Source organism: Dromiciops gliroides, chromosome 2 (assembly GCF_019393635.1).
Source record: "Dromiciops gliroides isolate mDroGli1 chromosome 2, mDroGli1.pri, whole genome shotgun sequence".
NCBI lineage: Eukaryota > Metazoa > Chordata > Mammalia > Microbiotheria > Microbiotheriidae > Dromiciops > Dromiciops gliroides.
Genome location: NC_057862.1, coordinates 391,628,593 through 391,768,175, shown reverse-complemented (window position 1 = coordinate 391,768,175; position 139,583 = coordinate 391,628,593). Strand labels below are relative to the sequence as shown.

The 139,583-nt window shown below is 45.2% G+C and overlaps 7 protein-coding genes across 12 annotated transcripts; 4 read left to right on the top strand and 3 right to left on the bottom strand.

Annotated features, from left to right (window-relative positions):
• The first annotated feature begins 6,218 nt into the window (after positions 1-6,218).
• SET (SET nuclear proto-oncogene) lies at positions 6,219-14,165 on the top strand. Its single transcript, XM_043984249.1, has 8 exons — positions 6,219-6,717; positions 8,617-8,674; positions 9,764-9,906; positions 10,354-10,457; positions 10,585-10,698; positions 11,316-11,486; positions 11,574-11,720; positions 12,283-14,165. The coding sequence occupies exons 1-8, from the start codon at positions 6,645-6,647 to the stop codon at positions 12,304-12,306; spliced, it is 834 nt and encodes a 277-aa protein (XP_043840184.1). The 5' UTR covers positions 6,219-6,644; the 3' UTR covers positions 12,307-14,165.
• Positions 14,166-29,439: 15,274 nt separating this feature from the next.
• Positions 29,440-48,956, top strand: PKN3 (protein kinase N3). Of its 3 annotated transcripts, none has more exons than XM_043986853.1 (22): positions 29,440-29,740; positions 34,184-34,466; positions 35,534-35,670; positions 37,068-37,182; positions 37,326-37,465; positions 38,019-38,202; positions 42,262-42,405; positions 42,726-42,835; positions 43,066-43,209; positions 43,926-44,001; positions 44,080-44,245; positions 44,675-44,801; positions 44,984-45,051; positions 45,387-45,450; positions 45,679-45,770; positions 45,868-46,044; positions 46,784-46,846; positions 47,073-47,149; positions 47,623-47,765; positions 47,876-47,983; positions 48,124-48,204; positions 48,474-48,956. In XM_043986853.1, exons 1-22 carry the CDS (start codon positions 29,723-29,725, stop codon positions 48,684-48,686), a joined length of 2,730 nt encoding a protein of 909 aa, XP_043842788.1. In that variant the 5' UTR covers positions 29,440-29,722; the 3' UTR covers positions 48,687-48,956. The 3 variants fall into 3 exon arrangements, with proteins under 3 accessions (XP_043842788.1, XP_043842787.1, XP_043842789.1); XM_043986852.1 differs by lacking the exon at positions 29,440-29,740 and adding an exon at positions 31,429-31,512; XM_043986854.1 differs by lacking the exons at positions 29,440-29,740; positions 42,262-42,405 and adding an exon at positions 31,429-31,512.
• A 141-nt stretch (positions 48,957-49,097) lies between these two features.
• Positions 49,098-52,030, bottom strand: ZDHHC12 (zinc finger DHHC-type palmitoyltransferase 12). The gene is made up of 5 exons (XM_043986855.1): positions 51,895-52,030; positions 51,374-51,525; positions 51,019-51,099; positions 50,411-50,577; positions 49,098-50,147 (listed from the first exon to the last, which is right to left on the bottom strand). The coding sequence occupies exons 1-5, from the start codon at positions 51,992-51,994 to the stop codon at positions 49,835-49,837; spliced, it is 813 nt and encodes a 270-aa protein (XP_043842790.1). The 5' UTR covers positions 51,995-52,030; the 3' UTR covers positions 49,098-49,834.
• Positions 52,031-53,709: 1,679 nt separating this feature from the next.
• ZER1 (zyg-11 related cell cycle regulator) lies at positions 53,710-76,738 on the bottom strand. Its single transcript, XM_043986101.1, has 16 exons — positions 76,529-76,738; positions 68,846-69,108; positions 67,981-68,131; positions 66,624-67,060; positions 66,047-66,223; positions 65,280-65,394; positions 64,816-64,962; positions 63,951-64,124; positions 61,999-62,214; positions 61,529-61,570; positions 61,170-61,289; positions 59,660-59,775; positions 59,330-59,518; positions 58,520-58,617; positions 57,446-57,548; positions 53,710-55,787 (listed from the first exon to the last, which is right to left on the bottom strand). The coding sequence occupies exons 2-16, from the start codon at positions 69,001-69,003 to the stop codon at positions 55,730-55,732; spliced, it is 2,301 nt and encodes a 766-aa protein (XP_043842036.1). The 5' UTR covers positions 69,004-69,108; positions 76,529-76,738; the 3' UTR covers positions 53,710-55,729.
• A 582-nt stretch (positions 76,739-77,320) lies between these two features.
• On the top strand, positions 77,321-98,748 carry TBC1D13 (TBC1 domain family member 13). Of its 4 annotated transcripts, none has more exons than XM_043984624.1 (12): positions 77,321-78,224; positions 80,145-80,218; positions 82,605-82,645; positions 83,357-83,418; positions 83,671-83,770; positions 84,923-85,005; positions 85,353-85,512; positions 87,518-87,728; positions 88,913-89,076; positions 90,220-90,380; positions 90,734-90,791; positions 95,420-98,748. In XM_043984624.1, exons 1-12 carry the CDS (start codon positions 78,214-78,216, stop codon positions 95,483-95,485), a joined length of 1,191 nt encoding a protein of 396 aa, XP_043840559.1. In that variant the 5' UTR covers positions 77,321-78,213; the 3' UTR covers positions 95,486-98,748. The 4 variants fall into 4 exon arrangements, with proteins under 4 accessions (XP_043840559.1, XP_043840558.1, XP_043840560.1 ...); XM_043984623.1 differs by lacking the exon at positions 77,321-78,224 and adding an exon at positions 78,480-78,540; XM_043984625.1 differs by lacking the exons at positions 77,321-78,224; positions 82,605-82,645 and adding an exon at positions 78,526-78,540.
• Positions 98,749-100,211: 1,463 nt separating this feature from the next.
• Positions 100,212-123,434, top strand: ENDOG (endonuclease G). The gene is made up of 3 exons (XM_043983003.1): positions 100,212-101,052; positions 101,856-101,965; positions 121,577-123,434. Exons 1-3 carry the CDS (start codon positions 100,552-100,554, stop codon positions 121,857-121,859), a joined length of 894 nt encoding a protein of 297 aa, XP_043838938.1. The 5' UTR covers positions 100,212-100,551; the 3' UTR covers positions 121,860-123,434.
• A 4,791-nt stretch (positions 123,435-128,225) lies between these two features.
• On the bottom strand, positions 128,226-137,073 carry SPOUT1 (SPOUT domain containing methyltransferase 1). Its single transcript, XM_043983002.1, has 12 exons — positions 136,990-137,073; positions 136,607-136,649; positions 134,699-134,821; positions 133,851-134,010; positions 133,498-133,587; positions 133,208-133,257; positions 132,435-132,565; positions 132,211-132,283; positions 131,590-131,688; positions 130,327-130,429; positions 129,095-129,242; positions 128,226-128,519 (listed from the first exon to the last, which is right to left on the bottom strand). Exons 1-12 carry the CDS (start codon positions 137,023-137,025, stop codon positions 128,451-128,453), a joined length of 1,125 nt encoding a protein of 374 aa, XP_043838937.1. The 5' UTR covers positions 137,026-137,073; the 3' UTR covers positions 128,226-128,450.
• Positions 137,074-139,583: the final 2,510 nt, after the last annotated feature.

Genomic DNA, 139,583 nt, shown 5'->3' with positions numbered 1-139,583 from the left:
TGGAGGGGGGGTAAGAGAAGTTGGAACACAAAGTTTTTAAAAAATTGATGTTAAAATTTTGTTTTTACATATATTTTAGAAAACAAAATTCTATTCAAAAAAAATTTTTTTTAATTAGAAAAAAAAAGAGACTCTCACTTTTGTATTTGTATGCCCAGGGTCAACACACAATAGGTATTTAATAAATACTTACTGATTAATTGATTGAGTAAATAGCAATTGTTTCTGGTCAGAAACCCTGAGGGTCTTCCCCTCCCAGTTGTATTTATTTATTTATTTTTTAAGTAGGCAAACTAGGCCATGTTTTGCCTCATTTCTTACCTAGCCTTAAATCACTGTATGGGTGTTGCTTGCAACAAACTGAGACCTGGGAAATACCTTAGCTTAAAAAGGCCAAGGTGTCACACTGTATTTGGGGTCAGCTCCAGACATTCTGATCTATGTCTTTCCACTGGACCTAGATGGCTTCTGAGGAGAGTGTGAGGCTGCTGACTTTGCATAGCCCTGTCTCACTTAAATCCAACTCGAAAATCAAACATCACCCTCCTGACATCATTGGTCCTCTTCTAGAACAAAGGACAAACAAACAAACAAACAAAAATGATTGATTGATCTCCTGCCTCCATGCCTTTGCCTAGGATGTTACCATGCATTTCTTTCTTTACTCTGATTCTTAAAATGGCTAGCTTCCCTCAAGGCTTTGCTTTTTTTGCCACATTCTAGAGGAAGTCCTTCCTGATCCCCTTAGTTAGTACTCTTCCCCTTCTCATATTATCAGATATGTACTTATCTATGCTGCGAGGTGGTACAGTAGTGGATAGAGTGCTGGGCCTGGAGTCAGACCTAAGTTCAGATCTCACCTCAGATACCTACTGTGTGACCCTGGGCAAGTCCAGAAACCTCTGCCTGCCTTAGTTTTTCCAGCTGTAAAATAAAGATAAAAATAGCCCCTACTTCCCAGAGTTTTCCCAATGATCTAACAAGAAATTTTGTAAGGTGATTAGCATTTAGTAGATGTTTAATAAATGCCTGTTTCCTGCCTGCCTGCTTTGTCTTTCCCTATTCTAGTACATCTTCCACTCAGCTGTCAAATTCATCTTCCCAAAGTGAAAGTCTGATTGTATCACCCCCTTATTCAGTAAATTCATGTGATGCCCTAGTCCCTCCAGAATCAAATATATGATCCTTGGTTAAGTTTTTAAAGATCCTCAGGCCCCAGTAACTTCTTACCTTTCCAGTTTTCTTATACCTTACTCTCCTCCATATATTCTGCAATTCACTGATGCCAGCCTCCTTGTACCTTGCACAAGATACTCCATTTTCCAAATGCAAAGTCTTCCCTGGTTGTCCCCCTTCCCTAGAACTCTTTCTCTTCTTATCTCTGCCTCCCAGCTTCCCTGGCTTCCTTCAAGTCCCACCTTCCACAAGAAGCCTTTATTAATTGGAGGCAGCTAGGCGGCGCAGTGGATAAAGCACAGGCCCTGGATTCAGGAGGACCTGACTTCTAATTTGGCCTCAGACACTTGACACTTGCTAGCTGAGTGACCCTGGACAAGTCACTTAACCCTCATTGCCCTGCAAAAACAAACAAACAAAAAGGAAGCCTTTACTGATTCCTTAAATGCTCATGCTTTCCTTCTGTTCAGTATCTCCAATTTATCCAGTATATATATTTATACATAGTTATTTGCATGTGGTCTCTCCTATTAGACTCATCTAGAGCAGGAGGTATTTTTTGCCTTTACATTTGGCTCTCTATTGAAATATTTGTTTTCTTCAAGGTTCAATTCAAATGCCACATCTCTTCTATAAAGCCTTCCTATTATGCTTCTGCTGAAATTGTCATCTTCCTCCCCAGATTTCTTTTTTTGTCTGTTCTTTCTTCCCCATTGCAATTTACTTTGTATTATATCCACCTGTACACATCTTCCTTTCATTTCTACCCAACCTTCCCTAGTAGAAGGCAAACTCTTTGAGACAAATTCTGTGACTGTTTTTATCTTTGTATACCTAGCACTTAGTACATGGTAGGTACCTAATAAATGAACTGAATAAAACTATTGGTTGTCCCATAATAGTGTTTTCCCCTTCCTCTTTAAATCAGTCTAAATATCTACAATTTCATAGTATGAAACATGATTTTTTTTTCAAATTAATAGACAACTCTATCAGGAACACTCATCAATTAGATTTGTTCACTCAGTTTCACTGACGATGGAGGGAAGTTAGGCTATTACTATTTTTTAATGGGGCAACAAGGGTTCAAGTGACTTGCCTAGGGTCACACATCTAGTAAGTGTCAAGTATTTGAAGCTGGATTTGAACTCAGGTCCTCCTGAATCCAGGGCCAGTGCACAAGTGCTTTATCCACTGTACCACCCAGCTGCCCCCAGGTTATTACTTTTTACCAACACAGAGAAAGCTCCTGGTATTAGGATAGGGAAGAAAAAAATCTGTATTAGTCCTTTTGTACCACATTAGTAGAGTTTTTGTGGAAACTGCTAGAGAGTACAGATGCCCATCAGCAAATGGTTTATGCTTCTTCCTCCTGAAGACTGCTGGTTTTGCCAAATGTTTTCACCCCAGATGAATCATCACTGTCAGATGTGCTGGGTCCTAGTTCCTGACTGAAAGAACTGAAATAAAGAGAATGTCTGGGGCTCTCAGCTTTTTGTTTTTTGTAATACTCTGCATGTAATAGCACTATTTGGTATTTACACTATTACTGGCCTCCTTATAATAGCTAGCATTTAGATTTACAAAGCACTTTGCATTTATTATCTCATTTTATCCTCATAATAATCATGCAAGGCAGGCTATTTTTACCCCCATTTTATAGATAAGGAAACTGGGACTAAGAGAGAAGTTAAGTGACTTGTCCATGGTCACACAGCTAATAAGTAATGCAGGGTGAATTCGAACTCAAGTTTTTCTGGCCTTGTACATTTTTCACTACACCTTAACACTACTACTCATAACTTATCTATTAGAATCTCCTCAAATAGAGGATGACCTACAGGTGGCCCACTGTTTCTCAACTCACAGAAGAGAGCTGTTATCAAATCCCCATTCCAAATACCATTTCTGAAAGGTGCTAAACCCTGCCCCTAAGAGATCTATTCCCTCCCATGATGTTGGTACAAATATCTGTAGTTAATTTACATCAAGGAACTAGCCAGGCCCACTGAGGGAATTATGATCCATTCTTCATTTGCACCTCTTAGCTAGAATCCTAAATCTTGAGACAGTGGGTGATTGCTGGTTGCCTAACAGTTACAGAAAACAGAGCTGATTCTAGGATGGAGAAGGCAATATCAAGAAGCATCCAATGCAGAAACTGAATTAGGAAAGGGACAAACTTCTTATTCCTTGCATTAAGGCTCTCTACCACTTGGCTCCAACCTACCCTCCAGCCTTACTTATTTCATGTTATTTCCTTTTCATGTATTCTGTGACTATTTCCACCTTCATACAGGCTCTCCCTCTTGCCAGGAAAATGATCCCTAGCTTTGCTTGTCTTCCTTCAAGGCTCAGCTCAGATGTACTCTTTTCTGTGAAGCCTTCCTTTGACACTTCAGCTAAAATTGGCTTCTTCCAATAAAGGTCCTTTGGGGAAGGAATTTAGTATTGATAAAATTGGTTATGTTATTAATCAGGGGAGTGAAGAGAAAAGGACTGTTTTCAGTGTACTGGCAATGTATACAGATGGGCTAATACAGGCAAACAGGAACGAGGGATGATTGGAAGTATTAGTTAATAAGTATTTATTGAAACTTTTACTCTTAAGTCCCTTTCCAGGTCTAAATCTATGCTTCTGTGATCCTGGTTCTGTGAATGGTATCCAGAAGGAAATAATAGACTAGTAGGTTGTTAGGTCAAGAAGAGGTCTCAAATATCATTAGGCCAACCTGTCTATTTTCCCTGTGAGGGCACAGGTCCAGAGAGAGAAAAACGGCTTTGCCGAAGGCTTTATAACGATGAAATAGTGTCAAACATTATTAACTGTGAAGCAGAGTGGTATAATGGAAAAAATCCTGGATCTGGAGTTAGTAGAGAGCTGGGTTCAAATCCTACCTCTGACACCAAATGGACAAACCTGAATCTGTTTGCTCTTTTGTAAAATGGGAGTCCTTATAATCACCTCAAGGGATTGTCATGAGAATTAAATGAGATAATGTATATTAAGAGTGTTATAAACCTTTAAAGTCTTTTATGATTATTATTAAAGAGAATTACCTAGTATGATATAGCAAAACTAGCATTGTATTGATAGATAGGGGACCTGGGTGCTGACAAATCTTCCACTCCTCTTGTAACTTTGGACAATACACTTCCTCTCTCTCTGGGTCTTAGTTTCCTCTTTTGTAAAATAAGAAGATTAGGCTAGATTATTTCTAAGATTCCTTTCAGTGTGTGTGTGTGTGTGTGTGTGTGTGTGTGTGTGTGTGTGTGTGTGTGTGTGTGTGTGTGTGTGAGAGAGAGAGAGAGAGAGAGAGAGAGAGAGAGAGAGAGAGAGAGAGAGAGAGAGAGAGAGAGAGATGCAATTGGGGTTAAGTAACTTGCCCAGGGTCCCACAGCTAGTAAGTGTTAAGTGTCTGAGGCTGAATTTGAACTCAGGTCCTCCTGACTCCAGCTGTGGACAATGGCTGCCCTGATTCCTTTCACTTCTATGACATGGAGGGCTCTGGCCCTCTCATACACACATACATATACATATATACGTAATACATACATACAACTTAAACCCTCAAAACTTTGTTATGAATATACACAAAAACTATAAAACAGAGCAATTGAAGACAATTCTTTGAGAAGTTAACAAGGTTTCTCATAAGGACACAGTCACACCCAGGCTCCAAGGGCCAAAATTATCACCTAAAGAGAGGGTGTAGTACCCTGATATATACCCACACCCCAACTGAAATGGATGGTTTAACATCGCATGTTAGTTACAGGAACCTAGGCTCATTGTCTAATTATATTTTGGTCTTTTTTTCTCTGATGGGCAGTTCTGGTTCACAGGAAGAAAACATCAAATCAACTCAAACTCGAGGGATGGCTTATGGATCAGGGAAATTCTATCCACTCAACTCACCTATGGCTAAGGTGACCCTATTCTGAGGGTGTAGACCATAAAGTGAGAGGTTAATGCTGTTCTGGGAGGGCACAAATCCAGCCCTGCTATTGCATTCTTGCCCAGCTTTACTTGAATGTGACTTTAACATTTCTTCTCATTAGTTAGCATTATAGACGAATTGGATGGCAGAGCTGAAAGAAACCTAAGCCTAGGTCAGGAAGACACCATAGGCCAACCCCCCAACTCAGAGAGTAAACTAAGGTAGTTAAGAGGGAGAAGTGATTTTCCCAAAGTAAGCCATAACTTAGCCATCAGATATTGTACTAGATAACAACAGCTATCATTTCCAACGGTATTTTAAATTTTAGCCTTATTTTACTATTGAAGTGAGAAGGCCTGAGATTAAAGGAGTTGCCTTTTAACCTTCACTTAGCTAGAAAGTGTCGGATTTTGGATTTGGACCGTAGCTAGGCAACTCTGTCCTTCACTTGGCCCAATGCCTCACTGGGGAATAATGTCGGGGATCTACATGTGCAATTAATAACTCCCCCATCCTGGTCTTTCGAATCCGCAGGCTTATAGGGACTTAAGATAGGTCCTCGCACGGGCCCAAGGACTCCAGCTGAAGAGCGTCGCCCCTTCCGCGCCTCCAGTAATAATTGCGAGCCGCAGCAGTAAAAAACTAAGCACGCGGCCCCGAGTAGGGTTCCGCGCTGAGTAAAGAGGCCGATCAGCTGGCCACGTGACCGACACCCCCTCCCCACCCTGCCCCCTCCCGGAGCCAGCGCGCGAGCCGCTTCGCCGAAGCTCCGCCGCAGCGCGCGAGGTGGACACAGAAGCCACGCCCCCTCGCCGCTCCTTTCCTCCTCGGTCCCCTCCCTCCTTCCTCCTGTCTCCGCCGCCGCGCGCTACTAGCGCGCTGACGTCCAGGGTATGGTGAAGAAGGGAAAGGCAAGGGGAGGGGGGGAAAAGGGCTAATCTCGTACGCCGCGTTCTTTTCCCTCCCTTCTCCCGCCTCTTCCCGAGGTCTTGTGTCTCCACCGCGCAGGGCCCCGCCCCTCTTCTTGGGTGCCACAGCCAATGGGGCGGCGGCGCGAGCCACCCGGACTGGGGGCGGGGCCTGCGCGTGGGTCCTGGCGCGCCTGCGCCCTGTCGCCCGCCCCTCGCCGCCAGGAGGAGGAGGAGGTGGAGGAGGTAGTGGAGGTAGTGGTGGTGCTGGTAGTGGTGGTGGAGGAGGCGGCTCTGGGAAGAGAGGGAGAGAGCGTGAGTGAAGGAGCGGCGTCTACGCGTCTCTGAGAGCAGGAGCAGAAGCCTCAGACCGAGGAAGACACTGCCGCCGCCCCTCCCCTTCCCCGCCTCAGGTTCCCCCCCCTTCCCCTCCCCGTCAGGCCGCGCGGAGAGAGCGCCCGAAGCCCCAGGAGGAGGCGGCCGAGGCCCCCCGAGCTCCGAGCGCGCGGACCGAGCGAAGCCGCCCGCCCCGTGTGGTGTGTGAGGTGAAAGGCAGCCGCCCGCCCCCCCTCTCCCTTCTCTCCTCCCCGGAGCCGGTGAGCGCGGAGAGAGCACCACCATGTCGGCGCCGGCGGCCAAAGTCAGTAAAAAGGAGCTCAACTCCAACCACGACGGAGCCGATGAGACCTCAGGTGAGGGGAAGCGGGGGCCGCCGCCATTTTACCCCCCCCTCCCTCTCTCTCTCCTCCTTATTCCTCCTCTTCGGGGCGCGCGGGGGGCCTGTGGGGTGCGCGGCAGCGGGCGCTGGGCGCGCGGGGGGCGCTGGGCGGAGGGGGGGAGCGGGCGGGCGTAGGAGGGTGGCGCGCGGCGGAGGCCGGCGGCGCGAGGTAGCGCGCGCAGGGAACGGGAAGGGGGGGAGGCCAGGGCCGGCGCGCGGGCCGAAAGGCCCGTCCTCGCGGTGTTGGCGGAGGAGGGGAGGCCATGTTAGCGCCTTTTTCGTTTTATTATAACATCTTTATTTTTCGATGGTGTGCGTACATGCGTGGTGTGCCCCCGTGCATTGTGTTCCTAGGTGGCTCCACAGCCGCCGCGGACGGGGCTTGCAAAGACGGGGGCGCTGCGGCCTGCATCGCGCTGCTCTGGCGGCGGAGGGAGACCCCCCCTCCACCCCCACTCCTCCCCCTTTCCTCCTCCTCTTCCCTCCTCCTCTTTCCCCCCTCCCTCTTCACCCCCCCCTCCCCCTCCCCGAGAAGCGGCTCTTTATTGTGTTCCGCCATGATGCTTCTCTCTCCCATCAGCCGCCGCCGCCACATGGTGCGGCTGCCTCTGGACACGGCCCCAGGCCCAGGGCGGCTGGGCTGCTCCCTCCATGGGCTGCTGCACGAGCCGGGCGCTCTGTCCTCCCCCTTCTGCCTTCCCCTCCCCCACCGCCGCGTCCCCCGAGGGCGCTGGGCGGGGTGGGGTGTGGGAGAGGTTGGAGGGGAGTGGAAAGCACGCGGCCAGTTTAGGCAGTGGGCAAGGGCTATCTCATTGGGGTTCGGGCCTCGCCGGGGGATGCCCCGGCTAGCGCCACCCGTGGCTGCCGGGAAGAGCCCCCCACGTGGGATCTTCATTCCACAAGCAGCTTCCCTCAGACTTCCCCCGGGTTGAGGAGTTGATTTTTTTTTTAGCTTCTTTAAAAAGGCATTAGGAAAAAACAAAACCAAATCCTAGATTTAGGCGAGGTTTGGTGGGCTTCCTTCAGTTTGGCTTTCAAGGGGGGAGGGGGGTTGTCCCTGAGCCTCTGGATGGTTCCCGGAAACGCTTCTCTACCTTCTCCTCATGCCTGATTGTTAACTTGCCCGCCTTTCTTCTTATTAAGAACTTGTTAAAAAACGAAGGTTCCTATTGTCTCCCATTTCTGCCTTCCGTCACCCCTAAGAAAGTTTTCTAGCTTCACACGTGCTTCACATACTTGTGCCCCGAATTCATGCCGAAAGATTAGGACGAACAGCCCGCCAGAAATTTTGGTTGGGGGTGGGGTGGGGATAGAGCTTTAGAATCTGATCCAGCAAGAATTTGAATTTGACCATATAGGAAAGAGGTAAACTTGGAAAACGATTAGAATGATAGGTTGTATAAAATCGCTGCCTTTTATACTGTTTCTGGTGTCTTGGGTTCTTATGGGTTGCAAAATTTTCATACCCTTTGAGAAAACTCAAGCATTGGCACTGTGTTTTAATTGATTGTTTATTTGTTGGACACTGGAGTCTACTGGTTAGCAGCTGCTAGTCTATTTTGGAAGTTTGGGATATTTTAAAACATTATAAGGGAATAGTGTGGTGTCCATACATAGCTTTGTCTCAGGTTATTTCGTGAAAGAACTGTTTTATTGCTTGCTTTAGTAGGGCAAGTAGTTTTTTGCAGCAGTATGAGGTTTTAAAAAATTCAGTAGCTTGACTATTTTTCAAATGAGTTTTTGAGTAACAGTTACTCAAAAGAATAAGATTAATAGATTCTTGAGCTTGGAAATTAGAGTACTATGTCCCAAAAGAAACTAAACTTTTCTTTCCAAATATGTATATTATCTTGATTTCTTTTTTTTTTTGCAGAAAAAGAGCAACAGGAAGCAATTGAACATATTGATGAAGTACAGAATGAAATAGACAGGTAAACTGAAGTGGTGGGGTTTTTTTTTTTGGTGGGTTTTGTTTTAATCCTAAATTGCTATAGAGAAATCATCTGGTATATAGGTGCTTAGTAAATATTCATTAAAAAGTGACTTTGGAATAAGCTTGGTGATTAGTGAATTATTAGATAGCTACCTTATGATTGGAAACCTTAAGGTTCAGTGTTTTCCTCTCTAAAAACCTTGAGTAATCACCAAATATATTTGATAAAAGATTGACCTTGTAGGGTTTGGATTTGACTTTGAAGGAGACTAATTGTCTGACTTAGCTTGTGGACTTCTGATGAATTTGAATTATGGAATCTATGTCTGGCATGCCTTAACTTTGCAGCTAATTGATTTTGGCTTAAATTCCTATTAGTTTGAGGAAATCAGGATTGAAAGTTGGGGGGGGGGTCAGCGAGGTGGTACAGGGGATAAAGCACTGTCCCTGGATTCAGGAGGACCTGAGTTCAAATCCAGCTTCAGACACTTGACACTTACTAGCTATGTGACCCTGGGCAAATCACTTAACCCTCATTGCCCTGCAATAAAGATTAAGAAAGTTGTCCTGGTAATACAATGAGATATAATAAATAATCTATGTAACCAAACACTTGCTAATTTAGAAAGGTTTTTTTGTTTGTGGGGCAATGAGGGTTAAGTGACTTGCCCAAGGTCACAGCCAGTTAAGTGTCAGGTGTCTACGGTCAGGTTTGAACTCAGGTCCTCCTGAATCCAGGACCAGGTCTCTATCCACTGAGCCACCTAGCTGCCCCTAGAAAGGAATTCTTTATCAGTTTCAATTTATTTGTTCATTTACTAGATTTTCTTAATAAGTAATGAGACTTGGATTTTTTCCCCCTAATTTCATGTTGAAATTATTGGTTAGACTTTTGGTTTTATGGATTAGGTGATGATGGAAGGAAATTAACTTATCAATTTCCAGGCTAGTTTTGAATTTTTCCTTTAATGGACACTTTCTATGCCAGGTATGAATATTGAAACTCCAAAGCCCCAAGCTATAGCTTCATTTGTACTTGTCAGGCCCTAGCCTTAAAACTAGTTGACATGTCTTTCTTTTGCTTCAGACTGAATGAGCAAGCCAGTGAGGAAATTTTGAAAGTAGAACAGAAATATAACAAACTCCGCCAACCCTTCTTCCAGAAGAGGTCAGAATTGATCGCCAAAATACCAAACTTCTGGGTAACAACATTTGTTAACCACCCGCAAGGTATGTTGCCTGACTTTGAGACGGGCAAAATGGGGAGGGGCAAAAAACCATTTATCTTAAAGTGCCATTTTTGAAAGCAAGTACAATCATGTGAGAAATAAAACTGAGGCCTAGAGTTAAATTGACATGTGTGCTTATCACCTATAGTGGCAGAGGTCTTTTGGAAATAGAAATCAGTGGTACACTTATTTTGAGTAGGCTCCTAATTAGTAACAAATTCAGTACATATGTATAGTATTCCTTTGTTTATTGGTGTATATTGAATTTTTGTGAGTCCAAGAAGTATCTTTACTTGTACCAAACTACCTCCTCAGCCCATCTACTATCTTCTTAGAGAAGGGGTTCATAACCATTTTTTATGTAAAAGTTGTAGCATATTAACCTGTTTTTTAAGGAAAAAAACTCAGAAGGTTAATTGGCCTGTGGTACTTTTTTTTTCTGTTATAGTATCTGCACTGCTTGGGGAGGAGGATGAAGAGGCACTGCATTATTTGACCAGAGTTGAAGTGACAGAGTTTGAAGATATTAAATCAGGTTACAGAATAGATTTTGTAAGTAATCCTTTTTCAGAATATTTATTATGGGGATCCTTTACATGGGACTTTTTGTGGTAGTAGGTATGGGGTAGGTACATTTACAGCCATGTTCATTTAACAGTATTTTCATGTTTTAATACAGTATTTTGATGAAAACCCTTACTTCGAAAATAAAGTTCTCTCCAAAGAGTTTCATCTTAATGAGAGTGGAGATCCATCTTCAAAGTCAACTGAAATCAAATGGAAATCTGGGAAGGTATTTACAAGATTTTTTTGATTCAACAACTTAAACTTGAGAAAATGAATTATTTCTAAATGTTACATTATTTGTAGGAAGGAGTGGGACATAAGTCTTAACTACTGATTATCTTCTTGATAAGAGTATCTAGTCTGCATATAAGTTGGATTTTTTACTTTTAAGACAGTTTTTATCATTTTGTAGAAACACAAAACTTAATAAACTTGAGGACTGACCATTCTGATGCAGGTGCAGATGAATTAGGAGAGGTCATCAAAGATATTTGGCCAAATGCTTCCTAGGAATCTTAACTCATTGGCCATAAAAAGTATTTTTGTGTGTGGGGGTTTTTTGGTGAGGCAAATGGGGTTAAGTGACTTGCCCAGGGTCACACAGCTAGTAATTGTTAAGTGTCTGAGCCTGGATTTGAACTCAGGTCCTCCTGAATCCAGGGCCAGTGCTCTATCCACTGAGCCACCTAGCTGCCCATAAAAGTATTTTTAATAAGGTCTTAAAAGATCAGTTCTTTTTTTAATAGCAAAAAGAATTTTATTCAATGTTTAGGGCATATTACGAATAAGTTCCACAGTAATTTGCTTTTGTATCTGAATCTCTATAAACCTCCTATCTCTTAGGATTTGACGAAACGTTCAAGTCAGACACAGAATAAAGCCAGCCGGAAGAGGCAGCATGAAGAACCAGAAAGCTTTTTCACTTGGTTCACTGACCATTCTGATGCAGGTGCAGATGAATTAGGAGAGGTCATCAAAGATGATATCTGGCCAAATCCCTTACAATACTACTTGGTATGTTTTGGAGTTTGTATTTTCTTTCACTGTATACTAACATGTCTGATTATAGTGACTTCTTAACAAGGCACCTCTATTCTTAAGGTTCCTGATATGGATGATGAAGAAGGGGAAGGAGAAGAAGATGATGATGATGATGAAGAAGAAGAAGGCTTGGAGGATATTGATGAAGAAGGTGATGAAGGTGAAGAAGATGAAGATGAAGATGATGATGAGGGAGAAGAAGGAGAGGTAAGAACATATGCATAAGAAGATAATTGGCATTTCCAAAAAAAAAACAAATATGGCATGGTCAGTTAAATTGCAAGTGAATGCTTGAAAAAATAAGCATATGTCATTGACTTTATTTCTACTTTTTGTATAAACGGAATCTTAAGTTATTTTAGTCATCTCCTAATTAGAAGAACCATTCTACTGAGGGTAGAGCAGCCTTTCCTCTCAAAGCAAATCTCATCAGAATTGAAGGCTCAATAGAGCAAAATCCAGATATAGCCAAATAATTCTTGTTATATTGGGATATGTGTTGAATTTTGATCTATAATTGTTGGTTTCTAGTTTTCCTGTGGTATATATTGGCAATGAAATTTTAAATTTAATAATTATTTGGAATTATGATTCCATTAAAAGCCTGAGGAGATTAATGTGATCCTTAAGAGCAAGCTCAGTCATTTGTTAAAAGGCTGCTTGAGCATTTGTTTTATTCACTGCCATCTAAGACTCAACCTGGGATTGCCTAAAATGTAGTGACTTTTCAGCAGGAGTTAACAGACATCTTTTTTTTTCCCCCCAACAGGAGGATGAAGGAGAAGATGACTAATAGAACACTGATGGATTCCAAACCTTCTTTTACCTTTTTAATTTTCTTCAGTCCCTGGGAGCAAGTTGCAGCCTTTTTATTTTTATTTTTTTTCTCTTGTGCGCATTCGCCTTGTTCTCTTGAGGTCTCTTTCTCTCCTCTTTACACCATGGCTCACAACTTTTTGGGGTGGGGGAGGGGGGAAATACCTTGAGCAGAATACAGTGGGAAAAGAATCTCTACCATTTCTGTTCCAAGTTCATATTTTTATCCCTTCCTATCCCAAAACAAACTGTTTATGGAATCAACACACACTGTGTTCTGTGGGAAAAAAGAAACCTTCTGCTCCCTTCACACTGCTGGAAGCTGAAGGGTGCTAGGCCCCTGTGTAGTAGTGCATAGAATTCTAGCTTTTTTCCTTCTTTCTCTGTATATTGGGCTCAGAGATTACACTGTGTCTCTATGTGAATATGGACAGTTAGCATTTACCAACATGTATCTGTCTACTTTCTCTTGTTTAAAAAAACGAAAAAAAAAAAAAAACAAAAAAAAACCATGGGGTTATAGCAGGTCAGCAAGGGTGGGTTTGAGATGTTTGGGTGGGTTAAGTGGGCATTTTGACAACATGGCTTCTTCTCCTTTGGCATGTTTAATTGTGATGTTTAACAGACATCCTTGCAGTTTAAGATGACAGTTTTAAAATAAAATTCTCTCCTAATGATGACTTTGAGCCCTGCCACTCAATGGAGAATCAGCAGAACCTGTAGGATCTTATTTGGAATTGACATTCTCTATTGTAATTTTGTTCTTGTTTATTTTTAAATTTTCTTTTTTGTTTCACTGGAAAGGAAGATGCTCAGTTTTAAACGTTAAAATGTACAAGTTGCTTTGTTACAATAAAACTAAATGTGTACACAAAGGATTTGATGGTCTTCTCTCAGAATAGACTATATTTCAGACCTCCTCCCCTTCCAAGTCTGACGTAATTATTGTTGAACTTTCAGTGTCACCAAATCTGGCACATTTGTTTGATCACTATTATGATGTGCACTTTGCAAAATTACCTCAGGGCTGTATGGACTGATCTACTAGAATTGAGTCAGAGTCAGAGTGCCATTGTCCACAGCTGTAAAGTACCTTAATGTGATGTGGCTGGAATTCATCTGTGAATTATGCTATCAAGTATAGAGTAGGTCCAGCAATCAAAAAGCATTTATTAGTGTGTTGTGCACACTTGATTTTAAAAAAGAAAATCCAGCTGCTTCATAGATTGTGATAATCTAATACGTGGAGTTCACAAACAGCAAAAATAATGCTGTTAGTGCCTCCAGTCAGATGTAACTGGTGCTATAGTGTCAAAACTAGAACTGGTATTGATATATATTTGTTGGTTTTATAAAGTGTCTGAGGAGGAATAAACCATCAGATAAAAGTGGGTGCCTCCGGGGTAAGGAACTCAGGTTAGGAGTACTTAGTTGTGTTTCTTCTGAATACCACCTCTTAAGCAAAAGAACAAAAAACCCAAATGAAATTATTTGTCAACCTGGTGGGATACAGACTATGCTAAACGCCATGGTGCATATAAACATTTTGTGAAAGTTGCTACCTAATGTGTAGGCTTCTTATGCTGTAAAATTTAAGTAGCTAAAGTTTTCTGCCACATATATTTTTAAAGATGTGAGTTCAAGGCTGGCCTGTTAAAATGCAAAAGCTTTTTGATGTATGAAACAATATAGAGAACTATTCCATCAAGAGGCAACGTGTAACAAAAAACCTGTTTAGATGGATAGAATGTAATTTTTCTGCACAGGTCTTTGTGTTTAGTAATACATCACTGTATATGGTCAGGAATCTTGCTCCAATAAAGGAACATAAAGATTCTTTGGACTGGGGTCCTCGTTTTATAAGCAAGGAGTTTTGTCTGTAAACTTGAATGGCAATTAATGTCCTCTTTCTGGGTGGCTGCTATAATTTGTGGGTCTGGGGGACGGGGAAAATATTTTGTTAGAAGTTTGGTAAATGGGGAAAGTATAATGTCATTTGATTAGATGGTTTCTAAGGTCTTTCAGCCATTTGTTTCTGAGAAGAAATAAGATTTTTCTGCTGCTACCTACATTTGTAAAAAAATATGCTCCTGCAATTGCTAGGCAATAAATGTATTAAATAAAATTCATAAAGGCTGGTAGTGGGGAAGGGTTGAAATGCTCTATTGATGACCTTGGATGAGTTTTTTAAGTGGTTTTTGTACGTAATAATTTTAGAGTAATTTTATCATTAATAGGTTGCGTCAAGGTTTCTCAGAACTGCTTCGGAGATGTTGGGTCTAAATTTTGGTGTTGATTTAGCAAAATTTAGAAATGAATTTGGTTGATTAAAATTAAGGGATTGTGCTGTCCTTGTCTTGCAAGATAGTTAATTCCTTAAGTGTGGTTTTTCACAGGAATAGAATTATAAATAATCCACTTTAAAATCGTTCAATAGTGCCCTGACTTCTTGGGCTTATCCATATTAAGAGGGAACTCATTTCGGTGAAAATTTAATTTAGGTTGGTGAAAATTTATTAGTTCCTGAGTTTTTCAAGTTTTTTTAAAATTCTAGGGAAAGCAGCAACTTCTAAATCAGTAGTGGATATTCTTTTGGCAAATCAGTACACATTCAAGAGGGTTTACAATTCTATTAGGCTCTATATTGTAGAACTAGTTTCAATAAATGGAAGGGGCAAGGAAGCAGTTTTATACTTGAAGTAATTACCCACAAGCAAAATTGGCCTCTTGTTATAGGTGATCAGTGTTGCCTAAAGAGGTCTTCAGGATGAATGACCACTTATCTAATGTGTGAGGATTATTAGGGTGTGGGTTGAATTAGAACTTTGAGAGCAGCAATGCTCAAATTTTGTGTAGAAAAATTTGAGATTTTTTTTTTTTGCAAAGTTCCCTGTTACACTTAAAATTTCTTCAGGACCCTTCCCCCAAAGATTTTGTTTATGTGATATATGGTATTGTAAAAAATGTTTTGACCTTATGGGTCTCCTGAAAGTACCTGAGGAACTCCTAGGATTCCCCTGAACCACTTTGAGAAGCCTGATTTTAGAGAAAACTTGTTTAACTAAAAATATTTTGTGTATGATAACGGTATGCTATAATAGATGGATCAGTTTGTCAGCATTTATGTTTACTATGTAATGCTGCCCCCTATAAAATAGTATAGAATTGATTTTTCTAAGAATTGCTTATGTCAGGGAGATTGGGGACAGTGTCTAGTCCTCAATGCATTCTGATTTTTGTCATGTATGATGCAACTGTTGTGCATTTTATAATGTTCAGGGAAAAGCAAAACTGATGATTGAGATAAGCATTTTCAAAATGTCTGACTGGTCTGGAGACTTTATGGTTTGAGAGCAGCATGGTGCAGTGGCAGAAGCATAGGATTGCATATCAAAACTTAGTTGAGAGCTCACTTCTGTTTCTGCCTTCCCCATTTAACTTTAGGCATTAAGGGGGCTGAAGTAAATTATTCCCTCCAGCTCTAAAATCTAGTGTAGGGCTAACTGGAATGACCTCAGCTGTCAGAGAGGAAGAGAAAAAATTGTAAATGATCTAAAACAGAATACTTGTTCACTGGAGAAAAATAAGGAGAATAAATTACCATTAGATAAAAATTACCATTAGATAGTGGAGCTTTTCTGAGGATTTAGGAGAAGACAGGTAATCAGTTCTTTGGGAGCCCCCACAGATTGGTATCATTAGTTTGAGAGCCACTTAATAAACAGGTTTTATACAAATTGGGGGGATTGAAAAGGTTGTGAACTCAGGCATTTGGTCTGATTTAAGTGAATGTACCATCCCAGCCACAAAGGAGCATCAATTTTATTAATTCATAGAAAGCTTTTTTTTTTAACCCCCAAATGGTAAGTGTAGATTACTATCACCCACAAATAATAGTGTAGATTACCATCACCTTATTTGGGCAGCTGGGTGGCACAGTGGATAGTACTGGGCCTTGTCACATCCAGCCTCTGACATTATTTGTGTGATCCTGGGCAAATCATTTAACCCTGTTTGTCTCAGTTTCCTCATCTGTTAAAATGATCTGAAGAAGGAAATGGCGAATCACTCCATATCTGCCAAGAAAATCCTAAATGGGGTTGTGAAAAATTGGATGTGACTGAAAAACGACTAAACAAAACCATGTTTTTGTGCCTAAGTGCTATGAGGACTAAAGTGTATAAAGTCTACTGTGGTGATGGCTTTGAAGGAGCCAATGCTAATTTGGATGTAATAAGTTTGGGTTTGTTTAAAATGAAAAGTCACATCGTTGCAATTTCAACCTGCTTTTGAAATTTTTTTTTCCTATTCTTATATTAAGAACTACAAGTGTAGTTGTAGAAAGGTTAAAGGGAGAGGATTGTGGTTTTGTGGTTAAAACAGGAATTAGGGAAGGCTTTTGAGATATAGGGTATTTATACACCTAATAGAAGACATCTTATGTCCAGAATCCAAGTCTAGAGTTGAAGGAGTTGATTCTATAAAATGGTAAAGAAAGGATGTTAACCTTACGCAGGTTGCATTTTCTACAACTTTTTAAGACAGTTCAATCTATTTGGAATTGAAGGGGAATAGATTTTCCCCTTTATGGTGGTGATTAAAATATTAACAATGTGATCTGAGAGGTTTGTTTTTTTTTCCTAAGCAGATCAATTCTCACTTCCTAATGTTCAGCTATTTTGTCTTTTTTAAGTGACTTGCCCCAGGGTCACACAGTAAGTGTCAAGTGTCTGAGATGGATTTGAACTCAGGTTCTCCTGAATCTCAAGGCCAGTGCTTTATCCACTACACCACCTCACTGCCCCTAGCTAGTTTGTCTTAGGAGAAAGTTATCATAGAGATCCTTAATGACCTGGTCAGTCCTGGGATTCAACAGAGTCATGGCATTAGTGTTTCGGTAACTGCTCTTTAGCAGTTCCCGAGCAGGAAAGGGACAGAGCAGAGTTAGAGATGAAGCAGGGTTAGTTATCTCCCAGATCTCTTCCTAAAATGGGCTTGTACTGAAGTCCTGATAACATTGATGACAGTGCTGTTGGGAAATATTCTCCTTTACTCTTATCCTAAACATAATCCAGTCATGGCTGTACTGAGCAGATGATTACAGCATTAACTGCTCAGACACCCAGCAGTGGCTAAAATCCCCTAAGTCAATGTAACCCCATTTGGCTCCCCAAGAAAGTTAAGGCAATTAAGTATATATTTTTAAATGTCAGCAACAGGTGCTAGTTAACCAGTTCACTTAATCAATTACGACTTCAGAGAGGAATTGTCAGCATGACAATTTAATCTGCACGTTTGAATCAGCCATCATGGCTCAGTGTTTCCCTGAGTTTGGGATAAATCTGGAAAGAATTCAGGTGTAGAGGACTTAATGATTCTGCCCTCTTTTCCTTATGTTGATGTGGCCTTGCTAATTTCCTATGTGTATATATTATCTGGATCAGGAAATCCAGTATCTTATATTATCTATTTATAATTTTGCTTTTGCTTTCTATTCTTAGACAAAGTGATATAAAGTAAAACCCAATGTATTTTTGTGGAGAAAAGGCATTGGGAATCTTACCAAAAATTGCAAACATATGACTGCTGCCTAATTTTCATTCATCAAAAGATATCAGTTAAGTAGTTTATATGCTAGAGCTTTGTGCTATTCTCTGTACTAAGTAATTTATTATATGATATGCTCTTTTTTTTTTCGGAGCAATTAGGGTTAAATGACTTTCCCAGGGTCACACAGCTAGTAAGTGTCAAGTGTCTAAGGCTGGACTTGAACTCAGGTCCTCCTGAATCCAGGGCTGGTGCTTTATCCACTGTGCCACCTAGCTGCCCCTGTACTAAGTAATTTAGATAATGTCCTTACCTTCCTAATTATCTATAATTTGGGGGCAGTGAGGTGATGCAGTGGATAAAGCACACCAGCCCTGGATTCAGGAGGACCTGAGTTCAAGTCCAGCCTCAGACACTTGACACTTACTAGCTGTGTGACCCTGGGAAAGTCACTTAACCCCCATTGCCCCACAAAAAAACCGAAACTAAGTACCTATAATTTAATAGGCTAATGACATGGACAGAACATGAATTAGCCAAATGCAAAAATACTTACCTTAAAAAGGGCTGGTAGCTAGGCAAGTCAGAGTTGCATGGAAGGCAATGAAATAGTCATGGGGAAGATTGTAACCAATATAGCCCCTACAGAGATCCAGACAAGTGCTGTCTTATACCAGCTAATTATCCCAATTTCCCATTGCAATTTCCTTAAGATCTGAATTTTCTGACGTGTTGTGTGTTGCTTATGTCTGAAAGAAATGGTTTTGTAGAACAAAGGTTGGACACTGTCCCCTGTTGAATAGTTGTGTTTTTGTTTTTTTCCTGAATAGCTTAATTTCAATTCAAGCCAAGTGATGGGGATAATGGTAGTGACAGAATTGAGTAGCATCATTTACAGATAGCCAGGTCATGTCTTCACTGACTGGGGACATTTTAGTGGGGGTAATAAGGCTGTATAACACCGAAATAGTTCCTGGAAGGACATTAAAAGATAATTGGTCCTTGCCCTGAAGGAACTTAAAATTATCCTTTGTAGCACATAGCTTTATATCTGATTTCATTGATTCTTCACAAACTTCCCTAAAAGGTAGGTAAATAAGGACACTGGGTATTTATATTGTAATTGATGATTTATCTGCACTTAGGTCTAATCTCTCCGGTAATTTATAGACTTCTTGAGGCCTGGGACTGCATGTCTTTGTACTAACTCCAGCATCAAATATAGGACAGTGCATGTAGTCGATATTTAATAAATGCTTATTAGATGAATGAAGACAATGGAAGATGTTAGATTGAGAATGGCATTTTTTTGGAAGACCTAGAGCCTATCATTGATTCTGTTGTAAAAAACCAGGCTTCACTTTCCTTATCTGCAAAATGATGGAACTGACCTGAATTTCATTTAACAAATATTAAACACCAATAATTAAGCTTGACTCTAAAGAGATATAAGAATTCCACTTCCTTTGTATCTTTGCAGAAGTGGGGGACTATGAGTATGGAACATGCTGTGAGGCTGTTGTATTGGTTTGGACAAAGAGTTTCTCCATTTTTTCTGTTTGTAATAGGGGATGGTAGGGAAGGATATATTTGTAAATGAAGAGAATTTTTTTTAAAGGACATCAATAAGAATTTAAAGTAGATCAAAGCTAAAAATGTATCCACTATGGGTCCTAGATACAAGGATAGATACAAGGATCTTTCACCATAAGGATTAAATGTAGGGAAGTCCAGGAAAAGTTCTATAAGAAATTTGTTTAAAAGGAGGTAACACTTTCACTTGCAGGGAAGGGGATCAGGGAAAACTTTTTCTGGAGGAGATAACTAGATTGGGTTCACACCATGTATGAGGGGCTGTGAGGAAAGGCACAGGGATTTGAAAGGTCAGGTTAAAAATAGATTGAGAGGGGGCAGCTAGATGGCGAAGTGGATGGAGCACCGGCCCTGGAGTCAGGAGTACCTGAGTTCAAATCTGGCTTCAGACACTTAACACTTACTAGCTGTGTGACCCTGGGCAAGCCACTTAACCCCAATTGCCTCACTAATTAAAAAAAAAATAGATTGAGAGGGGGCAGCTAGGTGTCACAATGGATAGAGCACCAGCCCTGGATTCAGGAGGACCTGAGTTCAAATCCAGATTCAGACCCTTGACACTAGCTGTGTGACCCTGAGCAAGTCACTTAAGCCCAATTGCCTCACCAAACAAAAAACAAATAGATTGAGAATAGTCCAATTTGACTGGTAAATAGAATACATGAAGGGGAGTAGTATGATAATATAGAATATGGTTGAAAGATGTTACCCCAGAATATGTACTCAACTTGAAGTCAGAGGACCTGAATTAAAATCTCATCTCTACCATTTACTATCTGTGTGATCGGAGGAAGCCATTTTGTGTGTGTGTGTGTGTGTAGGTACACATCTTCCCCTTTAGAATGTAAGCTCCTTGGGGGCAGCTAGGTGGCGCAGTAGATATAACACTGGCTCTGGATTCAGGAGGACTTGAGTTCAAATCTGGCCTCAGACACCTGACACATACTAGCTGTGTGACCCTGGGCAAGTCACTTAACCCTCATTGCCCTGGGGGGGAAAAAGTAAGCTTCTTGATGGCAGGGACTGTTTTGTTTTTTCATCCCCAGTGCCTGGAACATAGAGGGCACTTAGTAAATGCCGATTGATTGATTTGACCTTGTTGGGCCTGTTTTGTTATCCTTTAAGTGAAGAGAATGGAGGGGACTGCCAGCTCCAGATCCGTGGTTTTATGCTCTTGAAGGCAAGGTGTATTGGAAGCAGATTGTGAAGGAGCCTCAGCTTCCATGTTTTATTTGGGCAGCATGGAGAACCACTCATTACCCATTCAATAAACAAATCCTGATGAGCAGACTACTATAGTAGGCACAGGGGTGGGGTGGGGGTGATACACAATTGATACACAATTTAGATGATAATGATGAAAACAATAGCAGACATATAGCATTTACTATGTGCCAGGTATTTGACCCTCACAAAAACCCTGGGAAGTAGGTTTAATTATCACCATTTTACAGAGAAGGACACTGAGTCAAACCATCTTTAAGTGACTTACCTAAGACCTATAGCTTCTCTACCCTTATGGGTCTTAGTCATATGGGGGGGATAAGATAAACAAAGTAATATATGATATTATATGAAATATACGAGGTACAACAAAGATTAATTAGAAGGGACACAAACTGGAGGCAAGATGGCAAATTTTCAAGGTTATTACAATCATCTTAAGTGAAAGGTAATTAAAAGTCAGGATGGTGCAGCTAAGTGGCACAGTGGATAGAGCAACAGCCCTGGATTCAGGAGTACCTGAGTTTAAATCTGGCCTCAGACACTTGACACCTACTAGCTGTGTGACCCTGGGCAAGTCACTTAACCCTCTTTTTGGCCCCCCCCCCCCAAAAAAAAAAAACCCAGGATGGTTGCAGTGGTAATGGACATGAGGGAGGATGGCCAGAAGAAAATTGGGGAATCTGTGGAATTCAACATTTGATTGGTTAAGGAAGTCAAAAGAAAGGAGAGGGTTGGTGGTGGGTTTTTTTTTAAACAGCTTTCAGGCTCTCCAGTTTTTAAAACAATGGTTGATGATGATGATCTGTAAGGTTTCTTTCAATCCTGTGAGAGAGAGGAAGTGACTTGCCCAAAGTGACACTCCATTCCTGAGTGATGACAACAGAAGTGAAACCTGGGTCTGCCAAACACAATCGAAGTCTTTCTTCTATCACCCTCTCTCCCATATGTCTTGTGTGAGCTGTGCTGGATCCTATGCTGATACAAAATCAACCGGGGAGTTCTTTGTAAATCTGTTTTTAAATTTTATGCATTTAAAAGCATTATTCTGAAAAGGAGTCCTTGACACACACACAAAGGTTAAGAACCTTGCTAAAGGCACTTATAGTCTAGTTAGAGAGACAAGATACACATGAAGTAATTAGAATGCAATAGAAGACCACAGTGCTCTAGGAAAATTGACCTCTTTGAGGTTATCTAGATTTAATTCCTACAGTCAGCCACTCAAAGCCACAAAGACTTGAGCTGGTGGTAGGACTAAAGTCTGAGAGTCTGTAAATGGTTTTGATCTACCTTTCTTGGGAGTGGAAAGAAGGGGAATGGCACAGCAACTGAAAGCCTCCCTCCTACTAATAATGCAGAGCAGATAGGTAATGCAGTGGATAGAGTGCCTGGGCTGAAGTGAGGAAGATGAGTTCAAATTCAGCCTCAGACATTTACTAGTTGTGTGACCCTGGGCAAGTCACTTAAGTGCTGTCTGGCTCAGTTTCCTCAACTGTAAAATGGAAATGATAATAATAGCACCTGCTTCCTAGGGCTGTTGTGAGGATCAAATGAGATTATAATTGCGAAACCCTTCATATAGGGCTGGGCTACAGTAAAGTACTTACTATGGCACATAATAAGTAGTATATAAATGTTAGCTGTTATTACTGTGAGCATCAAATGAGATAATTTGTAAAGTACTTAGCATAATCTCTGGCACACATTAGGCACATAATGAATGTTTTTTTCCTTCAGCCAGTAGGAATAAATGAATAGATGAGAAAACATTAAGTGTTGTTTACTATAAGCAAAGCATGGTTATAAATGCTGGGAATACAAGGGGGCAGCTAGGTGGCACAGTGGACAGAGCACCAGTCCCAGAGTCAGGAGTACCTGAGTTCAAATCTGGCCTCAACATACTAGCTGTGTGACCTTGGGCAAGTCACTTAACCCCATTTGACTCACAAAAAAAGAAAACATAAATAAATAAATGCTAGGAATATAAACCTAGGACAGTCACTGGTCTCAAGGAGTTCACATTCTAACAGGGAAAAACCACACATACCTGGTATTGTTGTTGTTTGTCCTTCTTTCTGGAAGAGGACCATGACATTGGGGTGATGTCATGACTTGTACTGAATTGGATTTAAGTGAGGGCTGTGCAAGGTCACTAACCTCACTTTCCTCCAGAGCCATCTGGATCCAGAAGCAAGATATACATGGGGGTTGGGGGGCAGCTAGGTGGTGCAGTGGATAAAGCACTGGCCTTGGATTCAGGAGTACCTGAGTTCAAATTCAGCCTCAGACACTTGACACTTAACTGGCTGTGTGACCCTGGGCAAGTCACTTAACCCTCATTGCCCTGCAAAAACAAAACAACCCCCCCCCCAAAAAAAAGATATACATCAGGACAACTGGAGATGGCCCTGGATGTTTAAGGCAATTGGGGTTAAGTGACTTGTCCAGGGTCATACAGATAGTAAGTGGCTGAGGTGAGATGTGAACTCAGGTCTTCCCAACTTCAGGGCCAGTTCTCTATCCATTGCGCCACCTAGCTATCCTATGAGGGATTGGCTGTAGCATCAGAAAAAAAGCTCAGTGGTCCTTAGGGTTATCAGCATGGCAGATGGTAAAGTATCTTCTGTAGTATCATTCCACTCACAAACATTATGGGTTTTTTCTGATGTTGAACCATTTGAGAGTGCCAAGAACTTTGGTGGTAACAATTTTCTTTTTCTTTTTTTTTTTTTTTTTTGTAAGAACTTTCTTATTTAAGTCTTCAGGTGGGGCAGGCAGTGGGATGGTGAGCCTTTGCTGGGCTGGACAATGGCTGTGGGGCCAGGTTGGAAGTAGGGTTAGTGTTCTGGGAGTGGTGCTAAATCTGTGGTTTCTGGGTTTAGGGTTCTTGGCTGCCTCTACATGGGTCTGGGAAGTGGAAGTGGTCATATTTCTGTAGTGCTTTATGGTTTCCAGTAAGAATGTAAGCTCTATCAGATGATTTCAGAAAAACCTGAAAAGACTTACATGAACTGATACAGAGTGAAGTGAACAGAACCAGGAGAACACTGGGCACAGTAACAACAACATTGTATGATGAACAAATGTGAATGACTTTATTCTCAGCAAGACAATGATCCAAGACAATCCCAAAGAACTCATGATAAGAAATGCTATTTGCCTCCAGAGAAAGAACTGATAGAGAATCTGAATATAGATGGAAGCATGCTATTTTTCATTTTCTTTCCTTTTTTTTTTTGGATTCATGTTTTCTTCCACAAAATGACTAATATGCATAACTGCACATGTATAACCTATATCAAATTGCTTACCATCTCAGGGAGGGGGGAAAGGAAGGAGGGGAGGATAGAATTTATAACTTAAAACTTAAAGAAAGAAAATTAATGTTTAAAAATTGTTTTTACATATAATTGGGGAAAATATTATTTAAAAATTTAAATAGCATAAGGAAGAGGAGGAGGCAGAGCAGGAGGGGGGAGGGGAAGGGGAGAAGGAGGAGAAAGAGGAGGAGGAAGAGAAGGAGGGGGGAGAGGAAGGGGAGAAGAGCAGCTCCTTGAGGTCAGGGACCATCTTTCTTACTCCTTATATTTGTATTCCCAGTGCTTAGCACATTGCCTGGTATATCATAAGCCCTTAATAAATCCTTCTTGACTCTTGTCTCTCAGAGTACATTAGTTCTTTAGCTAGGCTGAATTACCACCCCATCTGTTGCAGTTGGCCAGAGATCAGGATCAGTGGTGACAAAGATGATTGAATTCCTTCTTGAATTCCAGGGGTTGTTCCCCTAGAAGATGGCTTTGAGGGCCATTCTGGAAGCTAGGACCATGGTCTGGAGGATGGTGAGGGGGCTCCTGCCTGCCCTTTAGTGGTTGGTTAAAGATGAAGTAAACCATTCCCCTCCACACCTTCTGTTCTCTCTTGATTTCCCTTTCTGTTTGATCTCTCCTATGCTGGATTGTAATCTATCTCCTGCCCCATCCCTCAATCTTGATCTTGCCTGGAGTCTTTCTAAATTCCACATTGTAGTTCATTCACTCTCTCTCTCTCTTTTAAAATTTTTATTTTTGGTGAGGCAATTGGGGTTAAGTGACTTGCTCAGGGTCACACAGCTAGTAAGTGTCAAGTGTCTGAGGTCGGATTTGAATTCAGGTCCTCCTGAATCCAGGGCCAGTGCTTTATCCACTGTGCCACCTAGCTGCCCCTCACATTGTAGTTCTCAACTATTGCATAGCTGCCCGGAGAAATCTCTGCCCTGAGGCCCTCTTCTTGTTGGTGATTCCTTCCTTGGGACCACCATTTTAAAGACTGATAGCCAAGCTTTGTGTCACTCTCATCTCCTTCTCCTTGCTTGCTGAATTGCCTCAGCCCAGGGACCTTACTCCTCCATTCTCCCCATCTATGGAGTGTCTTCCCTCATTTGAATGTAAGCTTCTTGTGGGTAGGAACTAATATGTTTGCTTGTATCCCCAGCATCTAACACAATACCTGGGCACATAGTACATGCTTAATAAATCCTTTGTGTACCTTAACTGTAGGTGTCCCCCAAGACTCTGTTCTGAGCTTTCTTCTCTCTCAAGCCCCTGATCTCAAGAGTTCAATTATCTCTATGCAAATGACTCCCAAATCTGTACATCCAGCCCAAATATTTCCTGAACTCGGCCCATTTTACAAACTCACTTGCTGTCAGTCAATAAGCAGCTAGGTGGCGCAATTGATAGAACAGGAGACCTGGAGTTAAGAACAGGAGTTCAAATCCATCCTCTGACATTTACTAGCTGTGTAACCCTGGGCAATCTTAGCTTCCTTATCTGTAAAATGGGGATAATAATAGCACCTACTTCCCAGAGCTGTTGTGAGGATCAAATGAGATAATGATTGTAAAGCATTTGGCACAGTGCTTGGCACATAATAAGTGCTATATAAATGTTAGCTCTTATTAAGTGCTCACTCTATGCCAAGCACTGTGCTGAGTGCTGGAAGATACAAAAAACTGTATGTCTAGAAGGCATCTCATACTTAATTATGTTCAAAACAGAGCTCATCTTTCCCCAGAACCTTTCCTCTTTCTAAACTTCCTATTAGATGTCCAGGGCATCACCACCCTCCCATTCACTCAGGTTTGCTGTCTCTGCCATCCCTCCCTGCCTCACTCTTATTCCACATAATCCATCCTGTTACCCCATAATCTTGTGTTTTGACATTCACAACATCTCTCCTCTATGTCCCCTTCTCTCCACTCCTACAGCCTGTTTCAGGCCCTCATCACCTCTCATTTGGACTATTGGAATAGCTTCCTCCCTGATCTCCCTGCCTTCATTCCTTAATTCTCTCCCGTTTATGCCCCACTCAGCCACAGGGCTAAAGTCTGACTGTTCTCTTCCCCCCCCCCCCATGAGCTCCACTGGCTCTCTGGTACCACTAGATTCAAATATAAAAGTCCCTTGGCATTTAAAGCTCTCCCTACCTTGCCAGTCTTCTAATATCTTATTCCCCTCTACACAGTTGATGATCTAGCCATCCTGGCTGCCCTACAGCTTTTCAAACACAATGCTCCACCTCCCTACTCCTGCCTGAAATACTCTGACCCCTAACTTTTTTTTGTTCTCTGGTTTCTTTCAAGACTCAGATCAAGTCTTACCTTCTCCTGAAGGCTTTTCCTCATGTCTGCAACCCCCCCAGCCCCCGCCAGCTAAAACTTTCATTCCCTCAGATTATTTTTATCTACTCTTTATATATTTTGTTGAGGTGAGGTTCAGGGAGGACTAGCACCTCTGGTGTGAAGGCTGCTCAAGCACCTGTGGTGTCCACCTGGCCACTCCGCCCCCCTTACCTGTGCCTCCAAGAAGCTGTAGCACACACAGCAGTCACACCTTGGCAACCTTCTTGGCAGAGGGGTTGACCGGGTTGAGGGTAACTGACTGGCTTCAAACCTGTCAGTGACATAGTGGGGTGTCTATCCTGAGCATTTAAAGACTTCCCCTGGCAGAATGGGCAGATGAGAACATTTGTTCTAATGACCATGAAGGCAGCTGAAGCAGGTGCTGTGATATCCTCAGAGCTTGGTCAGTCATAGAAGATGCCAAGGCCATCCACTGCATCCCAAGCCATTGCCAGTCATCCTGACTTTTGTCTTGCCACTAGACTTGTTTGTTTGTTTGGGTTTTTTTGGTTGGGCAATGAGGGTTAAGTGACTTGCCCAAGGTCACACAGCTAGTAAGTGTCAAGTGTCTGAGGTCGAATTTGAACTCAGGTCCTCCTGACTCCAAGGCTGGTGCTCTATCCACTGTGCCACCTAGCTGCCCCTATTTTTTTTTGTTTGTTTGTTTTGGTTTTTTGGTTGGGCAATGAGGGCCACTAGACTTGGATGACTCTGGAAGAGGGAGTGAGACTGAAGATTTTTTTTCACTTAAATTCAAGTCAAGACATCACCTGTGATAACTGGTCATCTTTGAAATGAAGGAAGAACAACATATATTTTGTATTTGCCTAGTTTTTGACAGTCTCTTCCATTAAAATGTATATTCCTGGGCGCAGCTAGGTGGCGCAGTGGATAGAGCACCAGCCCTGGAGTCAGGAGTACCTGAGTTCAAATCTGACCTCAGACACTTGACACTTACTAGCTATATGACCCTGGGAAAGTCACTTAACCCTCATTGCCCTGCCCCCAAAAATGTATATTCCTTCTAGCTGTGTGACCCTGGGCAAGTCACTTAACCCCAATTGCCTCACCCCCCCCCACCACCAAAAAAGTATATTCCTTGAGGACAGAGGCTATGGGGGGAGGGGGGCTTTTCTTTGACTCCACATAGCTAAACACAGTGCCTGGCACATAATAAGTGCTTAATAAATGCTTATTGACAATTGACCGTGTATGGGGAGAGGAGACATATGAGAGTTGTTGTAAAGGTAGAGATAACAATATCTGGAAACAGATTGAATATAGAAGGTGATGGAGATCGACAAATTGACAATTGAGAATAATACTGAAGTTTACAGCCTGGGAGACTGAGAAGATAGTGTTGCCTTTGGGAGTAATACGGAAGTTCAAAAGAAGAGAGGGATTTTGGGGTGGGGTGGGGGAAGATACTTAGTCTTGTTTTGGACATGTTGAGTTTGAGATGCTTAGGGGTGTCTCCATCTGTATCTCCTATCAGCACCTCAAACCCAACAAGTCCAAAACAGAACTCAGTATCTTTCCCCCTAAACCTGGCCCTCCCTCAAATTTCCCTATTTTTATTGACGGCACCACCGTCCTCCTAGTCATTCAGTTCCCCAACCCAAGTTGTCCTTGACTTCCCATTCCCTCTCTCCTTCCCCACTGAAATCATCTGCTAAATCTTGTCTTTTCTGTCTCTACAACTTCTCTCCCAACTGTCCCCCTTTCCCCTCCCAAGGCTACCAGCCTACCTTGGGCTTTTAGCCCCTCTTGCCTGGATTATTGCCTCCCTGACTAAGGTCTCTCCCCTCTCCAGTTCATCCTCCACACAGGTCTGTGCAGTTTCCCTGCTTAAAGCCCTTCTGGGACTTTCTTGCCTCCCTGATAAGACAGAAATTGCTCAGTTTAGCATTTCAAGCACTTTTTTGGGGAGGGTGGGCAGAATGCGTCTGTGATTTCATGAGTGTAAGATGCTCTCAGAGAAATCCCTCAACAAAGTAGTTAGGCACATGCCCGAGTTGCCTGGGGCGCTGAGAGGGGTTAAACTCTTCCGGTCTCTGAGCTGAGGTCGGCGCTCTCCTTCCAGTACTTACTCTTCTAAGCGCTTTTCTAAAATCCCTAACTTCATTCAAGCGCTGTTCAGGTACTATCCATCTCCTATGGGAAGCTTTGTTGTTGGCGCTCTTTTCCTCCTCTGGTTACTACTATCTGTTCCTGTTTCCCATGTGGCCTCTCCGCAGAGTAAGCTCCTTGAGAGCAAGGTTTGTTTGAGTGTGGGGAGAGGGTTCTTTCTCCTGTCTACGGTACCTAGATCAATGACTGGCACAAAGTAGGCACCTAAATGTTAGCTGACTTGAATCTATGATATTATGGGTTTTTTTAGCGTGTCTCCCCCCACCCCCCGGCTCTGAATCCCTCAGTACGACAATCAATATACATTTATTAAGCGTCTAGTATATGCTAGGCATTGTACTAAGCGCTGATAAGTATGTGAAAATCCCCACTCCCACGCCTAATTTCTCTCTTTTAAGACCCCTTCCAGACCCTTGAAGGGGTCAGTCTCCGGCGTGGTCTGTTAAGAAATAGTGGGGCTCTAGGACCCTACATAGATGGGATTTAGAGCTGGAAGGAGCCTTAGAGACCCGTTAAATCTAACCCCTTAGTTTACAGCTGAAGAAAACGGAAGCACAGAGGCGGGAAATGACTAGCCCAAGGTTACACAAATGATTAGTAGCTGAGTTCGAACTCTCAGCCCCTGTCCGACTTCAGATTCTTCGCGTTACACGGCTCTGCCTCCAAGATATGGAACACCTGCCAAGGACAATGCCAAGGGCGCCACTCCTTCCCCAGCTGGCACCCCGGGACCTAAGGGTCCCCTTCCCCTTGGCCTCTCCTAGTCCCTCTCTAGCTGTTTGGTGGGCAGCACGGAGATAGCGCCCCCTTCCCGGGCGGGGCACTCAGGGCAAAGCTAGGTGAGGGGGCGGGAACGGCTTGGGACTGGGGTGGGGGAATCCCTCCAGATCCCCTCACAGACTGGACCTCAGGGTGGGGCTGGGCGCACTGCTGCGGCTCTGGGCTTCCTAACAACCGGGCAGGATTTGCAGTTCGGTCCGGGACTGGGCGCCGAATCCGCCGATCCTGGGGAAGGGCATACAGGATCCCTTGGATCCCAGGAGGGGCTTGGGGGCCCGAGCCGGGATTTCCCAAGATCCCGGGAGGGACTTGCAGGGTCTCCATCTTCGAGAGGGGGCGCTGGATCCCGCGTCTCGGGCGCTGCTTCCCCGGGAAGTTTCAAGTTTGAAAGGGCAGTTGGAGGGGCCGGGGCTTCCGGAGAAGCCGCAGCTGCGGGGCCCGAGCTGCTGCGGGCAACATGGGGGACTCGCGGCAGGTGAGCGCGGCTGGGGCGCTGCAAGGGAGGGGCGGGCACACCTGGGGGGAGGTACGGCGTTGGAGGGGGAAGCTGCAAGTGAGGGACGGGCACACGCTGGGGGGGGGGGGAGCTGCGGGTACGAGGGTGATGCGAGGGGAGGGGCGGGCATATTTGGGGGAGGGGGCGTCCAGACAGCTGCCAGGGAAGAAATAGACACACCTGGCGGGGAGAGACAGCGGAGGTACGGCGGGGGAGGGGGTGGACAGGCCGACTGGGAGGGCGACTGAGGCTCTGCAAAGGGGAGGAAGGAGGCGGGGGTACTGCAGGGCAGGGGGGCGACCAGGCAGACAAAGTGTGTGGGGGGTGCGCCTGGGCTGATTCAAGGGTGTGGGGGGGAAGCGGGGGGGGGGGGGGGCTGGTCAGGCCCCGCCCGCGGGTGGGACGAGGGTGAGGGTGGGTTCATTGGCCCCCACCTCCAGCTACTGCGCGCTTCCCCTACTCCCGCACCTCCTGGGCCTGGCCTCCCCGTCACACACTCCAACCTAACTCTCCAAACTCCCATCCCTTAACTCCGGAATCCTTAAGGGCGTCCGTGGACTTGGGTTCATGATAAAAAGTTTACAATCCTCTGCCTTAACTCCTCACATTCTCCCCAGGGAGGCAGCCAGGAGACAACCTGGCCCTGGAGTCTCTTCTGATTATGGAGGCTCAGGAGAGGCTGAGGGACCCCGTCTCCTTCCACCCCCTCAGGGCAGGGTGGCCTAAGATTCCTGCCCACTGGCCATCTACACCACTCACTTCCACTGCCCTCTTTAGGGCCAGCAGGATGTAATGGAAAGACTCCAGACCTGCAGCTCCTAGAATTAGAATTTAGAGCTGGAAGGGTCCTCGAATGTTCTTGGGTGATTGTTAGGTGGCACCTCAAAGGCCTAGTTCCCTTCCTTCATTTTATAGAGGAAGAACCTCAGCTTTGCCCACAAGTAAATCACATAGATAATGTTAACCAGAGGTCAGGACAATAAGGAGAAGGTCCTGTGATTTCTAGCTGAAGTTCTTTGACTTTAAATGCTGTTCTTTCTTCTCACCACATTGTACTACCTCACTACTGAACCACTCTGCCTGTCCCAGGACCAGCTCTGCCTCTAACTGGCTTTGTGACCTATTTACTTACCCTCTCTGGGCTTCAGTCTCCCCATTCTTAAAATAGTAGAATTTACTCCAGAATACTAATGGATTGATCTATAAGGTCTCTTTCAGGTCCAACAGACTATGAGATATGTTCAGGTTTAGGGAAACATATGGAATATTGTGGGAATGGAGTACATGAAAAGCCTTGGACTATATAAAAAAGTGTGCTGAGTTGAGGGGGGGGGCGGGATTCCTAGCCCCTGCTAATGTTGGGGATGAACTTGCCTAGGTTGTCCTTACTCTGGGCCCTGCCTCTTCATCTTCCTCCCCCCCCCCCCCCATTGAGTAGCTGGTTTGTTCCAAGGGTAGCTTGTACACATTTTCCGATTTCCTGGCTGGGAACCTCCCTACTAGAGAGAGTGACTCAGGACCCTAGTGGCCAGGCCCCCCTCTCCATGGGATCTTTGTTTGCTCAGGAGCTTGGCCTAGGGCCCGGAGCGGGTGGAGGGTGAAGGATTTCCTGAGCCGTTTGGGCCCCCACCCCTGTCTTGGGCCCTAGCCTGACAGGAAGGGGCAGACAAGAGGGCAGCTAGAGACCAGTTTGGGCTTCTCATCCCCCCCACCCCAAGACAAAGATAATGGAGACTGGTGTGACCCCCAAGGTAACACAGAAATTTGGAGGGGTCCCCTGGGTGGGGTTCCTCTGGGGTGGTGGTTGGACAGGGTGAGGTCAGTTTCTGCTACAGGAAAGTATTTTAGCTTTGAAATTTGGCAGCCCCTGAAGAGAGTCTTTCGTTTTTTCCTCTGAGCAAGTTAGTGAGACTAATCTCTTCCTCACCTCTAGGGAGGTGGAGATCTATCTAGTCCCTGGGTTCTTCAGCAGAGAATTTTGTTCTTCTCAGTATCTAAGCCCCATCTGAAGATATTCCTCCCTGGAAACGGTATCAGTTGCCATTGATAGGATAGTGGAAAGACTTCCTAGACTGGGAATCTGGACACCGAGGTTCTAGTCTTGCCTTTGTCATTAACTCAGTACATAACATTGGGCAAGGTACTTCATTGCTTAGGGTTTCTCTTTCAGCATATGAAAAATGAGAATAAGAATCTCCCTGCCCTACCTTCTTGGGTTTTTATGAGATATAACAAATGGGAAATTGCTTTAGAAAGTTTGAAAGCTTATACTTTGAGGCCAGGCAAGAAGGGGTTTGTACTGGAGTGTATGTGTGAGGGTTTGTTTTTGTTTTTGTTTGACAGGGCAATGAGGGTTAAGTGACTTGCCCAGGGTCACACAGTTAGTAAGTGTCAAGTGTCAGATTTAAACTCAGGTCCTCCTGAATCCAGGGCCGGTGCTTTATCTATTGCGCCACATAGGGGCAGCTAGATGGTGCAGTGGACAAAGCACAGGCCCTGGATTCAGGAGGACCTGAGTTCAAATCCAGCCTCAGACACTTGACACTTACTAGCTGTGTGACCCTGGGCAAGTCACTTAACCCTCATTGCCTCCCCCCCAAACCTACTTCTCTTCTCTACTGCACCACCTAGCTGCCCCCATGTGAGGGTTTTTAGCCAATATTTTGATTTCTTCGAAGAGAATAAGGAAAAAAATAGGTTGATTTAGTGGTAGTTATTAGTAAGGACTTAGTGGATAAATGATGGTGGAAATGCCTTCCTGGGGGATCTTGGGAATTGGGGATTCCCCATCAAAGTTCTTAAGTGACTTGGATAAAATCCATCTGGAATGGGGGGACTGGAGGAAGTAAGGGAAAACCAGCCTGGTGACATTTAAAGGAGATTATGATATTTAAAGGACAGAAATCCTGAAAGATGATGGTATTGGAATGTTATTCTAGTGGCTGTGAATTCCTGTTTGATGGTCCAAAGGCCTTGGCCCTATAAGTCCATATTTATTTCTGCTGCCACTTGAGTTGAAAAGGGTTTGTTGAGGAAGTAGGGGCTTCAGGTTTCTCTTCTTGCCCAGGAACTAATTTAGGAACAGAGAGCAGAAAGACAGACATTATCCTGTAAATACTATTGACTCTGGCTGATAACAACTCCAAGAGAGCTTTAAGATTTACAAAGCTCTTTTCTTACAACCACCATTTTACAGATGAGGACAGTGAGGCTGAGAAGTTAAGTGATTGCCCAGGGTGACACAGCTAATGAATGTCAAAGACAGGGCCGTCTTCTAACTATGAATTCACCTGCACATAGCTGACTTCAACTGGGCTGGTTATCCTTGGGGGTCAGTAGGTCAAACTTTAATTTGTGTGGATTTGCATAAAGAGACCAGGTTGACTGTCATGGGAAAGCAGAAGCCCAGAATGGGGAAGCTGAGGTTCACTTTAGTCATTGTTCAATTACTGTGTTCCTCTGTCAAAAGATAACTAGTGAATGAAGGGGGATGGATGAACTTACTTCTCCTAGACCAAGGCTTCTTCTTTTTTTTTTTTTTTTGGCAGGGCAATGGGGATTAAGTGACTTGCCCAGGGTCACACAGCTAGTAAGTGTCAAGTGTCTGAGGCCGGATTTGAACTCAGGTACTCCTGAATCCAGGGCCGGTGCTTATCCACTGCACCACCTAGCCGCCCCGAGACCAAGGCTTCTTAAACTGTTTCCATCCTTAATCCCTTTGTGCTGGAGAAACTGTTAAGGCTAAAATTCTAGCTAAACTATCTAAAATATCTAATGAGTGGTCGCCAATAAATTATAAGCTTTAGCAAGAGACTTTTAAGCATTTATTAAGGAGAATAAGAATTTGGTAAGGAGAGAGAGAAAGGCCTACATTCATCTATCTATTAAAGGGAGAGTGCATTTCTAGCTCCCTTCTCCACCAGCGTCTTCAGGAAAAGGGCGAGAGACAGAGTGCCAGGTTCCCCCTTCCTCCTCCCACCAGCAAACGTCACTTCCTGACGCCAAAGAAAAGACACATGGTCTTGCCCTCAAAGACCTTCCTTTCATGGTGGAGCTTTTCTACAGTAAGTCTCCAGCAGGTGGCGTCATTCCAATCATTACAAAACTTTTACTTGACTCCAGGTATATAGATATATAAAAATAGGTATCCAAAACCTTCTACTGCTGCCAGATTTTTCTTGACCACCACATTCAGTTACAGTTGAAGAAGCTTTGGTCCAGATGTTTTCCTGACTGGAGAAAGCTTGACATCAGCTCACCAAGGTCCTCCCAGGACCTCTTTGCCCCTGAGGAGCTCAGATTGCTGTGGCACAAGGGTTCTTCCCCTTTTTGGAGTCATGGACCCCTTGGGTAGTCTGGGGAAGCCTCTGCCCCTCCTCACATCTGACTGACTTGTGCCTTCTCCTTCTTTACCTCCGGCAGGGGAGTTCCTCGGTGAAGCTGGGGTCAGGGGAGGGCTTGCCGGACCCTAGTTCCCAGCATCGGCTGGAAGGTGAGAAGGAGGTGATTCGAAAGGCCATTCAAAAAGAGCTGAAGATCAAAGAAGGTGCTGAAAACCTACGCAGGGTCACCACTGCCCGGCGAAACCTGGGCCATGTGGACCAGCTGCTCCGCTCCTCCAACCGCAGACTGGAGCAGCTCCACTGGGACCTGCAAGAGCTCAATGCTCACATTTTGCTTCCTGATGAGGCCCAGAGCCCTGCTGGTGAGTCCTGACTGGGGTCAGGAGGACAGAGTCTCATGGACTGGCCATTGGGGAAATTGGGAATATGAGAAAAGAGTAAAGGTCCAGTCCCTCATCCCTTCAACCCTTGAGAGCTGGATCTGATAGAAACACTGGGAAACTATATGGAGAAGGTCCTGGGACATGGATGGTCTGGAAGCTTTGTTACATACTCTAAGCATTTTCCATTTCTTCTTAGTAACCTGTTATGGAAGGCAACTTAGCCTTAAGGAAAAAGCTTTGGATTTGGAGTCAGTCAGAGGATCTTGGTTCAGATTCTTGGTTTGCTAATTATTACTTTTGTGACCCTTGGTTGGACAAGTCACTTCCATTTTCTGTGACTCAGTTTCCCCCTCTGAAAAATGAAGAGATTGAAATAGATGCTTTCTACAGATGGTTCTTTCTAGCTCCAAATCTCTGATCCTACCATCCTTTTTTTTTTTTTTTTTTTTGCGAGGAAATGAGGGTTAAGTGACTTGCCCAGGGTCACACAGCTAGGAAGTGTCAAGTGTCTGAGGTCAGATTTGATCTCAGGTCTTCCTGAATCCAGGGCCAGTGCTCTATCCACTGTGCCACCTAACCGCCCCCAGAATAATGTTCTTAAATGCAAATAAAACAAAACAAAAACATAGGGTTACAAAGAAAACCAATTACATTGAAATATAATCAATCAAAATAGAAAACTACAAACAAGTTCAGGTCCCAGGTTAAGAAGTCCCCTGTTCTAGGGTGTCATCTGTTGGCTGGCTTTGAGCAGGCTGGAAGCACTGGAGTGTGTAGCCATGACCTGATTTCCTGGACGTGGCCATATTTATCCTCTGCTGCCACAGGCTGTTATCTTCTAGAATGTGTTAGAGAGGCTGGAGATGCCTCCTGAGGACTAGGGGGCTTCTGGGCTTGAGAAGAAGCTGAGCTTATGAGATCTGCTCCCCACTCTCCATCCCAATCCTTTCCTTCTGCTGTCTTCTCCCCATCCTGAGCTCCTGAACAGAGGTTCAAGGAAAGAAAGGAGAAGGCCTGGATTTTATTTCCTCCCATAAATTCCACAGCCTCTGAGCCTCACCCAAAGGAGGAAAAGCCGGTGACCAGACATCTGGAAGCCTTGAGGAAGCAGCTGCAGATAGAGCTGAAGGTGAAACAGGGAGCAGAGAACATGACGAACACCTATGCCAATGGCAGCCCAAAGGTGAGGCCCTCATGACCCATTTTATGTAGTCTTTTTTTTTTGGTGAGGCAATTGGAGTTAAGTGACTTGCCCAGGGTCACACAGCTAATAAGTGTTAAGTGCCTGAGGCCGGATTTGAACTCAGGTCCTCCTGACTCCAGGGCTGGTGCTCTATCCACTGTACCACCTAGCTTTCCCTCATGACCCATTTTAGAGCTGGGCACCAGGACACCTGGGGCCTGGGCCTGGGCCCTGGGCAGTTCTCTCCTGAGCAGAGGGGGGGAACAGGTTGGTAAGCGGAGAATTTAGTGTGGGAACAATTTCTGGTGTACCCATGCTAAATGCTAGGACACTCTGGGTAAGGACAACGGTAGTAAACATTTATTATGTGCAATGTATAGTGCTAGTCATTAGGGGAGGTGATCTTAAAATGGAGGGGAGTAACATGAGACAAAGCTGGAGAAGAAGGGAATCAAGAGATTGAATACTAAGGATGGGACCTACAGCTTGCCTGAGCTGGCAATGGGCAAAGACCGAACATTCTGGAGCAGAGGAACAGCAGGACCAAATCTGGAGATAAGACAAAGGAAATAGGAGACCCAGTGTCCCTGCCCTTGGGAGGACCTGGTTCGAGTGGGGACTATGGTTGGGGCAGGGGGGGGGGTTCAGGCCAATAAGGCAGATGTGGTCCTGGCCCTCAGGTAGAGGGGATACAGCCCCGTCCCTGGGCCACTCCTAGTCTGAGGAGAGACAGAAAACAAGGGAACAAGAGAACCCCCAGCTAAAATACCCCATCCTGTAGGGAGCCTTTCCCGGTATTCCTCAATTCTAGGGCGATGTTGATTATTTCCAGTTTATTCTCTACATAGTTTGATTGTACATAGTTTGCCTGTCATCTCTCCTGTTAGATTGTCAGCTCCCTGGGGGGCAGGGACTGTTTCAGGGCTTCTCCAGAGCTTAGCACAGTGCCTGGCACATCATAGGTCCTCAAATGTTTATTGACTGATGGAGGAGTTTAAGAGAGAATCACAGAAAGACGCCCTGCCCCCAAATTAGTCTCATAGGGTTCTCCCCCTGACATTACCTTTGCAGAAGCTTTCCTCCGTGCCTGGAATATCCTCCCTTTCCCTAATCCCCCCCTTTTAACCAACCCTTTAGAGACAAAATACAAATGCCACCTCCTCCATGAAGCCCTCCCTGATCCTCTTGGTAACACATTATCTAATGGGAGCTGAGAGCAAATACAAACGAGGTATCTGCATCTTCTCTTCTACAGGGGATTTTTGAGTAGAGTTGGAAGGAGGGACAGATTGGCATGATAGAGAAGGTTATATCTGAGGTCTCCTGTAGGTAGCATGGGTAGGTATTGGCTGGGACCTCTAATGGCCCAGTCCTCCCTGCTTCCCTTGACCCCTCAGGAGCGCAGGCTGCTGTCAGCTGCTCAGCAGATGCTTCGAGACAGCAAGGTGAAAATCGAGCTTCTCCGAATGCAGATTGGGAAGCTGGCAGCCTCTGGGGAGGCTCTGGCAACAGGTAAAGTACTGAGAGCCCCTGGATGGGCAGGGTCCTGAGGTCTGGAGTAGGGAGGGATAGCTTGGTCCTGACCTTTCTCCCGTGGCTCTCTTCTTCCCCCTCCCACAATATCTCCTTCTACTCCCATGCATATACTGTCCCAGGGCCAGAACAGCGCAGGGAGCTACGGGCTGGGGACCTTCGTCATCGGTTTCGGATTGAGACAGCTGTAGCAGAAGGTGCCAAGAATGTGGTGAAACTGCTGGGAGGCCGGAGGCTGCAGGACCGTAAGGCCCTGGCAGAGGTGAGACTGGAGACCCAAGGCTGAGGAGGGGGCAGGGGAGTCCCACTGACTGGGTCCCATTCACTGCTCTGAGAGGAAGGAGGATGGTAAGTAGAAAGAGTAGTTGGTTTAATGTCAGAGGACCTGGTTTCAAGTCCTGACTCAGCTACTTGCTACCTGGGTCACCTAGGGTAAGTTCCTTTGGCTCTTGGGGCCTGTTTCCTCATCTGTAAAATGAGGGGGGATGGGCATGAAAACTTCTGAGCCTTTTCCTTGATCTAAATCCTATGAGTTGACTCTGCAACCTTGGGTACTGACTCAACTGACAGAGAATGTCTTTTCTGCCCCTGTCTCCTTCACCCTTTCTCTTCTTCTACTTTTCTTTCCTTCCTCCCTCTTTTCCTTACCCCTCTAGGTCTTCCTGGTCTCTATTCTTCTTTTTCCAGTCCCTAAATGGATCAGTAAGGAAGGGTCCTCTGGATGGGCCACTCAGAAACCCTGGATAGTAGGGGGAGAGGATGGGGCAGGGCATTTAGGAGGACCCTACCCTTTACCCTGTTTCCATTCCCTGAAGGCCCAGACTCGACTTCGAGAGTCCTTGCAGAAACTGGACCTCTTACGTTTGGCTCTGGAACGGCTAATGACAGAACTTCCTCCAGCTCACCCCCTCCGAATCCTTGTGGCCCGAGAGTTACGGGAGGGCATGCCGGGGAGTCCCCAGCCTGCTGGGTCTCTCATCAAACCCATAGCCCTCACAGGTAAGGAACACAATCCCCTACCCTTTTCTGGGGACGGGGTAGGGCAATGGGGGTTAAGTGACTCGCCCAGGGGTCACACACACAGCTAGTAAGTGTCAAGTGTCTGAGGCCAGATTTGAACTCAGGTCCTCCTGACTCCAGGGCCAGTGCTTTATCTACTGCACCACCTAGCTGCACTCCCTACCCCTTTTAACCTTCACACAGGGTATAGAGGAGGGGCTAGAAGCAATGACCTTAGTGCCCACCCCAGGCTCAGCTGTTGCCTCCTTGTCCTTGGCCTGACCTTAATGACACAAGATTTAGGGCTGGGGAGGCTGAATATGGTGTTCCTGGTAGGTATTAGATTTACCCATGTTCTTTAGGTTTAACCTCTCCTTCCCTTCTTTTCCAAACTCTCAAACCCTACTTTTAAGTAGAAAGAGAGAGCCCTGTATTGAGAGTCAGGAAGATTGCCTCACTATTCCATTGTGGAGTGGAAGTGGGGGAGAGTTGGAGGGCAGGAGATGGCCTCTCTTTACTTGAATGTTACATGATATTAATGAAGGTGAAAAAAACATACTTGGTAAAGTTTAAATTGTTCTCCAAGTGCAAGGTAGCCTTATTTATTGTACCACTAACACTATCATCATGACAACAGCAATAACTCCCCCTTTGCTTCCTTGTCATTTGAGGTATCCTGGCAGAGGCCATTTAACCACATCCTATAGAGGGGAATCTTGCAATGACATTGAGTTGAACTGGATACTCTTCTAAGCTCCAATGTTCTATGATTCTAACATCCCTTCTTATAAGGTCCTTGCCAGTTCTTTTTTTTTTTTTTTTGGTGAGGCAATTGGAGTTAAGTGACTTGCCCAGGGTCACACAGCTAGTAAGTGTCAAGTGTCTGAGGCCAGATTTGAACTTAGGTCCTCCTGACTCCAGGGCCAGTGCTCTATCTACTGTGCCACCACCTAGCTGCTCCTTGCCAGTTCTAACATTCTCTGAGTCTGTATTTTTCAATCCCCTTCTTCTTGTCTTCCTTTGACTCTCCTCATGTCTGCCGCCTCTCTCCTTTTCCTTCTTTCAACTTCCTCCCCTTGTGTTTGAGTTGGAAGGTCCCTAGGAGGTCATATCTCAGGGTTTTCAGAGTCAAGGAAATTATAGAGGAAAGTCTGCTTTGAGAACCTCAGGGCATGGAAGGGCAATGGCTGAGTCCAACCTCAAGATCCCCTGAGGGAGAGGGCTGCAGTGCCTTTGGATTACATGAGAAGAGGGAGAGGGGGGCAGCTCTACATTCCCCAGGCATAGGGATACTTATGTGTTCCATGGGGTGACTGTTGGACTAAGTGAGTGTCTTCTCATCAAGGATTTGAGCCTCTTACTTGCCTATCTCCTAGAATTGGGAATTTCTGACCCTAGTTAATAAATCAGTCAGTTAGCATTTATTAGAGAGATAAAGCATTTATTAAGCACTTATTATGTGCCACAAAATGACTTAGTTTTAAAATAAAATTTTATTGATATCTTTCATTTTTACATCACTTAATATGTCCCAGTGTCCTTTACCCCATCCTTTCCAGAGAGCCATCCTTGTAATAAAGAAGAAAAATAGGGGGTAGCTAGGTGGCGCAGTGGATAGAGCACCAGCCCTGGAGTCAGGAGTACCTGAGTTCAAATCTGGCCTCAGACGCTTAACACTTACTAGCTGTGTGACCCTGGGCAAGTCACTTAACCCCAATTGCCTCACTAAAAAAATAATAATAAATAAATAAAGAAGAAAAATATTTCAACAAAATTAACCAAAAGATTGAAGAAGTATGACATACATATGGTGTTCAACACTAATGTTCTCAACCCCTCCCCTACAAAGAAGCAGGGGGTGCCATCTTCTCAGACCTCATCTTTGGGACAAACTTAGTCATTTTAATATCTTTTTTTTTTTTTGGTGAGGCAATGGGGGTTAAGTGACTTGCCCAGGGTCACACAACTCAAGGGTCTGAGGCAAGATTTGAACTCAGGTCCTCCTGACTCCAGGGCCAGTCCTCTATCCACTGCGCCATCTAGCTGCCCCATACTTGTTTTGTTTTTATTGTATTTTCCCTTTACATGGGTCATAGTCATTGTATGTATTGTTTAGCTGGTTCCACTTACTTCACTCTGCATAAGTTCATATTAACCTTCTGATGCTGCTCTGTATTCTTCACATTCATTATTTTTTGCAGCTCAGTAACATTCCATTGCATTTAGGTACGAAAAACTGGGTTAGTGATTCTCCAGATGTTGGGTGGCTACTTTCTTTCCAGTTCTTTGCTACCTCAAAAAAATACTACTATAGATAATTGGATGTCTGTGGGCCCTTTCTTTTAGTCAAATTAATCGGTATTTGCTGATGGCTCTCTGTGTAGTTTGAAGAAGACATGATCCCTGCCTTAGAAGGGCTGACACTCTGGTTGGAGAATGACACAACACATAAAAATATAATCTTCTTTCATAGTTTTCCAGAATGGAATACCCTTCTTTCTTTTCTTGGTATAGTGCCTAGAGTGGTAGATTTGGGTTGCACAGCTAATAAATAATCATTGGAGCTGAGATTCAAACCTAGGTCTTTCTTGATGCCACCCACACCTGACACCAACAGGTTCTCAGTTTCCTTGTCCCTAAAATGGGAATAATATTTATCCTTACATCACAGGGTCATTGATAAGAAAATGCTTTGTACACTTAGCATTATGTAAATGGGAGTTGGGGGTAGGGGAGGATTTATGTGACTTCTTCTCATCTTCCAAGTCCCATCTCAAGTGCCACCTCTTTCTTGAAGGTTAGAGGGTTAGAGTGGTCAGAGATATCTTTCCCTTCTGAATGTTCACAGCATTGACTATTTCTACCACTTGTTTGATACTTTGCATGGCAGTGTTATTCTTTTCTCTTTAACTGAGTGTCAGGTCCTGTGACCCTGAAAGGCTTGGAATCATGGCCAACAAGACTGGATGTATTATTAGAGAGTTCACTGCCTTTCCTCTGGATGTATTATTAGAACATAAGCTCCTTGAGGGAAGTCTTCAATTTTTAAAAATAAATTCCCAGCCCTTAGCACAGTGTTTGGCAATAGAGTTTAATAAATGCCTTTTCATTCATTTCTATGAATAACTTAATGATTTAATATAATATTAACATAATATTATCTTAATAACTTAACTCACATCTTGAATTTCCCAGGAGTGTCCCAATTTTAAGAAGAGAAGCACACTTTTGATCAGACTTAGCAAAAGAAATAGCTTTTACTGGATCATGTGTTTCAATTTTAGATTCAGAAGATAGTTTCCATGAAGGCGGCAGTGATCGCTCCTGATTGCTGCCTTCAAATATTTATGAAAGATGATTATATGGAAGAGAGGTTGGACTCTTTCTGTTGAGTCTTATAGGGCAAAACTAGAAACAATGAATAAAAGTTAAAGGCAGATTTTTGGCTTAACATAAAAAAATTTTTTTAAAGAAATAATCCGATCTGACAATACAGTGAGATTCTTTGGGAGATAGTGGGTCCTCCATTACTGGAGGTCTTCCCTTAGAGGTTGAATGATTACTTATCAAGGATGCCGCAGAAGGGGTTTCTACTTTGGGTAGGGGTTGGACTAGATGACCACTGCGGTTCTTTACATTTCTGAAATTTTCTGATGCTTTTAGATGGTTCCAGTCCTACGGGCAGTAGGAACTCAAGACAGAGTCCCTCCAGGGCCAAGCTTCCTTTCCTGATTCTAAGGATCTTGGCCCTGTCCCACCCTAGAAGGAGGGAGCAGGTGGTAGAACAGCTTAGGAATGGTTGGTCTCTGAGTGGTGGTTGGTTGTAACCTCCACAATTCCTCTGGTTCTCATGACTGCAGATGTGGCTCTCTGCTTTCTCTTTCCCTCCCTCCCTAATTAGAATTTCTGAAAGGTGAGAGGAAGCCAGGGGCCAAGAGGCCCTGACTGAAGAATATTCTTCATCTTTCAGCCAGTGTTTCCCTTCTCTGAGTCTTTTGAGCTCAAGGATGATGGGAAAGAAGATGGTCTGAACTTTCACTCTGGCACTGTACCCCACAGGGACCCTGGAGGTTCGGCTCACAGGATGCCAGGAGTTGTTAGAAGTGGTTCCTGGCCGATCTCGTGTGGCTGCATTGGTGGGTAGCCCAGGAGAAAGTCGGCCATGGGGCTGGGGCAAACAGCAGCGTGTTGAGGAACTGACCAGTGAGTTTGGGAAGGGACCAAGTGGGGACTCTGGGGTAGACAGCTCTTCTCTTTCTGACATTTCCTCCTTTGGAGCTTTGTACCCCTGCCCTCAACCTGGGACTTAATCTTGTCCATGGCCAGGGAGCTGCTACCTTCTCTGTGACATTCTTTTTCTCCTCTACCCCACTTAGCCTCCACCCATCTGTGCTCCCTGGTACTCTTCCCCACCTCATGGGCTATGTCTTTCACTGAGTCTCCCTGACCACTGAATCCCTGGCATGCTCGCCTCTACTTCGGGGCACCCCATCCCCTGTTCTCATTGGATCTGCTCCTTACAGAGGAGGTTCTGGCGGTACTGAAGGTGGATAATCGTGTTGTGGGCCAGACGGGCTGGGGGCCTGTGAGTGCTCAGGCCTGGGACCAGACTTTCCTGATCCCCCTAGAACGGGTAAGGCTAAGACACTAGCCCTGCTCATCACTCAATTGAGTGGAATGAACACTCTTCTGGGTCAAAATTCTGCCTCCTCACCCTTCCCCAGATTAGTGAGGTGTCTGGGCCCCCATACATACCCCTATTGCCCTGCAGTTTAGCTTGCCCCTCACACTGGCTGCACTGGGAGGGAGCTGGGTCCCCGGGGAGACAGAGAGCTGCCTCCCTAAAATCAACTCCCATTGTAGTCTCGTGAATTGGAGATTGGGGTACAGTGGAAGGACTGGCGGGAGCTGTGCGGTGTAGCCTTCTTGAGGCTGGAAGATTTCCTGGACAATGCCCGCCATACGCTAGCCTTGGCTTTGGAGCCTCAGGGCCAGCTTTTTGTGGAGGTAATACAATTCCCCCTTCTCTATGCCACTTCCTAACTCTATATATTCTTTCCTTATTGTCACCGTGGGCAAGGAATATTCTTGACAGTTATTCTAATAGAGGTTACAGGGCAGGAGGCTACCTTCAAACTCCTCCTCTGTGGAGGACTAACCCTAGGCCATCTTCATCTGGCCTTGCGTTAGAGCTGGGTTCTACTCTGAGCTTGGTGATGGTCAACCTGCTATGGGACTTGGGCTTTGTCATTTGGAAATGGAGATGTGTGGAGTGAAGAGAGCCTGGGACTCCTGGCAAAGTAGACAGATCACTACTTAAGAGTCAGACTTTAAGTTTGGTCACAATCCTGGCTGTTTTTTTTCGGGGCAATGCCCAGGGTCACACAGCTAGTAAGTGTCAAGTGTCTGAGGTCAGATTTGAACTCAGGTCCTCCTGAATCCAGGGCCAGTGCTCTATCCACTGCGCCACCTAGCTGCCCCACCCCCGGCCATTTTTTAATGCCCAGGGGACCTTAGGGGAGTCATTTCACTTTTCTAGGCCTCAGTTTCTGTCTGAAAAATAAGGATATTAGAATAGAGAAGTATTTTAAAACCCTCTGAGTATTAGGAAGATAAATCAAAAAAGAAAATGAAGAGCAAATAAGTAGATGGGAAAGGATGGGAAGACAGCCCTCGATTTTATGTGACCCCTATGGCCTTGCTTCCCTCCGTGCTTCCCTTAGGTGATGTTCTGTGACCCTGTTATCGAGAGGAGGCCTCGGCTTCAGAGACAGAAGTGCATCTTCTCCAAACACCGAGGTGAGGAGCCTAGTGGAGGTGGGAAGGAGTTGGCAGAATGTGTTCAGGCCTGAGCTGACCCAGCTATGTTTTTTCCAGGTCAGGATTTCCTCCGGGCCTCCCAGATGAATATCAGCATGGCTGCATGGGGTAGACTAGTCATGAGCCTGCTGCCTCCCTGCAGTTCCCTGAGTACCCTCAGCCCTCCTGGGGGGCGGCCTTCCCCAACCTCCCCGCATGACTCCCCAGGCTTCTCATCCCCCAGGTAAGGCTTCATGCAAGGCCAGGAATACGGATATAGGATTGGATGGGGGGACTTCGAGATCCTGCTAAGCCCCTTCAGCATATAGGTGAGGAAACTGAGGAGGCCCATGGTGGTTGTGAGCTGCCCAAAGTCACAAAGGTGGCAAGTGGCAGACGTCGGGCCTTTCTGTCCAATGGACTTTGCTACTTCACCAAGCTAGGGATGCATGGTGTGGAGGACAGAGGACTTGATTCGGAGTCAGAAGACTTGAATTTCAATCCTGTTTCTGCCACTTAGTTACTGCAAGGACTTGAGCATTTACTATCTCTGGCCTCAGTTTCCTTACCTGTACAAAAAGGTGGTTGGATGAGAGATGACCCTTCAAGTTCTAAAATGTCATGATTTCATGGAGGCCTTATTTCCTTGTCCCATCTTCCCCATTCCTCATAGTTCCTTCCCTCTGACAAAGCCTCGGGTTCAGGAGGTCCCACCACGGAAGGCCCCTGCAGGGGACCAGGTGCCACCAAAGCCCCCACGTCTCCACCTGCCCCTGGATTCAGCTTCTGTGGAGTCACCGGTGAGGGGATCACAGGGTGGAGGGTGAGGGACAAGGTGGGTGTGGTAATGGGGCAACTATTTTTCTCCCTTTTATTCTCTTCCTCCTCTTCGTCCTGAGGTGAATAGGGCCAGAAGGGTCTCTGGGAGGGGAGGCCAATGTTGTCTTGAGAGCACTCCCTTCCCAACCCCATTTCCTTGCAGTGTACCAAACGTCCCCATATGGAATACAGGAACAGTCTGAGACAGAGGCCATGTGCCACACCCACCAGGTAACCACCTTTACTTGGGATCAGAGGTCAAATCTCAGAATGGGCATACCTCAATGACCTAGGGAATCCCTGTGTGTGGTAGGGTTGTGTGGGGGTGAGAGGTGAGGTAGAAGGGCTAGAAGGCAAGTGACCTGAATGTGCCACCCCAGACTTAGCTGTTGCTTCATTGCTCTTGGCCAGGCCTTAATTGTTGGGAGTACAAGATTTAGAGGGTAAGAAAAGACATGGCCTTGGAGGCTGAATATGGTGTTCCCAGTGAGTATTATTAGGTTGTCCCTTATTCGGCAGGCTGCCCTTCCCCTTCCTCCAGCACTCACACTTCCTCCTTTTTGTAGGAAACCTCCCCAGTTCCAAGACTTCTGTTGTGTTGCTGTGCTGGGCCGTGGTCATTTTGGGAAGGTATTATAGGGCCTCAGCGAGAGAGTCCTGGGGTACTTCCAAGTTGGGTATGGGGAAGTGGGAGTGGCAGGTGGGGAGAGCCTAGGAAGTGGGAGATGGAAAAGGATCTTCTCTCTGAGGAGAGGATAGGGCTTGGCAAATGCAGGCACTCATTGGGATGCCACTCGATTATTCTCACTGGATGGCACAGGAGTGCCTTCTTAGTCCTAGCCTTCCTCTGGGTCCCAGGTCCTCCTTGCTCAGTATAAGAAGACTGGGACATTCTATGCAATCAAGGCACTGAAGAAGCAGGATGTCTTGAGTCGCGATGAGCTGGAGAGGTGAATGGATGGGAGCACCTGCTACCCTCAGGGGTGGTGAGCGGATGGGGAGAGGGGTGGCAGTGCTCTAATGCTCATCCTGTTTCCTTCTCTGCAGCTTGTACTGTGAGAAACGGATTCTGGAGATGGTGGGCCACTCTGGCCACCCCTTCCTGCTCTCCCTACTGGCCTGCTTCCAGACTCCCAGCCATTTTTGTTTCATGACCGAGTTTGTACCTGGAGGCGACCTGATGATGCGAATACACACTGATGTCTTTCCTGAGCCCCAAGCTCGGTGGGCATTCTCCCCCTTCCCTCCTCTTCTACTCCCACACCTCTTTCCCCTGCTCCCTAGCTTCCTTTTTGCTGCCTAATTTCCAGGCTGGCAGCATGCCCTTTTCTCTGGTCTCCTCCACCCCTGGCAGGCTTCATAAGGCCAGTTGTTGGTTCATAGATCTCTATTTTCCCTTTCAGTTCAACCAATATTTAAGTTCAAGGCATTGTGCTGGGTTTTGGGATTCAAAGATACAAAGTGTCCTATAGTTACTTTCCTTAAGGAATTTCATCTTTTACTAGACATAGGCACAGACAGCCGGGTGGTGTAGTAGAGTGCTGGGCCTGAGTTGGGAAGACCTGAATTCAAATCTGGCTTCAGACACTTAGTAGCTGTGTGACTCTGGGCAAGTCATATTACCTCAGTTTCAGTTTCCTCATCTGTAAAATATGATAATAGCACCTACCTCACAGGGTTTCAAGGTTCAAAAGAGATGCCATGTAGAAAAAGCACTATGTAAATGCTAATACTGCTAAGTGGTAGGTAGAGTGTGATAGAGGCAAAGGAAAGACACAAAGTGCTCCAGTCAAATCTCCAATGGATGGGAGCCACTTTCAGCTGCTGAGATCTAGGGAGGCTTTGTAGAAAAGGTGGGATCTGAATTAAGCACTGTTAAGAAAAGGATTTCTACAAGCCTTTGGAGTCAGTGTAGGTCCATGAGGGTGATGTGTGTCTCTTCTCCATTTGTCACTCTCTCTAGGTTTTACCTGGCCTGTGTAGTCCTGGGCCTGCAGTTTTTGCATGAGAAGAAAATTGTTTACAGGTAAATGATGCTTAGCCTGACCAAGAAGGAAGGGGGTGTGAGGGATCTTCCAGCTCTGGAGTCTGAGCTCTTTCATGGGAGATGCCCCAGTTGGGGGCTATGGGAAGAAGACCCTTTCCTTCCTAGCTTTTCACAAGTGAAGACCATCAATTGAAAGGAGCTGATCAGCTAAAGATCCCTTAGCCTCTTCTGCTGCCTTACTTCCATTTCTCCCTTTGGTCATCAGGGACTTGAAACTGGATAATCTCCTCCTGGATGACAAAGGTTTTCTCAAGATTGCTGACTTTGGGCTGTGTAAGGAAGGTGAGCTTAGTTTTGGGGCAAAGGATAGCCCGGCACACTGGATGCTTGGAACCCAGGGGTTCTCACAACCCAGAGGTCCTCACAACCCAGAGGTCCTCACCACAGCCTTCTTGGTACCTTGCTTTCAGGGTTAGAGTAAGAGGTAGTCATGTAGCTTCCAAATGTGGCTAATTCCAAGTGGTCATCTTCTCTTTAGATGAGCTCAGACTCAGCATGGTTCTACCTGGGAGTTGCTGTCTCCCTGTTCTCCATTATCTACTGGGGTTATGTGGATTCCTCAAAGAGTTCCTAGGCAAGAACTCTGTGTATGAAGTGTGTGGAACAAGAGGAGGCTTTGGTCTGAAAGGCAGTGGGAGGACTTTTTTTTTCCCCTTTGGCTTATGTATTAGGAATTAAGTTTTAGGTGCTTATGCAGATAATTTTGAGCTCTACCTCCTTTAGTGCACTAATCTGATACTGAGGTGGCCTTGCAGGGATGGGTTTTGGAGACCGTACCAGTACATTCTGTGGGACGCCAGAGTTCCTGGCGCCTGAGGTGCTGACGGATGAATCATACACACGAGCAGTGGACTGGTGGGGGCTGGGTGTACTGCTTTATGAGATGCTGGTGGGTGAGGTGAGTCCATTCCCCACTGATCCACTTCTTCACAAGCCCAGAGCATCCTTCTTTAGGGTAGGAGGGACTTGATAGGCACTCACCTCCATGTGAAATGCCTGTCTTCACAGTGCCCATTCCCTGGGGACACAGAGGAGGAGGTGTTCGACTGCATTGTGAATGAAGAAGCTCCCTATCCCCATTTCTTGTCTGTGGAGGGACTTGCACTCATTCAGAAGGTGGGCACACAGGCTGGGGACTGGATGTTGTGGGTACCTTGACGAACAGGTCCTTGCTCCATCCACATTCCCCAGAACTGGTAGTTCCTCTACCGGTCTGAGGCTGCCTGAAGTAAGCATTGTCCCCTGTGCCTTCCTAGCTACTCCAGAAGTGTCCTGAGAAGCGTTTGGGGGCAGGCCGACGGGATGCAGAAGAAATCAAAGTCCATCCTTTCTTCAGGGTAAGAGGGTGGTGCCTCCAGGCAGGGAACATATGGGGAATTGTTGTGAATTGGTGCCTTGCTTTGTGAGTGAGCACTCCTGAGCCAGCCATGAGACCAGGTCAAGAAGGGGGTGGGGTTGGGTGGGTCGGGGGTAGATAGAAGGGGAACATGACTGAAAAAGCTGGGAGAGGCAGTACCTGGGAGTAGATACATGTGGCGGTGTTGATAACTACCCATGCCTTTGACCTTTCTTCTGTCTGTCCATCCCTCCCTACCCCTTACCTCAGTCCACAGATTGGGAGGCTCTGCTTTCTTGCCGGGTCCAGCCTCCCTATGTGCCACTGCTTCGTGGGCCTGCTGACCTACGCCACTTTGACCAAGAATTTACAGTGCTGCCCCCAGCCCTGACACCTCCTGACCACCACTGTCCACTCAGTTCCCGACAGCAGGCTGCTTTCCGGGGCTTTGACTTTGTCTCAGACCGATTCCTGGAGGTCTGAGCTCCGAGAAGGGGCAGCCATCAGGGTTTACAAAGAGAGCCTGGGGGGAGGGGGAAGCCTAGTAGGCCTTCTCTGTGTACTTTATGTGCCCTTGTTAGGCCCTTTGCTCCTCTGTGGCCAGACCCCATCTTCCACTCACCTTGAAGCTTTAGGAATAATTTCCCACAATTTTTGCACTGTTTCTTCCTCTTGAAGCTATTGGTTATCATCCATCACGGGGAAGGGAATCATCTCCCTTATTTATGAACCCTATTCTGGCCCCAATAATTCCCCTTTGCTCCCTTAAAGATAAGCAGGGAAGGCTGAGCAAGAGGCTTCTCTGGCTGTTATAGGACCTGCCAGAATTAGGTCTAGGCTGGGCAGGGATGGGAAGAGGATGTGGGAGTTAGGGAGTGAGCTGGTGACAGCAGCTGGAGCCAAGGCTGGTCAGCAGCCAGGGTTTATTGAACATTTCTGTACAAAGCACACACCCCTGAAGGGTCACCATGGGAAGCAGGATGTTCTGGTGTGTTGTTGTTGTTGTTTTTCAAACAATCTACCTGCTTTTGGGATTATTAAATTTGTAAACTGCAGAACCCTAGGGGGACTGGTCTCAATGGGGAAGACTGGGGATGTTAAGGGGAAGGAAGGAAAAATATAAAAGTTCTGAGGATTCACTGGGAACTAAAATTCAAAGGCCTTTACACTCAACAGGGCTGCTACATAAATAGACTGGGTAAGTATGGGGATGCATACTTAAGCCTCAGTTTCTCCTGCCTCCTTCCTTAGGCCTTGAGCCAGCCAAGGCCTCCCCTATACTACCTCTGTGACCATTTCCAGTTGGCCCTTAAAAGTCCTACTGTCCGAGTCCCTAATCCTGACTCAACTTAATAAGCGTCTGGGATGAAGCTTCTGTCTCTTGGGGAGGGGACAGTGTTCTGCAGTCTGGTGGTTTCCCAGAGAGTCCAGCAACCTGCCACAGGAATGGAGAATGGAAAAGTATCCAGGGTTTGGCCACAAATGGGTCAAGGGTAGTAAAGAGGTGACATTCTTCCCCAGGACTTTATGGGGATAGGAAGTGACAAGATAGAATGAAATCTAGGTGGAACCTTAGCCTGAATGATAGCCACCAGAGAGCTTGCTCCCACTGCCCACTCCTCCTAGAGGTGCTACACAGCCTCACCCTCTTCCTCTTGGGCATAGAGTACCTCCCAGGGCACAGCCCCGTAGCCACAGAAGAATCGAGCCAGGTTTCGGGCAAGGCCACGGTCAAAGGGGCTGTCAGACCGGTGACGGAGGTAGGCAATTCGGTGTGGGGAGATAAACTCCCAAGTGGTCATATCACTGGCCACCAGGTAGAGATGAGAGGCCAGAAGCAGTGTCACCACAGTTGAGAAGATGGCTAGCAGCAAGAAGGTGGCAAAAAGGAGACCATTGTGCTGGAACCAGCTCTGCCAGGGCTCCTGGAAATGGAGGCCAGACCTGCAGGGGGGCAAGGGAGATAGAGGAGCGCTGGGGAAGACCTCTCAGTTGAACTGAAGAGATCCTTCAGAAAGGAAATACATACACATGTCTTTATCTGAACCATCCCTAGGGTTTAGAAAGCTGTGGGCATATGTTGCCCTGAAGTTCCATATTGTAGGGGCTGTCTCAGACCCTATCCCTCCTGAAGTTTCTGTCTCCCCCCAGCCAGACTGGGCAAAGGAGGCAGGGCGAATCTCCAGGCCAAGGAGGAGAGTACGTACCAGGCCAGGCGCAAGCCCCACAGGAGCACCGCCAGCTGAACTGCCAAGTAGGCCAAGAAGAGGGGGTGGTTGCGCTCCCCTACACAGTTTTCGATCCAAGGGCAATGGTGGTCAAAACGACGGACGCAGCGTTTACAGGAGCGGCAGTGTTTGGAACGAAGGGGCTGCTGTGGGGTTGGCAAGGGGATGAGGACGGCCTGTTAGTACAGGGGCAGGCATGAATGTCCACAGAGGTTAAGGTTGTGGAAGGGAAGGGAAGAGCTCCCAATGGCAAGGGGGAGAAAGGATATACTTGCAAAAACACCAACCAGGCTATAACTGACTAGTTGTGAGGGTAGCCTGCTAGATTTGAGTTGCTGGGCTGATTACAAAGACCAAAAGGAGGTAGAGGTAGAGGTAGAGGTAGAGACTGGAGCAGAGTTTGGAAAGCTTCCAGGGGAAGAAGACTCCCATCCCAGACAGGGCAAGCTGGGGGTGGGGGGGTGGGGGGGAGGAAGAGGGAGTTGGAAGGCATCTCAGCTGCTGCCTTGGCTCTGAGGGAGCCAAAGAGGTGATGTTGCCTACAGCGTCCTCTCCGGTGTCAATCCCCTTGTGTTTCCTTCACCAACCTGTAGCAAACAGTAGCCACAACGCCGGAGCCGGAGCGTCTTTGGGGGGATCATAGCTGTCTGCTCTTCCCTGGGTTCTTTCTGGGTAGGAAGATAGAGAGGAAAAGAGGTTGTGACTTAGTACTACGGCTTTAGATCCAGAGGGTTTGGGAGAGCTCCACATACAGGAAGCAAAACGCGGCAGGGTGACCAGCCCAGAGTTCAAGAAATCGGGGAGCTGGTTTCAGCTCTGCTCCCTCCCTGTGACGCCTGAGGAGCCAGTCTTCCCGCTTGCACGGGGGGACGATAGGTTCGGGCTGAAAGCTGAGCTCCCCGGCCTCTGCCCTCCCCCAGCTCCTCGGGGCGGCGGGGTTACCTGGAGCTGGATCGCTGGGGACTCCAGGTCGGGCCCCACATAGCCAGGGTCCATGAGGGAAACGGCCAGGTAGAGCATCAGAGAGCAGAGCACCAGGAGGATGAAGAGCAAGGGCTGCAGCAGTTCCCCTCGGGCTTCCTGCTGCTTCAGCTCTGGAGTCGGGGGTGGGGGACAAACACAAAGACCCACAAAGACAGTGATCGGCGCGACGGAGCCAGCGGGGGAGGCCAGGCCAGAGGCAGCCGGCGGCGGAGGCTGGGAGGGAGATGCCCGGCGGGGGCAGCGGCGGAGATAGAGGAGAGATGGGACCAGAGGCAGGCGAGAGGCCCGGGGCAGGTAGGGCCCCCGGAGGGCTGGCGCCGGGCCAGCAGCGGCCAAGGCCGGGGCTGGGCTCGGGCGGGCAGGGACCGGAGGGCGCGAACGGGGCTGGGGCCGGGACCAGAAGAGGGTTCCCGGGATGGGGGGGGGAATGCCCAGGCTACCTTTCCGGGTGTGGGAATCGGGCGGGGCCCCAGTCTCACCGGTCTCGTGCAAGAAGAGCACCAGAGTGATCCCCCAGGTCAGCACCGTGTGTCCGGTCCGCACCAGGACCCCGGGGCTGAGGAGCGCCCGCGGCCCCATCGCCTCGGCCCCGGGCCCCGCCCCCCACCCCGACCCAACCGCAAACCCGGAAGAGGCGGTCGAACGCGCCTCGGAGCTTGGGGATTAGAGGAGCCAGGACTGGAGGGCGGGAACTATACGAAGCGCCAGGAGTGAGGATTGGCCGAGGGCCGGGGAGGCGGGACTCCCGGGACTGACAGGTGCAGAGGACGGGGGCGGAGCCGAGCTGCGCGCTCCAGGGTTCTTTGAAAAGTACCCGCCCCCGCGCGTGGCCACACCCTCTGGCCTCGCCTCCGGCCGGCCGTACACCCAAGCCTATCTATCTTCCCGGGAGGGGCGGGGTGGGTGGTCTGGCACAGGGGTCATTTTCTTGTCTTCGCAGCAGCTGGTGCCTACACCCACACGCATCTGGTGTCTCCAATCAGAATGTAAGCTTCTTAAGGGCAGCCACTGTTTCGTTTGTGTCTTTGTACCCCCAACCCCGGGCACGTAGCGAGGGATCCTAAACGTCATGTTTGGTGACTGAATCTGCCTACTTGATAGATGGGAAAGGAGGGTCCACCCCACCCTCCTTCCCAGGAACCACTGGCTATCTAATTACATTTCGAGTGGCCTATGCTACCCACTGTGCCACCCACGCAGCAGCCCTTGTTTTTTTTCTCATTTACCCTTTCCCTACTCCTAGGTGACATCCACAGGGTTATAAGTCATTTCCTCCCTTTGTAGATGTTTCCTGTGAAGTAAGGGAGTTAGTCTACAAAAAGTTCTTCTTTTATATGACTAGTTCACTAGGTGAATACCCACTTTTTCATCTTTTGGACTATGTCAGTGTATAAGGATGTGGGTGCATGCCTATAACTTTGCCGTAGCTCAGCCTTAGAGACTAGGGAAGATACTATATCTCCAAAAGCACAGCCCTGAAAACTCCACCCAGAGAGAGAGGAGGCTGAGAGTCCTGTCACCAAGTTCCAACCTCATGTACCTTGGCTAGCTACAGGGAACTCCACCTGTGATTTCACTGGTATAGGTGAGCAAACTACTACTGATGAAAATCAGCACCTTCTCTGCAACTTAGTTACTCAGAGTTGCCTAGAGCACCAAAAGGGTAAGTGACTTGTCCAGGATGTCAGACAGTGAAGTGTCAAAGGTGAAACTTAAACCCAAGTCTTCCTAGCTCCAAGGCCAGCTCTCTAAGCCATACTATCTCTGATGGCTTATTTAATCAGAAGAAATGTGGTTTACTGTCACTGTACTCAGGCCCCACAACTAGGCTCTATCTTTTTTGTTGTTGTTGTCGTTGTGGGGCAATGAGGGTTAAGTAACTTGCCCAGGGTCACACAGCTAGTAAGTGTCAAGTGTCTGAGACCAGATTTGAACTCAGGTCCTCCTGAATCCAGGGCTGGTGTTTTATTGACTGCACCACCTAGCTGCCCCTTCTAGGCTCTATCTTATCTTCTAGGGGTTACTAGACACGATGGGGCCCAGAAACTGTGATCACACAGACCCCAGAATTTTTGTGTGTTAAATGTGGTACAGCTACTTTTCCTTGATAGGAGAGAGGTCTCTCAAATAATCTAATCAGGTGAGCCCAGCCCTCCCTACCCATGCAATTATCAATGAAGTGAAAGTGGATGAATTAATAATAAGGGCAAGTAACCTCTATCTCCTGTATTGATGTCTGGCCCTGAGGTCCAGGAGTCCCATCCTTCCCCAATAAAGACTCTTGACACCCCCTCCACTTTGCACAAAAATGTATTTCTGTGACATCCCAAGTTACAGACGCTTACACAGGACCCGGGTGCTCGTTCAAAGCAATAGGCTGTGCCAAAGTCCTCATAGCAGGGACAGTCCAGGTGGGAGGCAGGCGGGGGTGGGGGGGTGCTCTGTGGGGAAATACCCAGTCCCTGGTGGATGGTCTGGCAAATGGCTCAAACTCAGTCCCACTACTAGGACTGGAAAATCCAGAGCTCACCCAACACAGGCTCACCCTTGTTGGGAGCTGAGCATGAGAAAACCAAGGAGAAAAGACATATTTCAATTCTCTTCCACCATCCTGTTTCATACAGAGATAAACACTCAGGGAAAAGGCTAGTAGGAGGGATGAGGAGAAAAGATTTTCTGAGTGGTTGGCTTCTAAGTACATCTCATTGACAACCTCCCCCCACCCCTGTCCAAACTTAAAACAATTCAAAATTACACCCCCCAAAAAAATCCCAAAATAAAAATTGAGAGGGTTTGGAACAAAATATTTAAAAATACATACAAATCTCACACTGTCCAAAACAAAGCACAGAGGTTCCAGAGGAAAAGTCGGAGATCACAATGCCCCATGGTACTGCCTGTTCCCAATGGGGCGGGTTAGGAGGCTGTACCACTGAAAAGTGTCTGTTGTGCTGGTCTGGAGGAATGTCTGTTGCCACAGTGTTGGACTGGGGGGAGCTGCCCCAACTCTCGATGCAAAGTTTCTAATGCAAATCCAAGTGGGGAAAAGGTACGCTGGGGTTGAGGCCCTATCTTGGCAAGCTCTCACTTCCAGCTGTCCCCAGGTCTCCTCCGGCTGCTCTGACTCATTCCTCCAGGCTTTCAGCCGCTGCAGGGGAGCAGTGACAGGATTGTCAGCTGCCAAGGGTTACTGGGGGGGGGGGGGTGTGGGAACAGGGAGGCACGGCCAGCTTAGCTATCCTGGGAGGAATGCTCCAGACAGGCAAGTGCTTGAGTAGCTCCAGGGATTTGGAGGCAGGCAACTTAAGCATGTGCATCTGCTGGGAAGGGGGAGGAATCTGTCCCTGCTCTACCTTCTATGGGAGGAAGAGATCCTTCACTCCCCTTTTATTTGAAGAGGAGGGAGACCTGAGCCACAGCAGGAGAGGGAGAAGAAAGGAAGTAGCTTAATGCCACCATAGCAGCATGGCTTCAGAGTGGATATATATCTGTGGCTTGCAAAAATCAATGCAAAAAATCATCATGGAGAAGAGTGGACAGGGTACTAGTCTCTTCAGAGGGGTAAGGGTGATTCTGAGCTTACAAAGGCTAAAGCCCTCTGTCCAATACACATCTCCTAATCAACACTGTCTATGCCTTGGCACTGTGAATGGCTCTGTGCCTTGCCTCTAACAGTCAACAGCCAAGGACCCTGGGCTTTCTAAGACCTCTTCAAGGTTTGTTCTGAAACTCTCTGTGTTCTTTTACTGCTAAGCCTCAAATCCTACCAGCCTAGGCTCCTTCCACTAGGCCTAACTGAGAGCCTTTCCTAGGCTGCTAGCTATCCCAGGGATCTGGTACAGGGGACCATGGATGGGATGATGCCTTGCACAACAGAAGAGGGACAGTGGAAATTATAAAAGGAGGGATCTGAAAGTCACAATTTTCCAAGCTTTGAGCCACTGGGTGGTTGGTGGGGAAAAGGGAATGGATATTGGAGGCTCTCTGTGGGCTTTAAAAGGCCAAAGAATGTTGCAAGGACTTGGGGAGGGGGACATTTCTCTTGTTTTTGTACAGAAATCATACACACAAAACTTCAATTCACACTTCCTAACAAAAAATTATATATATATATAATATATATATCTTACTAATGTTAAGGAAAAGCATTGGTTGTGCAAAAGTTCCCCCAGTGCACCTTCATCTCATTGGGGTCCCACACGCACAGGATGGGGGCCTTCCGACAGCCAGGCTGGTGAGAATTCCTCCCTAGATACAGTAATTTAGAGAGAAGTTGGGACCTGTGCGGGCCAGAATCGGGAGGGCCCATTGCCTCTATCTGGATGTGTCCATGTTCTCCTCCTTGTAGTTACTGCAGTGCTCTATCACCTTCCTGAGGATGACATAAGGAGATTGGGAGGTATGATTTAGTTGCAGGGGTCTAGAAAAAGGAGGCTTCAAGGTACCATGAGTGAGCATGAGGTGTTAGTTAGGGTAATAGATGTTATATTTCCCCAGGTGGACCAAGATCCATGCCTAGATACACTAGTCAGCCAGCAAGATCAGACTGATAGCAGCTGGACATGGACAGCTGTTCTCAATACCCATAAGACTTTTACTACTATAAGGTATAGCCAGACAAGCATTTGATTAGTCTTGTTATCCATTGGTCCTTTAGTCATTCTTATCCATTTATCCACTATCTACTTCTTTCCCTCAACTTAGCAACCAAACACTGACTTGCATCACTCAGTGTTTCTTCCAATTCCTCTTACCATGTTCTCCCATTCAGTCCATCCATCTGGTCTGCTGAAGACTGACATTCAATGCCCAAATTTCTTATCTACTGTTCCTCTGGCCAGCATAGTTCACTACCTGTCCCATTCTTGCTCACATCTATCACTCTTTTCCATCTAGAACAGTCAGTGCTGCTTTGGTCCCAGAGGAGAAAAAGCTAAATAGGGATCTCACTCGTCCCTTAATGGGAGCAAAGAATGTCTACTGTAAGACAGGATGTGCAGAGTGTCTTTTCTGAAACAATTATCAAGGTTCTAATACCTAAACTAGTGCTAAATTCAATTTTTTTTTCTAGTCTGGACCTGTGATTTCATTCACATAGGAAGCTCTGGGTGAGGAACTTCTACCAATGTAGATCAACAACCTCTCTGCAACTGGAAACTTGGAGGGCAGCCTGGGGCCACTGAGAGGTTAAGTGATTTTCTCAGAGGTCACACAGTCAAAATGTCAAAGATGGGAATTAAACCCAGGTCTTGAGCTCTAAGGCAAGCTCAGCTCTCCATCCACTCCAACACTGGACTAAAGGGAGCTACTTTTAAGGAATACTAGAAAGGGCAAGTTCCTTATCTGGCACAGGCATAGGCACAGAGGTGACCTTTAGAGTCTCCCTTTAGAGTCACAATTTAAAAAATCACAGCTAAAGTGATTTTAGGTATTACTGGTTAACATTTAAGGTACTGGTCTGAGCACTCCTTTTATGGACATAATTCTGAGATGTTACTTAGTTTCATATTTATAAATTCAGTCCAACTTTGTTCTGTCTTAATTCTTACAATTTTTTTTTTCAGAGACCACACTGTACCTATTCTTTGCTCTGTAAGTCTTATAATAGCCTTTGACCAAGAATAAAAAATTCTAATCTGGTGCCAACACCCCGAGATGACAAAACAGAACAGAGATCCCAGAGGAAGGAAGATAACTTAATTCAAAAAATGAAAGCAATCCCCTATCTCCATATAGAACCGTAACTTTCTGATTTTTGGTTACCCTGTAAACTCTGCCATTCCAGCGGCATTCAAAGTGATATGGCTGTCCATTACCCATCTCATCCTCTCATTACCCAGTTTAGCTACCCTTGTTCTAATCTCACCTGTCAATATCCTTGGCTGCCTGGGATCTCAAGGATTTGAAGTTCACCCACTCAAGGCTGTGAATTTATGCACTGTCCTATCACCAAAGAATCCCAGCATATCCCAATGCTACAAAATCACAGCTGCATGCAGTGAAGTATTATACATCTCCTTTGTTTCCTACCGGGCCATTTCCTTGGTCTCCTGTCGGGCAGAAACCATTTTGATCATGTCCCTCAGAAGCGGCATGCCACCTTCTTTGGTCAGCAGGGGGCAGTATTTTTCCGCTGTGTAGAAGGAGGGAGGCCACGAGTCAAAAGATAATTCAACAAGAATTTATAAAGTGCCCACAGAATAAAGGGCCCTTTGTTCAAGGCACAGTAGGTAATGCAAAGATCTACAAAGGAACAGTCCTTGGCCTTGAAGAGCTTACAATCTGGGATCTATAATAACAATAACTCATATTTAATTAGTGTTTTATGGTTTACAAAGTGTTTAACATACATGATTTCATTTTTAGCCACAGGATTATAATATGTCCCGTGAAGTAGGTGATACAGGCAGACAAGTCAGGATTCGTCTCTTGGCTCAGAAACTTAACCTTGCTCCTAAATGTTTACTTTTGTCCAAGAGAGTGGAGACCTGGTGAGATGGAAAAGCAGATCCAGCATAGAAGGCGGGGCCTGCTATGTATGAGTGAGAAGACTGAAAGTACTGAGGCTTCACTGCCTCCTAGGACCTGGCTTGCCCAGAATGACATAGTAGCATGACTCAGGCCAGTGTGATGGTCCTATTGAGGGGGACCCTATTCTCTTAGACTAGTTTTGGGGCAAGCACTGCCTTCTTTGGTTCTGGCCCCATGGACTGTCAACGAGGTAGAACTATGACTTTTTTTGGTGAGACAATTGGGGTTAAGTGACTTGCCCAGGGTCACACAGCTAGTAAGTGTTAAGTGTCTGAGGCCGGATTTGAACTCAGGTACTCCTGACTCCAGGGCCAGTGCTCTATCCACTGAGCCACCTAGCTGCCCCAGAACTATGACTTTTTAATCTGGTGAAGAACCAAGGGGGTTTTGGAAATGATTTCAAGTTCTCGTGCTAATTGCAATAAGTATAAAATAGCTTATACAACTCAACTCTCTCAGGGTTCTAACGAACAAGGATAATGGCTATCATTTGTGATTATCTCTCTTTAGGGTCTCCTCCCAAGCGCTTGAACAAAATGGGTCCATCTGAGTATCAGATGAGCAGATACTTACGATAGACTGACACAAGGTTGTACAGAGCCCAGGTTGCCCAGTGCTGGCTGACAGGGGATATACCCTGGGGAAGTAGGCGAAGAATTGGCTCAAATGACCTGAAAAGAGAAAGTACTGTGACCTCTGCTATTTTTTTTTTTTTAGTGAGGCAATTGGGGTTAAGTGACTTGCCCAGGGTCACACAGCTAGTAAGTGTTAAGTGTCTGAGGCCGGATTTGAACTCAGGTACTCCTGACTCCAGGGCCGGTGCTCTATCCACCGCGCCATATAGCTGCCCCTCTCCTTGTGTTATTATGTATTTTGGAGAGTTCCAAAGTGTCAGGCAGAAGAGGAAGGGGACTTCTGGACCACAGGGGGCCAGCTATTCAGGGTAATGGCAAGAGGAAAGGCAGCATTCAACTGGGCCACCAAAAATGTATATTCGGTGTCTTGGGTTCAGACTAACCCACTGTGTTTAGCTGATGAAATGAGAGGAAAGAAATGCAACTAGAAATGTAGTTATATTCTAGTAAAAACTATGTGGCTATGAATTTGTAAAACACTGGTGGGTCATCAGGGAGAGAAGGAAGACTCAACTTTTGTGGTTGAGGAAGGAGAACCTAGAGACAAGAGCGGAACTAAATGGCTCTCCCTCTCTTGGGCTGCAGTGATCTAAGGTAAAGCGTGAGTAGAAGGAGACTGAATGAACTCTATCTAAACTTTTAACCAGGAGAGTCATACCATGAACTTCTTCCCTGCCTGCCCCCCCAGCTTTCTGTAAATCCCAAACTACCAAAGAGGGGAGACTTCCTACCCATTTCCCCAACTCACCTGTAATTGATGTTTCTCCGGGAGTTGATGTCCCAGCTCTGGATGGCTGTCCACATTCGTTCTACCACTTCCTCCCGTCGAGGTTCACAGATTCCCCAGGCCTCTGGGCCATCAAACATAATGTGGGAAAGGACACCGCAGGCATTGTAGGACACTTCAATTCCATCTGCTTTACTCTCCAGCAGGTTGCTAGCAGGGAGAGGACAGGTAAGTGTTGGGAAGGGGTTAAGGTTTGGGCTAACATAACTGGAATCCTAGACTAGGAAGTAGGCCTGACTCAGGGTGGTCACTAGTCCTGAAATGAGGGGGCCAAATTCTGGAAGCACCAACCTGAAGACAGTGATGAATTGTGAAGTCATTAATTGGGGCCGTAGTTCCTTCACCTCCGCAACATTCCCCAGGAGTCCCAGCATATTCCGGTGCAGTTCCTGCTTCTCTGGGAACTCCTGGGAAAATGGGAAATGATAGAGAGGCATGTATAGGGGTGTGGGCCATGGGGGAATGAGGAGGCTCTTTGGCAGCCATTAGAGTAAAGGTTTCCCCTTAGGTACGGAAAAGTCTTAAGAAAAAATTTACAGGGATTCCATGTCTCTGATTAGGAATTAGGGAAAAGCTGTATGGTGGTTCAGAGCAGAGCAGAATCCATAGGGGTGTTCCTACAATATACTTGGCTCATTTCTACTTTGTTCCCTTTCTATACCCTCTGTCCAAATTATATCTTTAAGGTATGAGTCAAATGTTCCTTTTGAGCTTCTCCAAGTATGCCACCTCTCATTGGTCCTCCCTTCTGTGACCCTTTATAGTACGGACATTAGTACTGCATAATTCACTACTCAATTATGTAAAGTCTTATAGTGTTTTATGTGTTTCTTGTGCATGAATCATATTTTCACAATTAGACTATAAGTTCTTTTTGAGGGCAGGAACTATAGGACTGTATTATCTCTCTCCTGTATCCCCCACAGGCCCAAGCAGTTTAGAGTACACCAAAGGTGATCATTAGAGACAGATTGAAAAAACTGATTCTCTTTAGCCTGGAAAGGTGAATGTAAGAGGAAACAGTTGAGGTCTATGGAGACAGAAACAGCAAGGGAAGGGGCAAAAATGGAATATTCTCTAAATACTAGAATGAAAAGGCCTCCTTTGAAACTGGAGTAAGAAAAGTTATTTCTTAAAATGGACAATAAGTCTATGGAATTCATAACATCAAGAGACCAAAAATATAAATGGATCTGAAAAGAGTTTGGACAATAATGAAAGACTTCTGGACTCTGAAGGGACCAACTGAGACTTCTGAAGTGATGATAAAGCAAGGCTCCTGCTTTTCTTCAGAGGTGCTGGAATACAGAATGAGGCATATATTTTCAGATGTGGCATAGGTGTTCATTTCTTTGCTCAATTTCATTCCTTTGTTATGAGAGAATGTTCAACAGTGGATGGTACGATTCAAAGGGAAGTGACCAGAATGTTTAAAAAAAAAAGTTGGTCACATTCCTAAATAGCAGAGCCAGGACATGAATACTACAAGAAATTGGAACAGACCTAACCTTTGAACTTGACACATCAGGGAGAGCAAACTGCCTACCCAGGACAAGCCCCCACAGGACAACTGTTGATGGCATCATCCCTAAGTGGGATGGATGCAATGCAGGTATCCCAGTGTACCTATGTAATAACTGTTTGTTAACTGGTTGAACAGGTAAGTGGGATTTAGGAGTAGAGGCATGGAATTATGACACTGAGACCCCAATTCCCATGTAGTCTTGAAGAGTGAATAATGTTCCAGTGATATTTGCTGCTCCCAGTCTGGCTCATCCAAGCCTGCCCATGCAGTGCTAACCTTCAGGCACTCCAAGAAGAGCTTCATGCCACTGTAGTTAAGGAACATCTCACAGTTGTCCGGTGTCTCATCTGTGATATTCCACAGAGCACTCCAGGAGAATTCCATCACCTGATCACACTGTAGGGGGAAACATAAGAGAAGTCTCAGCTATTTCCCAGGGATAAAGTGATCTGGATTACTGGGATAGGAATGGAGGCTGCTACTGATGCCCAACTACAGCATGGAGGAGATGCCATTTAAAAGCTATTGTGCCACTGCCCCATGAGTTCCAAGGAGCGACCGATCCCACCCATGGAACAAACCATTTTCATTTGTTGGAGGGAAGAAGAGCTGATAGTTATTATGTAAAAACTTACTGTTTTGTCCATTAGCTTTTTCTGAATCAACTTTAGCATGGTCTGTAGGCAGAGAAGATGAATTACTAAGTAGTTATCTATTCATGACTCCTAAAAATTCTAAAGCCAGAGGGGATCTCTATGGCTATTCAGTCTGTCCTTGTTTCCCTTTAAACCAACCCAAGCAGTCAAGTATCAAGTCTATTTTGAAGGCACTCAAAAGGAAGAATTTCCTCAAACTTCCTCTGGTCATCCATTTGAATACTTACCAAATGTTCATCATTAGGAAATCCTTCCCATTTTCTAAGCTAAATGACATAGTAGAAGCTATTCTTTTCCCCAAACATTTTCACTTGCCCTCAACCAAAGGCAGGAAGAAGTACAAGTTAGAAATCAGGGAAGGAATTCATGTAACGCAGGGAAGTTTCCCATGGGCAGAAAAGGACCTGCATTAAGAAGGTTGGGTTGTCAACCCCAGGCATTTCACGCACCATGACAAAGCCCATCTTGCCCACAGCCTCCTTGTGGTCATTGTCCACCTGGCAGACAAGGGCATTGCAGAGGTGCACAGCGATTCGCTGGATTGACTCATCCTGTCGAGTGGGGTTGAGGATGCTGAGCAAGAGTTCATTGACCCTCCGGTACTGGAACTCCAGCTCCTCTGGGATGCTGAAGTTGCAGAGTGTCAGGCAGCAGTTCCGCTGAACCTGGGGAGGGTGGACCGGAAAGTGGAGCTCAGTCATGTCCCATCAGCCTGATTCTTTTCCTACCCCTCCCATTCCCCTAACTCCAATTCCTCCATGAAGACTTCCCAGACTAACTCTATTTGCCACCCTATCTCAGACACATACATAGATCAATCACAAGTTAATCAAGTCTTTCTCAAGCCCCAGCTAGATGCTAAGGGGAAAAGAAAGAAGCCCCTGCCCCTTAAGGAGCTCAGTCTAGCTATGAAACATAATATCACAAAAGAATGTTAAAAATAGGTGCTAAACGATTTAGTGCTGACTCTAAGAAGGAGAGAGAACTGTGGCCTGGGGTGGTTGGAGAAGTCTTCCTGGAAGATGAGGGAGTTGAGGACTCAGGTAAAGGGTCATTGGAGGGAATAACCATGAATAAAGGCTAGAAGAGGGACTAAGGGAACCATAGGTACCAGGGACAGTGAATACATTCACCTGAGTAGAGGGGCAGATGTAATGAGATAGAGCAGGATGGATTAATAGGTAAGGCCAGATCAGTAATAAGACTAATACACGGGGTGGTCTGGAGGCTAAGGCAGATGAAAGGCATGTATTAGGTTCCTTAACAATTCCTTAGATTCTTAGGAAAAGGGGCAACTTTCAATTTACTTCAACAAACATTTATTAAGCACCAACTATGAAAAACACCATTAACAGGTGCTGGGAACACAAAGACAGAAATGAGAAATGGTACCTGGCTTCAAGGAGATTACAGTCTAACTAGTATATATGACATGTGAACAGCTAAGTAAATAAAAGTTCACATAAAAAGAGAGTGGGACAGGGGCAGCTAGGTGGTGCAGTGGATAAAGTCACTTAACCCTCATTGCCCTGAAAAAGAAAAACAAACCAAAAAAAAAAAAAAAAAGGGAGTGGGACAGCCAGAGGGAGACTTAGGAAAGAGCTGAAGAGGAGGTAGTACTTCGGCTGAATCAGCAGAAGGTATCTGAAAGCAGGAACTGTCTTTCCTTTTTTCTTATCCTTGTTTGCACAGTTCCTTGGACATGGTAGGTGCTCAGTTGAAGGATGCTAAAGATTCTTTTTTTTTTTTTTTTGCGAGGGGCAATGGGGGTTAAGTGACTTGCCCAGGGTCACACAGCTAGTAAGTGTCAAGTATCTGAGGCCGGATTTGAACTCAGGTACTCCTGAATCCAGGGCTGGTGCTTTATCTACTGCACCAGCTAGCTGCCCCTGATGCTAAAAATTCTTGTATAGAAACTTTTTTTTTCCATGAGGCAATTGGGGTTAAGTGATTTGCCCAGGGTCACACAGCTAGTAAGTGTTAAGTGTCTGAGGCCAGATTTGAACTCAGGTACTCCTGAATCCAGGGCTGGTGCTTTATCCACTGCACCACCTAGCTGCCCCGATGCTAAAGATTCTTAAAGGCAGAGGTGAAAGAGGAAGGGCAGTCTATCCAAAGAGATAGAAAGTAGCCCCAATACTGAGCTCAGGGAATCTCCAGCAGACCAGGCTGCTGCAGCTCTCTGTGTGGCTATTACAAGTCACCTTTTTGTTGGTAAACAGCCTTCTATAAGTACCATGTGTTTCTGCCTCATCTTCCCCATTAAACTCAAAGTTCCCTTTGTGCAGGCCAGCACAAGATGGCACAAAGAGAGAACTCAATTCACGTTGACCGCCTTTTCTCTTTAGAGCCTTGCATCCCCAACCCTGGCAGATGTATGGCTAAAGACAGGGATTCTTACCGTCACCTCCTGGTAGGATTCCATGCCATTGAGTACCACTTGAATGACCTGCCGGCGGAGCCTGACACTCTGCTCAGGGCGGTACTCTGAGTTGGTCAGGTAGAAAAGCGCAGCACTTCCTGTCACCTGAATATTTTTGTCGTATTTGTGGCACTTGAGGGCGGTAATAACCAGCTGTTCAGGGAGAAGGAGGAGAGAGCCAGGGATGGGAGATCCCATCTTAGTTAAATGGGTGGTTTGGAGCCAGAAGCAAACTGTCCTGGGGACCCACCCTGTAAGCAAGCCTCCCTTCTCCCTTCACCTCCACTGTTATATGGCAACCATGTGCAAAGCACCAGGATATCATGAACACAAAGAAGCTTGAGGGAAAGGCGGTTTGGGGAAACAAGCAGCCTGGAGTGGGGGGGGGGGGGTGGGGTACAGTTGGGAAATAGTCACCTTGGTTGCTGGTCCCACAGGCTGAACATAACTTAATGTTTTAGTTCTCCTCTCCCCTGTCCCACTGTAGTAGTGTAGGGCCTTGGGCAATTTCTCCTCATTGCTGTATCCCAGGGCAGGTTTTGCTCAGATGCTGGCTGAATACCAAAGAACTACTCCCACCCCTTGAGATGACAAACCCAGGACCTCCTTCCCAATTTCAGTCCAGATCTAAGAAAACAAGGGTGCTCCAGACTTCCTCTGGAACCAAGACAGAGAAGACTTTGCAAAGCACAGGATTTTCTCCAATAAAATAATTGCAGGAGGACACTAGGATTGTTGTGAGAGAACAATGCGGCCAGGGGGAGAGATGCTCTGCAGTAGAGGAAGATATGCTATGGAGAGTGCTAGGGGTGGGGAGAGACTCTGGGCTGAGAGTTGGGCTGACCTGCAGGGCTCGAAGTAACTGATTGCAGCGCTCTATTCGGGCGATGTCAAAGAGAAGATTGATGGCTCGAGAGGTGATTTCAGGCCGATGCTCCGTGTAAGCCTCGATGGCATTTAGCACCTGTTCCTCATTCTTGTCACCACTCACCTGGTGGGATGCATGGGAAGATGAAAAGGGGCATTCATTTTAGTGATCTGCCCAGAGAACAAAACAGAGAGAATCACGAGGGCCAGCATGAACTGAATTCCCAGATCTTAGCATCTCTCACTTTTTCTGGTCTCACTGAGGTAGGTTCCTTCATACTTGAGCTGCCTATTTTAGGAGAGCAGCCCTTACTTTTTCTGGAAACTCAGGGTCGCCTGCCAAACCTGCTGTCCCCAAGGTGAAGGACCCGGGATTAGGGAAAAGTTAGGAGGGAGCCCTTTGCAAATCATAAACTGCCTTGACTTCTCTTAGACTCTTACCTTGTAGGCTGGAATGTGTGTCAGACGGCACAGGGAAGTCTCAAAAAGCCCAAGGAACTGTAGAGGCCGCTTCAGGGCCCGGAAGGGGGTGATGCTGCTCTTACATGGCTCAATGCTGGGGAGAGATGCCACCCAGGGGCTCAGTTGCTGCAGTCCCTAAAGGGACATGCAGATTCTTGCCCCATAGCAAGAAAGGACCACCCTAGACCCTGCCCAAACTAGGAAGCTGAATACAGATTCCGCATAGTGTGGCAGTGCTAACCCATCTCCTTAGTACCTACCTACTGGGTGTTTAAATGAGCTACAAGGAAGTGCTTGATCCAAGGGTTTCCTTGGAGTACATTGGACATTTTCTTATTGATGGTCAATATGAGACAAGGAAATAGGGGAGGGGATATTTGGAATCTGCTACATTTTCTGCAGTTTTTTAAGGAGTAGAGAGAACAGCTGTGTCCTAACCTCTTAGAAACCCTGACCAGTAACCTAGGAATTTACCCAGACTATTTCACAGAGGATGTTCCATCCAAATCAAAGCTGAGGGGAAGTGAATAATCAAAGCTGTTTTCCAGTAGATTATCACAGGACACTGAGAGAATCAGGAGATCAGGGGTCAGGGAAATGAAATCTAGCACCCTATCCTGAGGCAGCCCTGGGCTTAGACAAAGACTTTTTTCAATTAACATCATGGCCTGGTATAGCCCAAAGGGAGGCAATCCCTGGTGGAAAATGGGTCGGGAGTACCTTAGTCCAGCCTGTCCAGTTCCTACCTGGTCTGCCCGGCTTCCTCATCCATCTTAGAGATGCTGCAGTTTTCTAGCATCATGTGACCCGAGATGTCCAGTGACACCAGATTTCCCAGCTTCTGAACAAAAAGGCTTAGCACCTTCCTTGTCAACTTGAACTTATAGTAGCTGGAGAGGCGGTCTCTGGAGATGTCCAAGTGCCTGGAGAACAGGGAAGGCCAGGAGGTCAGGGGCTGGTCTGCTCGGAGGCACGACACCCCCTCAATCCAGACCATTCCAGGAACAAATCTGCTGGGCCTTGGATAAGCTCAGAATAACCAGGTTTGGTTATATGCCTGAGATGGAAGGACCAAGTTCCTCAAAAGTAAGCACTTGCCTTCAGTCTGGGGCCTGGAGACCAGAGAACTACAGCTATCTCTGAAACAGCTCCCAGCACCAAAGAAGACTCAGAGTCCCTAAATGATACACACCCCGAGGCAATTTTAGGTGATGAGGAACATCTTTTTTTTTTTTGAGAGGGGGGGGTCTCCAGAAACTTTGTTTTTCTGTCTTAGGGGATGTGGGTGAAGGGAGAACAAGGGGAGAGGAAAAAAAGGCTCACCGGAGTTTGTGGAGCTGAACAATGACTCGGATGTGCTCATCAGACAGGTCCATGTTGTAGAGAACTAGGGACACCAAACTATCTTTCCACTGAGTCAGGAAGGCCACGTCACTGGTCTGGATGCCTGAAAGGTCCAGGGCAGCCAGAGATCGGAGAGGTCGAAGAAGAGACTCCACAGGAATCCCCTCAGTCATTCGGCCAAGGTTGAGGAACCGCAGGCGGCTGAAGCCCTCAAAGGTGAAGTCCTTAACCAGTACCTGGCAGGTGGGGTTGACCACACACTCATCCTCACAGCCCCCAGGGTTCTCCTCTTCATAAAAGATGTTCCGGCATCCAAAGAGGCTCAGGGAAACCAGGGTGGGGCTAAAACTACAGAGCGTCTGCAGACTTTTGGCAGTCAGCTTCTCACAGTTGGTCAGGTATAATTCAACCAGATCCTAAGAAAGCCAGGGAAAAGTGTGAAAATTACAAGTGTTCCTTGTCCTCCCCCTTCCCAAATGGTGTCAGTAGGTAATGGGATGGAGTAGGCATCAAAAGCCAGCCTTCAGATCTCAGTTCTGTCACTTGTAGCTGACCCCCATATTAAATCTTGGGAAAAAAAGAAAACCTATCTTGCCATGTGTATTATTTCCCCAATTAGACCAAGAACAGAAATGGCATCTAAAATTGCCCTCCCGGGGCAGCTAGGTGGCGCAGTGGATAAAGCACCAGCCCTGGAGTCAGGAGGACCTGAGTTCAAATCCAGACTCAGACACGTGACAACTTACTAGCTGTGTGACCCTGGGCAAGTCACTTAACCCCAATTGTCTCATCTCCCCCCCAAAAAATTGCCCTCCCCTCTCCATTTCCTTGTCCTCCTCCCCTCAACACACCCCTCAAACATCTAACATTGGGCTGAGTCTAATCTGGTTGGATTGATGCTAATATTGGTAATGTAACCATGGCACCTCAGTTCAAGAATCTATTTATGACAAGGAGGTTGTTTGCCCTGACAGCAATTTCAAAAGGTAAGGGTCGGACCCCAAACACCTCCAGCTTTCCTTAATAAATGATCTGTTATGGAGACATCATCCACTGATTTAGACAAGCCTCTGATGAGCCTATTTCTATTTTCAGAATATGCCACCAAAGGTAATGTGTTCTCAATTTGACAGCCCCATATATAAAATAAGATTTTCTTTCTCTACAATTACTCCAGTTATCATCTAGACCTTATCATCCACATTCTCATTTTTGTTTTAAAATTCTAGTATATGGTGAACTAAACCTAATACTTATGTCCTAATTCTCTTCATGAGTTTATTTGGATATTCTGCCTGTTCAATCCACCTTATCTATAGGCCTCATACCAGCCTACCTGTTTTCGAATGGCTTCCAGGTCCTGGTCCTGCACCAAGTCCTCTCGAAGGTGGATACGAGTGAGACGAGTGCTTCGGGGGTCTGAGAAGAGGCTGAAGAAACTCTCATGGGGCTCAAAATTACAGTCCGCATTGACTAGCTCCACATACCTAAGGAAGAGGGATGGCTCAGTCCTGGGGTTAGGAGATGGAACGAGGGGAATGTCTTGTGCTTAGAATGCCCTCCTAGCTCTGCTCTGCCAACCCAAACCCCAGCCTTCTCTTTCAAGGCCTAGTTCAAGTAGCATCTTTTCCAGGAGGTCTCTGTCCTGTTCTGTCAAATGAGAAAAATCACTTCTGCCCTGTCTATGGTCCTGGATTGGTGTGATAATGATATATAATGATAAATACGAATGTACTTTGTAAACTATAAAGCATACAAATTCAGGGTGTTATTATTGCCGTTTTATGATAGTAGAATTGAATCTTTGGTTTTCATGAAGCCAATGTATCCTTCACTCTAACTTCACTACACCTTACTGGATAGTCTTCACGAGGTATTGTGGCTGAAAAATTGTGATCGACATAATCTGGACTTTGGTTCCTTGTGACCAACCTGAAAACAAGCCACTCCACACTTAGGTTAGCCAGTCTTCAGATAAAAGACTTAGGATTCATGGCCAAGACCAAAGTTGGAGGTACTAGGCTCCTCCTGGTACTCATCTCAAAAAAGGTGGTAGATTGGAGTGCCCAGGAGTTTTCAATCGGGATCCTGAAAACTTTCATTCATCCATAATCATCTATACACATGTGTATTTGCTTACCACAAACAGCCCCCCAAACACATGTATATCCTCCCCCCACCTCCATTAACCCCTGACCTACTCATTGACAAGCCGGTCACAGATCTCACTGGGTAGGAAGACATCTGGGTGCAGCCTCAAGGTCTCGTTGTCCAGTAGGTAACCTAAGGTCCCCTCTAGATTTCGGAGGCAGAAGTCTGTGCAGAGTGCCATCAGGGACTCAGGGCTGTCTGACGCCATCCTGGGGCTGGGGCACAGGTGTATGGTTTGAGCCGTGGATGCCCCGGGGATGATAGAGAGTCCTGTCCTGACAGCAGTCACAGAGACATTTGAGGTCGTGACAGCCTGGCAACAAGAAAAACAAGGAGATGAGCAACGGCCCTGGGCTGCTCCAATGGAAACAGCCTCCTCTACTGGCTTAGGGGGTCCTCTTGGCAAACGTGGAGATAAACACAACTGATTCAAGCTCAGGCTTCTCTCTGGAGCCTAGACAAAGGAGTTTACAGCATTAGCAGAAATAGCTCCTCCCTGTCCTAGAATTGGGGCCAAGTTAAGAATTTGGGCTTGTGATGGAGTCCTCTGACAGGAATAAGGTGAGCTACCAACACATAGACTGCATTTTAGTCTTGACAACCACATTCCTATGTCATTTGTTGAGAGAGACTAAATAAGACCCAATTCCCACCTACTTCCACACAATGGCCATTTTAGGAGACTAAAGAGTGGCTTCAGGCTGTTCCCTAAGTTTCTGATAGAGGAAAACATGGTCCATAATCCTAAGGTGGCCTACTTTGCTCCCTCTGGGTTAGAGGCTGCATTTTGGAGTGGCCCAGCTCCCAAGTGCCAGATGTATGAAAGAACTCATAAGCAGTACATTCTCATCCCAGGACTCTGTTCTTTCCTAGTTTCCTCTGGATCTTTTCCTCTCTGGCTTGGAAGCTTGATGGCTGGTTGTTATAGCCAAGATCAAAAGCTAGAGAGGAGTCCGAGTGGGCTGCAAGAATTAGAAAAGACCAGGATGATTTTTGTCTGGTTGTCAACAAGCTTTTGGGAGGAGATGAACATGAATGGGATATGTTGGTGGTGCAGCTCGATGAGTACATCCATGTGTAGATGAGGATGGAGAAATGAAAAGTATGCAGGAGCCCAGCTAAGAGCTTCGAGGGATGCTGATCTATAACATTTTTTAGATGGTTACTAGGAGGGACCTAGTACCTCCTATGTACCCGGTCATGGATTCTAAGTCTTCATTTGAGGACTGGTCAATCTAAATGTGGAGAGGCTCCTTTCCAAGTTAGTCATGAGGTGATGAACCATTTAAGCGACTGGCTATCAGAGTCTGTACTAAGTCCCCTTCCACCATTTCCCAATCTTAAAAATCTTTAAAATTGGTTAAGAAAGGACATTTCTTTCCTGGGGAATAATGCCTTTCCCACCCAACAGACCTTAGGTCCCTTGGACTGGCAGCCTCACCATCCTAGAGTCCGCTCTTGGATATCTTTGGTTGTGTTCAGCTATTGTTTCTATTCCCCGACTATACTTTTTGACATGGTACATTGGTCTGCTTGGCCTGGTTCAATTCCTCCACCCCTACTCCATGTACCCTTTCTCTGGCACCTGCTGGCCTTGGCAAAGAGGAGGGCGATTTCAGGCTCCCACTGCCAGGGCTGTTCCAAGGAATCAGATCCCTTGGGGATCCCTGCCTCAGGAAGCAAGCCTTGGCTACCCCCTTCTGCTTTACCTTCTGGCAGTTTTAGACAGAGTGGGGTTTGTGCAGCCCTGGGCACTGGGCCTGCACTCCCACTAGCCTTATGTACCTCATACAATAAGTTCATTGTGCCAACTGTCCCTCTGGCGACGTGACACCCTCAGGGGACAGTACAGTAAACAGGATGCTGGGGTATGGCCTTACTTTGCCAATATTAACTACTCTCCCACAAAATGCCCAGTGGTGCCTGAATGCCATTGTCTCAGGTTTGGGGGGGAGACGGTGGGGAAGGGTCTCCAAGGCTAGCAGGGAGGCACCTCTTTGCTAGGACGGATGAAATCCAAACGTCTCTGCCTACCATTGCAGGTTTCCAGAATACTTATTGCTAACCAGCATGGACCCTTTGTTCCAATTATGTCAGTCTCCTCACTATCCATTGAACACCATGTGCAATCCTGCAATCTGGGATCTATATATTACCAATGCTTGCAGGTCCAGGTCAATTTGCCTAGTTTCTCTTATGCCTTCTCTGACTCTACTCTAAAACCATATAGATCTGCAGCTTTTTACAACTCCTGTAGTACTTAGAGCCTATACTATATATCTGGCACTAAACTCACACTATTTCATGTCTTGTCTTTCTAACTAGAGTGCACTGTGATCTCCTATTTTTCTTCTGTTTTTTTTTTTTTAAGTGGGGCAATGGGGGTTAAGTGACTTGCCCAGGGTCACACAGCTAGTAAGTGTCAGGTGTCTGAGGCCGGATTTGAACTCAGGTACTCCTGAATCCAGGGCCAGTGCTTTATCCACTGCGCCACCTAGCCACCCCCTTTCTTCTGTTTTAACACTGTGATTAATATAGTGCTAGAAATGGTGTCAGAGCCCATGCATTCACCAAACATGTAAGTACCCACTATATTAAGGGCACTGAATCTCCCTAGTCACTAGGGATCAAAAAGCAAACTGACACCAAAGCTTGCATTCTACTACAGGACAGATATGATGTGAACACAGATAAGTAGGGAGTGACAGAGGCAAAGGAGATCCTAAAATGTGCTTTAAAAGTCTGAGGAGAGGAGCAGCTAGGTGGTACAGTGCATAGAGCACCGGCCCTGCATTCAGGAGGACCTGAGTTCAAATCCAGCCTCAGACACTTGACACTTACTAGCTGTGTGACCCTGGGCAAGTCACTTAACCCCAACTGCCTCACCAAAAAACAAAACAACAACAACAACAGCAGAAAAAATCTGAGGAGAAAGCAAACACTTTCAGCCAGGAAGATAAAGGTTTACTGATTAGAGACTAAAGACTGTTCTCTGCATTTCAGGGGCCAGGAAAACCGACTGCCTGTGATGGCTTGTGCACACCAACCATCATCAGAGGATTATGCCAGGGTTAGAGAGCCTGGCACCAAGACATACCAAGCAGACTACTATCTGCTGACCCATGCCTTTGGCCATTCCAATCTGGATCACTGGAAATAGGGAAGGCTGTGAGAGGAGAGTTGTTCTAGTCTTGGCACTAAGCTGTCCTCATACAGTGAACCCCAGGGAAAAAGAATGTTCTCAACAGTTGTATCACTTGTGCTGATATGTGGCAGACTGCAAGATCCCCTTACCCCCTTTTCCTGTCCCCAGGGTCTGTCTGAATCTGGGCAGGACCCCATCATATGTCATGGTCAATTAAGAAACCTGGCAACAGATGACAGGCAAAAAAAAAAAAAAAGATAATCATGACAGATTACTGAAGAGTAATAATCTTTTGTGTTTCTCTAGTCCCCAGGGACTAGAGATAATGGCTATTTGATGAGGGTTGAGGGAGTGAATGGAAAGGAGACTGAGGTCCACAGAAGGAAGGCAACTTGCCCACAGTTGGTAGTGGAAGCACACTTAGGTCACCAGATTCAATTCAATTCAACCCCAAAGGAAAACTGGATTTTTCTTGATGAAGACAGGAAGGGCAAGGCCTCAGAGCAGCTTTGGCCCTGTGAAATATTAACCAAGACACTTGGGGGAAAATCAAAACAAATGCCCTATTTATAGAGGCTGGAAGCTCTCCAGAACTAAAAGAATAACAGAGCAAAATTGGTCCAACCCGTAGGGGGAGAGAAGGTGTAGCAAGCCCAGAGTTTCATTAGATCAGAGATCAAGAGGTCATAGTGTAAGTCCCCAGATATTCCAATGATTCTCTTGGCATCTGGGAAGCTACTATTGAATCTCAAGAGTCAGGGAACTCTTTGGCATGTGCATCATACTGGAAATGAGGACTGGACAATTATAAAACCCATAACTTTAAGATTTAGATCTGATAACGACCTGAAGGAAATGTCGGGATATTGGGGTAGGAATCAAGAAGAAAAGGGGGGAAACATTAGCATGTGATTGTTGGCAGGATCCAAAAGCAGTAAAGGCTGGCGTGCACTATAACAGAATGGGGTCTGAATGCCTGGGCTCCATTCTTGGCTCCACTAATCTTTTGTCATCAAATGTGGGTCAGAACAAGAGCCTTCTATGTGGGTCTTAGTTTCTCCTTTCTGGAAAACAGCTCTCTTTTGGCTTCCTCTGAATCCCTCCACCATTTACTATCCGTTTCATTCTTCTGGCATGTAACACAGACTGCCTTATATTATTACTTAATTTATCTCGTCTCTTCAATTAGACTATTAAGTCCCCGGAGGGTAATCATCTGAATCTCTCCTATAGCTCAGCTCCTTGTACAATGGCTTGAATAAAATAATAATTTGATAAATACATTCTGATTAAACAGTTAAGGGTAGAGGAGACTAGAACTACAAAGTCCTAGGCCAATATCCATCTATATTATTATTGAGAGTGATGCAACTGAGTCATATATAGAAAGCTAGCACGTAGCCTAGGTGAGCAATGAGGGGTCTTGAAAGGTTTCATGTACTCCCTACTTTCTAGCAGTGAACCAGGGAGCAGATGGAGAAGTCCCACTGCCTTTTATTCTATTTATTTATAGATAAGACTACAGGTGAGAGTCCTGGCAAAGATAATCTCTGAGCTTGGAGAAGAAAGTGATACAACTACTTCTGAGATCTGACACTGTAAGATAGACAGTTAGATTCTAGTCCTAGCTTACTATTAAAATGACACATAGGGGGCAGCTAGATGGCACAGTGGATAAAGCACTGGCCCTGGATTCAGGAGTACCTGAGTTCAAATCTGGCCTCAGACACTTGACACTTGCTAGCTGTGTGACCCTGGGCAAGTCACTTAACCCCCATTGCCCCGCCAAAAAAAAAAAAAAAAGACACATACACATCAAACACTTTGACTGAACCTCAGATTCCCTATGTATCAATAAATAATCATGCCTTGACTACCTCAAAAGGTTACTGTGAGGTTTTAGTGAAATATAAAAATGCTTTAAAAATTCCACATGGCCCTGTATTGTATCGTAGGTTTGGGGGATTGGGAGCCCAAGGAGACACACATTTAAGCCACAATGCAAAAATCTCAGTTTGGAAAACCTAATGTCTTATGGTCAGTGGTCTAAAGGAGCTGATTTAGTACCCCTTGGATTTGGAAGACACTAATCTTTCCAGCCCATCTCAAAGGTCATACTCACCTGAAGGGCAGCTAGGTGGCGCAGTGGATAAAGCACTGGCCTTGGATTCAGGAGTACCTGAGTTCAAATCCAGCCTCAGACACTTGACACTTACTAGCTGCGTGACCCTGGGCAAGTCACTTAACCCTCACTGCCCCTCCAAAAAAACAAAAAACAAACAAAAAAAGAATTTACTCACCTACTGGGTTCTATGAACCTGCCACAGTTATCCAGGGTATATGATAATAGCTAGTACATAGTACTTTAAGGTATGCAAAAGCCCTTTACAAATATTATCTCAACTGACCCTCACAATGACTCTGTAATATAGGTGCTCTTAGTATTCTCATTTTAGAGATGAGGAAACTGAGTCTTAGAGAGTTAAGTGACCTGCTTAGGATTGCCCAGATAGTAAGTATCTGGGGTAGAATTCAAACTCAAATCTTTCTGACACCAGGTTCGTTATTCTATCCATTATACCAGGACTTAAACTTTTTCTACTCTCAACCCCTTTTTGCCATGGGAATTTTTTTTTTTTTACCAGATCCTGGGTACACAGGTATATAAAATAGCTATACATAACTTTTTACTGTTGCCAAATTTTTCAAGACCCCCACATTCAGTTGGTCAATCCTATATTTGGGTTAAACCCACAGTTTAAGAAACTTTCTGCTATACCATGAATCTTGGTCCTGGCCCAGCAAACACAGGCGTACCATCTAAGAGAGTTTGGGAGGGTGGGTGGGAGGGGGGACTGAGGAAAGGAGGTGGCTCTACCATAGCTAAAAAAAGACACAAGGCCTTTACAATGAGTCCATATTTCTTCCCTTTGCCTAGTCCTACCTTATTCCCATCACCAAGACAAAAGGGGTTAGAATTGCTCCACTGACACACATGCCTTAGAATTTAGGTTGTTCTTTTGTGCCTTCATTTTTTTTCAAGGCTGTTTTTTGATATTTGGCTTTAAAAACAAGACAAAACAACAAACAAACTAGATTTCACCTGAATTGAAATGTTTCTGGTGTGATCAGTGGCAAGTCTCAGGTAATTCCCACTCCCCCACTCTGAGGAATAAGAGGCACAAACTCAAAGAATAAGAAACAGAAAATCCCCAATTTAGGCTCTATCCACAGAGCCTCAGTGAACTTTTGAGACCAAGGGGATCATTACTGCAGTTTTCTTTCAAGAGCTGGACTGCTAGGGGCAGCTAGATGGCTCAGTGGATAGAGCACTGGCCCTGGAGTCAGGAGTACCTGAGTTCAAATCCGGCCTCAGACACTTAACACTTACTAGCTGTGTGACCCTGGGCAAGTCACTTAACCCCAATTGCCTCACTAAAAAAAAAAAAAAAAAAAGAGCTGGACTGCTAGAGTGGTTTCATTTAAAGTTAATAGTCTACTTCTCTGTCCACTATAAGCTAACACCCCAAAGTGATGGGATTCCCTTTGCCACATATATTATATTACTTAGAAGCAGCCTTTATTAGGGCACCTATGACTTCTAGATTTGGAGGCTTAGAATTACATGGGTCGGGGTGGAAGGAAAGAGCTTAAAGCCATGATCTACAGTTCTGTCCACAGGGAACTTTTTTTTGGTGAGGCAATTGGGGTTAAGTGACTTGCCCAGGGTCACACAGCTAGTAATTGTTAAGTGTCTGAGGTGGGATTTGAACTCAGGTCCTCCTGAATCCAGGGCCGGTGCTCTATCCACTTGTGCCACCTAGCTGCGGGCCCATCCCTCCCGGGGAACTTTTAAATTACAGAACAGTACAGATACACTAGCAACATCCCGAGTCATGGAGCCGTTGATTTGAGGGTGGAGGTGGGAGGGTGAGGGCCAGGGAAGATTTTCACAGCAAATTCTAAAAGTGAAGTGGAATTCCTATCCCAACCTTTATGGACAAAAGGATGCTGCCCTTTCCAGCCCCATTCCACTAGGTGGGTGGGAAAATGAGACGATGGGAAATTTTGGAGAAGAAATCTTGCACCGACAGGGTGAGGGCGTGTGTGTATGGGGTGGGGGAGGAACCAGGGTGAGGAGGGATTTCTACCTCGGCTGCAGCTGACCCCGGGAGAAAGTTGGGGCGGAGTCGCTTCCTCAGCAGCCTCCAGGAGAAGGCGGAGGGAGGCAGCAGGGATAGGGGATCGGACCTGGGGATGGAGGCACGGATTGAGGATGGCGGCTCTAACATCCAATAGGAACACCGGGGAAAGCAGCGAATCTTGCAACAAGAGGCTGAGAATCCACTAGATCCGGCGGGCGAAAAAGGGATCGAGGTGGGGGAGGAAAATCTAGTGGGTCCCAGACTAAGGACCCCAGCAGATCTATTTGATCCGGCCGGCGCTTAGCGAAGGGGGAACAAGGTTGTCCCAGCGTGTCACCGGGTGCTTCCCAGGATCCACGAGAGGCAGGGGAAGGGGATCCAGTGGATCTCGGAGCCGGGAAAGCCATGGCAGGCGGGGGGGGGGGGGGAGATCCCGCACTCACCTTTTCCTCCCGGCTGTCGGCGGCGCGTCTGTTCTCTCGGTGCTGGGGCGGGGCTAAAGCCGGCCCGCCCGCCCGCTGCTGGCTCTGGGCTCCGGGCCCCGAGCCCGTCCTCCCGGATCCTATCCCAGCTGTTCCGTCCGCCTCCCGGTCCCTCCGGCTCAAGCTCAGCCACCGCCGCTGCCGCCGCCGCCGCCGCCGCTGTCAACAAACCCGGAGTCCGTCACTTCCGGGGCCGCCCCTTAGCAACCACGAACAGGTTCCGCGCTCCAAAGTCCGGCGGGGAACGGTGGGAGCCGAGGGAAGGTTCTGCTGTTGATGTGGGGCTTCTTTAACTGGACCTCCGGCTTTTAAACTCTTTTCGCCACATTTTTCGCGGCCACTCTCTTCGTAGTCCCCCCTCCTCCCAGCCTCTTTGTTCCAGTGAATGGCCAGACTTATATTCGACCCCACTCCTCATCCTTTCCAACCCAGGACTTTCTCTAAAATCAAGTGGTCCCCTCCCTCTGCACCACAATTGCTGGAAGTGGGGAGGAGAGCACAGTTTGAGGCCTCTGCATAGAATAAAGACTATGAAAGAAGGCAGCCTTGGAGCCCCCACCCAGACAAAGCCTTCTTCCACCCTCCTGTGCAAAAACAATAGTATTTATATATAACTGATATAACGCTTAAGATCACTTTGCAAATGTTGTCTCATTTTTCTCCACACAACAACTCTGGGACGTAGGTGTTTTATTATCTCCATTTTACAGATGAGGAAACTGAGGCAGTCAGGGGTTAAAAGACCTAGCCGAAGGTTGCACGGGTGGAATCTAAATTGGATTTGAACTTAGGTCTATCTTGACTTTAGATCCAGTAGCTCTAGCCACTGTGCCACCTAGCTGCCTAACCCGGGAAGTGTTCTCAAAAGTCTCTCGATTCTTCTGTCCAAGCATCACTAAGATGAATTTGGATCCCTCGGGGAACCTTCTTCCCTTGACCTTTCCCCTCTCTGGGTTTCAGTTTCCTAGCCTGAAAAATGAGGGAGTTGGGAAGTGTGGTGAAATGGAAAACCGAACTGGATTTGGAGCTGGAAGAGAGGCTGTAAATGGCAGAGGCAGGATTCACACCCATAGATTTAGAGCTGTAAGGAGCGAACCGTAGAGATTTTCCTGTCCAGCTCCCTTCTTTCCCCACGACAGTTTAAGTGACTTGGCCAAGGTATCAGAACCAGGACTGGCGTGCTCTGACTCCAAATCCAGCATTTCCTTCTGCCCTCAGTCCTCCGCGCACACGCAACCAGTATTTAACGATGGTGGTGGTTAAAGTGAACAATGCTAAGTGGAAGCCTTCCTTTGTGAACCTGAGTGGAAAGAGCCCACCTCTCTGTGGGGGATCCTGGCCTCTCCAGACTTGCTTTGCCAAGGATTTGCAGCGAGTCCTTTGGCGAGTCACTTTCCTTTTCTGAGCCCCAGTTTCTGGCCCAGATCCAATAACCATTCATTCATTCCTTCCTGCGTTCAACAAACGTTTGTCAGGTACCTACTGAAGGCAGACCCCTTTTAGCAGACCGCTTAGGTCCTAGCCATCTCGGACCTTTGGGGTCTCGAATGTTTCCCAGGGGACGCTAGGGGAGCCCACAGCAAGGCGGCGGCTCGGACAGGACAAGGGGTCAAGGCTCCGAGGCTCCTTGGGGCGCTGGACAAAGGATGCCCGCCAGGTAGGAGAAAGGAGCGGACCCAAGGGGAACTGGCTCCGCCCCAGGGCGAATGGGTTGGGGGGGTGAAGCCCTGAGGGTGCGGACCTTGCGGGATGGCCGGGGGTCCAGAGTCTGGGAGACTACGGGCTCCAAACTGAGGTGGGGAGGGTGCGGGGGGGAGGGGAGGAAGACGGGAGGGTGGCGGAGCGGAACGGACGTGCACGGTTTGCGCTTCCGTCCGGAGGCTTTTTTTCTGCGCTCCGTGGCTTCCGCTGCTGGCCGGGGTGGGGGGGGCGAATCCGGAAGTCAACAACATGTCGAGTCGGCACCAGAGCCGGTGAGCTGTGCTGGGCCCCGGGGGGGTTGAGGGGTCGAACTGAAGACAGCGCGGGGGCCGGGCCAGCTGCTGCGCCCTCATTCATCCCATAACATGCCCCCCCCCAATTCTGCGTCCTACTGTGCGGATGTGATCAGGAGACCCTCTTCCAGGGCCTCCTTTATCCCGCACCCCCCCCCCCCGCCTGTTCCCCACAAGTCCTGTGCTTTGCTCCCTCTTGGAGCCTCCTCTGGTGCCCTGTCCCCTTCTCCTTGCCCTGCCCTCTGCTTCCTCCTCCTCTCCCTTCTTCCTCCAGGCCCCAGTGTTGTCCCTCATCCCTCCCTGTCTCTGTTCTGTCCCTCCTGCCCCTGCCGCACTCTTGTGCCCCTTCCTTCCCTCCTCTTCCTCCATATCTACCCATTCTCCATCCCTCTCTGTTTTCCTTCTTTTGTCCTCTATTCCTTTTCTTCCTCCCATGCTCTCCATCCCAACTCCTTTTGCTGTCATTTCTTTTCCCTTCCCCTCCCCATCTTCCTTGCTTCGTGCTCCCATTTCCCTTCTCTGATTCCCTCTTATTCATCCCCATCCATTCCTCTGGTAGAGAATCCTCACTCTCTTTTAGCTACGCTCCCCCGCCCCTCGTTTTTATCCAGCTCCTTCTGCATATTGTCATTACTTTTCATTGTCTCCTTCCAGGAATTCCTTTTCTGAGGAATCTTTCCCCTATATCGTCTCCTTCTCTTTCCCTAGTTCTCTAAGTCCCACTTCTTGGGTATTTCCTGCTTTCTGATCAATAGCCTCTTTAGTCATAGTAGAGTAAGGGGCAGAAGGGAGACCGGTCTTTCCAAATTTCTCTTTTGGAGGGAAGCCACTTTCCTTTGGAGTAGCTTTGGAGGGGAACACCTGTATTCCAGGGAAGTCTTTGTCAAGTTAGAAGTGCTTTTTACTATTATCTCAGAACTTGAGAGATCCCAAAGCTATGGTCCTAGGTCTTTGCAAGAAAGGAGAAGCCATATGTCTTGGTTCCCATCCTCACCTTCAGAAGTGATAAATGCCTCAAATTTATTATTGGTTTTTCCTGTCTTGTCATGTGATGCAACTAGATTGCAAAAATAAATTTGAGTTAAAGAGTTGCCATAAGTCACAAAGGTTATGGGTACAAGTCTTAGGGACTTGGCCCGGGTCTTAGGGGAGGCATCGTAGTAGAGTAGAAAGAGCACAGGCCTGGAAATCAGGGCCCCCAAGTCCTAGACCATCTTCTAACTAACAGTATGTGATTTTGGGCAAAATCATTTCCCCTTTTTGGATGTCATTTTCCTTCTGTATATAATGAGAAGGTCGGACTAGATGATCTGGGAGGTCCTTAGCTCTGATATTCTTTTATTTTGGATTAATTTAAAGGAAAGTAAGGGTTTTGAAAATTGTTAGTATATTTAATAAGTAGTTCCCAAAAGTTTCCTTGGGGAAAAAATTGCAGCAGTTGTCAGGAGTATGTTTCTGTGAAAGAAAATAAGTACAAGTGTCAAAAGAATGAGCTTAGGGATGAAGAAGTCTGGAGACAAGTCCCTACCCTGGAGAGCTAGGGTACTTATGGGTCTTTTGAAAGTAGCATTCTTTTCTTTTAGAATTGCAGATTTCCAGGACGTCCTGAGGGAGCCCAAAATTGCCCTGGGGAAGCTTCGAGAACTCAGTTTCAGTGGTAAGGCAATTTTACTTCCTTGGGAACTCTCTAGGAATAGAGAGGCAGGAACAGGGGCCTCATTCCCAAACCTGGCCTGATAGTTCTAAAACCTGGTAGTTTTAGAAATAGTCTCCAGAACTATTTGCCAGTGTCCTTTCAACTGAGTAGCCATTGACTATGATGAACTTGGGCTTTTAGACCCATGCCTGATGATGACAGAGGTTACCACTGTCAGCAGAATTGAAAGGTCCCTTCCAGGATTTTTTTCATTTTTAGAGTTGCTGAACCTTTCACAGCATTTTCAGCTGGGAGCTGTCCTATCCAGGAATCATGCTGTTGTGGGGGACTTTTTAGGTTTAAAGAAGTCTACCCTAGTTCTAGGAGCTATGTAGTGGACTTCCTAAATGGCTTAATCTGGTTAGTCCTAGAATCACTTCTATTTTTCCTCATACCTTAGAATCATAAGATTGACTCCCAGACTGAACAAGACTATATTGAACTTTGGTTAGTGGTGAAATTCCAGCCAAGAAACACTGATTATATCAATGTTTAACTTGGTTTTAACTGGCATTATGCACACTCAGAGAAGAGATATCTGTTCTTTGCCTGACTTTTAAAAAATATCATTAGTGATATAAATGGTTCTTTATCGTGTCTCATCCCCCTGAAATTTGTTCTTTTTCAAATAATAATGGGGGGGGCAGCTAGGTGGAGTAGTGGATAGAGCTGCAGCCCTGGATTCAGGAGGACCTGAGTTCAAATCCGACCTCAGACACTTGACCCTTACTAGCTGTGTGACCCTGGGCAAGTCGCTTAACCCTCATTGTCCCGCCAAAAATAATTAAAAATTAAAATTTTAAATTTTAAAAATAATAATGGACAACTAAATAGTGAAGAAGTGGAGCCCTGGGCCTGGAGTCAGTTAAAATCTAGCCTCACGGGGGCAGCTAGATGGCGCAGTGGTTAAGACGCTGGCCCTGGATTCAGGAGTACCCGAGTTCAAATCCAGCCTCAGACACTTGACACTTACTAGCTGTGTGACCCTGGGCAAGTCACTTAACCCCCATTGCCCCGCAAAAAAAAAAAAAAAATCTAGCCTCAGACACTTACTAGCTGTGTGACCCTGAGCAAATCACATACCTCCCAGGGTCGTTGTGAAGAGCAAATGAGATCATATATATAAAGTACTTAACACAGTGCTGGCATATAGTAGGTGCTTAATAAATACTTGTTTCCTTTCTTAATAATAACAGTACAATAGCCCATTTATGTAGTACTTTAAGGTTTGTGCAGTGATTTACAAATGTCATCTCATTTGATTCCCCACAACTGCCCTATGAGATAGGTGCTCCTATTACTACCTCCATTGACCAGATGAGATAGCCAAATCCCAGAGAGTTAGAATGATTTGCCATTGAAACTAGTAGCTACCTGAGGTGGGATCTGAGCCCAGGTCTTCTCCAAGTCCATCACTCTATCATCTAAGCCATTGGTGTCAGACTCAAATAGAAACAGGGCCACTAGACCATGCATAAGGATTCCTGTAGATGCATATTGATGCCATCTATTTGGGGTATTTTTAATTATTTTGTTTAATATTTCTCAATTACATTTTAATCTGGTTCATGAAACATTCAGGCGTGTTGCAGGTCACATGTGTTTGATACCTCTGCTCTAAGCTATGCTACCTCTTACCTTTTTAATGTATACAGATTAAGGGCTCTTTTCTTCCCTCAAATTAAATTGAGATGTTGGGGAATTAATTTAAAGTTTGAGTTTCCTTATATATTAATGCATCTGTAAAATCTGAAGGATTTCCAAATCCTTCAGAATCAAGATAGAAGTTTGTTTTCCTGTGTACAAAAGTTAAGCTAAAGCATGTGGATATTGAATTTCTAGGGATTTTAGAGAGAATGCCTTGATTGAGCTACAGACTCTGATGTTTTGGGTGAATTTTATGCTGTCAGAGGATATATTGACTTTCCCATGAGATATATAGTCATTTGAAATGTATAAAACATCCAGATAGGCATGTGCCATTGGAGTTCAGGACTAATCCTCAGAGAAGAAAATTGAAGATTCAGAAAGTTCATTGATCTGTTTGTGATGTTGAACAAGAATGTCTTTTTTTCCCTGAGCGCTGTGCTGGATCAAATCTTTCTTTACCACTGGAGTAAATGAGGTCACTGCCTGGCTTTGCTAAGGTACAGGGAAACACCTTCCTGGAAGCAGGGACTCCTAGCTGCTTCTGGTGTGCATGCAGGATCCTGTCCCTGATCCATAAGGCATTATGTCTCATGCCCTCACTACCACCACTATGAGTTTAAATCTAGTCCCCTATGCGCAATCAGTGTCCTCAAGGCCCTGTCCCAAGTGAGTGACCTTTGCCTGATGTGTTCTACAGGGATCCCTTGTGAGGGTGGACTGCGCTGCCTTTGCTGGAAGGTGGGTGTTCCTGGGGGCTTGGCTTTAGCTCCCCTTGTGAGTACATGAGCTTCTGCATGGGGTAGCCCTCCTCTAGCTCTCTAGTACTGGCTGGGAAGCTTTTGCTGGTGGTTACTGGTTTTCTATTCCTCTTTGATACTCTGCAGGAGCCCTTTGGGGGCCAGTTCTCTGCCCTCTTACGCCAGCCTTGTTCATAAAAGGTCACAAAGTAAAGGTTTCCTTGATACTTCCTAGACCAGGTGATCCCTTTTAGGCAATCAGAAAATAACCCCAAGCCTAATTTAACTCTCTTCTTCAAGCAGAGAACCTTCAAATGTCCTTGAGCCTTAAAAGCCCTCACCTATGGGATGTGGGGAGGTGATATGCATGGGGTTTAAAAAGTCATGGATTCGTCTAATGGCTCTGACCCATGCCAGGAGGAAAAGCCAGACTTTCTGTCTCCTAGCTTCTCAGTTGCCCAATAGAGGTTCCTCTAAATAAGGGCTCATGCTATAGTTTAGAAGACATAAGTAGGAGAAGAGCAAGGAAAAGGGATGACTTTGTGGGTATGGAAGGAGGAGGGTATCCACTAAGAGTAAAGGTTGATCTCATCCCCACTTTCCTAAAGATATAATCTTTGAATTTGTTCCTATCAGAAATCTCTCTGCATTTCTTCCCTAAGGCTGCCGTCAGTGCAGAATATCAGAACTTCAATCTTTTCCCTTTGTGCAGATTCTTTTGAACTACCTCCCCTTGGAGAAGGCCTCATGGACCTCCATCCTGGCCAAGCAGAGGTGAGCTTCCCAGGGGAATGATTTATCCTCAGTGCAATTACAGGGGTTTTTTTTTCCCAGGAGAAGTGAGTTGGTCTCAGATAAAGGAAGCCAGACACATTCTCTTTATGCTGAATTGATCTAGAGCTCTGGGTAAGGTGTGTGTGTGTGTGTGTGTGTGTGTGTGTGTGTGTGTGTGTGTGTGTGTGTGTGTAAAAAGAGAGCCAGCCCTTTTCTCTGTACTGCTCATCTATCTCCTTCTCTTCTTGACAGGGAGCTATATTCCCAGTTCCTGAGAGAAATGATCATTCAGCCTGGCATAGCCAAAGCTAACCTGGGTGTATCTAGAGAGGATGTCACCTTTGAAGACCATGTGAGTGCCAAGGGTCAACTGCTGATTTAATTAAAGAAATTGAAGAGGTGCATGTTATGGGTGGCAGGCACTTATAGCCAAGAGGGATTCCTCCCTGGTTTCAGAAATCCCTTATGCCCTTCTTTATCCCTCTTCCCCACTACCTTCCTGGATTAAGCACCGGCCCTGGATTCAGAAATACCTGAGTTCAAACCCGGCCTCAGACACTTGACACTTGCTAGCTGTGTGACCCTAGGCAAGTCACTTGACCCTCATTGCCCCACAAAAAAAAAAAAGAAAAGGAGGAAGGGTGTGGTTTTGCTTCATTCCCTTGCTCTCCTTGCCTCCCCATTCCACCCTGTGATGGTCAAACATTGCCTTTAACTGACTGGCTTCTGAGGGCAGCTATTTGTCCCACTACCCTTTCAGAACCATGCTAAATCAGGACACACTCATCTCTTGCCCTTTCTTCAAATTTAGAGAAGGGAAAGATGGAATGACCTGCTCTTTCAGGCTAGGTGAGGCATCAAGCAAACTGAGCAATTCACTGAGCATCTCTACATGCCAAAGATTGTTAGTTACTATAGGGGATGCAAAAAAAAAATAAAAGCTACAGTTTATAGTCTAGCTGAAGCAAACAAGACAACACCTTCTTTATATTGCTGGTGAAGTCCAAAATAAGAGCTTAACTATACCTTGCAAACTCAAAGAGGAAGGACTCACCATTGGATAAAAAAAGGGAACTTTTTGAGCTGGGCCTTGAAGGAATTAGTCAAAGAAAAGAAAGCATTCCAAGGGGGAGTACTTATAGTATGTTTGGAAGAAAATGATAAAAGTCTGGCTGAGGCTGAGGGTGGGTAGAAAAATAGCCTTTGACCAAATTGTAGAGAGCCTTGAATGCTAAACTAAGGAGTTTGGATTAATCTCCTATCCTGTTGGTTGTAGTGGTCATAATACCCTTTTGTTCCATCTGCATAGCTAACATTGGATTTATCAAGGCTGACCACATTCAGGGCTATAGATGACAAGTCTAGCCATAATTGTCTTTCCCTGCCTTGTCAGGGAGGCAGGATCCCTTTACAGTCCTAAGAACTGAGTTTAACAAATGTCCTTGGTTCTGGACTGTTCTTGCTTGAGATAAGGCTGCTGATCCTACCTCTTCTCTCCACTCAGCCCCTCAATCCGAACCCTGATAGTCGGTGGAACACCTACTTCAAGGACAATGAGGTGTTACTGCAAATAGACAAAGATGTCCGGTGAGTGTGGAACAGCCCGAGCTGGGGAAGTGGGAGGAGACCAGCCCAAGGTACTGAGGTCACTTGGGAGTTCTTTGCAGTTGTTTTGCCCTGTGGCTGTTTTCTTTCCCTCTTTCCCCACAGGCCTGTGGTAAGGAGGCCTGAAGTGCAGTTTGTGGAGTTCTAGTCAGGAAACTGAAAACCAGATTTTTGGTGACAGAGCTGGAGAAGAGGGGTCCTGGAGATGCACTGCCTGTGGTGCCAGGACTCGGCAGCCCTGGGTTGGAGTCAGATCTTTTTCATTATCTCAGTTTCATCTGTCGGACAAAGCTTTATCGGTGTTCCTGTCTTCTTCTCCCCTGCTTTAGGAGGCTGTGCCCAGACATATCCTTTTTCCAGAGGCCCACAGATTACCCTTGCCTCCTAATTCTGGACCCTCAGAATGAATTTGAAACCCTCCGTAAGCGGGTGGAGCAGACTACACTGAAATCGCAAACAGTGGCAAAAAACCGGAGCGGAGTCACCAATGTGAGAGCCAGCTTGGGAGGGATGGGAATCCTCATAAAGCCCTTCCTTTTGCTGATGGCAGTAGCCATTCCAGCTTCTTTGGGCTAGTCCACTCTTGCTCTTAGTGATTGTTCTCAAGTGCTTCAGAGCTGTCTTAACCATTAATAAGGGCTGTTCACAAAGTAAGTTTATAGAATATTTTTGAGAAACTGCTACTATTACAAGAGAAGTGAGTTTTGCAGGGGCTTAAGTAACTGCTTAGTGCTAGTTGTTCTGTATGATGCCCCAGCACATTCAGACCTTTTTTGTAGCATGGAGCAAGCTTCAGAGTTAGGTAAAATATAGAGTTCTTAAGTTTGATTTGCTGGTCTTTTTTTTTGGGGGGGGGGGCAGGGCAATGAGAGTTAAGTGATTTGCCCAGGGTCACACAGATAGTGTCAAGTGTCTGAGACTGGATTTAAACTCAGGTTCTCCTGGATCCAGGGCTGGTGCTTTATCCACTGTGCTACCTAGCTGTCCCTTGTATTTTTTTTTAAAGTAACAATGGGCTTCTGCCTTCTTTCCCAAATCTATGTGTGTCTTTTGCAGGGGGGGCGGGGGGGGGGGCACAGAAATGAGGGTTAAGTGACTTGCCCAAGGTCACACAGCTAGTAAGTGTCAAGTGTCTGAGGCCGGATTTGAACTATAAGTCCTCCTGAATCCAGGGCCAGTGGTTTATCCACTGCGTTACCTAGCTGCCCAATGTGTGTCATTTTTAATACACTTCCTTTTGGAAAACACTCTTTATAAGCATCAATAAGTTAGTGTGGAATTGTTTTTTATAGGGCACACTTTTCTGGGAACTATGTGTCTAGGAGAGCAGCAATTAGTGTATGTGTGTATATATACATATGTACATATATACAAACATACAAAACTTTATTTTGACAATCATTGGTAGTTAATAGATATTCACATATATGAACAAGAGCATTTGGTAAGTAAAAGAAACATGTAGATATTTTCAATGTACTTACGCCAATTCTTAGAAAGTTCCAGCTGATCTCCATTACAAGGATGCCATAGATGTCAAGTAAAATATTGTTTGACCCAGGAAAGTATTTCACTGAAGGGAGTGTATACTAGGAAATAACCTTGTTAACTTAACCTTTTGAATACCCTTTGTCTTTGGTTATTGGTCTTCTGGTGGCAGGAAGGGAATTGTTGGTTTTGAATTCAGAGATCTCTTGATAATTATCTGAGGGGTATTCCTTCTTACCACTAGTGTCAACTCAGCTTCTATTCCATCATAGCCTTTGAGTCTTATGAGACACAGGATTAATAGAGATACTAGGGGAATATTTGATTGGGGCATTACTTTTCCCTTAGCCTCTTTCAGCAAACTTTTCTTGGCTTCCCTCAATGCAATGTAGAGTCTTTGCAGTGGTGTCATACTCAAATAGTTACAGAGCCATTAATCCATACATTAGGATCCTTGCAAGGGCATATTGGCTTAGTTCTAAAATGTAATATATCTATGCTTTATTGTATTTTTATTTATTTTGTCAAATATTTGCCAATAATATTTTTTATTTTTTTAATAAAGTATTTTATTTATTTTTTTTCCTGTTACATGTAAAGATAGTTCTCAACTTCTGTTTATACAAGCTTTCCAATTTCAGATTTTTTCTCCCTCCCTCCCCCCTCCCCTAGACAGCAGGTAATCCGATATAGGTTTTATATATATTTATATATATATAATAACATTAAACATATTTCTGCATTAGTCATGTTATAAGTGCCAATAATATTTTAATCTGGTTTGAAATGTATGAGGCAGTGTGGCCTCCAGCCTCATGTGGCCTCCAGACTGTGTGTTTGACACCTCTGCTGTAAATCACACATACCTCCAGTACACACGTACACACACACACACGCACACACACACACACACACACACACACACAGAGCAGTCTTTTCCTTAACTTGAGAATAGGACTTATGGTGCTAGAGGCTTTTCTTTAATATTTAGTTCCTTTCCTTACAGATGAGCTCACCTCATAAGAGCCCAGCCCCAAATTCACTAAGTGAGTATGAAGTGCTGCCCAATGGTTGTGAAGCCCATTGGGAAGTGGTGGAGCGAATTCTGTTCATCTATGCCAAGCTGAACCCAGGCATCGCTTACGTCCAGGGCATGAATGAAATCGTGGGGCCTCTCTACTACACCTTTGCCACTGATCCCAATAGTGAATGGAAAGGTGAGAGACTTAGGGATGACCCATCACCGCCAGGTTCTTGCTTCCGCCTCTAGGACCCCACTTATTCAATTTCCCTGCTATCTCAGAGGAATGGGGAAATCAAATCAGGTGAAAAATCAAGAAACATGGGGAGGCATTATTGTGTAGTAGAAAAAGCATTGGACCTAGGGGTCAAGAGAACTTGAATTCTAATGCTGTCTTTGCCAACAGCTATAACTGCTGTCTTTCTCAGTTTCTTCCCCTGTCAAATAGGAGTCAGAAAGTTATTATTGGAAGGGATCTCAGACCATTGGGTTCACCTCCCTTATTATGCTGATCAGAGGCTAAAGATCAAAGAGATGAAATGACCTTTTTCCAGTCCTGTGGCTCATTATTAATGGCTGAGTTGGGGCAAGAGCCCTGGTCCAATGCTCTTTTTCTTGCACTCTTAGCAATTCCTGCCCCATTTGCCTCCCAGGGCTATGGTACATGGCAGATGCCTAATCAGTGCTGACTCTATTGAAGTATTGTGAAGATCAAGAGAGATAAAATGTATTCATTCAGCAAACATTTATGAGAAGTCTGCTCTGGGCGATGGAAGTATAAATAAGGCATAATCCATGTTGGTGCTTACTCGACAAATAGATGTAGTACCAATCAGTCCCTAAGAGTAGTACAAAGAACTTCCTGTTCATGAAATTGCTTTGAAAATCTCAAAGTGCTAAACTAATGTAAGGTACTATTATTATTACTGTGCTTAGGACACTACAATAGTTGTCCCAGCTAGGTAAAATAAGGTATGCAAAGAGAGAGACAGTCTCTACCTTTAAGGACCTAAGTTTAAGGGAGAGAGAAACCTACATGTGAAAAATGTCAATAAGAATAGTAGTCTTAAAAACACACCAAGAAGAACCAGTTAAAGATGTTAGGCAGTACACAGTCATCTCCTTTGCATGTCCTTAGGACATGGCTAGGCATGTAGAAGAGTGTAGGATCCCCGTGATCTGGGCTGGCCAAGAAAGGTTTCACAGAGGTCCCAAGGACAGGTAAGGCTTGTCTCGGCATAGCCGAGGAAGAGGAAAGGATTGTAGGTGGGTGCCCCAGCCCAAATGGAGGAGTGTGGGGGGGAAGAAGTATAACTGCTTCCTTGCTCTTTCTCTGTGCCGGTTGAAGCCCCCAGCCCCAGCCCCTCGGGTCTCTTCCAGAGCATGCCGAGGCAGACACATTTTTCTGCTTCACCAACCTGATGTCTGAGATCCGGGACAACTTCATCAAGAGCCTAGATGACTCCCAGTGCGGCATCACCTACAAGATGGAAAAGGTGTACTCCACCCTGAAGGAGAAGGATGTGGAGCTCTACTTGAAGCTGGTGAGGAAGGCCCTCAGGGCCTGTCCAGCGTTTGAGCCTGTCCCTGTGATTATCAGTGTTGATCTACATGTAGCTGGTGATTGAGGGGGAACTTGGAATTGTAGGGTTTTGGGTTCGTTTTTCCACATCAAGTCTCCCCTAACTCCAATTCATCCTTCTCTTAGCTGCCAAAGGAAGTCTCCCAGAGTGCAAGTCTGACCATTTTACCCCATCCTCAATAAACTCTAATGCTTCCCAATTGCCTCTAGGAATAAATATGAAATCCTTTGGCATTTTCGATGCTTCATAAGCTGGCTCTTTCCTAGGTTTCTTCTACTTTCTCTTCCTACCAGTCTTTCTTACGCTTTATTCCCCTCTAAATATTCTATAATCTAGTGACATTGCTTTCTTGTTATTTTTTTACACAGAGCACTCTGTTGCCTCATTTCTACCCACTGACTTCCTTCAAAACTCAGCTCAAATCCTACTTTTTTCAGGAGGCCTTTGTTTCATCCCTCTGTTCCTCTTCCTCCTTATCTTCTTCTTCCTCCTCCTCCTCCTCTTTCTTTCTTTCTTTTTTTGTTTTGTTTTGTTTGGTGAAGCAATTGGGGTTAAGTGACTTGCCCAGGGTCACACATCTAGTAAGTGTCAAGTGTCTGAGGCCAGATTTGAACTCAGGTCCTCCTGAATCCAGGGCCAGTGCTTTATCCACTGCACCACCTAGCTGCCCTCCTCTTTCTTTTTACCATCTATGCTCACCTCCCTCCCTGGAGGGCCCCTCACCCACCTTCCCATGCCTTTCCTCTGGAATCACTTTCCATCTTGTATGTACATAATTTCTTGCACAATGTCTTCCCCAGTACAGGGTGAGCCCCTTGAGGGTAAGGAATGTTTTTGCCTTTCTTTGTGTTGCCAGTGTTTAGCATTGGGCCTGGCACATACTAGGTACTTAGTTTGTTGACTGGCTGACTGAATGTCAAGCCCAGCAGCAGTCCTGGTAGGAGGTATGGTCAGAGAACTGATCATTTAAAATATGACTTGCAAATGGATACTCAGTTGAGATCTGGTTAAAACAAGTCCTTGATTGGGAAAAAAGGACACTGGAAGAATCAGTTGCCCAGAGATCGCCTTCCTAACCTGAAACTGCCTTCACTTAACTCATAGCAAGAGCAAAACATCAAGCCCCAGTTCTTTGCTTTCCGATGGCTGACGCTGCTGCTGTCCCAGGAGTTCCTGCTTCCTGATGTCATCCGAATCTGGGATACCCTCTTCGCTGATGACAACCGATTTGACTTCCTCCTCCTTGTCTGCTGTGCCATGTTGGTGTGAGTCTCCTGTGAATCAAGAATGTCCTCCCTCAGCTGAGCAATCTGGGGGAGGCCATGGAATGGGATTGGGAGGAATGCCAGAAGAAGGAATAAAGATCTCTCGTTTTTGGTCAGAGTGGGGGTTTTGGGTCAAGAAGCCAGTCTGTTGATTTGATATTGGGATTGTTTGGGAGAGCATTCCACAAAACTCCTCATTGGTGGTGGAAGGAAAGAGATTATTGGTCAAGCAGGATCCTTTCTCAGTGACATATGAACCACGTCTTGGCCTCTTAGGGATAGGTGTCTATAGTTCGTGGGTCCCTCTGTGGAAATTTGAAGGTTCAAGTTGTGTTGGGACTTGTTTTCTTTAGATTGATCCGGGAGCAGTTATTGGGAGGGGACTTCACCTTGAACATGAGGCTGCTTCAGGTAAGGGCCTGGGAAAATCCAGGCTGAGAAGGTAGGGCCAACAGCTATTGTTGAACTATCCCTTCTGAGAAGTCCTCACAGGCAGACTACTGACAGGGAGATTGGGGGGCCCAGAGAGCCTTTGCTCTTTGCAGTTTGATGAGAACAGTTGCTTTCAGAGATACCATAGCTAAGGGGGTAGGGGGAAAGGGATAATTAATCAACAGGCATTTATTAATCACCTACTCTGTGCCAGGCACTAGGGTACAAAGTATAAAGAATGAAACCATCCCTTCTCACAAAGAGCTTATATTCAAATGGGGGCGGGGGGGGGGGAACAATGGGTACATAGTGAAATATTTACAGCATGATAATTAAGTGGATATTTACTAAGTCACTAAATACTAGTTTGGGAGGGAGGGTACTAGCATTTGGGGAGGGTCAGATTAGCAGAAGCCTCATGCAGAAGATCTCTCTTGAGCTTAAAGAAAGGGACTCTGTGAGGGGAAGGTTAGGAAAAAACAAATTTCAGGAGCATGAGGTGAGTAGTGCAAAGATACTGAGAGAGAAGAGGGAGTGTCATGATGAGAACAGATGAGGCCAATGTGTCTGGGTTCCAAAGTGCATGAGAGGGTGTGATGTCTAGCAAGGTGGGAAAGACAGAGCAGGATGCATAGAGCTTTAAAAACTAAACAGAAGAGTGTATTTTATCCCAGAGCCACTGGAACTGACTGAGTAGAAGAGTCACATGATCATATCTGTGCTAAAGGACAATTATTTTGGTGGCAGGAGTATAGGATGGACCAGAGTGGGGAGAGGCTGGAGGCAGTGAGCCCATTGAGGAAGGTATTTCAATAACCTAGGCAGCAGGTGATGCAGGCCTAAACTAAGGTGGGCTGTGTGTGAATGGAGAGAAGAGATAGTCCAAGCTATGTGAGCTGATGAAATTACTGAGATAGCATTTAGAAGGAGAAGAGAAGGGGGCGGCTAGGTGGTGCAGTGGATAAAGCACCAGCCCTGGATTCAGGAGTTCCTGAGTTCAAATCCAGCCTCAGACACTTGACACTTACTGGCTGTGTGACCCTGGGCAAGTCACTTAACCCCCATTGCCCTGCAAAAAAAAAAAAAAAGGAGACGAGAAGTGGGCCTAAGACAGAACCTTTGGGAACATCCACACTTAATGGGCCAACTGTGGATGATAACCTAGCAAAAGAAACAATGAGAAACTAGACATGTAGGAAGAGAACCAAGAGAAGGGAAAATTTTAAAAAACCTAGAGGAGGAGAGTATCCAGGAGGAGAGGATGGACAACAGTGTCAAATGTAGCAGAAAGGCCAAGAATGAAGACTGAAAGGTTGAAGATTTAAGAGAGAGAGAAAAAGGGAATGACTGAGGTTGTAATAATCTGCTGGAGAAGATGGGAAGGGATGGCATCAAGAGCAAGATCAAGAATGTCGGCAAGAAGGAGAGTGGGAGATGATGTCAAGGGGTCTTGAGATGAAGAGAATGGGAGAAGAGGGAGCTCATGTTGAATGGTCTCAGTTTTCTCAGTAAGATAAGAGTCAAGGTCCTCACCTGCTACGGAGGGAGGAGTTAGGGCCTGACAAGGAAAGAGGCTTGATATAGCTTCTGTGGGGAAGCAAGATGGGGACTCAGCTGAGGGGAATAAAAGGACTACCTTGCTGCAGTGAGGGCCTAGTTGAAGTTATTGGCTAACATGAATTTTTAATGTATGGTAGTCAGAAGAGTTGTGAGACTTCTTCCAATTGCATTTAGTGGATAGTGTATAGGAGGTGGATGGTGGGAGTAATCTAGGGATGAGGACCAAGAGGGGTGAAGCATAGGGGAGGCATAATGATAGGAAGTTATAGTCTGAAAGGAAATGTCAAAATTTCTTTCTTTCTTTCTTTTTTAAAAAATTAATTTATTTATAATTTTTTTAGTGAGGCAATTCAGGTTAAGTGACTTGCCCAGGGTCACACAGCTCAGAATTTCTAATAAGGGAAGTGGACAGTGACCTGGAGATAGATAAATGACAGCCCTTATAATAGCTAGCAATTATATACCATTTTAAGGTTTTCAAAGCACTTTACACATATTATCTCATTTGCTCCTCATAACAATCTTGGGATGTGAGTGCTATTATTACCCCCATTTTACAGTTTGAGGAGCCTGCTGTCGGAAAAGGTGTCATTACTTGGTCAGGTTTACACAGGTGCAATCCATCTGAGGCAGGATTTGAACTTGGAGTAGGTGTTGAAGACTCCAAGGCCAGGTCTCTAGCCACTGTGCCATTTAATATGGCTTGTGTGGAAAATGTTGATTGAGTAGAATTCAGAGGAGAAAAGTGAAGGCAAAAGGAATAAGAGGAAAGTAAATGGGATGGTGTGTGATTTACCCAGGGTTACACAGCTAACTAACAGTGGAGTATAGGGCTCTGATTTAGCACTGTGCACATTTTTTCCCCTTTGGGTGTCTTTTACCATTTGCAGGGCTCTGGTTTTCATGGATTCAGACTTGCTGCCATGATGCCTAATTTGCTCCTGGAAACAAGATTGTCTGCCTTCATATTCTGTTGCTACTATACATATTTCTTCTTAGGATTTGTCCCCACTCTGATCCCCTTAAGTTCTAGACCACTGTTTTCGACCCTCTTACTTTCTGGAGAAAATCAATCAAACATTTATTTATTTATTTGTTTGTTTGTTTGGTTTTGTTTTGTGAGGCAATTGGGGTTAAGTGACTTGCCCAGGGTCACACAGCTAGTAAGTGTTAAGTGTCTGAGGCCGGATTTGATCTGAGGTCCTCCTGACTCCAGGGCTGGTACTCTATCCACTGTGCTACCTAGCTTCCCCAATAAACATTTATTAAGTGCCTACTATGTACCAAGCATAGAGCAGCTGGGTGGTGCAGTACATAGAGTGCTGGGCCTGGGGTCAGGAAGATGAGTCTTCCTGAGTTCAAATCTGGCCTCAGACACTTATGAGTTGATTTGGACATGATGAGTTTAAGTCACCTAGCTTCCCCTAAAGTTAGATTATATAGGATTAAGAAGAGAGAGAGGGGGGCAGCTAGGTGACCCAATGGATAAAGCGCTGGCCCTGGATTTAGGAGGACCTCAGTTCAAACCTGGCTTCAGACACTTGACACTTTACTAGCTGTGTGACCCTGGGCAAGTCACAACCCTCATTGCCCTACCAAAAAACAAAACAAAACAAAGAAGAGAGTGAGAGGAGAGAGAGAGTGGAGGTACCTATTGTAAAAAGCCTTTTGGAGGAGTTTAGCTACAAAGGGCAGAAGAGATGGAGGATGATAGTTAACAGGGATGGAAAAGGTCAAGTGAGGGTTTTTTCAGGATAGGGGAGTATGGACATGTTCATAAGTAGTAGGAGATGAGCCAGTACATAAGGAGAGATAAAAAATATGACAAGGGGCAGCTAGGTGGCACAGTAGATAAAGCACCAGTCCTGGATTCAGGAGGACCTGAGTTCAAATTCAACCTCAGACACTTAACACTTACTAGCTATGTGACCCTGGGCAAATTACTTAACCCTCATTGCCCCACCAAAAAAAAAAGTATATAAAAATAAATGATAAAGTAGTGATGACAGAGGGGACAATAGTGGCTACTATTCATATAGCACTTTAAAGTTTGCAAAGTGCTTTTTTGCTCCATTTGATCTTCACAACTACCCTAGTAGGTGGGTGCCATTCTTATCCCCAATTTACAGATGAGGAAACTGAGGCTGAGAGAGGTCAGAGAGGACTTCTTCAGGTTTGAATGGATACAGAAACATTAATCACTTGGCTGTGTGCCAATCCCTGGGAATACAAATAGAAATGGCAAGGCAATCCCTGCTCTCAAGGAGCTCCTACTTTTAATTCAGGGAAATAGCACAAAAAAGACGGTTCAGCTACCCGATGGCTAGAAAGATTTGAAAGTCCTAAAGGTTCAAGAACAAGGCCCAGAGATCCTTAGGTCACGTGACCAGGTCCATGACATTGTTCAGGGACTGCAGGTTAAAGGGCCAAGGTAGATGGTAAGAACTGGGCCCCACTCATTTACTTGGGTTACATCCTATCTCTACATTTGTTGAGTATGGTCATGTATTCCTCTCCTCTCCCCATACCTTTTTTTTTTAACCTTTTTGATCTTGAGTAGATACACTGGTCCCTCTCTCCCCACCCTCTTTGTAGGAGGGGCCTATTTTTTTTATCTTGTAGTACATCATTTGGTGTACTGTACATGCTGTACATATATATATATGTGTGTGTGTATATATGTATATATGAAATATACAGGGCTCATTTGAAGCCACAGAAAGACAGTGTGGAAACCAGAGGCAAAGAGTAGTACCCGATTGAGTGATGGAAAAGAGGCCATGGTCAGGCTTAATCACATTACAGATGGAACATAAAGTCTTGATGGCTTCACCACCTGCGGATTGGAGGTGCAAACAAAGCCCATCTAGTGTGGAAATTCAGTTAGATGAGTTACCTAAGGAAGGTGGAGCTCTTAGTTATGGGCTGCATAGAATAAAAGGCTTTTTAGCATTCCTTGTCTTGGCAGCAGCTTCCTCCAGCCCTGAATTCTTTGCTGATGGTAAGGATGCATCCACATACGAACCTCTGTTTTCATCCCTCTCCAGGATTACCCCATCACAGATGTTCACCATATCCTACAGAAAGCCAAGGAGCTCCAGGACTCGAAGTAAGCCGGTATCAGGGAGGCTGAGGACTCCAACTACCTAAGGAGAGGCCCTGTGGTCAGAGCCAAGTCTGTGTCAGCCCTTGGAAATTCCCAGAAGCCTCTGCTTTGCCTGGAGCTGTTGGGGCAGTAGAGTTCAAGCTGATTGAATACCCTGCTTCAGGTGTCACTCATCCACATGATCCAATCAGCACCTCTGAAGCAGCTTCATTCTTTTATAATTGTATTTTATTTTCCTAGTTTGACTCCTCATTATCTGTCTATTGTTTCTCATTCCCTTCTCAGTCTTCCTACCCCCACCACACACTCCACATCCTATCAACAGTTTCCTCAAAGCCATTTCAGGATTGGAGTCAGCCAGGCTCACTTTCTTTGGGAGGATTCTGTTGGGTGAATGGGCTGCCTGGAGGTTGACAAGGGTCCCTTTATGTCTCTACCTCCCTGTCCCTCAGTCCTGCTACTGGGGATCACAACTACTGCTTTTCCATCTTCTGAATCTGCCTCACCTCTTGGGGATGGGTGAGTAAGTAAATTTTTCAGAGACCCTCCATTCCTCCTCCTAGCAGGAGCTTTGAAAGCTCCTCCCCCTAGAAAGCAACACTAGAAAGAACCAAGAGGCCAATCATGAGGAGTTTCTTTTTGCTCTCAATGTTTCTTTCTTCCATCTCTCTTTTACAGTTCTATTTCGCCTTATTTCAGAGGTATTTTCTCCACCAATTTTATCAAAGGAAATAGTTGAATTAGAATCCCCAGGTGGTGAATCACCTGATGACACTAAGACCCCATTTCCAGGGAGCCAAGGACAGTGCCAGTACTAGGGAGCTTAGACTTTGCTTGCATGACTGCACAGGTTCAGGACCTTGGGTGTCTCTTCCACCCCTGAGTCCCTCACCTTCAAACCTCTGTCCATCATGTTTTAGCAAGCTCGCAGTGTTTTCTGAGTTTGGCAGGCCCGGTGTTTCTCATTGTCCAATTAAAGGTGTCTGTATTGGAGAACAAAAGTCACTAAGTTTTGCCCTATGGGTGTTTTGAGCCTAATACCACCCAGAAAACCTTTGTTGCCTTTCTTCCCTTAAGTCTCTTTGGCTTTAGAACCCTAGAAAAGTACCACTTGCCTGGAAAGGGCTTGGAGGTGGGAGGCAGGGACCCAGGGACTATGGAAAGCAATGCATCTTGTTTCTTCAGTTCAGAGACAAGGTTTTAACTGGAAATGAGAGTTCTTAATAGGAAAAGGGCTTAGAATTATTAGCTTTTACTGATTTGGGGACAGGTATCAGGTAATGAGGAAACCGGGATCAGTAGGATGTTCCCACCAGGGTCAGTTGGTACACAAGCACTTATTGTAATTTATAGTGGGGCTTATCTCCAAAGTCACTTCCTGATGCTAATACTGAGGAGTACAGGGAAGTCCATTTGCTTAGGGCACGAGCCAGCACTCCATTGGCATAGACACCAAAGCAGGACAATCCTAGAAGGGTTTGCTGGCCAGCTGGCTCTAACCTGGCCCCTTTGAAAGCCACTTCTCCTCTTGATATAGCAGTGGGTGAATGTGACTAACTTTGTTCAAAAGCATGTTATTTCTCTTTGGAATTTAGAATTCTAATATTAGGAGAAGGTATAAAGAAGAAGGTATCATAGAGAAGGCCCTAAATGTTATTTGGTCTTTCTCCTTTCTCATGCCATCCAAGCAGGACTGGGGTCTTGGGTCTGACTCTCCAGGCCTTCTCCGTGTCATGTGCCGCCCTAGGTGCTTCCCAAGCTTGAATTCTGCCATATTCCTGATAAGGAAACAAATTCTTTTACTGATTCCAGTTAGGCCAGGGTACTCATTCCATTTCTTTGGTCTTCTCTATAAGCTTCTGGCTCCTCCTCTTGCCCTTCTAGCACTGTCAGTATTTGGGAGACTTTACTAAAACTCCATTATTTATTACAGATGGGTAAGTTTGGTGGTAGAAATGAATGTATGGCCCTTATGACTTGTCAAAGTTACCTGGAGATCCCAGCACTACTCTTCCCCCATTTTATTTTTGCAGCAGTCTACAGTTTCTGGCCATCTCTGTCACTTTTGTAGGCTTGGTTCTGAAAGGGGGGAGAGAAAAAAAAATAGAGAGATGATTTCCTTCCCTTTGGGCTCCCCACCTCATGGTACTTGCTTAGTTAGTGTCCCGGGTGATTCCTTTTAATTTCTCACTTCTGATTGGAGCTGTGGAGTCTGTGGTACTCCAGGGCAGTAAGGAGGCAGCTTGGGCAGAGCTGCTTGTAGAAGATATTCTCCATCCCTCACCCCCAGCTTAAGGTTCTGTCAACTATCCTAGAGAATTTTAAGGGATAGGGCATACACTTGAGGTACCTGGGAGGAATTAAAGATTTCCTTCCATTTACTGAGGCAGAAGGAGATCAAGGAAGCACTTGCTGTATTCTTTCACTTATTTTCTTCCTGGATGATCTTCTCTAAAGCTTCAAAGGAAGGAGGAAGGAAGCTGTGTCATGTTTTCCAAGTCAACCCTCTATGACTGTCTACCAGCTTTTCTCATGGAGTATTAGGGTAGGTGATCCCTTCTCTGGCTGTTTTTTTTTTCCTCTTCTAAGGACCCTGGGCTGAAAAAATATTCTCTGTTTTACCTTACAGTACCAGGATTGTACCTCAATATTTTTATGGCCTAAGGGCTCTGGCTCAGGGGTCCAGCCAAGACTGCCCAGATAAGCTCAGACACATTCCCTTCTTGCCTTTTCCGGGCCTATACTGTGCTATATGTATAATCCTGAAACAAAGATGGGACCTGATCACCCCAGAAGCCTACCACCACTCTCTGTACTGTCCTCATGCCTTCTTGACCATGCAGGGAAAGCTGGAAGGAGGGGCTTGTGTTAGCAATGAGTCAAGCCATGAAAAGTTTAAATTGGAAAGTGGCCAGACCATTTGTCTAGTTTGTTGCAGATCTGACTTTCCTTCCCTTTGGTTAAGCTCCCAGATTCAAATGGTGGACTCATGAAAATGGTCAGGTCTACAGACTTGGTTCCTAAGTCAGTGGTCTCATAAAGGCTGGTACTTGTAGCATTGGATGGCTAGAGGCAAGCCTTTCTATTGGAGAACTTCCTCAAGAGCTGGACCTAAGGCCCCAGTCCACACCTCAGGCTTTTTCCAGCTTTTTTTGTTCATGGTATCAAGTAGGCATTTCTTTGGATTGCTCAGAATGTTTTTTCTTTTCAATTTTTTGTTTCTTAATCAGTGCTGTTCATGACAACTTGTCTTAATAAATCATGTGTCTTTCCTTTGCAAAGGACCCATTGGCTGTGATTGAGTTGCACACAGCTCTGTAATAGGAGAAAATGCTGGGATGAGGTGAACTATTGTGAAAAAGACAGAATATCAAGATTCTGTGTAATATTAGAAATGCCACAAACTTTGGGATCATCTAATCCACCCTCTTTCTCCTCCCCCCCCCCGTTTTTGGGGGGCAATGAGGGTTAAGTGACTTGCCCAGGGTCACATAGCTAGTAAGTGTTGAGTGTCTGAGGCCAGACTTGAATTCAGGTCCTCCTGAATCCAGGGCCGGTGCTCTGTCCACTGCGCCACCTAGCTGCCCCCCCCTTCCTCTTTTTTTAAACAGATGTGGAAACCAAGGCCCAAAGAGGGGAAGTAAAACCTTCAAAACTAGTGTATTCTCTGGTGCCAATTCTGGCCTAGCACAGCTGTTGGCTCCCCCTATTGGGAACTGGTACTTAAAATGATTTTGAAAATCAGGATGACTAAAATTAATTTTTACCCCAGAGTAGGCATCGTTCAGCAGAATTTGCAAAGAGAGTTCCTTGGGTTTAGTTAAGAGAAGGGACTTCTTTAGTCTGAATACAACAGTTTCAAAATGTATTGCCTGATTTTAGGATTCAGGCACTGGACTAACGGGTTAGTGGATATTCTAATAGAAGAGCAGTGATGAGTACATTAGTTACTTTAGGCTTGGCTCCATCCTCTTGGGCATACTTTACTATTAGTAAACTGCTGAAATGCTGAGGTTTGTGAAAGCTGGAATTGGGAATGAAGAATTTTTCCTTTTGCTAAGAGACTGGTGTTCGAAACCTGGTCAGTTTTTCCATCTGTACAATGAGATGTTACTGTGTTGTACAGTGGACCTGTTCTCATCTACTCTCACAGACCTGGGGACATATCAAGGTACCCCACTGCAATATGTTTTGTAGCATCGTAGGGAATGGAGGTAGCATGAGGCGTTACCATTCCCAGATGTGAGGAGACAACCTTCCCTGCCAGTGTGGAGGAAGAAATGGCTAAAACCTGGGTGCTATGTATTGGGGGGTGGTATAAATAGATTCAGATTCTCTGACTCCATCTCAAAGGGAGGCCTCCACAAAAATGATCTGAAGAGATTAACTACTGGGAAACGCCGGGAGAGACAGGATCTGACCGGATCTAAGGTTTAGACTCTTTCACCCCCTAACCCCAACACTTGATATCCTATTCCCATGACTCAACCAGCCAAATAAAGTGGCAGCACAGCCTCACCTGATAGGCTCCTTTTGCTCCTGCTCTACGGCAGGCTAAAACCCCACTTTTGTGTGTATCTCCTTTTGTTCTGTGCAGCTGCCTATCAGCAGATGCTTATTAAACGGATCTTCTGGATTTGTAGACCTCCAGTCAAAAGGACCTGGGTGGGAGGAACTACTCTCCTGGAGGATTTTACGATCTCTGGGCTGAGACATTCACTTACGCTATGTAGCGAGAGGCTGTGCCCCTGAGGCAGGAAATTAGAGCTACCAGTCACTTTCCTATAGGGAGCAGTTGACTAGATCCCAAACCAAATTCTTAAAAGGGCAACACCCGACTGCCAACGAGATGTGGGGTCAGTTGTAAGCTCGGGGATTCTGAAACTTCCGGGCTGCTGAGCGGCGCCTCTCGGAGCGCAGCAGGTGGGAACCGCTCGCTAAGCCCCACGGGAGGGGGCGCCTAGGGCTGTGGGCCGTGGCCCTTTTAAGAGCGACGTCCCTGGCGCGGGTCAGAACAGCGAAGGTCGGAGCGTTCTCGGGGCTGTGGAGGCTCGAGGGTGCTTGGTAGGCGACATGCAGGCGGGCCGCTGGCTGGTCCCGGGGCTGTCCCTGGCCCTTGGGGCCGGGTTGGGGGCGGGGGCCGTGGCCTGGCTGAACAAGAAAGCCAGCCCGGGAGTAGGAGGGCTCTGGAGCCGGCTCCCCGTGCTGCCGGTGGCGGCAGCGGCGGCGGGGCCCGTGGTGCCCGCGGGGAGCCCGGGCGAGCTCGCCAAGTACGGGCTGCCGGGGCTGGCGCAGCTCAAGAGCCGCGAGTCCTATGTGCTGTGCTACGATCCGCGCAGCCGGAGCGCCCTGTGGGTCATCGAGCAGCTGAAGCCCGAGCGCCTGCGGGGCCCCGGCGACCGCCAGACCTGCGGCTTCCAGGAGGACGACTCGGTGCACATCTACCATCGGGCCACCAATGCCGACTACCGGGGCAGCGGCTTCGACCGCGGCCACCTGGCAGCCGCCGCCAACCACCGGTGGAGCCAAAAGGCCATGGATGACACTTTCTACCTGAGCAACGTGGCGCCGCAGGTCAGCGCCGAGAGCCCGGGGGCGGAGCCTGCCCAGCCGGCCTGTTGTGCAACTGGGAAAACTGAGGCCTAGAGAGGAGGGGGCTTGCCCAGGGGCGCCAGTTAGCGGCAGCCATCTCTGGAATCCAAGATTCCTGACTCTCGGCAGACCCAAAGCATGCAGGCTGACCCTTACCACGGACCCTTACAATGGGCCCATTTTTCCTAGGGTTTGCCCCTTGGAACGGGAGGAAGCCCAAGTACCCTGGGAGCGGTGGAAGGACCCGTCTCACGGCCAGTCAGAGCTACTGTAGAGCAGAGCATCTCTAGACACCACCGTGGTAATGCTTGCAGGTGTGGGTCAGTCAATAAGCATTTATGAAGCACCTACCATACTAGGTGTGTGCCAGGCATCGTGCTACACTAGAGGAATACAAAGGGCCTGTGGGACAAGGCCTTGCTCTCTGAGTTCAAAGTCTAATAGGGGAGCCCACATGAAAGTATCTACCTACAAACAAGCTATATATGGGATAAATTGGAAATAAATTTTCCAATTACATCATGTCTGCAAGATGAATGTATTTGCAATGCTGTTTTCCAGTCTCATTCTGAGACTTTGGTTTACCATTTTCTCCCCATAGACCTGAGTCTCTTCTACACAGCTAAATGCCAAGTAGTGCTTTGCCATTCCTGATCACATCTGGTGCCTAAGATTAGAAGAGAGGATATATATGACTGGTGTTTGAGCTCAGGAGAGGGGGTGGTGAGGTGTGAAGTCATAGGGCTTTCCAACTTGGTGCCCTCTTTCTGTTCTCTCTCATTTAGGTCCCCCACCTAAACCAGAACGCCTGGAACAATTTGGAAAAGTATTGCAGAAGCTTGACCAAAACCTATCACAACGTCTATGTCTGCACTGGTCCTCTCTTCCTACCTAGGTGAGCTCCCTGGAGAAAAGAGGAGGGGGCTTCCTAGCCAGGAAAGCCAAGGGGGCCTTTGTCTCAAGGAATGGGGAGATCGTGGCCTGTTGCATCTAGACCCAGTCTAGGCTCTGTTCCACCAGAAATCTTCCCCTTTCCACTAAACTTTCACCTCCCCTTAGTACATCCAGCCAGCCATCAAGTGTTGGCCTGAGCTAGCCCACAACCAGGGAGACAGAATCATAAATCCTGTCCCCTGCCCCTTTTAAGTCTACAGGTAGTTGCAGTGGGGATATGTTTCTGGTCAGTTACGTTGAATGTCCAGATCTAGGAGTTGCTTGTGGGGAATGCCAGATTCTGCTATGGGTGTGATTTAGTCAAATCATCACTCGGCTTTACCTGAACATATCCAGATGGTTATACCCTCAATCTCACCATTGCTCATAAGTGTTCTACATCCAAGATCAAGAATCCAGAAGCTGCTCTATTGAATCATCCCCAATCATTTCCCCACCCCTTCTCTCTATTTTTCTGTCTCTCTCAACTTATAGTCCCTCCGGGTTCAGCCAAATCACCACCACCCCTGTTCTGTCCCCACTGTCTTCCCTTCCCAACCTTGACTCTGGATCCAGGAAGGCCCCTCTTTTGTGCATTCTAATCCAGCCTCAGGCACTGTGTGACCCTGGATAAGTCATTTAACCCTGTTTGCCTCAGTTTCCTGTGGAGAAGAAAATGGCAAACCATTCCAGTTCTTTGCCAAGAAAACCCCGAATGTGTTCATGAAGGTTCTGAAATGACTGAATGACAACAAAAAAAAGTTAACCAGTAGAACCTGACTGTCCCCTCGAATCCCTTGTCCCATATGATGATCATGCCTTGCCACATCCCAGCCTTACTTTCTTCATTCTTATTCACTTGTCTACGAACAGTACCTAAGGAAGCCATAGCCATTCTGTGTCCACTATGAATGTTATTGAATCTCAGTTGGGCCCTCAAGGCTTAAAGGCAATCCTTTTCCTGTTCTCTAATTGATAATTACCTTCCCCACAGCAGTTATTCCAAACCTTTTCATACCCTTCTCCCATCCATTTATTCATTCTCAGTACTGTCTTCTCCCTTTCTTTATATATCAGAGTCCTTGTAATCACTCTCCTTGATTGAAGCCTCTGATGAACTGGTGCTTCTGGAAAAGACCAACTCTGCTACTTTCACCTTGGATTTCACCTCTTCCTGTCTCCTCCAGCAGCTTTCCCCACACTCATGTTCTCTGTCTGTAATCTTCAATCTCTTCGTATTTACTGATTCCTTCTCTGCTTCCTACAAACATGCCAGTGTCTTTTCCATCCTTAAAAATACCTTCACTTAGGGGCGACTAGGTGGCGAAGTGGATAAAGCACCAGCCCTGGATTCAGGAGTACCTGAGTTCAAATTCGGCCTCAGACACTTGACACTTACTACCTGTGTGACCCTGGGCAAGTCACTTAACCCCAATTGCCCCGCAAACAAAACAAAACAAAACAAAAAAAACAAACTTCACTTAGCCCTACTATCCTCCCCCAAGCTGTCTGTCTCCTCCCTTTCTCAGCTATACTCCTGAAAAAAAGCCGTTTATACTTTTTCTATTTCTTCTCACTTTTTAACTCCTTGTAATCTGGCTTCTGACCTCACCTTTCCTATGAAAACCCCCTCACCAAATTACCAGTGATCTCTCTGAATTGCCAGATCAAGAGCCTTTTCTCAGTCCTGCTTCTCCTTGACTTCTCTGTGGCATTTGACAGTGTTGATCAGTCTCCTCTGGGTTTTTGTGACTCTAGCTCATCTTTCCTGGTTTTTCTACCTGTCTGTTTCTCAGTCACCTTTGTTAGGCCATCTGTGTCTTGCCCCCAAACCGTGGATGTAAGCCAAGCTTCTGTCCTAAGAAGCCAGATACTTCTTGTATCTTCCTTAGCTCTGTGGAAGGCACCACCATCCTTCCAGTCACCCTGGTACAAAACCTCAGGATCTTCTCAATTTTACTTCCACAAAATTTGAGGCAGCTTGGTGGTATAGTAGATAAAATGCTGTACCCAGACTGAAAGACTTGAGTTAAAATCTTGCCTCAGACATTTACTGGCTGTGTGACCCTTGGCAAGTCACTTAACCTCTCTTAGCCTCAGTTTCCTCATCTGTAAAACAGAGCTAATAATAACACCCACTTCCCAAGGTGGTTATAAGGATCAAATGAGATAAGACATGAACAAATTGGTAAATTTTGTTTTTGTTTTTTTTTGTTTCTTTTTAGTGAGGCAATGGGGGTTAAATGACTTGCCCAGGGTCACACAGCTAGTAAGTGTCAAGTGTCTGAGGCCGGATTTGAACTCAGGTCCTCCTGACTCCAAGGCCGGTGCTCTATCCACTGTCCCACCTAGCTGCCCCTGGTAAATTTTTAAAGTACTATATAAATGCCAGCTATTAGCATTATTATCAAACCAAATGCTCTTTCTAGTCACATGGCTACCACTTTAGTTCAGGGCGCCCTCACCTCTCACCTGGATTATTTCAGTATCCTCCTAATTAATCCCTTTGCCTGAAGTATCTCTCCTCTGCAGTCCCTCCTCCCCACAGCTTCCAAAGTCATGTTCCTAAAGCCCAGGTATGACCTTGGCAGCCCATTCCTCCAAAGCCCCAGAGGCTCCCTGATGCCTTTAACTTCCTCTGTTTGACATTCAAAACTCTTTATATCATGGTTCCATTGTACCTTTCCAGCTTTATCCCAGGCTCCTCCCCTTCACGCGCTCTGTGGTCCAGCCAAACTGGCCTTCTTACTGAGTGACTTTTCCATGGCCCTTCCCCAGGCTTTTGCACAGGCCTTATGTATGCACATGCCTGGAATTCACTCTTCTCCTCCCCTGCCTTTTAGAATCCCTCATTTCCTTCAAAGCTCACTTCAAGCACCATCCTGTTTGTGAGGTCTTTCTTGAGCCCCCATCCAATTACTTTGTCTATATTTAACCACTTCATGGGAGTGCCTGGAGTGTTCCCTGAAAAGGATTACCACCATTTTCTACAATACGGACTCTTTGGGAGCTAGGAGTAACTTTTGGAGAGAATACAATCCTTTTACTCATCACTGTAGCTCCTGAGCCCCAAGCAGTGTGCTTTCTAGCTATACAAAATCAGTATTCATGATAAGGATATCCTTAACTCTTTTTTTTTTTTTTGCGGGGCAATGGGGTTTAAGTGACTTGCCCAGGGTCACACAGCTAGTAAGTGTTAAGTGTCTGAGGCTGGATTTGAACTCAGGTGCTCCTGAATCCAGGGCCGGTGCTTCATCCACTGTGCCACCTAGCTGCCCCTCCTTAACTCTTTTTTAAACCAACATTTATCATTTTCCCCTCTCACTGCTCCCTTTCCCTTCCCCAACCTTGAACCCCACATTGGCCATGTCCAAAAAAATGGACATCTCATTCTGCATCTTCAGTCCATCCCCTCTATAACAAGAAGAAGAAGTGGGTGGCATGTTTCATCTTAAGTCCTCTGGAGGTGGGGTTTATCATTGCTTGGATCAGAATTCTAAAGTTTTGTTTTTCTTCATAACATTGCTGTCATTGTATACATTTGTTCTCCATACCTCAGTCTGCACCAGTTCATAGATCTTAGCAATTTCCTCCAATACTGTCCATTTCATATTCTATTACGTTTGTAATCCACAGCTTGTTTAGTCATTCTCCAATAGGTGGGCATGCTTTCAGTTTTCCAATTTGGGCTGTTATGATGAAATCGACTACAAATATTTTTGAACACATGAATCCTTTATCACTTTGGGGGAACATAGGCCTAGTGGTGGCGTAGTATTTTAGCTTAGCACAGTTTAGTAACTTTTGGGCAAATTGCTTTTCAGAATGGCCATACCAATTCACAACTTCAGTGTATATTAGCATGCATATATTCCTGCAGCCCTGCCAACAATTTTCATTTTCCTTTTTTGTCATCTTTGTCCATCTCATGGGAGTTGCTTTAATTTTGCATTTCTCCAATAGTGATTTTGCGCATTTTTTCATAAGGTTGTTGATAGTTTGGATTTCTTCCTTTGAAAATGGTTTGTAATCTTTTGATCATTTCTCTATTAGGAAAGGGCTCTTAGTCTTATGAATTTGAACTAGTTCCTTATGTATCTTGGATATGAGACCTTTATCCGAGGAAACTTGCTTTAAAGATTTTTTTTTCAAGTTACCTGTATTACTCTTCGAATTTTAGTTGATTTAGATTTTTTTTTGTGCAAAAATTTTTAAATTTTATATAATCAAAATTGTATTTTATGATCCACTCTATCCCTTACCTATAGATTTGAAAGGTAATTTCTTCTCTGCTTCTTTAATTTATATATATATATATATATATATATATATATATATATATATATAAATTTTTGTTTCTTTGTTTTTATTTTTTTGGGTTAAGTGACTTGCCCAGGGTCACACAACTAGTAAGTGTCAAGGGTCTGAGGCCAGAATTGAACTCAGGTCCTCCTGAATCCAGGGCTGGTGCTTTACCCACTGAGCCACCTAACCGCTTTTTATTTAAGTCATGTATCAGTTTGGAGTTTTCTTGGTATATGTATAATATAACATGTTGGCCTATATTTCAGCCAGACTGCTTTCTAGTTTTCCTAGCAATCTTTGTCAAATAGTAAGGTCTTCTTCTAGTAACTGAGATCTTTGTATTTAGTGAACATTTCACTTCTTTGTTCATTTGTTTCAGTATGTTATATACCTAATCTCTTCCACTGACCCCACCCCCCCTTCTTTTTTATAACCAGTACCAAATTATTTTAATGACTACTGCTTTGAAATTTGGTACTGAGATCCTCTTCCTTCTCTCTCTCAGTCTCTCTCTCTGTCTCTTTCCCTCTCTCCTTCCCCCATCCATTATTATCCTTGAGATTCTTGATAGTTTGTTCTTTTATTTGAATTTTTTATTTTTTTCTAGCTTGATAAGGTAATTTTTTGGTAATTTAATTGCCATGGTATCAAATAAATTAATTCAGGTTAATATTGTCATTTTTATTACCCATGAGCAATGAATATTTCTCCAATTATTTGGGTTTGTCTTTATTTCTGCAAATAATATTTTATAGTTGGATTCATATAATTCTTGGAAGTATTTGGTAGATAGACTTGCAGATATTTTTATACCTTCTGTAGGTTTTTTGAATGCAATTCTCTTTGTATCTCTTCTTGCTGGGTTTTGTTGGTAATATGTAGGAATGGTGCTGATTTATATGAATTTATTTTTATATTTTTCAACTTTGCTGAATTTATTGTTTTTAATTTCATTTGACTTTAGGGTTTTCTGAGTAAATCATTGTATCATCTACAAAAAGTGTTAGTTTTGTTTTCCTCTTTGCCTATGCTTACTCCCTTGATTTCTTTCTTGACTTCTTGCTATAGCTAGCATTTCTAGGCCTACATTAAATTGTAGTGACAATAATAGGCATCTTTGCTTTACCTTGATCTTATTGGAAAGGCCTGTAACTTTTCTCAAAACATAGAATGCTTGTTTTTGGTTTTAGGTAGATGTTATTTACTATATTAAGAAAAGATCTTTTTTATTTCTGTATTTTCTAGCATTTTTAATGGAAACAGGCACTGGATTTTGTCAAAAGCCTCTCTGGCATCTATTGATATAATCGTGTGGTTTTTGTTATTTATGTTGTTAACATTATTTATTATTATTTGTAATCTTCCTTACATTGAACCAATCCTGGTATAAGCCCAATGTGGTCATAGTGTGTAATATTTTAAATATGTTGTTTGTAGCCTGTTTGTTAATATTTTATTTTAAATTTTTGCATACCTCTTCATTAAGAATATTGGTCTGTAATAGGTTTGGGGGTATTTTTTGGTTGTTTTGATTTAGGTATCAAGATTGTGTTTGTATCATATAAAGATATTGAAAGAGTTCTTCCTTTAATAACATTTTTTTAAATGTTCAATATAATTCACTTATAAATCCATCTGATCCCGGATTTTTTATTTTCTTTGGTGAGGCAGTTGGATTAAGTGACTTGCCCAGGGTCACACAGCTAGTAAGTGTCAAGGGTCTGAGGCTGGATTTGAACTCAGGTACTCCTGAATCCAGGACTGGTGCTCTATCCACTGCGCCACCTAGCTGCCCCTTTTATTTTCTTTGAAAGTTCTTTTATGGCTTTTACAATTTATTTTTCTGGTACTTGAGTTATTTAATCTATTTCTTATGTTAATTCGGGTAGTTTATATTTTTTATAAATATTCATCCATTTTACTTTAAGTTATCAGTTTTGTTAGTTCTTAGGTAGACTAGTTTGTGATCATTCCCCTGATTTCCTATTCAGTTGTTCTAAAATTTCTTTTTTCATTTTTGATTAAAAAAATGTATTTCCCTTTCTCCTTTTTACATCAGGTTAGCTATAAAAAAAAACAAGTGCTGGTCTTATTTATCAATTCAATATTTTTTTACCTTTAAGCTTTATTAATCACTTACTTAGTTTTTCAAATTTCTACTTTTTTTGCTGAGTTGGAGGAGGTTGATATGTTCTTGTTCAGATTTTTTAGATTTGTGCCCAATTCATTTATTCTTTTTCTCTTTCATTGATGAACACATTTGGGGATATAAATTTTCCTCTAAGAAATGCTTTAGCTGCTTTCCATGAGTTTTGGTATGTTGTATGTTATGATTTTTTGTGAAATTTTCTATTATTTCTATAATTTGACCTTTGACACACCAATTATTTAGACTTCAATTACTTTTTCCTTTTTTGAGACACTTTGTTTAATATAATTTTTATTGCATTGTGATCAACAAATAATGTTAAGTATTTCTACTTTTCTACATCTTTTGGTGAGGTTTTTTTGATCCAATATATGGCCAACTTTTATAAAGGTGCCGTGCATAGATAAAGTTTATAAATTCCTTTCTATTCCCATCCAGTACTAGCAGAGATTAACACAATAATGACAACTAGCATTTTTATAGTGCCTACCATGTGAATTGTGCTAAGTGCTTTACAAATATCACATTTGAGCCTCACAACAACTCTGGAAGGTAGGTGTATTATTTTTAAATTTTCCAAGTTCTATTCAGGTCCTTAACTTTTTTCTTGATTATTTTTTTGTTAGATTTAAAAAAATATCTAATTTTCTTTAGTCTTTTGATTTTGTTTTCATATTTCTTATTGTCTTATTGAGTCATTGCTTTATGTTTGACCCATTCTCATTTTCAGGGCATTTAGTTCTTTCTTTCTGGGCAAAATTTCTCATCAATTCTCTTTGCCATTATTTCTTTCTTTTTTTTTTTTGTGAGGCAATTGGTGTTAAGTGACTTGCCCAGGGTCACACAGCTAGTAAGTGTCAAGTATCTGAGGCTGGATTTGAACTCAAGTCCTCCTGAATCCAGGGCTGGTGCTCTATCCACTGCCCCACCTAGCTGCCCCTCATTATTTCTTTACTAGCTATTTTATTTTGTATCTCTTGTTTCATTTCTTCTTTTTTCCCCCCTATAAATATTTTATTATTTTCCAGTTACATTTAAAGATAATTTTCAACATTTGTTTTTATAAGATTTCTAGTTTCAAATTTTTCTCCATCCCTCCCCCACCCCTTCTCTCCCCAAGACAGCAAGTAATCTGATATAGGTTATATATATACAGTCACATTAAACATATTTCTGCATTAGTCATGTAATGAGAGAAGAATCAGAGAAAAAAAGGAAAAACCTCAAAAAAGAAAAACAACAACAAAAACAATAGAAATAGTATGGTTCGATCTGCATCCAGATTCAACAGTTCTTTTTTTTTCTGGATTTGGAGAGCATTTTCCATCATGAGTCCTTTGGACCATTGTATTGCTGAGAAGAATCAAGTCTATCACAGTTGGTCAACACACAATGTTGCTGATACTGTGTATAATGTTCTTCTGGTTCTGCTCATCTCACTCAACATCAGTTCATGCAAGTCCTTCCAGGTTTCTCTGAAATCTGCTTGCTCATCATTTCTTTCTTTCTTTCTTTTTTTGGGTGAGGCGGTTGGTGTTAAGTGACTTGCCCAGGGTCACACAGCTAGTAAGTGTTAAGTGTCTGAGGCCAAATTTGAACTCAGGTCCTCCTGAATCCAGGGCTGGTGCTCTATCCACTGCGCCACCTAGCTGCCCCTGCTCATCATTTCTTACAGCACAATAGAATTCCATTACATTTGTATACCACAACTTGTTCAGCCATTCCCCAATTGATGGGCATCCCCTCAATTTCCAATTCCTTCCCACCACAAATATAAATATTTTTGTACATGTCTTCCACATATTCTTATAGTCCATGTGTTCAGAACGTTTTGTTTGTTTGTTTGAGGTCCTACCTGGCTTCTTGTGGAGTGGCTTTCTTCCATGGGCCATACCCCCAGTGATCTCTCATTCTAAAATATTTCCTCATAGTATTTGGTGCTTTTCTTGGTTTGCTCATCACCACCACATCTGTGTCTAGATTGGGGGGGGGGTGCTGTACTTGGATCAGGTTTTGCTCCCGTACTCTTGAATTTTTCAGGGCCCTTCTGCCCCTTTCTCTTGTTGCAGGGCATGGTTTCAGTCACAGGGCTCTGCACCACTTCTGAGCTGGACATTGTTTGAGCCCCTTCCCCATGTGCCTGAACTCTTACCAAGGGATGGGAGGGCTTCTCTGACACTGTACTCTGGCTAGGGCCCTTTTTTTGCCACTGGCTGTAAGGTACTGTTGGGCTCTAGTGCCTCTCCCTTGCTGAGTTCTTCTCAGAGTTCTTTTCCAGTCGTTGTGAAGTTACTTGGTACCACATTTTCCACCCAGGTGCAGCTAGGTGGCTCAATATATAGAGCTCTCAGATACTATCTTTGTGACCCTGGACAAGTCATTTAACCCTGTTTGCCTCAGTTTCCTCATCTGTAAAATGAACTGGAGAAGGAAATGCCAAACCAGTATTTTCCCCAAGAAAACCCCAAATGGGGTCATGAAGAGTTGAAATAACTGAAAATGACTACACACACACATACACACACACATTCACTCTCTCCCTCTCTCCCTCATCTTGTTTACTTCACACACACACACACACACACACACACACACACACACACACACATTTACTCTCTCACTCTCTCCCCCATCTTGTCTACCTCAGGGACTCTCCAGGTGATTCTCCTTATGCCTCTTTAAAATAATGCATTTTTTGCTCTCCACATCCAGAAAAAAACTATGGCGTCTGAATGCAGATTGAAGCATACTATTTTCACTCTTTTTCCCTTTCTTGTGGTTTATCCCTTTTGTTCTAATTCTTCTTTCACACCATGACTAATGTGGAAATCTGTTTAGCAAGATTGTATATATATAAACTACATCAGATTACTTGCCATCTGGGGGAGGGGGGAAGGGAGAAAAATTTGGAACTAAAAATCTTTTTAAAAAAGAATGGAGAAAACTTTTTTTACATATAATTTGAAAAAAATTAAAATCCTTTTTTTTTTTTTTTTGTGAGGCAATTGGGGTTAAGTGACTTGCCGAGGGTCACACAGCTAGTAAGTGTTAAGTGTCTGAGGCGATTTGAACTCAGGTACTCCTTATTCCAGGGCCAGTGCTCTATCCACTGTGCCACCTAGCTGCCCTAAAATACTATTAAGAAAAAAATAAAAATAAATAAAGTGATGAATTTTTAAAGCTTTAGTGGGCATATGTGAAGGATATCTGAGTTCTTTTAGGTCCTAACATGCCACCATTTCACAATACCTCTACCCATTAACTCTGTTTAAAGAATGAGGCAAATGCAAGACTAATCAATATGTCACAGTTACTCAATATGAAGCAAATACACAAATTTATACATCTCAGTTCCCCTGGATCACATTCTCCTATCATCATACACAGTATCTAAGGGGAAGAGTGGGCAAATACTTACAGAAACCAACTCAAGAGACATAAGTGGATATAACCTATGGGCCTGGGCAGCTCACAACTCTCAATTGTAGGTCTTCATGTCCTTAGTCCTTTCTTGAACAGTATACACTAAATGAAGCCAGTTCTCTGCTATCTTTACCCCTTCTGATCCTCATGGTTCTGCTAGACATATCCAGTTCTCCTTGCCTCTCACATTGATGAAACAGTGGCAAGCCCTTTTAACTCAGAATTACGCTTAAAAGGGCTCTGGGGTAGTGTTGTGAATAAGTAGCTCCCTTAAGCCAGAGAACCTGGCTAGTTCTCTTGGCCAACTCTTCTCTTCTAATCTGTTTCAATCCAGTCTTTTCCCTCCGCTTTTCTTTCTCAAACCAAAAGAGAGTAGCCAGAACTTCTTAGTTCTCCTTCTCTCCAAACAGAAGGCTCCCCAGCCTTGACTGCAAAGCAGTGCTTCTCTTCCATTCATCAGGCTCCAAGTACTCCAAGGCCAAAGCCTTCCTTTCAGCTGACTCTTTTCGCTCAGGTCTTCTCACTCAGCTCCTGTTGACTTCTTAACTTTTCTCCTCTTGGGTTTTTCAACATTCCCTTATGAGATAAAATTCACAAAATCCACTTTTGTCTTAATTTTGACACCAGCAGCCCTTATTTAATCATCCCATAGTCTGTAAGCAGTTGTTTGTGACTTTGAATTTTAACTTTGCAAGCTCTAAAAACAGTTCTGTGCAAAATGCCCAATGGTCTCGGTCAGTCTTCTGACCTCCTTTAAGTTCCCTGTCTGGTCCTCCTGTGTCTCTCCTCATACTTAATGGAATGACTGCTGCTTCACAAATGGATTTTAAATTTTTTTCAAGCACCATATGTCTTTTTATGTCTCTTTCAATAACCCAATTGTTTATCTCTGAAAGGGTCAGTTCTTTATGTCTTTTATATTTTGATTTAATAGTTTTTCTTTTCATAGTAGCTCATTTTCTATCACTCGCAATAACCAAGTGAATTACATACAAAAGGAACTCCCGGGGCAGCTAGGTGGTGCAGTGGATAAGACACTGGCCTTGGATTCAGGAGTACCTGAGTTCAAATCCGGCCTCAGACACTTAACACTTACTTGCTGTGTGACCTTGGGCAAGTCACTTAACCCCAATTGCCTTGCTAAAAAAAAAAAAAAAGGGACTACCTAATTTTGTATTTACTTATATTTGTACATATCGTCTCCCTTAATTGAATGTAAGCTTCTTGAGAGCAGGGACTATTTTCACTTTTGTCTCTGTATTCTCTGTGATTAGCCCAGTGGCCAGCACAGAGCAGGTGCTTAATAAATGCTTGTCTATTAATCACTCAATTGCCATCACCCTGCTTTAATTTTCTTGTCTATAAAATAAAGTACTTTGGGGCAGCTAGGTGGCGCAGTGGATAAAGCACCGGCCCTGGATTCAGGAGTATCTGGGTTCAAATCCGGCCTCGGACACTTGACACTTACTAGCTGTATGACCCTGGGCAAGTCACTTAACCCCCATGGCCCCGCAAAAAAAAACCAAAAAAAACATAAAGTACTTTGACTAGATGGTAGTACTTGAGAGTGGATAGTATTGGGGAGGCCTGGAAAAACAGTGAAGACAGTGAAACCAAGATGCTGGAATGCCGGGAGGTAGTACAGAGAACTTCCCTTCCTTCCAAAAAAAACCACTGACACAAAAAATCCCTTCCAGGCATCTTAAAAACTATACACTTTGAATCCTGGTGGGAAAATCCAGGAAAAAATAGGGGTGAGTCATTTTTCCAGTCCAGGTCCACATAAGAAGAGAGATCGAAAGGGCAGCTAGGTGGTGCAGTAGATAGAGCACCGGCCCTGGAGTCAGGAGGACCTGAGTTCAAATACAGCCTCAGACACTTAACACTTACTAGCTGTGGGACCCTGGGCAAGTCACTTAACCCCAGCTGCCTCACAAAAAAAAAAGAAGAAGAGAGCCTGAGAAGTCACAGGACACAGGACACTGGCTCTGGCCAGGAAGGTGAATCATTGCAGAGCACTGCAGTGTGGAGAGAAGCTGTGAACAAAGTAAGAGGGGGTCCTAGACCCTTACCAAGGCATTGAGTGCCACATGCAGAAATAGGTGCCAATTGGAAACTTTGTTGCCTACCCAGCTCACAGAGTCACAGTTCTAGGACAGATTTATATTGGGAACTGGTTCCAGGTTAGGGAGCCAGCCATGGATTCTGATGTGGCTCAGATCCTAGGAGCAGAGCAGAGTTTCATTTCCAGCTTCTAGCACTGTCTAAAAACTGCAGAGGAATAACCAGGGCAGAAATCCCAGAACAAAGGGAAACCTGCAGTTCTATCCCAGTAAATCAACGGAGTGTAAGGGGCTAAAATTCTAACTAGTCTCTCTAAAATATCTAATGAGTGGTCAGCAATAAATTATAAGCTTTAGCAAGAGTTAGACTATGGGGCAATGGGAGTTAAGTGACTTGCCCAGGGTCACACAGCTAGTAAGTGTCAAGTGTCCGAGGCCGGATTTGAACTCAGGTCCCCCTGAATCCAGGGCCGGTGCTTTATCCACTGCGCCACCTAGCTCCCCCCCAAGAGTTAGACTTTTAAGCATTTATTAAGGAGAATAAGAATTTGGTGAAGAAAGAGAGAAAGGCCTAGATTCATTTATCTTTCTTAGGGAGCTACAGTTCTGCTCCGCTCTCTACGAGAGTCCTAGCAAAAAAAAGCGAGAGCGCCAGCCTCCCCCCCTCTTTCTCCCACAAGCAAACGTCACTTCCTGACGCCAAAGAAAAGCTGCGTGGTTTGCCCTCAGACGCCTTCTCCTCATGGTGGCGCCCTCCCACAGCAGCTCTCCAGCAGGTGGCATCATTCTAATCATTACAAGAGATTCCCCAAGTGGATGAGAGTGACCCAGATCCGCATCAGGAATGTGCAGATCTCAGGTCTGCAAGGGTAGGGAGGAAGAGGAGAGTTGAGGACCAGGGAAGTAATCAGACTTTGTCCTTGATCAGACCATTTTGGGATTGCTGAAAGCTTGTAGGGTCCCCAGCCTTGAGCTGCCCCAAGATCCTGAAATAACACAACATTCGATACCCTAAGAAAGTAGTAGTAGGATTAGCCTATATTTTCCCTCTAGAAGTACCTAGAGTCCAAACCTAATATCAGGTTTGATATTGGAAAGTAGGGTAAGAGGAATGAGCAAACACAAAAAGAATTCCATTATAAGCTATTATGGCGATAGGGATATTTAAGGCTTAAACCTAGAAGACAATGACACCAAAACATCTACGAGCAAAGCCTCAAAGAAAAACACAATTTGGGCACAAGTTCAGTTAAGATTCCTAGAAGGAAAAAAAAAAAGAAAAACAAATTTTTTAAATAAAAAAAAAGATTCCCAGAAGAAAGGAAGCAAGAAATATATATATGTTTTGTTTTGTAGAACATTGAGGATTAAGTGACTTGCCCAGGGTCACACAGCTGGTAAGTGTCAAGTGTCTGAGGCCAGCTTTGAACTCAGGTCCTTCTGAATCCAGGGCCAATGCTTTATCCACTGCACCACCTAGCAGCCCCTGAAGGAAGAATTTTTCAAAATAGTTAAAAATTTTTTTTTTAATAAATTAAATGAGAACTCTAGAGGGAAAAAAATTAAGTTATGAAAGAAACAGTTGGAAAGAGAATTAACAGCTTAACATGAGATATAAAACTTTGCCTAATGATCAGACTCTCTAAAAATTGGAATGAACCAAATAAAAGCTAATCACTCCATGAAACAAATGTTAAAGTCAAAAGACTGGGTGTGTGCGGGTGGTGCAGCTAGATGGAGCAGTGGATAAAACATCAACCCTGGCTTCAGGAGGACCTGAGTTCAAATCTAGCCTCAGACTTGGCACTTACTAGCTGTGTGACCTTGGGCAAGTCACTTAACCCTCATTGCCCTGCCCCCTGCCCCCCAAAAAAAAGGCTGTGGGGAAAATGAAAAAAATACCAAAAACAACTGACTCTGGGTAACAGATCCAGGGGGAGGGGAAAAAAAACCCAAATCATTGGACTACTTGAAAGGCATTACCAAAGAAAGCCTAGACACATTTTAAGAAATCTTCAAAACAATAAAACTGTCCGGATCTCCTGAAAGAAACCCCCAAATGAAAACTCCCAGTAACAATATAGCTAAGTCGGGGCAGCTAGGTGGCGCAGTGGATTAAGCACCGGCCCTGGATTCAGGAGGACCTGAGTTCAAATCCAGCCTCAGACACTTGACACTTACTAGCTGTGTGACCCTGGGCAAGTCACTTAACCCCCATTGTCCCGCCAAAAAACCAAAACAATATAGCTAAGTCTCGAGTTTCTACTAGGTCAAAGAAAAACATAATATAAGCAGCAAGGGGGAAAAAAAAAGAATTCTGATACTGAGGAGACGCAGTAAAGATTATACAAGATTTAGCAGCCACTACTCCAAAGGAGCAGTAAGTTTGTACTCCATATGCTATTCCAGAAGGCAAAAGATACACTTACAGCCAAGAATTTACCCCACAAAATGGAATATAATTTTATGGGGGAAAAAATTGACCTTTAATGAAATAGTCTTCCAAGCATTCTGGATGAAAAAACCAGAGCTGCATAGAAACTTTGAAGTTGAAGTACAAGAATTTAGAGAATCATAAAAAGGTGAACATGAATAAACAGTTGTAATGCCAAACTAGGATAAACTGTTTACATTCAAATGTGGGGCAATGATATGTATGTCCCCTCTGAATCCTGTCATCATCAGGAGTCAAAGAGGGAGTCTAGACAAGGTGTGGGAGTGACTGTCATATCTAGATGATCTTAAGAGTGGAAAGAGAGATATACTGGGGGTATGGCGTTAGGGGAAATTGTTAATTAGGGCTCACAAGTAGACACCTGTACAAGGACAGGGGTGAATAGTTGACACCTGACCCAAACTCTTATCTGCCCTGATCAAAAAAAGAAAGAATACACATATACATAGTTGGGTGAAGAAATAAATTTCACTCTACAGAAACAGGATGGAAAGAGTGAAAGGGGAACTAGAGGGAGGGTAGATTTTTTTTTTTAATTTTTTTTTTTAATGAGGCAATTGGGGTTAAGTGACTTGCCCAGGGTCACACAGCTAGTAAGTGTGTGTTAAGTATCTGAGGCCAGATTTGAACTCAGGTACTCCTGACTCCAGGGCCGGTGCTCTATCCACTGCGCCACCTAGCTGCCCCGAGAGGGTAGATTAAAGAGGTATTAGACTTAATCAAAACAAACTCTAAGAATGTAAAAAAATATATATTTATAGCCCTTTTTGAAGTGACAAAGAATGGGAATCTGAGAGGGTGCCCATAAATTGGGGAATGGTTGAACAAGTTAGGATATATAATACGATGGAAGACTATTGTGGGGGGAGAAGGTTTCTAAAAAGTCTGGGTCACAGCAATACCACTTTTGGGTCTTTTTCCCAAAGAGATCATGGAAGGGGGAAAGGGACCCGCATGTACAAAAATATTTATAGCTGCTCTTTATGTGGTGGCAAAGAATTGGAAGTTGAGGGGGTGCCCATCAATTGGGGAATGGCTGGACAAGTTGTGGTATATGAATACAATGGAATACTATTGTGCTATAAGAAAGGATGAGCAGGAGGAGTTCAGAGAAACCTGGAGGGTCTTGCGTGGGCTGATGATGAGTGAGATGAGCAGAACTAGAAGAACATTGTACACAGTAACATCAACATTGAGTGTTGACCTACTGTGATGGACTATATTCTTCTCACCAATGCAATGGCACAGAAGAGTTCCAGGGAACTCGTGATGGAAGAGGATCTCCAAATCCAGGAAAAAAAAAAAAAGAACTGCGGAGTATAGATGCTAAATGGACCGTACTATCTCTTTTGTTTTTGATGCTGTTGTTTTTTTTTCTATTTTGAGGTTTTCCATCATTGCTCTGATTTTTTCTCTCTTATAACATGACTAATGCAGAAATAGGATTAATGTTATTATGTGTGTGTGTGTGTGTGTATGTATATATATATATCAGATTACTAGGGGAGGGGGAGGGAGAAAAATCTGAAATTGTAAAGCTTGTGTAAACAAAGGTTGAGAACTATCTTTATATGTAACGGGAAAAAAATACTTTATTAATTAAAAAAAAAAGTCTGGGTCAACATATATGAACAGATACAGAGTAGAGTGAGCAAAATTAAGAGACTAGTTTATACCATGACAACAATATACTAAAGACAAATAATCAGGGACTCTGCTCAGTGTAATGACCAACTACAATTCCAGAAGATTAATGATGAATTATGAAACCCACCTTTTTTTTTTTTTTTTTAGTTAGGCAATTGGGGGTTAAGTGACTTGCCCAGGGTCACACAGCTAGTAAGTGTTAGGTGTCTGAGGCCGGATTTGAATTCAGGTACTCCTGACTCCAGGGCCGGTGCTCTATCCACTGCGCCACCTAGCTGCCCTGAAACCCATCTTCTAACAGAGGTAAAGGACTGAGTACAGAATGAGACATTGTTTTCAATATGGCCAGTGTAGACATTTGTTTGTACTACATGTTTGTAACAGGTTTTGTTTTTCATTCGAAGGTGGATTTTTGCTGATTGAAGAAATATATATATAATTTTTAAAGTTGATAAAGAGATCCTTGTTTCCTTTTGAAGATAAATGCCTCTCCTGTTAGCTCTACTGGCTTGCAGTTGTTATTGTTGGGTCATTGCCAAAGTAACTAGCCTTGGCTTCCATCATTAGATCACACCCAAGCTCTGGGATCTTTGCTGACTCCCCTTGTCCATCCTCCTCAGCCTTAACCTCAATTTTGTATTCTATTAAGGTTTGCAAAATGCTTTACATAACATGAATATGTTTAGTCCTCATGGCTACTTTCAGGGTAGCTACTATTATCCCCATTTTACAGATGAGGAAACTAAAGCTGAAGGATAGGTGACTTGACCAATATGACACAGCTGGTAAATGTCTGAGACTGGATTCAAACTCGGGTCTGTCCTCACTCTAAGTCCTGTGCTTTACCTACTATGCCTAATATCTATCATGGGGATGCATGTGCTGACACATCTTGCCAAATTGGAAAGGGTCTGAGTACATCTCAGTACATCATTAGAAGGCTGGCCAGTAAGTGATAACATTTTCTGGCCATGACAATTCATGAATATTGTCTACTACAGAATAGATGAGTTGTGACCTGCATCCAAGCAGAAGAAGGCCTGCTTTATTGAAATCTTGGCTCCCTTGTCTATTTGTGCTTTAGGTGGGTTGGGTTAGATAACCCCGATTTCTTTTCTGAATCTAAGATTCTCCACTGCTTTGATGCATATATCTTACCACCTTAACTAGACTGTCTCCGGCCACCTACAATTCCATAAAAGTTGCCTTCCCCTGTGCCTGTCCAGGAGAGCTTCCTGAGCAACTATTCCATAACACTCTGGGCACTGTCTGGCCACACGCAGTTCCACAGCAGTTACTTGCCCCTCCCTGGGTACCACCCTCCCATCCCCAAGCTTTCCAGCTTCCATTGCTTCCTGATGGCTCTGAGACGCCTTTTCTTAATATTTGTAAAGCTCTTAGCACAGTGCCTGGCATGTAGTAGGTGATATATATGTGTGTATATGTATGTTTATACGTATATGTCTGTATGCATATATGTATACACACACACACACACACACATATATCCTATCTGTTCCTCTTCCTTCCTCATCCTAATGATTCCACTGCCATTGCTCCAACCCCATTCTTGGTTCCCCACTGACGGCTTCTTTATTTCCATTCTCCTCGACTTACCAGTTTAAAGCTACCCAACAATTCCACTGTGCTCTCTAGGCCTGCTCCATAGGTAACAAACGAGTTTTCATGTTAAACCTTTTCCTTTCTTGTTCATTCTGTCTTCTTGCATTCGCTGAGACCTGACTTGGCCCTGATGACACAACTTCCCAGTCCACTTAGTGGTCATGGTAGAGAAATTGGAAGACTCTTTGTCCCCCACTGACACTTCCAGGCTCTCTCTCTGCCACCATCACTGAGTAAGCTCTCCTCTTTTGAAGTTGATTCAATCCATATTTATCATCTAATCAAGATTCTGCTGGTTGTTGTTTACCAGCCTCCAAGACACTTTTATTTCTTTCCTCAGTGTCTAGTACTCAGCCTCTCTCTCTTCCTTAACTCCTGCTCTCTTATTCAACATACATACTTTTACTTCCTCAGTCTTACCTCAGCTACACAGTGAGTTGTATCGTTGATCTTTTTTTTTACCTACAAATGCATCATTTCCATGTTCAGTAACTTTAAAATCCCTTTATTTGACTATAATCTGTTGTTATTCCACCTCTTTCTTTTTCTTTCTGCCTTCCTTCCTTCCTTCTCTTTCTTTCTTTCTTTCAGGCAATCAGGGTTAAGTGATTTGCCTAGAGTCATGCAGCTAGTAAGTGTCTAAGGGTAAATTTGAACTCAGGTCCTCTTAACCTGAGGGTGCTTTATCCACTGCACCACCTGGCTGCTCCCTGTTCTTCATTCTTGCCATGACCTCTAATTCCTCTACCCTTCAGTTCTTTCCCAAAGCCATCAGTCCTGCACTGGCTACACTCCCCTCCCCATCCCATTTTGACATTTTGGTGAACTATTTCAACTCTACATGGTCTCTTGAGTTCCTTGCCCCCTCATCCTGTTGAAGGTCTTGCCCTGGCAAGCCTCAGCCTTAGATTATTCCTTCTCTCCTAATGTGCTGCTGAAAAGATCCTCTCTTCTGAACTTCCCTACTACTATTGAAGGTCCCACCATCCTCCCAGTCCTCCAGGTTTGCAATCTGGCTCCTTAATTCCCTCTTACCCACCACGTTCAACCATTTGCCAAGTCCTGTTGTCTTTGCCTTTACAACATCTATAGTATATGCTTCCTTCTTTCCTTCAGCACTGCCCCGGCCTTTATCGTGGCGCAGGCCCTCACCATCTCCCCCTGAGCTGTTGCAGTAGCCTGCTCATTGGTCTGCCTTACTCTGTTCTATCCTTTACTCAGCTTTCAAACTGATCTTCTGAACATGGGAGTCCAGTCCTAACAACCCTCCCTCCCCCCATTCAGTCAACACCAGTGGCTCCGTGTTATAAAACCCTCTGTTTGGCTTTTTTAATTTTCTCCTTCCCACATTTGCAGTCTCTTAACACCCTGCGTCCCACCACACATTCTGCTTCCTAATGACACTGGCCTCCTTGTTCCTCACACAAGACCCTCCATCTCCTGACTCTGCTGATTTTTACTGACTGGCTCCCATGGCTGGAATTTCTCTCCCTCCTTATCTCCTCCTGACTCCCTTGATTTCCTTCAGGTTTCAGATAAAACCCCATTTTCTGTAAGAAACTTTGCCCTCCCTAATTTTGCTTCCTTCCTTATGAAATTTTCTCCAATTTACCCTGCGTATATATCTTGCTTCTATAGAGTTGTTTGCATGTTGTCTTATTTGCTAGACTGTGAGCTCCCCGAGGGCAGGAACTGTCTTTTGCCCTTTTTGTGTTCCCAGTGCTTAGTCCTGTGCCCAGCACACAGTAAGGATTTGATAAATGCTTATTGTCTTAATTAGACTGTGAGCTTTCAGGTCTGGGACCTGGGTCTACTGGGAATATTGTTGTGACACTAATGAACATTTATTGATGTTGGTCCATTGCTTTTCCCTGTTTTTTTGTTTTGTTTTGTTTTTTTGCTGTCTAGGAGGGAAGCTGATGGGAAGATGTATGTGAAGTACCAAGTGATTGGCAAGAACAATGTAGCAGTGCCCACCCACTTTTTCAAGGTGTTGATCCTGGAGGCTCCTGGGGGACAGATTGAGCTCCGTTCTTACGTGATGCCCAATGCACCTGTGGATGAGAATATACCACTGGAACGCTTTCTGGTTCCCATTGAAAACATTGAGCGGGCCTCTGGGTTGCTCTTTGTGCCCAACATTCTCACAAGGACAGGCAACCTGAAGGCCATAGCCCCTGGGGCTAAGTGAAGGCATTGAAGGGCAGGGCAAAGGGACCTGGAGAGGGATGGAACAAGGGGCATCTCAGTGCAGTGAATAGAGTATTGGACAGGTCAATGTGGTTTTGAGTCCTATCTCTGCTGCTTATCACCTGTATGACTTTGAGCAAGTCATTTCCTCAATGGGTAAAGTGCGGGAATTTCTAGGGCTGGTGGATACCTGAACCTTCCCTATTTATTCCTGGGCATCTTGGGGGCAGGGAGGGGGTTACCCTCTTGGCTAGAAGTCTGCCCCTATCCTTGAGTACCTAGGCTTGTCCTTGGTCCTGACTGGGGGGGGGGGGAGGGGGACAGATCAGACTAGGGCTTTTCAACTCTATTGGGGGAGGTCTGTCTTCCTTAGAATGGTTTTAGGAGGTTCTCAGGCACCTAATATGGTGGGGGAAGCGACACTACCTGTGACTTGTATTTTGTTGAACCTACCTTTAATAGGCTAGAGGAGGCACTCCTCAGACCCCTTCATCTTTGTAATAAAGAAAGGGTTTGCTGCTGCTACTTGGTTATGATCTGCGACCCACTGGACATGGAGGGTGGGCAACTAGATACAGTTAAGTAGGAACGGATCAGAAAATCCCAAAGATTCTACAGCTTGGTAGTCAGCCAGTGCCATTGGGCACATTTATCACACCCATTCCCACTGCCCAAGACCTGCAGTTCTTTTGGCAAAATTATTTTGTTTCTTTGGGCTTCATTTTCCCATCTGAAATGAAGGGGTTGGTAAGACATGAAAAAGAAATACAAAAAATTTTACCATGTTCAAGCAGGCATTGTGGTAAAAATTATATTTCTCAAACTAATCTATGGCTTCAAGCAATATACCAGATTACTAAGAGGATATTTTACATAGTAAGACAGAATAACAACATTTATGTGGGGGCTATTAGCAAGGGGTTAGTTTATCATTGTTACACCATATGCTGCAATACCAAGTCAGTAAATTGGATAGAAAAAAAAAAGTTGCTAGTATTAACAATTTAGAGGAGAAGGAAGAGTAATCTTCCTAACTCTTAATAGGGGATGAATTTGTAGCCATTTGTGATGCAGATAATGTTATAAAAGATCAATAGACTGCTTTGATTACTTGAAGAGCATTTGTAGAGTTTGTAAAAGTCTGAAATGTAAAATCTACTAAGAACTTCAGTATGATCAAAAGTCATAATATAATAGATAAATTATTTCCCTTTTTCAAACCATTCCCAGAATTCTCAAACCATTCCCAGAATAATTTTTGGGAACCCTCCAGACCCAGTTCATTAGCCTTGAAGAATACTATCCCCAGTATTTTATAGAGATACCTCACCCCTCCGGAATTTGATTGTATAAAGCCTGAAAGAGCACTGAATACTTAGAGCCAGCTACCGTTTGTTTGAAGAATTCCAGAATAAGATGTGTTTGGGATTGGTGAATAATCAGGCCCAGGATGATAAATATTAAGTCTCTTGTAAGAGGCAGTTCAAACTTCTGCTTGAACACTTCCAGTGAAGAGGGGCTTGCTACAGTATGACAAGTAGTTTTCCTATTTTTAAATAAAAAAGGTTGTACATGACTATTTCATGTTTGAATAGCTCTGAGCGTTAGTTATATGGAGTGAAGTCTGCCTTTCTTGAATCTCCCACCATTGTTGCAGTTCTGCTTCCTTAAGCTATGCAAAACAGTCATGCTTTGTTCTTATTGCCCTTTAGATAAAGACAGAGATGATGGTTACTCTTTTCAAGGTTAAGCATCCTAATTCCTGCAACTCTTCTTCACAGGGGTCATGGTATTAAGTTCTCCCTGCATGCTGTTCTTATAGACAAACTCCAATTTGTCAGTGTTCCTTTTTTTTTTTTTAAAGTGAGGCAGTTGGGGTTAAGTGACTTGCCCAGGGTCACACAGCTAGTAAGTGTTAAGTGTCTGAGGCTGGATTTGAACTCAGGTACTCCTGAATCCAGGGCAGTGTTCCTTTTAAAATATAAGAATCAGAGAATACAAAGGATGGGATAACTGAAACTTTTCAGAAGTTAGCAGTATAGAAGAGACTAGTTAGACTCCTAGCACTTAGCAGAAATGATTAGTTAAAATAGTAATTAGCAGGCTTCACCAACCCCATACTCAGGAATAACCCCACAATCACAATGTCTCTTCCGTGGGAGTGGGAGGTTTGGGATGGAGTATGGTATCTCCCACTGAATTGGACTTAAAACATTGATTTGAGTTGATTTGAAACTTGCCCTTAAAGGCTTGCCCCAAACTAAAGACTGTGCTCCAGATATCATCTTATCATCTCAAAGAACATCACAAACTCTTCTCTGGGCATTGTATTTGTAATTAAGGTAGCAAGAAATCTCATGAATGTTTTTGCTGCCATTTCGCAGAGCTAATTCATATTGAGAAAGTTTTCTCAAATGAACTACTCACCAGGTAACTCTGTCCAGCCTGATCAGTAAATCAATAAATACCAACCCAGCCCACCAGTGCTAAATTTTCAGTCTCTGTCTCTATCCAGCTTCATTCAACAGATGACCTGATAAAATGTTGAGAAGACATAGAGACATCTGAGGAAGACTTGAGAGAGAACTGTCTCTCAGATAAATTCCCTGAGAGGACCTGTTTAAAGCCAGAGCACTGACTGAGGTAATGATGGCTGCAGGGCATTGTGGTACATCAGCTCATTTGCATGTGCCTTCTGACTCATGAAGGACATAGCTGATAAATTACAAAATATTTGGGGACTATGGGAAGATTATACAAGACTCCTGGCCATACCTGACAAATATAGAATTTTTGAGTTTCTTAACTCAGAGATAGGCTGCTTCCAAGGAGACCCTAATTTGAAGTATTAGAAGCATAAGAACGAAGGAAGGAAAAGAAAGGTTAAGAGATGACCCTGATGAACACAGAGGCAGGAAAGGAGACTGACTGCACAAGATTAGCTGACAGGAGCTGATTAAAGCTGACAAGCAGAATCTGCACCTGTTTTATTGGCAGAAAAATAGTGCTTTGCTTCGGCCGGAGAAAGACAAGATTGTCTCGAGAGGTGGAAAACTTTTAGGTGTCTGCCTGGGTGGTGGTCCTAGTCCTCTGGTTTTGGGGGGAGGGACCCGAGGGAGAAAGACAAGTTTTGTGTATTATTATTATTATTATTATTTATTTTTTGGTGAGGCAATTGGGGCTATGACTTGCCCAGGGTCACACAGCTAGTGTGTCAAGTGACTGAGGTCAGATTTGAACTCATGTCCTCCTGAATCCAAGACTGGTGCTTTATCCACTGCACCACCTAACTGCCCCGTTTTGTGTATATTTTGCTGTGAGATGTGGCTTTTTGTTAAGAGCTGATTGGATAAAACAGGATCCCCTGCTATTTGAAGAGCTGGGTGGAGAAAGTTGTATGACCCTCTATCTACAAAGCTTAAGAAAGACTACTCTGGAACAGATCTATTAGAGCTCTGCAGTTTTCTGGCATTAGGGAATTGCATTGCACTGAAAAAATGTAACGCTTTCTTGGCACCCTGTCAAGTGAGGCCATATGTTTGGAGTTTGTCACAGTTTCAGTGGCTGGGGAGAGCAGATAAGCAGTTTTGATTAGCAGAGACCTGTGAGAACCAGACTGGGTGCAGATAGCAGGGAAGTACATCTCTAAAGAAACCTAGAACATCAATGCTTGCCTTCCAGCTATGCATTGTCCTAAGCATGTGTCTCCCTACTCTTTTGCCTTTCTGAAGAAGTTTTTTTTTATATGCCCACTCTCCCCAACTAGTGCTATGCATTGGTGGAAAAGTGTGGTCCTGATTTATGAGTGGGCTGCTACATTGCCATCATTTATGCTCCTGCTTTTATTGAGTAAACATCTTGCTTTCTGTTGAGAAAATGTTATGATTGTGCATGCTTTTATTTTCTAATGAATAAATTGCTTTTGCCTTGTCATTTAGTAAAAGTTTTACCTTTAAGAGTTAATGGGGGGGCAGCTAGATGGCACAGTGGTTAAAGCACTGGCCCTGGATTCAGGAGTACCTGAGTTCAAATCCGGCCTCAGACACCTGACACTAGCTGTGTGACCCTGGGCAAGTCACTTAACCCCCATTGCCCTGCAACAAAACAAAACAAAACAACCAAAAAAAGAGTTAATGGTATCATGGTGTTTGATACTGTATAAATTGTAAACTCATCAATGTGGGGCTCAGGAGCTACAGTGAAGAGTATCCCTTATCATTGAGAATCCAAGTAGCGGGGCAGCTAGGTGGTGCAATGGATAAAGCACCAGCCCTGGATTCAGGAGGACCTAAGTTCAAATCCAGCCTCAGACACCTGACACTTACTAGCTGTGTGACCCTGGGCAAGTCACTTAACCCTCATTGCCCTGCAAAAAATCAATCAATCAATCAAACAAGGGGCAGGGTGGAGCCAAGATTGTGGAGGAAAGACATTAAATGCACAGAGCTCCTGATACAATCACCCAAAAAATAGCAATAAAAGTACCCTTGGAGCAGAAAAACACACAAAAATACGGGCTGAGAGTTTTCTCCAGCTATAGATAAATTTCAGGGGGCCGTGCTGGGCCACGAGAATCCAAGTAGCCACTGCCTGTGGTTGTAGCTGCCTCCTGGTAACAACCTGTTGAAGTGAGTTCAGGTGGAGCAAATGGGTTTGTCCCAGGAAAAGAGAAAGCCCTAGAGAGAACTGAGGGGGTCAGTGTCATTCCTAGGTAACACCGTGGTGGTATTTTCCAGAATTTATTGGGACGCCCTTTGTCTTGGCAGGGACTCATTGAATTATCCATCCCAGACTTATTGGATACCCTGGTGCCACAGGAATCCCCTAGAGAAACATTCGAATATATTTAAGGGGCACTTTTTCAGTATTTTACCATATAACTGGGCCCTTGAAGGGATGCCTCTAGGATCATGACTGTAAGGCTGGAAGGGATCTTAGATGTGAGTTCAACCTCCTTGTTTTACACATAAGTAAACTGAAGCCCAGAGAGGTTAAGTTGCCCAGGGTCACACATTTAGTGTCCAAGGTGGGATCTGAATCCAGATTTCCCTGACCAAGTTTTGTGCCCTATCTACCATGTCGTGCTACCTCTCGTGGACACAGACAAGAGTTGCACAGGATAAGAAGGCATGGACTGACTGCCTATAACTTGCACCAGGGGAGAGTACCTTCATTGGGGAGATAACAAATCCACTGAAATATACCTTCCCAAAGTTAATCTTTTCCCCCTACTCTAGAACCATCTCTTCTTCCACTCCCACCTCCCATCCCTTGTTCCTTTTTTTCGGAGGCAATGAGGGTTAAGTGACTTGCCCAGGGTCACACAGCTAGTGTCAAGTGTCTGAGGCTGGTTTTGAAATCGGGTCCCCCTGAATCCAAGGCCAGTGCTTTATCCACTGTACCACCTAACTGCCCCTCCCTTGTTCCTTTAATTGTTCCTTCTCCATCATCTTCAATTTCCTTCCTAATTCTTTCCCCTTGGCATGAAAAAAAATTTGCCTTCTTATCCTTAAACAGCCAGAAAATTCCCTTCCCTTGAATGCCTGGATTCTTCTGGCTCCTGGCCCTTGCCCCTTTACCCTGCGTCTTTCCTGAAATATACTACCTACCTCAGTTTTCCCCCATATTTAATCCCCAGCAATCTGGCTTCTGTCCTCATCGTCTGCCTGAATCTGCCTCTCCAGAGCCACAGATGACTGACATGAAGAGCTCCTTCCCAAGACTCTTAAGGAAGAAAGCCTGCCCAGGCTTGGAGGAAATGTTACAATGGGAATAGGAAACAGCCTGAAGACAGACTAAGAGTAGTGACATGTACGGAAGCACAGAGGTCTCTCCTCGAAGCTTTAACAGAGTCCCTAGGAAGCTGGTCTGGGGAGCAGGGAGCTTGCCTAGGACAAGTTCGGTCCAGACATCCAAGTGAAGCTATGTGTAAGAGGCCTAGTGCTGCCGCCTCATGGTCACGTCTGGAAATGCGCCCACTTTCATGGAGGCAGGACAAGCTCACCTGTGCTTCCACCTTCTGGTCATAGAGGGCCTTGCATACCTTTCATCGCAGCCTCAGCCTAGTGGGGCTTCCATTTTTGCAGCTATTACTTTCCCACTGCATTTGAGCCTCATCTGTAGGCAGTGTAATGCGGTGGTGAGTGCATTGGACTCTGAAACCTGTTTCCTCCCTTATAAAGTGGGAATAATTACTGCCCTGCCTACCTCACAGGAGGCATGAAGACCACTTAAACGTCCTTGATGGTACAGTGCTCTGCACTTAATGGCTATTGAGGTGACTGCTATGAAGGTGCTTAAGAAACTGTAAAGAGCTGCTGTTATGCACAGCATGAAACTGGAATATAAAGGGCTTGTAAAAGCAAGCTATGAAAAGGAAGGGGAACTGCCCCACTTTATTTATCAGCTAATTGTTAGGACCTCCATCATCCCTCCTGCCTGTGGGCCGGGCAGGGTCCCCAAGAAGAACTGGTTCCAATCTGTCTTGCAACTGGCAGATCAGGTCCCGAGGCCTCCTGCCAGCAGATGTGCTGGCCAACAGCAGGTGAGTCAGTGCCACAGTCAGTCTTAAGAGCAGCATCTAGTGATGCCTTCAGTCAGGTCGAGCCCCAGCCACAGTGATCTGAGGTCGAAGAGTAGCCAAGGAGATGAGGATGGCTTCCTGGAATGGAAGAGAGTAGAAAGACCTAACTTGGCAGTACTGATTGGCAGAAGCCCCCATCCCACAATCCCCCCATAAAGTATATGCTCAGGAGATGCCAGTATCATCCTGACATGGAAGGAACCATCTTTCTGGAATGTGTTCAGTTTCTACCTAAGTAACCTCTTTAGTCACATTTCCAAATTTGTGAAATGACGGGGTAAGACTCATTTCCAAATGAACTCCTCATTCTAACATTTATTATTCTATGACTTCATCTTTCCATCTACAGCCAAGAGCACCAGCTTCAGATGGGCAAAGGACACCTGGGGAGGTGAGAGGCAATGATAAAAGGAGAAAGGAACCCTCCCCTGCCCCCTTCCTCCACAAGCTGCTGCTGCTAAGAAATCTTAGTCTAGAAGTGTACCAAGAGATACATACTGCCGGCCAATATGCTCAATGGGAAAGGAGGCAAGAGCAATTCTTCAGGGGAAAGGGTTTTCAGGACAGTTCAGGGTACAGCCCTGGCCTGTGGGAAAGGAAGCAGTGTCATAGGAAGGTGGAAGCCATGGGAGAAAGGGCACCAGAACTCTTACCTCAGTACGAATGGTGCGGCTGCCCTGTCCTGGACAGGTGTTGAGATAGAAGTCAAAGAGCACACTGGGATCAGTAACCTCTAGGTTGGGATCAGCCTCAACACCAGCCTCCAGTCCCTGTAGGCCCCCAAACACCACAATGGCATGGCTGGAAGGAAAGAGAAAAGAGATAAGCAGAGGGCAGGGGAGGGTGGAACCAGGTGCTCAAACTGGGTGTTCTCAAGACTTATTCAGGCCTCACAGCCCAGGTCACATCACCCTCCCTCAGGAAGCCTCTCTAACCATTGCTTCTTGGAATGTCTAAAGTACCACACAAATAACCACAACTCTCCACATGTGGCCTTTACAGTGGCAGAGAGAAGACTTCAGAGACCAGATCACTGTAGCCCTTGAGTATCTAAAGAACTGTTGTGGGGGGCGCAGTGGATAGAGCACCGACCCTGGAGTCAGGAGTACCTGAGTTCAAATCCAGCCTCAGACACTTAATACTTACTAGCTGTGTGACTCTGGGCAAGTCACAACCCCAATTGCCTCACTAAAAAAAAAAAAAAGCTGTTGGGGGGAAGGAGGATTGACTGCTCATCTTGGGAAGAGAGGACAGAAGAAGGAGCTCCTGATGGAAACTCTCGTGAGGCTGACATTGGCTCATAAGGAAAACCTTCTCAGAAAGAGGTGGCTGCATTGATCTGAGTTCTTAAGTCGTTTAAAGTTGTCTTTAAAAAACAAAAACAGAAGAGGTAAGTCGTGAGTTCTCCATCTCTGGCATTCTCCAGACAGCAGATGAACACCTGGCAGGGAGACTGCTGAGGGTTCCTCTTCAGGCATGTATCAGAGCAGCTGGCCCTGGGAGAACCTCCTACCTGGGAGGTTCTGTCAGCCAGCCCTCCCATCCCAAGTCACTTCATCTCCCCAGCTGGGTAAAAGTCTATCAGAGGCAGAGACTATGTTCTCTGGCTTATCTCAGCACCTGGCACACAGCAGGGAACTGGTAACTGACAAGTGATGTCAGGCCTCCTCCTGGGGTGGAGGCCCAGGGCTTTGGGGGTGATGGGGCAAGGGGTAAAATGGGCAGGGAGATAACCCATTCTTTCTGCATTTGGGCTGGGAAGGGACATGAGATGAGGGACACAGGGACCGGAGCACCAGAACATCAGCCAATTTTTTAGATCCTCAGTATCTTGCTTCCTCCGACCTCTCATTCCCCACCCACCCCCTTTCTGCCTATGGCTCACTTGAAGTTGGGAAGCTGGACTGAGGTCAGATCCTCCCCTCGCTCTGAGGTTCCAATGGTCAGGTCGTAGCCATCCTTAAAGGGACCCTCAGCAAACACCGCACCTGGAGAACAGAGTCCAGCTTAGCTAAGACTGGAGAGCCAGCTCAGATAACCTCTTCTCCCTCCCACTCTGAGGATGGCATCGAATTCTGAGACCCACCTTCCTGGATGGTGCCCAGCCTGGGTCAAGAAGAAAAAACTTATAACGACTGGGTGTTAGAGGTGGAAGGGCAGCTACGTGATGTGGATAGAACTCTGGGCCTGAAGTCAGGAAGATCTGAGTTCAAATCTGGCCTCAGACACATACTAGCTGTGTGACCCTGGGCAAGTCATTTAACCCTGTTTGCCTCAGTTTCCGCAACTGTAAAATAAGCCAGAGAAGAAAATGGCAAACCACTCCAGTATCTTTGCCAAGAAAACTCCAAATGGAGTCACAGAGTCCCACATGATCAAACAAGTCCAGGGGTTCTTAACTTAAGGTTTATAAACTTAAAAAAAACACATTTTAACTATTTCAATATAAGTAGTTTTCTTGATAACAAACATTATATATGCATTTGTGTGTATGTGTGTCTATATGTATGTATGTGTACACACCCTGGCTTTACCAGTATGCTAGAGGGGCGGGTGGCACAAGAAAGATTAAGAACCCCCAACCTGGTCAAATGAGGAAACCAATAGAGAGAGGTTAACTTGCCCAGGCCAAACAGTTTGTAAATAACCAAATTCATATTCAAACCCAGGTCTTTTGACTCCAATCCAGCATTCCTTCTGCTGTACAGAGGGCCTTAGAAAGCTTACACAGGGAACAGCTAAGTGGCACAGTGGATAAAGTACTGACACTGGATTCAGGAGGACCTAAAGTTCAAATCTGGCCTCAGACACTTGGCACTTACTAGCTGTGTGACCTTGGGTAAGTCACTTAACCCTCATTGCCCTGCCCCCCCCACTCAAGAGAATGAAGGCCAAGGCTATTGGAGAAAATAATAAATATGTTTAAAAAAAAAAAAAAGAAAGCTTCCACACGCACATATGCCCCCCCCCTCCAATTTTACAAATGGGAAAACAGAAACCCAAAGCTGGTAAGTAATTTGTCCTAAGTCACATAGAGATAAGGGGCACAGCCAGGATTGGACTTGGAAAATCTCCTGATTGTCAGGCCATTGTTCTTTTGGGCACATCAGTCAATGGCCTACTGTGGGTCAGAGGATCAAGTACTCACTGAGACAGGAGGCCAGGCGGACACTGTAGCCCCAGTAGAGACCAGCGTGGGTGCGGGGTTCCTGGCTTGATACTACTCGTCCCTTGAGGCTCTTGCTCTCTGGAAGGGAAGAAGGAAGAAGACTATGAAGAAGATTGGGGGACCTCTCCTCCCATAAACCCCAGGACCCTTCTGCAAGCCCAACCCTAAGAAGGACTTCCAACTAGAGGCAATTTATTCAATAAACATTTGCTGAGTGCTTCCTGTATGCAGAGGACTGTGCTAGCCTCTGAAGGAGATAGAAAAATACAGAAAATGCACGGTCCTGGCAGTCATGAGGCAAAATCCCACAATCAAATGCCCATTATGTACTAGTCACTGGTGATACAAAAATGAAAATGTCCTTTAAGGAGCTTATCATTTAATAGGGAGAACCTAGTCCATATGATATGTAGGTAAGGCGTGACAGAAGCAAAGGATATCCAGACAAATTGGACTGAGATAATCTGAGGGGGAAGGTTACACTTTCAGCTGGGAGTTAGTGTCATCCTAAGCAGGGACCTATCTAAGCCCCTGGGTCTGTTTTAAGCCTCATGAGAGGCGCTAGGTTGGAGGGCAGGGTGAGGTGGGGGAACAGGATACCTGAGATCTGCTGCTGGTCCAACCGCACAGTGACTCTCAAACCAGGTTCTAGGTTCTTGTCTATCTGTACCTCCTATAGAAGGAAGAGACTGTGTCTGAATATGAGCAAGTAATCTCCCCCATTCCCACCCTGAGTAAAGATCTGGGAAAATTAGATATGCAAAAGGCATCATGCTAAGCTGGTGAAAACCAGTCCTCCAGGCGTGGGGCCCCAGGCACAGTACCTTTTTCATGCCACAGTTAACGAAGGAACCCCGTCCAGGCCGGGTAGGCCTGTCTAACACAATGCCTTCCCGGTACTCCAAAACCTCCTCCTGTCTCACATGATGAGGACTGTCTAGGGGATTCAGCAGCCCTAAGGAAAGAGAAGGGAACTGAAGGTGGCCATAGGACACTAGGAGAAACTCCAGAGCGCCCTATGGGATGGAGGAAGGGGCCCAGGCTTGGTTAGTCAAGAGGCCTGCATTCTAGTCCTTTGCTTGGTTGCTTTTGAGCTATGTGACTGGGGAAAAGTCAGAGAACGCCTTAGCTGGAAATAACTTTGAACACCAAGTGGTCAAGTATGCACATTTTAACCAAGGAGGAAACTGAGGCCCACAATGGGGAAGTGAATGAAGGTGGCATTTGCTCTCTATGGCTTTGACTTACCAAGATCAAACACGTAAAGTGTAAAGTCCCAACCTTCCCTTAGGAAATCCACCTGACACCTATCACTTGGATTCTCACATTTCGTATATAGCTTTAAGGTTTGCAAAGCATGTTCCTCACAAGCCTGTGAAAATACTGCAAGTATTATCTTCACTTTACAAATGAGGGAACTAAGGTTCAGAGTGCTGAAGGTGATTTGTTCAGGGTCACACAATGAGCTTTCTCTTAAAAGGGGGTTGTGGGTGGAGCATGAGCTTGGTCTTTGGACTCCAAGAAAGTTTTTCTTTCAGACACAGCGACAGGGATTGGGGGGGGGGGTGATGACACAGAAGCACAACTGAGTTCTTACCTGCAAACTGCAGATCCTGGTGTTTGGGGAAGAAGGCTTTTCTCAGGTACCTAGGACACAGTTCTCAGTCAATTCCTAGAGGAGAATTTCCCCTCCAGTCCAGCCTCAAGCACCTTCCCTCTTCCTGGTCCTGCTCCCCAATCCTCCCCTCTGCCCTTTCATTCTGGGTTTGGGACCCAGGGGTCTTCCCAGCAAAAGAGGCAGGGTCCGGGGGATTCTCTGGGGCAGGCTTTCCCCCTTCTCCTCCTGCTTCCTTGTCCCCCTTCCCCCCAGCACAGGTTTCTTCTTACTGTGGGCATTCCAAGTACTGGAGAATTCGAGCCAGCTGCACAGAGGCCTGTCCTTTTTTGCCAATGCCAACAAATTCCCCCTCGACACTCCTGGAAGGGGATGAAGGGTTAGCTGACTCCGAAGCTCAGCTCCTCCAAATGCTTCTGGGCAGGAGGGAAGGAAGGAGGGATCCCTCACCTTCTCTGCCCAGGAAACAGGACTCTGTTCCTCTCTCATTTGGCTGGAATGTTCTTGGATTCTGGGTCCTGACCTCCATGGGGGGCCACCAGTATGTGCTGAGCAAGCAAAGGCCCTCTTCCCCCACCCTTCTCTCAACACTGCTCCCTCCCCCCTGGCCTGGAGGGTTCCTTACTTGGCATCTTCACCCTCTTCATCAAACACCACAATCTCGTCCACACAGAAGATGGCACAGGCCCGGGCAATCTGGCCAGCCAGATAGGTTCGAAGCTCCAGAGACTGGGCGTTGTTGAGGATGGAGCCAGGGAGGGCCACACTCAGGGTATAGGATCGCCCTGGAGGAGTCAAAGGTGAGGGGTGTGGGGGGGAAGAGTGACTTCCCATGATTTATACAGTGAATGTCCCTGAACTGGGCATAGAAACTACATCTCCTGAAACCTCACCCCAGGGCTCTTTCCCTAGCTCCCCGCTTCCCTCATGCTGTCTCCAGGACCACACACACACTGAGGCTGCCTTCTTCCCATTCCAGACCCTTCTCCAAATCTCTGAGGGTCTTGTTCACTGGAAAGGTGTGAATTATTGAAATGACCTCCAAGTATCTTCAGCAAAGGACAGTAACTCTAGAAACTCCAGTTCTAATCCTGGTTCTACTAACTTCTTGTGTGACCTCAGGGAACCACTTTCCCTCCCTTGGCCTTAGTTTCCTCTCCTGTATAATGCAGGGACCGGGCCTAGATTCTCAGGTCCCTTTCCCATCCTGAGAGGCTGTGCTTGTATGATGTTCTAATGGTGGGAAGTGACACAGGGTGACCAGTGAGTAAAAGAGTGGCCGTGGTGGTGGTGGATTGGTGATTGTTGGGGAAGATGTGACCACTGAACAACCTTGTCCACATCTCCAAAAGGAGATACCCACTGCCACAGGCCTAGTGCAGACAACAAAAAGTCAACAGAACTAAAGAGCAGGTCCCCGATGGATTTCCTGGGACACACTCCTTCCTGGGCAGAAGGACCTCTGGGAGATACCATTTGCTTGCTTGTGTGTTTCCTCAGCCTGCTCTTTCTGCTTCTCTGCCTCTTCCTGAGCCCGCTGCTTCTCCAACTTCTTTATCATCTTCAGCTCCCTCCATTTCTTCTTCTCTTCTTTTCCTGTAAAGAAGATGTTCAAATGGGGGATGGGGATGATCAGATGGATTTGGGGTGGGGACAGGGGTAGCACTGGCCTAAGGATAACATTTCTGAAAGCTGAGGGTCATGGGAAAATCCTGAGGGAGATGCAGAAAATTGAACAGCAAGTTCCAAACGATGTAAATTTTGTGGGATACAAACTCACATTTATATAGTGCTTTGTAGTTTGCTTTGAGATGGGAAGCTTAAGCATAATTCTCTCAATTTTACAGATGAGCAAACTGAGACTCTGAAAGACTCAGTGACTTGCCCAGTGACATGAGTAAAGACTCAAACTCAAATCTGGAGACTCCCCAGTCCAGTAGTTTTCCCACTGTCATGTTGCCTATCAAAGACTTAAAATCAGCTTAACAAAATGCTGGCAAAAATGTAAAAAATCAAGGATAAATAAAAACACTTATAAAATGATCACTGAAACATTTAGCACATTTTTCAAAACAATGGAGGAAGGGGCCCAGGCCTGGGAATCAGGGAGTCCTTGCTTGGTCACTTTTGAGCTATGTGCCTGGGGAAAAGTCAGAGACCACCTTAGCTGAATTTTCATAAATATTTAGCTACTTAATCTATCATGTAGAAAATGGGAGACAGAAAGTCATCGGGTATTCCATAAGGTTAAGTTAGCTTGGCCCCATTCCCACTCTTTCTCCCCTCCTGGGCTTTAAGAAGTATTGCTATAGGGATATTTAGGATAGCTACTGTCCTATAGCCACTAAAGCTGACCATCTTCCTAGGGTCATACTCCCATCCTCCAACCTCCACTCTGGACTCTGGCCCTGGGACCCTGAACCTCTGATTGATGAGAATTCATCATAAGAAGCCTAGACCCAGACCTACCATGTTCATCATGGTATCATCAAGCTATCTTTGAGGAAACCCTGTCCATCTTCCTACCCTAACACGTTCATCAGTACTCTCATCAACGATGCCAAGTACTCCTCCCTACTCAGCACTCCCCTATCAGTGTAGTCTTTCCCAATCAAACTGAAGCTTCTTGAGGACAGGGATAATCTTGCTTACTTGTATTTATTTGCCCAGTGCTTAGTAAACTGCCTGGCACACATTGAGCTTTTACTAAATGTTTTTCCATTCCATCTATTGCAGAAGAGGTGGGGAGTTATGGCTGCGATACACTGTCAGACTTGGTTAAGCTGGTTAGTTTTGCAGAACTGCTTTCTTTCTTTCTTTCTTTCTTTGTTACAAAGGCTCTTAGGAGAAGGAAAGGAAGGGAAGAGGGAAATATTTGGAACACAAGGTGATGCAAAACTAAAAGGTTGTAATAAAAATTTAAATAAAAAAATAAAGAGATGTCAAATGCCACCAAAATGTCTACTGCACATAAGCAGTTTGGTGCAATGGCAAGCCCACTCCAGTCTGTTGGGAAACTTCAGTGGGGTCATTTCCACTGTCAGAACCTCACTTCTCCTCTGTAAAATGAGGGTTAAGACTAAGATGTCTTTTTTTTTTTTTGGTAGGGCAGTGAGGGTTAAGTGACTTGCCCAGGGTCACACAGCTAGTAAACCTCAAATGTCTGAGGTCGCATTTGAACTCAGTTCTTCCTGAATCTAGGGCGGCGCTTTATTCACTGCGCCACCTAGCGCCCCCACGACTAAGATGTCTTTAAGGTTTCTTCCAGTTCTTAAGTTCTACAGCATGCCAAGAGAGATGAGTGATACTATGCCTAGAAATTAAAAAATAAAACCCTAAAAACCCATCCTCCTAAATGTCTCCTGCCCTCTAGATGCTTACTCTCTTTCTTCAATTTCCGCCACTCGATTTTTCGTACTTCTCCCTGGAAAGGAAGCAGGTCATAGACTGAAGCTTCACATCATTCATCCCTTCCCTCAAGCAGAAGCTGAGCCTGGATGCAGGCCGGACCAAGCCCGAACCCCGGCCACGAGATGAGCCCGGCCCCCGGCCCCGTCCCTCCGTCTCCCATTCGCCCCCTGCTCCAAGGCAGCTCCGCGCCGTCGCAGGAAGGCCACACGTGGGGTCCCGCGATCATCTACAGCCCCCAAGAGAGCAGACCCACTAGAGGACCCTCTATAGTGCGAGGCGTCTCCCACGGGCAGTCCGTCCCCGGGCCGTGCGGCCCCACGAAACCCAGGATCCCGCCAGTCTCACCAGCCCACCTGAACTCGGGGCCGCTTCCCCTCGAGCTCCGCCATCTTCCACGCAGAACCTCGCTAACCCCGCCCACCAGCCAACCAGCGGCGTATACTGGAAACCACACCCCTCTTCCATCAGCGGTCCAATCAGAGAGCTCGAGGTGCGCGGGGGCGGAAGAAGGGGAGGTGCCGGGTCGGAGGAGCACGTGGCACGGCTCACCTGTTGTGTTACAGCTGTCTGCAGCTGCCCAGCTGGAGGCCGGCACCCCGACCCCAAACGACCCCCAGTCTGCCTTGTGGAGTAACTGTCCTTTGTATTTATGTGCAAGGTCGGAATTAAACCCCAGCTTCCTGATTTTTCTCATTTCTTCCAATTTTCAGCTCAGTGGAAGTAGACCCCAATTGTCATCCCATTTCACAGGTGAGGCCACTGAGGCCCAGAGGAAGGAAGCAATTTGTCCAAGGTCACAGGGTGAAATAGTGGTTGAGCTTTGACTAGAAACCAGGTCTTCTGACTCCCAGAGTACTCTGGCTCGAGCAGGGCTGGGACGTTTTTCCACTGTGTAAAAGTATTCTTCTGCTGCTAGATTTCCTGCCAAACTACATTCTGGTGAGGCTATGCAGTGAGTTCATGATATCCTCCTACCCTGCAGAATGCAAGCTTGGAGATTTGGGATCAGACTTTAGCAAGTTTTGACAGATTCTGACAAAGCCCAGCGACTATTTTCCAGGCCAACCCAACTAAGTTTGGAGGTGCTCATCAATGACCTAGGGTCACCCTCCAGGTGCCAGTGTGCAGCTACATCAATTATGAAGACAGACTGCTAAAGTCTGAAGAAGATTGCATTCTTCATGAGCGGAGATGAAGTCATGAGTCCTTTGATCATATTCAGCAAAATAACACTTGTTTTACTGGTGGTCCCTCTTTTTAGATACAGCAACAGGGGCAGACTACTTACTAAGGCATAGAAGAAGGGGTTGAATGATCTTTTTCTTCACTGTTTTCTGGTCCAGCCTACACCTGAAATATTTGTGAATGTTTATATGAGACTTTCTCTTTGCAAGTCTTCCGCATGCATGATGAAGAGAGGGATAGTTTGAGAAAGGATGAGAAGGGGACCTGAGTTCAAATCTGTCCTTAGAATTTGACACTAGCTGTGTGACCTTGGGCAAGTCACTTAACCCTCATTGCCCCACCAAAAAAAAAAAAAGAAAGAAAGAAAGGATGAGAGGGGGTTAGAACATGAGCTTGGAGCTTAGGTGAGGCAAGCACAGGCCAAGGTCAGCTTATTAGGCTGGAGCTTTGGGAGAGAAGCATCTGAGGTTTAGGTCACATAGAGCTATATAATATAAATATAAAGAAATATATGGGGCAGCTGGGTGGTGCAGTGGATAGAGCACTGGCCCTGGATTCAGGAGGCCCTGAGTTCAAATCTGGTCTTAGACACTTGACACTTACTAGCTGTGTGACCCTGGGCAAGTCACTTAACCCCAATTGCCTCACCAAAAAAAAAAAAAAAGAAAGAAAGAAATATATGAATTATATAAATAACCCCTGTGAAATAGTATCAAACTAAAATACAAAGTGTGTGTGTGTGTGTGTGTGTGTGTGTGAACTATTGCTCAATCAATCAGTAAACATTTATTAAGTGCCTACTATGAGCTAGGCACTGTGATAAGCACTGGAGATACCAAAAAGAAGGGGGAAAATAATTCCTGTCCTCAAGGAGCTTATACTCTAATGACAGAGATAACATGCAAATAAATATATATAAAGCAAGCTATAGTCAGGATAAATAGGAAATAAGTAACAGAGGAAAGGCACTAGAATTAAGAGGGGTTAGGTTTGGCTCCCTGAAGAAGATGGGATTTTAGTTGAGACTTAAAGGAAGCCATGGAGGTCAATAGTCAGAATGGAGGAGGGAGATCATTCCAGGCTTGGGGGACAGCCAAGAGATGGAGTGTCTTGTCTTGTGGAACAACCCGAACACCAATGTCACTGGATGGAAGAGTATTTGTTGGGGAGTAAGGTGTAAGACTCAAAAGGGGTCCGGGGAAAGGCTTTGAACACCAGAGGAATTTGTATTTGTTCCTGGAGGCAATAAAAAGCCAACTGAGTTTATTAAGTGGGGGGTGTGTGTGTGACATGATTGGACCTTCACTCTAAGAAAATCACTTAGTGCCCCAATGGAGAAAGGATTGGAGTGGGGAAAGATTTAAGGAAGGCTGACCCACCTGCAGACTAGTTCAGTATTCCATGTGAAGTGATAAGGACCTGAACTAGAAGGGGTGGCAGTATCAGAGAAGAGAAGGGGGCATGTTTGTGAGAGATGTTACAAAGGTGAAATGGACAGACCTTTGCAATAGCTTAAATATGGGAGGGTGGGAAGAAGTGAGAGAGGAACTAGGGATGGCTAGATTGGGAGCCTGAGGGACTGGGAGGTTGGTGTTGCCCTCTACAGTAATAGGGAAGGTAATAGTGGGGAAAGAAGGGTTTAGAGGGAAAGATAATAAGTTTTGTTTTGGGCATAAGATATCTATTGGATATGCAATTCAAGATGTCCAAAAGGCAGTTGGAGATGTGAGATTGGAGATCAGCAGAGAGTTTTGGGCAGGGG

Coding starts and splice junctions, on each gene's coding strand:
- ENDOG (XM_043983003.1), top strand. CDS start 100,552: ATGCAGGCGGGCCGCTGGCTGGTCCCGGGGCTGTCCCTGGCCCTTGGG. Junction 101,053..101,855: donor TGAGCAACGTGGCGCCGCAG/GTCAGCGCCGAG, acceptor TCTCTCATTTAG/GTCCCCCACCTAAACCAGAA. Junction 101,966..121,576: donor GGTCCTCTCTTCCTACCTAG/GTGAGCTCCCTG, acceptor TTTGCTGTCTAG/GAGGGAAGCTGATGGGAAGA.
- ZER1 (XM_043986101.1), bottom strand. CDS start 69,003: ATGGCGTCAGACAGCCCTGAGTCCCTGATGGCACTCTGCACAGACTTC. Junction 64,963..65,279: donor CACACATTCCAGCCTACAAG/GTAAGAGTCTAA, acceptor GCATCCCACCAG/GTGAGTGGTGACAAGAATGA. Junction 61,290..61,528: donor AAAAGCTAATGGACAAAACA/GTAAGTTTTTAC, acceptor TTCCCCCTACAG/TGTGATCAGGTGATGGAATT.
- PKN3 (XM_043986852.1), top strand. CDS start 31,489: ATGGAGACTGGTGTGACCCCCAAG. Junction 45,451..45,678: donor GCCGTGGTCATTTTGGGAAG/GTATTATAGGGC, acceptor TCTGGGTCCCAG/GTCCTCCTTGCTCAGTATAA. Junction 47,766..47,875: donor ATGAGATGCTGGTGGGTGAG/GTGAGTCCATTC, acceptor CTGTCTTCACAG/TGCCCATTCCCTGGGGACAC.
- ZDHHC12 (XM_043986855.1), bottom strand. CDS start 51,994: ATGGGGCCGCGGGCGCTCCTCAGCCCCGGGGTCCTGGTGCGGACCGGA. Junction 51,526..51,894: donor GCTCTTCTTGCACGAGACCG/GTGAGACTGGGG, acceptor CCCCGACTCCAG/AGCTGAAGCAGCAGGAAGCC. Junction 50,578..51,018: donor GTGGCTACTGTTTGCTACAG/GTTGGTGAAGGA, acceptor CCAACCCCACAG/CAGCCCCTTCGTTCCAAACA.
- SPOUT1 (XM_043983002.1), bottom strand. CDS start 137,025: ATGGCGGAGCTCGAGGGGAAGCGGCCCCGAGTTCAG. Junction 132,284..132,434: donor TTAACTGTGGCATGAAAAAG/GTACTGTGCCTG, acceptor TTCCTTCTATAG/GAGGTACAGATAGACAAGAA. Junction 130,430..131,589: donor CCGCCTGGCCTCCTGTCTCA/GTGAGTACTTGA, acceptor TCTGTTCTCCAG/GTGCGGTGTTTGCTGAGGGT.
- TBC1D13 (XM_043984623.1), top strand. CDS start 78,518: ATGTCGAGTCGGCACCAGAGCCG. Junction 83,419..83,670: donor TCCATCCTGGCCAAGCAGAG/GTGAGCTTCCCA, acceptor TCTTCTTGACAG/GGAGCTATATTCCCAGTTCC. Junction 90,381..90,733: donor GTCTGCTGTGCCATGTTGGT/GTGAGTCTCCTG, acceptor TGTTTTCTTTAG/ATTGATCCGGGAGCAGTTAT.
- SET (XM_043984249.1), top strand. CDS start 6,645: ATGTCGGCGCCGGCGGCCAAAGTCAGTAAAAAGGAGCTCAACTCCAAC. Junction 9,907..10,353: donor ATTTGTTAACCACCCGCAAG/GTATGTTGCCTG, acceptor TTTCTGTTATAG/TATCTGCACTGCTTGGGGAG. Junction 11,487..11,573: donor ATCCCTTACAATACTACTTG/GTATGTTTTGGA, acceptor TCTATTCTTAAG/GTTCCTGATATGGATGATGA.